Below are 144,179 nucleotides of genomic sequence, written 5' to 3' on the forward strand. Positions count from 1 at the left end.
TTCGCTAGAATTTTAGCTAGAATTTTTGCGTCGACATTAATAAGGGATATAGGCCGATATGATTCGCATAAATTATGGTCCTTGTGCGGCTTGGGAATCAGCACTATCAGTGCTTCTCTCAATGATTCTGGTAAAATACCTCTATCAAACGCATCTTCATACATCTCAACCAGCTTAGGGGCCAAAGTCTCCGCATATGCTCCATACCACTCGACTGGGAAACCATCCAGTCCAGGGGTCTTGTTAGGTTTCAGGGACTTTATAGCTAACAATACTTCATCTATTGTAAGTTGATCATCCAGTTCTTCTACTACCTCCCTTGTGAGCTCTGTCAGGGGTATTGGGGCTAGATATGTCCGAACCTCCTCCAACCCATAGTCTACCCTCGACTCGTAAAGATTTTTGTAGAATGACAAAAATGCATCTGCGACATCATCATGCGATGTACAGATTTTACCATCTGTGTCACATATTCTTGGGATAGAGGTTGGAGCTTGCTGAGAGTGCGCCAAGTATGCCATTAGTCTGCTGTTTTTATCTCCAAATTCAAAGATCCTCTGACTTTGGTAAAGTAGTTTTTTCTGAGTTTTTTCTATCATCAGCAAATCTAGGTTTCTCATGTTCTCCCTCCATATCCTATAGGCGTCTGAGTTGGGATTTTTAATGTATTCTACTTCAGATTCAGTGGCCTTCTGTTCCGCCTCTCTGACCTTCCATCCTTTATCTGACTGCAGTTGTTTGACTACACCTGATATGGATCCCCGGAGTGTGGCTTTGAATGCATCCCACGTGACCCCAATCGGAACCTCATTCCTGTTTTCTAACCAGAAATTATTAATAGATGTCGCAGTAGACCTCTCGAAGCACTCCTCATCAAGCCACAAGGGGGCTAACCTCCACACCACATAGCCCCTTGGCTTCTCCATATCTATGGATAGAAGCATGGGTGAGTGATCCGAGATGGCCCTCGGCAGATATTGAACATCCAGCACCCTTGGTAATAGGTCCCTGGACACAAAGCACAAATCTATCCTTGAAAGTGTATTAAAGGTGGGGGAGAAACATGAGTACTCTTTATCATCAGGGTGTTTCCACCTCCATGCTTCTACTAAGTCATATGGTCTTACACAGGCCTCTAATGGTGAGCCTCCTACCGGAGCCATCTTGAATCTATCCTTTTCCGTGGATAACACAGCATTTAAATCTCCAGCCAAAATTATTGGACCTTCCGCCATTTGTATTACCTCAGCCATCATTCCCTCCCACACCTTAATTGTAAATGGGGGTGGTATATATACCGCCACTAAGGTATAAGGTTGGTTATTAATAATTATAGCGAGCGCCACATATCTACCCATAGGATCCGATTTAACCGTTTTGACTGTGTAAAGAAGGGACTTGGCCAGTAGCACAGAAACCCCTCTGGCGTAACTGGAGTAGGTAGAGTGAAATGCTCTTCCCACATAAGCCCTATGAAGGGCTAGCGTCTTGGACCCCACTAAATGTGATTCTTGGAGGAATATAATATGTGGCCTTCGCTTTAGGATGTATTTAAATACTAGAGCTCTCTTAATTTTAGAGTTGAGACCCCTCACATTCCACGAGAGGATATTAAGGGACTGCGTCATCGTAAGAACAAGGCATAATAACATCAAAATTTGGTTTGTGGAGCAGTATTAACCCATCAGGTCCACCCCCTCGGGGGTGTTTAACACCTTTATCCTTTACATTTTTCTTCATAGAGTAATATGTAGGTATATACTTCTTATCTATGAGTGCCAGTAAGTGATACCATAAACTTAAGTACAGATATAGATTTTTTGTTTCCCCCTCCTGATACCCTTCTTTCCATTGCCTGAGCGACATTAAATATGTAAGGTACCCTGCAGCAACATAAACAAACGGCAGAACCAAAAATAAAAAAAGGTGAACAAAAAGAGCGAAGTCCATTCTTGCGAACACTGCACCTGGTCCAAAACCATGCTTCACATTGCCTAAGCAGCAGTGTTTCCGCAAGATGCCCTGTAGTTTCATAAAAAAACACCAGAACCAGAACGAAGAGAAAAAAAAAAAACCATAATAGAAAAAAAACACCTTTGCGATCAACATAATTGATCCGAACTCCCTGTCCCCCCACCCTGCCTGTAGCCCCTAACTTCCCACAGACTTTTACCCCTAACATTAACTCCAAGAAAATTGTTTCCTAAAGGGGGGGTATTCTTCCTGTACCAGCCGGTCAGGAAGCTTTAGGAATAGGTATGCGTAGGTTCACAGAGCTTGACCCCTAAACCGCGTTATTTGTAGAAAACATATTAATGTTCCTGTCTGGTTGAATGTTCACAGAATCTTGTAAGCTGGCATCCATCCGGTATAATGATCGTTGGTAATATCGTACAGATTGTAGCACAACAGGATTCTGTTTATCGCTTCTTCCCAAGATATCTCCCATGTGTCTTTTGCTGATAGTTCTAGCCGACTAGATCATCACATCTTTACCCCTGTCCCAGGGATTCCAGCCATCTATTCGCCTCCTTAGGTGACATAAAGAATTGTGTCTGTCCCTTGTGAACCACCCGGAGTTTAGCTGGGTAAATCATACTGTATGGTAAGCTGCGTTCTCTCAGGCGCTGTTTCACACTTTGAAATGCTGCCCTTTGTTTCTGTGTGGCTGCAGAAAAATCTGGGAAAATGGAGATTCTGTTATTGTTATGCATTAGCTCAGGTAGATTGCGGGCCTTTCTCAAGATGGTTTCCTTGTCCCTGAAGTACAGAAAGCGTGCCAACATAGGTCTAGGATACCTCCCAGGGACTGGGGCTCTCAATGGGATCCTGTGTGCACGTTCTATAGCGAACAAGTGGGAGAAGTTCTCTGCCCCAAATACCTGTTTAAGCCAAGACAGCAGGAATTCCTCCGGGTTTTTCCCTTCTGTGCCTTCCGGGAATCCCAGGAACCGAAGGTTGTTCCTTCTCAGCCTGTCCTCAATGTCTCCCAGTTTGGCTTCCTGGGACTTGTTGTCCGCCGACAGATCTCTGACTTGTATCAGTAGGGGGTTAAGATCATCCTCCACTTCACTGATCCTGTGTTCTGTTTGAGTGACTCTCTGCCGTACCTTCTGCACATCATCTTTGAGCAGTGCAAAGTCCACTCTGATAGTTTCAATTTGTGTGGATAAAGCTGCATGGCAGCTCTTAATGGTGTCCATAATTTGTAACAGCGTCGGTTCACCACCCTGAGTGCCGGAGCCGCTCTCCTCAGATTCCGATTCTGGAGAGGGCAGGGGACGAGCCAGCGGGTCTGTCGGATCCAGCCAGTCACTATCCCCCTCGGTCCACTCACGATCTGGCTGAGCTGCTGTACTAGGCCGCGCTTTCCCCCGCCGGGCGCCATCTTGGGAATCCTCATGTGCATATTTCGCCAGCTTCTCTGCGGGCGTCGGTTCCACACTCGGCCCGTATTTCACCATCTCTGGGTGCCTGAGGCTATCCGTTATCCTTTCCGGTTATTTTGGGGTGGAATGATACAACCTACAGGTCGTCAGGATTCGTCAGGATGATAACGCGGTCGGAGCTCTGGAGAAAAGCTTCCTCACATACCGGAAGTCAGACGCCCCCCCGCCCCGGAAGAATTTACCCCCTTCCTGACCAGAGCACTTTTTGGGATTCGGCACTACTTCGCTTTAACTGACAATTGCGCGGTCGTGCGACGTGGCTTCCAAACAAAATTGACGTCCTTTTTTCCCCACAAATAGAGCTTTCTTTTGGTGGTATTTGATCACCTCTGCGGTTTTTATTTTTTTGCGCTATAAACAAAAAAATAGCGACAATTTTGAAAAAACGCATTATTTTTTACTTTTTGCTATAATAAATATCCCCAAAAGATAATTAAAAAAACATTTTTCTCCTCAGTTTAGGCCGATACGTATTCTTCTATGGAGAATTAAATGCGTTGCGCTGAAGTACATCAAATTAATATATGAATCACCTAAGCGTGAGTATAAGTGCTGATCAAAATCTTATCAAAAAATATTAAACAAATTCAAAAACAAACGTGTGATACATTCATATAAACCACTTAAAGTGCAACGTGCATAAAGATAAGTGACAAATTCATGAGGCTAGCATGTGACAAATTAATTTAAACACACATAAAGTGCAATGTGCATAAATAGTTCAACAAATCACAGAGTGCATAATCTAGATAAAAAAGTGCCCAGTGATCAGCATGGATATTAAATAGTCATGTTGAATTCTCTAGGATAAAAGGCAATTGCCAAATAAAGTGTATATAATAAAGTCCAAGTTTGGTGTCATCCAGCATGCTTATTCAATGTCAGGTGCTGCTCCAGTGTGCTTCGGTAACCCCCGCAAAGTGGTTGCGCTCACCTTAGAACGTGTGACACAGTGATTAGCTGTGTCCAAATACGCTTTGGAGCCACCTCTGGGCTCTATATTGACAATCAGATACCAATCTCCAGCCTGGATCAATGCAGCTCCATACCATAAACAAAGGAAAGACTAAAAGTGTGATACCGTAAAAACTTTTCTTTATTAATATATAAACACACTCCCTGCAAAGGGGTACTCACATTCCGCCGGTGTGTGAGAAAGCTATAAAAGGATCGCTGATCGGCGTGTGGTATGGTATGCGCTCTCACAATATGGTTCCGTGCTGCTAGCCCCGTCCTGGCCCCTCCCCTACGCGTGTTCGACACAGGGATCATGTGTCTTCATCAGGGGAATATGATTGGACGGATGCTCTACAGTTTAAATATAGTAGCGGCGGCCATTTTACCATGGACCGCAGACATACTAGCGATGGGCTACACCTCCCATCTGCACGTCAGCTAATAGCAAGGCTTTAATAAAGGAATCTGTTACTTAGCCGGAGGCAAGGGACTAAGAGGGCAAGCAATGCTATATATGTAAGAAACAAATAATCCAGGACGGAGCTCAGACAACCAGTATACCATACCACACCTCAATCACGTGTACAAGAAAAATAATATACCTGTTACAACATAATCTAATTAAACGTATAGCACATAAACAACTTGCTGCAAATAAAATTTATTGATAAGAGACCCGAAATCTATTATGAATAGCCATATGTCTAATAGCAATACTGACTAGTTATAAAGTTTGTTACAATAATATACACTGCTAAATCCTCAACCCATAAATTAATCCTAAATGGTAGATCGGGCATGATAGACTGATATATGATATCCAGCAATCACAACAAATACGGTAAATGGATAATGAATCAAATAAATATAAAATTGCAAAATATAAATAACAAATATATATATATATATATATATATATAAAAAAATATATATTAAATATAAATAATATGTAAAAAATTTAAAAATATGTATAAAAAAAATAGAAAAATATATATTAAAATATAATATACATATATGTATACACATATGCGCACACATATATGTATACATATGAGAATACGAGTGGGTAAATGATGCGGAATAAATCTAATCCACAACTTCCAAATGTCATAGGTCCCTTACAAACAGACCAGTGAAAGGAAAGCCAATTATTTCAGGCTATACGGAGGTTCCCCCCATTACCACTACATATGCAGATGCGTAAAATCGCATAGTACAAACAGAGCCAGTAATCATACATGATGCCTAAAAATATTGAGTGAATGGGACAGGTGCATCAATACATTGTATACAACCATCGAATAAAAGACGATTCCGCAAAAAGTGGATTTACAACCTAATGTGGCAGATAAAACAATCCTTGAATAGACTATACCTAGAGGGCTAAAAATTACTCAGGAAACATTTGAGATCGAATTCCTTATTCAATCCACCAGGTGATAAAGAGCCGAGCGGGTGTATCCACCAGTATTCACGTTTACTAATTTCTCTAACATAATTAGAGCCTCTCCAGTTACGCTTTGGTGCCTCTACTCCCCAAAACTCTATTCCCCTCGTACTTTGATTGTGTACCTTTTTAAAATGCACGAAGAGATAATGTTTATCGAATCCCTTATTTATGTTTCTAACGTGCTCTTCCATACGATCCTTTAAAGCCCTGGTGGTACGACCAACATAAATAAGATTGCATGGACATTTTACCGCATATACAACACCAACCGTGTCACAGGATATAAAGTCCTTAATAATGTGTGACTGATCAGTAGAGGGGTTATGAAACTCTTTTACTCACTTGGTGTTGGTTGGAACTCTAATGCAACTATAGCACCTACCACAACCAAAAAAGCCTTTTAAATCACAAAACATCTTTGGCTTTGGAGGAGGTGGCTCCACTATATTATGTACTAATTTATCACGTAAACTGGGTGCTCTCTTGTAGATAATTTTAGGTTTACTTCCTCTTTAACTGCTTCAGCCCCGGAAGAATTTACCCCCTTCCTGACCAGAGCACTTTTTGCGATTCGGCACTGCGTCGCTTTAACTGATAATTGTGTGGTCGTGCGACGTGGCTTCCAAACAAAATTGCCTTTCTTTTTCCCCCAAAAATAGAGCTTTCTTTTGGTGGTATTTGATCACCTTTGCGGTTTTTATTTTTTGCATAAAAAACCTATAAACCATGCGCTTACTCCAAAAAAGTCATAGATGTAAGCAGCTAACACAACAAATAGAAAATTTTTAATAAATCATATGTAACCAAGTGTAGCGCTAAAGAATGAGAAAGAGAATATTGCTATACCACATATAATAGCAAAATGAATTGTGAAAAGATAGTGTTTTGTATACTTTGTGAACATTCATACATATAGAACACTTATGTTATAAAGCCTTAGGGTCACCAAAAGTGATAACAGGATGTAAAAATGGCAATAAAGTCCAAAACTGAATGTGCAGGTATGATGAACATAAATTTTGCAATGGTGATAAATTCCAAAACATATACTCGTGAGAGATTTCTGTATGTAATCCAACATGTGCTGACAAACACTTGTGCGAAACCGCCACCTAGGTTGACTGGAGGCTTACCAGAAAGTTGGGACCCACCTAGCACACGCTATATGGGTCAAACAGGCTTGGATTGCTCACTGGCAATGAAGGTAGGGAACCAAGGGCTGGTGAATGGTGAAGTTGTAACGTTGCTATCCCAAAGAGGTCTTCTTCATATGGAAGCTCAGACACCAACGGACATTACCCACATGTAATGAAGAAGGGGCTCATAGCGTAATTCCGTAAACCATAAAAAATGTATTAAAAGGAAAAACACTTACATTTCAGAATAAAAAGCGCTTGCAAGTAAAATGGCGGCAGTGGAGTCCTCCCGACGCGTTTCGTCATACAAGACTTCGTCCATGTGTCCATGTGGTGTGGTCAGTTCATGCGACAGGCAGATGCATGATGGCAGAAGTCCTACAGGCAGCAGGCAGAAGTAGGACCTCATTCAGGACAGAATGGGGACAGGGGTAGAAGCTTCTCCCACCCAAATCTCTTTGAAGCCTCCGAGTCTCCAGACCCTAATCTAGGAATGAGAAAACAAAAAAAATTGTTTTCTTTATCCAGAAAAACAATTCTGGAGCCCCTCACATATGTGAGACCCCTGTGTTATGAATCCCACTGGTCCAGTGGCAGGGTACAAGATCAGTCCAAGAGGCAGGCAAAAAGCATGGTCAAACAGTCCAGGGTCAGTTCCAGATCAGGCAGAGGTATATACAGAATTGGTAGGCAGAAGCGTGGTCGAATAAAAAGCCAAGATCAGTTCCAGATCAGACAGAGGTATGTACAGAATCGGTAGGCAGAAGCGTGGTCGAATAACAAGCCAGGGTTAGTTACAGAGCAAGCAGAGGCATAAGGGGTGTGAAGGTAAATGGCAGGAAGTGAGGGTTATGTTTACCATACTTCACTAATAATTTACTGAAGTATGGTAATGGCGGAAACAGTCAACTATGTTGAGGCCTGGTTGGGAAGGACATTGGGGACAATAATAAGTGGTGTCTCTTCTAACTCCTCTTCTGGTGCACAGCCGGCATTTTTCTGACATTTTTGGCCTGTTGGTCTGGAAGGGATTATATTCGGAAAATGGCGTTCGGAGAGTCCGCTAATCACATCGGATCGAATGTTTTCTGGTGGGCCGTTCGGGAATATAAGGGCAGTGGTGATTTCCTCCTGGTAGCCAAGGAAGTGTTTGGGGCTTTCAGTGGAGTTGCGATAGATAATATAGGTGTTGTATATGGCCAAATTAAACAAATAAATTGATACTTTTTTATACCACTGGTATGTTCATTTTGTGGCAAGGTAGGCTTCGAGCATTTGGTCGTGAAAGTCGACACCCCCCATGAACATATTGTATTCGTGGATATATGTTGGCTTTTGGATTGGGCCATTCCTCCTGGTGATCTCCACGAAGGTATTATTGTGGATCGAAGAAAGCATGTAGACATCCCTTCTGTCCCTCCACTTCACAGCCAGAATTTCCTCATTCCGCAAACTCGCCGTCTCCCCTTTTCTTAACTTCTTGTTGACGAGGCTTTGAGGAAAGCCCTTCCAGTTCCTCCTTACGGTGCCACATGCTGGAGTGTTCTTCCTGTGACGGTTGCGGAACAGCGGCAAACTCGTATAAAAGTTATCTACGTGCAAATGGTAGCCTTTCTCCAGGAGTGGGTTTATGAGTTCCCAAACGACCTTCCCGCTTGATCCCATGTAGTTTGGGCAATTAGGGGGATGCAGCTGAGTGTCCTTCCCTCGGTCGCACAATTTATACAGCTTCACCCCATAGCGGGCCCTCTTGGTGGAAATAAATTGTTTGAAGCCCAGCCTGCCAGTAAATTCACGCATATGTGTTGGTCTGGGGTAAACATCTAGGGCAGGGGTGTCAAACTCCATTTCATCGTGGGCCGCATCAGCATTATGATTGTCCTCAAAAAGGCCGGTTGCATCTGTAAGATTAGATGTCCAGCGCATCCCCTCCCCTTACATTAGATGTCAAGAGCCACCCCACCATCAGAAGTTGAGTCCCCTACTCTCCCTAACATCACAGTGCATCCCCTTTCCTTATGCTGCTGCTGGGAAGAAGCTGGATGCATTGCTTGAAAGCAGAAAGTAGGGGTTTGGAGGTGGACCAGAGGGGGGCTGGAGCTCTCCTGCAGCTGCAGGAGAGGTGTGAGGGCCACATGAAATGGCCTGGAGGGCCAGATTCGGCCTTGTGTTTGACACCTGTGATCTAGGGGAAGATTTCAGAAAAATAATTTAGTAGTGACCGAATTTTATAACGCTTATCATAATTTGGGTAATTTCAGGGAGGGCACTGGGTATTATCATTATAGTGTAGGAACCTCATAATCATGAGATATCTGGTTCTGGGCATTACTGAGGAAAAGATGGGCATGTGGTGGATGGGGTGGGTTGACCAATATGAACATAATTCCTTTTTCTTGGTTAGTCCCATACAAAATGTGAGGTCCAAAAAAATCTTAAACTCCTCCACTGTTAGGGCTCTCCACTCATAGGGACAGGCATAATAGGACGTTGGCTTACTTGCTATGAACTGTTGTGGATACAGTTTGCACTGGGCCACAATTGATGCTAGCATGTCCTCAGTAATAATTAAATGCGAAAAAAATCTATCGGGGAAAAATTTTCTGTGTCCACCTGGACTCCTAGCTGGGCAGTGAAAGGGGGAATGTTGGCTTCTCCTGAATTAGGAGGAAGCCACAAGGGGTTCTGAAAGGAATAGGGAAGGCTGGCATGGGACTTAACGCTTTGGGACTGAGGTGACACACCACTGGTACTTGGCCTTTCTTGCCGAGGTACTGCGGTGCCGGTGGATGGCACTGCCTCCTCACCAGAACGCCTTCGTCTGGCGGGCAGACTATCATCCTCCTCTGAGGCTGTCAGTGTTCCACTGCTTAGGAAAGGCTCGTAGCCTGAATTTGAAGAGGAATCCGAAGCGGAGAGCTCCCCGTTGCTCTCATCAGCCACAAGAATATTGTACAGCTCCTCAGCTGAAAATAATTTTCTAGACATTGTTGGTGGACACTTATGGCACTGATGACACGTGACAATGATGACAAATGGCACTGATTACACGTGACACTGATGACAGATGGCACCGATTACACGTGACACTGATAGCAGATGGCACTAATTACATGTGACCCTGATGAAAATGGCACTGAGGACGGGTGACACTGATGAAAATGGCACTGATGACATGTGACACTGATGTGGCACTGATAACACGTGACACTCGTGGCACTGATGACACGTGACACTGATGACAGATGGCACGTGACGATGACAGATGGCACTGATGACAGATAGTACTGATAGGTACTGTGACACCAGTGGGCACTGAGTTTACTGTGTTTTAACTGTAATTTGTGTTGGTACTCACAGAATCTGCAGCACAGAAGCTCTCCTTCCTCACACTGGTCTCTGTGTGAGGACGGAGAAACGGCAATGAGAGATGATCCCATATGCTTACATTTGAGATTATCTCCCATTGGACATGCCGATCGAGTGCTAAATGGCTGCTGTAATTGGCCATTTACCACGATCTGTGATGTCCTGTGTCCAATAGACACGGCCAACACAGATTTTCCCCGATGCACGCCCGCAGCGGCACGTGGGAAACAGGTAAACAGGAGGACGTCCATGGATGCCCTCCCAGCAATTAAGCCCCGCTCTGTAGCCGTCTTTCGGCTATAGCATGGGCGGGGAGTGGTTAAAAATGCTTCTAAACGAAAACACGGCTAAACGTGGGATGTAAACGTGGCAAAATGGACGTTTTTAAATGTTGGTTACTATCTGTCAAGTTAAATCGTTCAGGAGAAGTTGTAAAAACGTCCCGTGTACATGAAGCCTAAAGCCAAATCTTTTTTTTATCATTGTATCCAAACGTTTTGTAATTTGTTGAACTTTAATAAAAATATATTGAAACTGAAAATATAATGACAGACTTAGATGTCACGTGACATCTATCTGAGAAACATTTAGCTGCAATAGAAGTACTCCATGTTTTATTTTTTTTTAAGTTTAGGCCTGGAATTTTGAGATTCATATGTAAGCTCTGAAGCAGTTTATTAATCAACTTCCGGTCAAAAAGAAATACAAGGTTTAGAGGGGCACTTCAACCACATGACATTTCACCTTTTGAGTACTGTATTATAAAGCAGCCGCCTATAGAGCATCCTAAAGTGACACTGTCGCTAGGTTAAAGAGCATTAACACAGAGCTTCTCTACAAGTAATGGTTTAAAGTGATTCTAAATGATATCCTTATTCTTTAAAAATATTCCATACATGTCCATTTTGTGGAACTACATTTCCCATGAGGCATTGCAAGGCTGGCAGTTACAATTACTCCCAGAGGCATGATGGGACTTGTAGTTCTGCAATAGCTGGAGGGCCCCAGGTTGCCTACCCCTGCTCTATGGTTTCTTGAGTCATTGGGGCAACAATCCGGTTGGATGCTGACAGCCAATGTGACTCTGGAGGCCATCTTGGGTCAGGCAGAATCTATTTAAGACCCTGGCTCCTGAGTTTGGTACGCATTTAGCACATGGAATAGTGTAGGGATAGGTCACCCATCTGTCAGAGACAGAACTTGCGGCAGGGAAAGGTTTCAGATGAGTAGGGAAAGTCTAGGGATTTGCCACTTTTCCTGGAAACCTCCCTGCTTGGGCACAGACTGGCCAGGCCCCATTGTGCCCCTCAAGACAGACACTGTCAGTTCAGCTGAGACCTGCTCTGCTACAATCTGCTGTTCATCTGTGAGTGTTTCAAATCAGGCTGCCTTCTGCCCAGCTTGTTGTGAATTGTTACACTTTGACTACAATACAAGTTCTTTCTACTGCATTTGGACTGTGTGTGAGTTACTGCCGCTCACCCTCGCACACTTGGTGGCAGTCAGCAGGATATGTCATTTTTCGCTGAAGGAGGATCAGACACTATCATGGCACCACTAGGATAGGCCTTTGTCCTGAGAAGTGGTGATGGCTCTGCTGGAAGAGGACCGGGCCACACTGGAGCAAATCGTGACGCAATTAGAGGGCCTGTTCAGGGAAAACATGACTTGCCAGAGCGTTTTCTTTGTCCGGAGGCAGAAGGACGACGAGGGTCTCAGGCACGTTGGGGCAGCATTCCTGCACCTCTGGAAACAGCTGTATAAACAGGATCCATGTGGCTGTGCAGAAATGCAGAATCAGGCCACATACCGAGGGGTCTGATCGAGGCAGGACTAAATGCAGGCCCAGTCAGGAAGGTCCTGGAGGAGTGAATAAGAGTATAAGAGGAGTGAATAAGAGTATACAAGAGAAAAAAAGAAAGAGGGCACACCAGCCATGTGCATTATCTTTTGTAAAATATTTATTGAATGAATAATAAAAGGAAATTACTCACAAGCAGTAGTAGAGCAGGGCGCAATATAAAAATGCACGAAATAGCAGCATACAGTACCATGCTGAGCGAAACCTTCCAAGGGTCATGGAGGAACACGCAAGCATCACTACCAGCTGATGCGTTTCGAAGGGAACATCCCCTCTTCATCAGAGCTCAGCAGTGATCACTCCTTCAGCAGTCCCTGTTTATATAGAGTGTCTAAACGCACCACCAGTGAATGGGGAGGGCGCATGGGGCCCCAACCCCTCGGCCTGTCCCTCCCTCACACGCCCCTTAAACATGTGGGCAAACAATAAGGAATAAATAAATGAATTATTAAAAATCAGTGAATATCAAAATAAATCAATAGCTAATAATATTAGTACAATAGAAATGACCATGATGGAAGCATAGCAGGCATTTGATAGTGGATAGTGGCATACAGCACACATAAAATGCAGAAGTGACATAAGCTATGTATATATAATATGTATATATAGCAAGTAAACTAGCAAGAAAAACGAAGCCGCCGATCGTTTCCGGGTAGTAAACCCGTCCTGGAACGCACGCTGATGCGTCTGCACTCCAGGGCGGAGGAAGAGGTGGAGTAAGTGTCCCCTTCCTCTGCGTCATTCATTGCCTGTCAATGACGTCATATTGCTGGAGGCAAACAACGGGAGGTCAGAGCTGACCGCTCGTTAGAACCATCCAGCGTCAGCCTAAGCATACTTACAAGCAGCAACTCAAACGGGCCAGAGAAGATCAAAAAATAAGGGGGAGGGGGCCCCAGCAACTATTAAATGGTGCTACAAAACTGGTAATTAATATCTAAATAGAAAAATGATAAAAACACTATGAATAGTTCTTAGTGTTAGAATAAAAAATAAATAATAAGAGTATAACCTGCGATCTCTTTCAACGACATTTGTGTAAGAACAGGAAAATGCAGAGGCAACTGTGGCAGTGACAAAAAAGTATGGTCCAAGGCATATGAAAGAAGAGGCCTTGGCTCCATAACCTCTGTCTGCTATACAGACAGCACTAAGGGAACTCAGCTTGGATGTGGCTTCCCTGAAACAGCAGGTGTCCCCACTCAAATGGGATTCGGCCCCTCACTCTAAGGGTGAGAACCTGCTACGGTGGGACCCAGAAGCAGATCATTTGTTCTGTGAGTGTGGTCATTTTGGGCATGTAAGCAAGAACTGTGGCAGACCTGAAAGCACACATAGGCTGCTGTCAAACTAGCTGCTTCTGGGGCAGAGGGATGACCCCAAGGGACCAGCGACACAAAGTCCCATCCAACCACAGCCCTTGGTTGCCCCAAGCCCAGTGGTGACCACCATTGTCAATGGATTGGAAGTCCCATGCCTAATTGACATAGGCTCTCAAGTCACAGTCATTGTACTCAGTCATTGACTTCTATATCCATCGGTTTGGGATGTGAGACCAGCTGGACCCCCTCCTGGCTATCCCTTAAAGCAGTCAATAACTTGACCATCCTGGTTGAAGGTATTACCTGGGTGAAGATCCACATTGACGCCCAAGTTAATCAGGGCCTGCAAAGCTCACCAGAGAATGGCCAGGAGACAGCCCAAACAGGTTAAGGTTGTCTGGACACCCCCAAAACATAAACTTCTACTGTCACCCTTCCAAGAGGTAGTTTGGTCTGTCACCCATCGGGTCCCACAAGAAGTTGCAAGGGGCCACCATGATGATAGAACCTCATAAGGATTCGGTAGCATCTGGAGAATGGCTGGTTGCACACACCCTTTCCAAGGTTCACAAAGGGAAGGTCCTGGTGCAGCTCATCAACCTGGGGACCACCCTAATTTCACTCTCCAACCATGCCATCTTAGCACACCTGTACATAATAACCTGTCACTGCATTTCGGAGCCTAATCCTGGGGTAGCGGCCATATGTGCTCCGTTTTAAGTCAAGCAACTATGGCCTCGTTGGATGAGTCACAATACAAGCTATTGCTGGAACAGCTGGACATTCCTTTCCAAGACTCTAATCTCTTAGCGCAACAGAGGTTGCAAACACCAACTGCTATTGAAGCACCTTTTGATCTTTATTGTAGAATCAAAATGTGGCTCTACCCTTTTAATAAGTGAGCAACAAGAAAAGGGAAAAAAAATGACCGCGTAACTCCTGAAAGAAAAATAATAAATATCCCCGGTAATTTTTTCTTTTTCCCTTTTCTTGTTTACTTATCCACAGGGTAGCGCCACATTTTGATTCTACATTAATTTATCACATGTGAGGACACATTTGACTGTTGGTGGCTTCACCAATTACTGTTATTTTATTATTGATAGCGCACGAGTAGCTTGATCTTTTAACCTTTTGGTATTTGCCACCAGCACCGAGGACTACGTGTACACGGAGGCCATTGACCCACCCAATACATACAGGGAATGTTCCACAAATCTGTACCACAACATTTCCCCAGCCCTGTGTCAGTAGGTCAGGGACTTTCTCCGCAACACACTACAAAGTGAGATAATCCGAGAGTCACAGCCCCTGGGATGCTTCCGTGGTTTTGGTGAGGGAGAAGGATTGAAGCCTGCGGTTCTGTGTGGACTGTTGCAAGTTGAATGCCTGTAACCACCGGGATGCCTACCCATTACCCCAGGTGGACTGCTTTACTAAGTTTGGAGCAGTGGTCCCAACCAAGCACCAGACGGCTCCAACTTTGGCTAACCTATTCTGGGAACATGTGGTACAACTTTGCGGTTGCCCAAAACGCATTCTTTCAGACTATGGCCCGAACTTTGAGTTGGTGATCTTCTTCGAATTGTGTTGTATCAGGAAATCGCATACCCCTTCATATCACCCTTTTGTCAATGGGGCGTGTGAGTGGCTCAACTGCACTCTTCTGAGAATGCTTTGGACCCTTGAGCAGGGGCACCTTGATCGCTGGCATCAGCATGTAGGGGCCATAATGTGAGCCTACACCGTTCTACAAGATAGGTGTCCTTCTTCCTTATGTTTGGGTACTATGGCTGATTACCAGTAGACCTACTGAACTCTCCAGGGAAATCACAACCCAGGATGCCTAGCACCTGGGTGCATGAACACTGGGATCAAATTCAGAAAGCCAAGCAAGTGGTACTGGATAATCACAGAGACTTGTCACGTACCTTACAGCGGAGCCCGAAATGATGAGGGTGGCCTCTTGTACGGTTCCGGTGCAAGCACCCCTGGTGGTGGGTACAGGGAGTGCGAGGGCAACGAAAGTGTGCAGGTGCCTGCAGGCAGGAGGCTGGAACTTGGAGATACAGGAACCTCTGCTGAGGAGATGTGGAAACTGATCACCAAACTTGTTCAGCGGGAGCCAGATCAGGATCAACTGCAGAGTCAGGAACAGGCAGGATTTGGCAACAGACTGGCAGCGGGGTACCAACTCAGAAGGCAAAACCGTAGTCAGAAACAGGCAGAGGTTGGCAACAGACGGGCAGCAGGGTACAGAATCAGGAGGCAGAGCCGTAATCATAAGTTCAAGCCAAGGCCAGTATTGCAGGTAGAGCAGGTTCAGCAGGCAGGGGAGATCCAAGAGAATGGTCAGAATATAGCCGGGTTTTCCGCAACAAGGTCAATCAGGCAGAGTAACAACAGGAACACAGGAACAAGCTGAAGACAATCCAGCACTGATGCTAGGCAGACTCTCTGTTTATATAGGGTGCTGTGTGCCAGGATTCACGCCAGCATACGTGCGTGCGCGCATGCGCATTAGCACCTTAGCACATTGGCACATGCGCGTTAGCACATTAGCACCTTAGCACATTGGCACATGCGCGTTAGCACACTAGCGCTTTGGCACTCGCGGGCGCGCATTAGTGTGCATGCCCACCCTGGATCTTATTTGTCTCTGGCTATGGTTCCGTGCATGCACATTGGCATTAGCAGAACGAGGATTGGCAGCTGCTACACGGAGACGGGTGCTTGCTGTGTGAGTTCTCTGACAACTTGGCTATGGACTCAGTTCTAGATGAATTGCCCTTGCGATCGGGGGACCGGGTGTTGGTGAAAAATACCAAGAATGAGAGAGGCATTGAACTGGATCCTATCGGGTGGAGAAGCAGCCGTTCCTTCCAGCTCTAGTGTATGATGTAGTCTAGAAGGGCCTAATCCCATCAAGAGATGTCTCCACCCTAACTTGCTGAGGCCTTGTGTGCTGAGTGGCGACTGTTCCACCAGACTGGCTGGAGACTGGGAGTCATTTAACTAAACTGACGTTCCACCAGTACAGGAGGTGCCTGAAGAATGGTGTACCTGCCTCCTCTACTACTTGCGCCTCCAGTTTCTGACCCTCCAGAGGCAAAGAGCCCCAGTCCAGTGATTGCAGACAGTACAGCTACCCCAAAAACTAACAGACTGTTCGGACCTGTATGAGTAACCGGTCCCGGTCCCAAGTGAAGAGGGTATGTGGGATGCAGACAGCCCTCGCCCTATTGTGGCCCTGTAACCAAGACCTGAAGCTGATTACTTGCAACATGACTCCACAGAGGATGCTGGGACTCGCAACCATTTGCAATCTGTCAGAAACCATGAATCAGACTGAGACAGAAGTACAGATAAATCTCACTTGTTTAATAATAATAAAAAAAGGGTTCAGGAACTGGAACAGATAGTCAGACAAGCCAAAATGGCAGGGAGTCAGAGATGAGCGTAGTAGAACAGCAAGCAGGATCTGAAGCCAGAAGGAATGTCAGCCAAGCAAGTCTTTAACAGGAACACAGGAGAGTGTCTCTAGAGATGTGACCAAGGCGAAGGCAGAGATCATCTGGGCTGGAGGGCTTAAGTAGGCAGGACTGACAAACAGGATATCATCAACAGGTGAATCACTGTGGAGAGATAGGCGCTGGCAATTAGCCAACAGCTGAGTGGCCAGCTCAGAGAAGGAAGGGCTGAGACCAGCTCTGACACAATCTAAGGTATTCTGACTATATTGTTTGAATTTGTATGTTCTGCTTTTACACTGCTGGTTGCAAACTCTTATGTTACTCGTTGCTGTGTTGTCAAAGAGGGGGGAGTGTAGGTAGGTGCAGTCTATTTTCTCCATTGCAGGCGGTGCTCAACCGGAGCGGCAGTGCAGAGAGGAAGTCAAGAGGAACATGGTTCCTCTAAGGTTTCCTAGGTCATTGGGACAGCGATCGGGTTGGATGCTGACAGCCCATGTGATTCTGGCAGCCATCTTGAGTCATGCAGAGTCTATTTAAGACCCTGAGTGCGCATTTAGCTTGTGGGTAGTGTGGAGATAGGTCACCCGTCTGTCTGTCAGAGACAGTACTTTCTGCAGGGAAAGGTAGCAGACCAGTTGGGAAAGTCTAGGGATTCGCCACTTCTCCTGGAAACCTCCCTGCATGGGTACGGACCAGCCAGGCTGCATTCCGCCCCTCAAGATAGACGCTGTCAGTTTGGCTGGGACCTGCTCTACTACAATCTGCTGTTCATCTGTGAGTGTTCCCAGTCGGGTTGCCTTCCGCCGGGCTTGTTGTGAACTATTACACTTTGACTACAATACAAGTTCTTTCTATTGCATTTGGACTATGTGTGAGTTACGCTGCACCCTTCCACAAGTACACTTTAGTTGCAGTCATGCACACTACAAATCCCATCATCCATAGAAGGGATGGTCCCGATGTTCGACTGTTTCATGGGTTGGGCTTGGCCCCTTAGTTCCAGTGAAAGGAACTCTTAAGGTGTCAGCATACCAAGACATTTTGGACATTTTCATGCTCCCCAACTTTCGGGGAACCGTTTGGGGATTGCCTCTTCCTGTTCCAACATGACTGCGCACCAGTGCACAAAGTAAGGTCCATAAAGACATGGATGAGTGAGTTTGGGGTGGAGGAACTTGACTGGCTTGCACAGAGTTCTAACCTCAACCCGATAGAACACCTTTGGGATCAATTAGAGTTTAGACTGCGAGCCAGGACTTCTTATCCACATCAGTGCCTGACCTCCCAAATGCTCTTCTGGAAGAATGGTCAAGCATTCCCATTCCTAAACCTTGGGGACAGCTTTCCCAAAAGAGTTGAAGATGTTATAACTGCAAAAGGGTGGGCCAACTCAATATTGAACCCTGCGGACTAAGACTGGGATGCTATTAAAGTTCATGTGCGTGTAAAGGCAGGCGTCCCAGTACTTCTGTTAACATAGTATATATTGGTCTCCTTCATACTCCCAGCCTGTGACTAGACAGTGAAAGGACAAGCAGCTCACTGATCACTCAGCTCTTTCCACCTATCAGCATGTTTCTTGCACCACACTTGTTTAGCTCTTTTTGCTAGCTAGTCACTGCTAGCATTTAATTTCTTGCCACCCATGTAAAGCAGATGTGCAGCAGCAAAGAGGTTGGGCTTTAGTGCCCACGTGCTGCACATGTGTGTCCATGGATGGACGAGGTTCCTCTGCTGATATCATGCTCACTGTGCTCTCCCAGCACAATAACCAAGCTGCCCTAGACAGCTCTCAGTCTCTAGTCATTTAAGTGTAGCAATGATAAAAGCTTTAATGCAATAAAAGCAGAGCCACTCATAAGATTAAATTTGTAAAGTGGTCATCTGCTTGGCTCTAGCATAGGTGTCCTACACCGCCAGCAATTCTGATGGTTTCCGTTGGCGCTGGAACTATCGGCATCCCTTGCGGTGTGAGACGCCTATCCCAGAGCCAAGCGGATGAGTGAGTGTCTCTGCTTTTATCTAATTAAAGCATTTATCATTGCTACACTTAGATGGCGCGTCTCTGTCTCTTTTTATCCCCAGAGTTTTTTCTAGCTCCTTAGAACCAACGGCCACTGGATACCAACTCCTTATGATAGCATGGACTCTTACATATGGACTGAATTATGTTACTGTTTAGTGTCATACCTGCTTGCTCTTCACCTTAGTTTGACAGCGCCAATACTGTGTTTTTATTGCTTGATCCAGCCAGCATTGCAACACTACAAGGAATGCAATAAGAACGCGCAGAGTGGCTAAAAAAGATTACGAGAGACACATAGCAGAGGAGAGTAATAAAGAAAGAAAAAAACATTTTTTTTAGATATATTAACAGTAAAAAGGCAAGATCAGAGCACATTGCCCACATAAAAGATGAGGATGGTTACAGATGACACAGAGAAGGTAACTGTACTAAATGCATTTTCTCTTCAGTTTTTACACAGGAAAAGGAGGGGTATACCGACCATGACAGTACGGTTAGTGACACATCACAGGGCATAGCCTCGTGGCTAACAGGCCGGAGTTAAGGAAAGACTAGATATTCTTAATACAAATAAATCACCAGGACCAGATGGCTTACACCCAAGAGTCCTCAGAGAACTCAGTCAGGTTATAGCCAGATCATTGTTCCTAATCTTTGTGGACAGCATACTTACAGGAACTGTACCAGCTAATTGGAGAAAAGCCAATGTGGTACCAGTATTCAAAAAAGGACAGAGACAAATCCCTGGAAACTACAGGCCAGTCAGCCTAACATCAATTGTAGGTAAATTATTGGAGGGGATGATAAGGGACTATATCCAAAAATGTAATGAAGAAAAAAATATCAGTAGCAGTTATCAGCATGGGTTTACGAAAGGTCATTCCTGCCAGACCAATCTGTTAACATTGTATGAGGAAGTGAGCTGCCATCTAGACAGGAGAAGACCTGTAGATTTAGTGTACCTGGATTTTGCAAAAGTGTTCGATACAGTCCCCCATAAGTGCTTAATTTACAAGCTAAGGTCTGCAGGTACGGATCATAAGGTGTGTTCTTGGGTAAAAAACTGGTTACGGGGTGGGTCCAAAGGGTGGTGATAAATAACGTGTACTCAGACTGGTCTGGAGTGGTAAGTGTGTTACCCCAAGGTTCTGTCTTAGGACCAATTCTATTCAATTTATTCATAAATGATATAGAGGATGGGATAAATAGCTCAATCTCAGTTTTTGCGGATGACACAAAATTAAGCAGGGCAATAACTTCACATTAGGATATAGGAATTTTACAGAAAGACCTGAACAAAATAATGGCGTGGGCTAATACATGGCAAATGCGGTTTAATGTGGAGAAATGTAAAGTAATGCACTTGGGGGCAAAAAATATAAATGCAAAATGCTCACTAAGGGGAGAACCACTGGGGGAGTCAAGGATGGAGAAAGATCTGGGGGTCCTAGTAGATGACAGATTGAGCAATAGCTTACAATGTCAAGCTGCAACTACCAAAGCTGGCAGAATATTAGCATGCTTAAAAAAGGGAAATACTCTGGAGATAAAACGATAATCCTACCACTTTATAAAACTCTGGTTAGACCACATCTGGAGTACTCTGTCCAGTTCTGGTCACCAGTCCTCAAAAGGGATGTGCTGGAACTGGAGAGAATCCAAAGAAGGGCAACAAAACTAATAAGGGGACTGGAGGAGCTCAGTTACGAGGAACGACTGCAAGCACTACATTTCTTCTTGCTGGAAAAACGATGTTTGAGAGGAAATATGATAATAAATAAAAGCGATTTACAAATACCTCAATGGTGATCACAGCATAGGAAAAAACTATTCAGTCTCAAGGAGTGTAAGAAGACACGGGGACACACTATGAGATTGGAGGAGAAGTGGTTTAACCTTAAACTGCGCAGGGTCACTGTCAGGGCATAAGGATGTGGAACTCTCTTACACAATAGGTGGAAGCAGCGTGGAGTATGGATATTTTTAAGAGATTCTTGGATGTGCATCTTAAAGAACACAACATACAGGGATATGGGAAACAATTATAGACACTGACGCATATGCACCTACACAGATTGAACTGGATGGACTATTGTCTTCAACCTTACCTGCTATGTAACTATGTAAGTCTATTGTTTTTCAAAAGCACAAGCTCCCTAGCAGAATGTATCAGTTTACAGGGACGAGACAAGCCATTTAATACTGGCAGGGGTTCTTATAATCCAGCTTTTATTTGTTTATGGAAGGATGCATTCACACTAGCTGTGGCCGTGGCTCACAGCAGGGTGTCCAGGGTGCGAATCGGGTCCGAATTTTTGGCTGAATTCGCACCTGAAACGGACCAGAAACTGCACAGAACACTTCTGGAATTTGGACTGCGGCCGCCCCAAAGATGTGTGAACCGGCTCCATTGAGAACCAATCACACTCTCCTGTCATGCGATTTGGATGCGGGGAAATCCGCATTTAATTTGCATCAGTGTGAACCCAGCCTCAAACCTTTATCCCAAAAGGAAAAAAAAATGTTTGCTGTAAGTGTAGCTTTAATTTGTTAGTATTTTTAAATCTGCTAATACATTGAACAATACCTTCCCCCCAGACTGATGCTGCTGTTTGCTGTGCCACCTGAGCTCCTTCATTTAGAGTTGTGTCTCACTAATACAGGATGTGTTTTAGTGGCCAGCAGTGGTGGCTCCTCATGCAGGAGCATGGGCGCCACCCCCCCATCCATGCGTCTGGCCCCTAATCTACATGTGGGGCGCAGGATGCATGGATTTCGATGGAGTTTTTTTTCTTCTTTTTTTTAACCACATGATTACAGCCTGAGGCTCTAATTGGCTTCAAGAAAGGGTGGGCTTCAAAAAAGGGTGAGCCCATCAACTTGTGTGACAATAGCAAATTAATATTTGCTAATGTCTTCCTTATTCTCCTCCCGGCCACTCAGGTCTCAGTCAGGACCCACTTCCGGTTTGGCCTGGAGAAGAAGCGATGTCCCCGGAGCGAGAAACTGCAGTCCGAATCAATGTCTGCCTCCTTCCTAAGGTAAGGAGGCCTCTGATCGCCGCTGCATTCCTGTCTGTCTCCCACGGGGGGGATCGCTGCATTCCTATTTATCTCTACCGTGGGGAGGGGGGTTGGCGTTGGTTTGCCGCGCCCCCCCCAAAATATTGAGCACCAGCTGCCACTGCTGGTCAGATCGCCAGATGAAAACAACCAAAGAAAACTGATGCAACCACGACATCTAGTGATTGGTAAGCTGCAATATATTTTTGGTTTTAGGTTTAGTGCCGCTTTAAGGGAGTTGAGAGTGATAAGAACAAAGCTCTCAACTGCATGTTTTTACTGCCTCCCCAACCGAAAATGTAAATAGGCCTTATTGCATAAACGCAGTCATGACCATTTTCATTGAAATATTAAACTCTTACAATTGTGACATGATTTTAACTTCCAATATTTGTTGTGTCCCTGGTCCTTTTAAGCAGGGTGCGTTATACATTGGGAATAAGAGTGCTACCACAAGTCAGCATAGGCAGTTCTTTAAACTAGATTAGGACAAATCTGCTATTTGGACTTTGCTGTCGGTGTTGAGTTAGAATGCTGTCTTTCGCGGGTCTCTCGCGCTGCCAAAGGGTTAATAGCTCACCAGCTCCAATCCGTATAATCAACATTCACTCCCGTTTCCAAGTTTAAATTGAGCAATTGTTTAATTATGCGTAAGCGGCAATACATCCAACACGTTATCTAAATCACCGCTTTAATTCCTGGACTCCCCAATCCAAATTGTTTTTTTTCCTCCCTTTTTTCCCCTCTTTCTCGTTCCATCCCTCCGCATCATTAACGCCGGAGAGTTAATGAATATAAAAAGGGAAGAGGCTAATTATGCTTTAATTTACAATGATGGTGCCATCGTGGGACCAAGCAAAATGTGTTTTCAAAACAATTATAAAATGCATTAGGCACTGGTAAATAGAATCATTCTGTCTGCAGATGTATAGAGGAAAGAGTACAGTATGGATACAGGGAATGACGCAGGGATTTTTAGGCCACTTGAGAAAAATCTGGGTTACTAAAGAAGAAATCAAAACATGTCTAGAACATTAATTTAGTCCAATTTAGTTAGATAAAAGTGAATTGACCTGCCATGCTGAGATTTATGGCAGATTGGGCTAAATTGTTGCCAGTAGATATCCAAAAATATTTCACAATTGCTCGCCAATCTGTTATTTTTTTTTTTGCAGTTAAAGTGTGTGTGTGTGTGTGTGTGTGTGTGTGGGGGGGGGGGGGGGGCAGTGTTGAAAGCATGCCGGACTAAAGCCGGCTCATAGACTAGTAGAATTTTGTCTGAAACTTTTCTTTATCTAGCACCCTCCACTTAGTGAGTGCTAGAAGTGAGGATTTTTGACAGGGTAGGAAATTTTGGGCAGGTTTAGCTGGTGGCTAGGCCTGTTTGGTTTCATTCTGGGCTGGGAGTGGCTCAGGGAGAGAGTTGGGTGACTGACAGATGGCATCACCATCACCTCCCCCTTCCTTTTAGAAGGTCCTTGAAAAGGAGGAGGGGAGGAGAGGTGGAGCTGCCTGAGGTATCTGGAGAGCCTTGACCAATCCCCAACTCTGATTGGCAGGGGGCAGGCCTCCTTAAATACCTGTGGTCAGCCCAGCTGGTGGGGGAGTTGTCGGGTGGAAGAGCTGGAGTGAGAGGGGGTGGAGGCTGTCGGGGCCCACAGGGAGCTCCCTAGTCTGGGTGGGGGGGGGTGACCCTGGGCTGGGGCTTGGGTGCATCGGAGAAGAGTGAAGAGATCCCGGAATCAGCAGTACATGAGAGAGCAGGAGAGAGGACAGCAGGAGAGAACACTCTCTAAGAGTCTCCAGGAGAACTACAGGTCGCAGCCAGGAGGGCTGGTGAGTGAGCACAGTCGGGAGGACTGGGGAGGCAACTGAACTGAACTGGGAGATTGCAGTTTGAGAGATGGGTGCAGAACCAGTGGATAGAGGACTGTGAAGAAGGGCAGCAGAAAGGGGTCTTTGCAGCCAGGCTGGCTGGCAGGACCTGAAGAGAGCTATCTGGGAGTGGTAGCTGAGCAGAGGACAGCTAGCACCTGAACTATCCTACACCAAAGGGGCCCGGGGGCCCTGCCTGCAAAAGGCAGTTAAGTGAGGCCTGGCAAAAGTAGCATCAGGCCTACCCATGCGGTGCTAGCTGGTCCGGAGGAGTGATAGTCTGCAGCAAGGGAAGTGCTGGTGGAGGAACAGCCTGCAGCAAGCGAAGTGTGCTGGAGAGAATATTGAGGTGTATGTACGGGGAGTGTGCGTAGTAGCCCCAATTGATGGATCTACAATTCACAATTGTTTGTTCTGAAATCTTGGGCAGTGGTAGTCAGTTTGTGTCCTGCTTCTGGTGTGCCTTTTGTTTACAGTTTGGAATTCAGCTTGCTTTTTCCTCTGCCTATCTCCCGCAGTCTAATGGGGCCGCAGAACGAGCCAATCAGTCCTTGGAGGAATTCCTACGTTGCTATATTTCTAACCATCATAACAACTGGTCAGACCTATTACCGTTGGCAGATTTTGCTCACAACAGTGCCTTGAATTCTGTTTCCCGATTGTCCCCATTTATGGCGAATAATGGTTTCCGACCTTCTATGTTGCCTGACTCATTTGTTCCGCAGAGTATTCTTGCGTTAGAGGAGCATCTCCATGGTCTTCGTTCCACTTGGGCACAAGTCCAAGAGGCTTTGTGTCTTGCTAATGATAGGTACAGACTCCATGCTGACCGCAGACGCCTGCCTGTGCCTTCCTACCGGGTTGGGGACAGGGTCTGGCTGTCTTCTCGCAACCTCAGTCTTCGTGTTCCCTCACTGAAGTTCGCAACTCTGTTTATTGGGCCTTTCCGTATTCTTCGCAGGATTAACCCAGTGGCTTACGCATTAGACCTTCCTTCTAATATGCTTATTTCGAATGTATTTCATGTCTACTTATTAAAACCTTTGGTCTGCAACCATTTTACCACCTCGGTGCCATCTCCTCACCCTGTACAGGTTGAGAACCATGAGGAGTATGAAGTACAGTCCATTGTTGACTCCCGTAGGTTCCGTGGGCGCATACAGTACCTGGTGTATTGGAAAGGGTACAGTCTGGAGGAACGCTCTTGGGTCTCATCCTCGGACAGACATACCCCTGTCCTTCTCCGTGATTTCCATAGACGTTTTCCCCTCAAGCCTGGGGGTCCTCCGAGGGGGAGGGGTCGTTGAGGAGGGGGTACTGTCAGGGCTGGGCTCAGCTCTTCCTCCTCTGAGCTGGCCGCTCAGCTGTCGGCTGATTGCCAGCTCCTATCTCCCTCCACAGTTACTCAGCTGTTGATGATATCCTGCTCGTCAGTCCTGCCTACTTAAGCCGTCCAGTCCAGAGGAGCTCTGCCTTCACCTTGGTCAACATGACAGAAACGATTTCCTGCAATCCTGTTCAAGACTTGCTCTGCTGACATCCCTTCTGACTCCAGATCCTGCTTGCTGTTCCACTACATTGATCCCTGACTTCTGGCTTGGCTGACTATCCGTTACGGTTACTGAACTTTGGCTATGTTTTGACTATGTTTGTTCTTTTTACTTTTATTATTAAACAAGTGTGATTTAACTGTACTTCTGTCTCGGCCAGATCCAATTTCAAGTCGTTTCCTCACCTCATTACCTGGTAATCATTAGTTATCCTTGGATACAGAGGCACAATCCCTCTTTTGATTGGCGTCATGCTGAGGTTCTTTCTTGGTCACCACAATACAGTAATGCATGTTTTCAGAAAGTGATTAATGTCATGTGCACATCTTCACTCTCTTCATTGCCAGAAGAGTACCGTGAATTTAGTGATGTCTTTGACAAAGGTCAGGCTGGTATTTTGCCTCCACATCAGACCTATGATTGTGCTATTGACCTTCAACTTGGTGCCATTCCTCCGTGTGGCCGGGTTTATCCTTTTATCTGTCTCCGAGGATAAAGCAATGGAGGACTGTGTTGCAGATTCACTTTCCCGGGGATTCATCTGCAAATCCTCGTCTCCTGCCAGTACTGGCTTTTCTGTGGAAAAAGAAGACTGGTGAACTAAGACCTTGTATCGATTTTATAGCGGTCTCAATTGCATTACAATTAAGAATGCTTATCCGATCTGATTATGGAATCATTTGATCGCCTCAAGGGAGCAACGGTTTTCACTAACTTCAGTTTGAGAGGGGCATACAATATTGTGAGGATTAAAGAAGGCGACGAATGGAAAATTGCGTTTAATACTAGACCAGACATTACGAACACCTCGTAATACCCTTTGGTCTCTACAATGCTCCTGCAGTTTTTCAGGAATTTATTAACAATGTCCTCCGAGATATGCTGCAGCAATGTGTGGTGGTTTACCTCGATGATATTCTCATATGTTCAAAATCCCTAGACAACCACCATACAGATGTCTCCCGTGTGCTACAGATGTTTATAGAAAATAACTTGTATTGTAAGTTGGAGAAGTGCAAGTGGGTTATGTCATTTCTACTGAGGGATATTCAATGTACCCAGAGAAACTATCTGCAGTCTTACAGTGGCCTTGACCCGTAGGTCGCATTTTAGCCACTATTCGCCTTCCCCCTTTCACCTTTGTGACCGCTGGTTTGTCTCCGAGAATCAGCTGGGCACCCAGGGAAAAATCAATTTATAGGGTCTATGTCTCAACAATTCTGAAGGCCTAGTCTCTGCACTGATGTAGCCAGCTTCGTAGCTGCTTGTCCTGTGTGTGCTCAGAATAAAACACCACAAAACTTTCCAGTGGGCCTCCTACAACCCATACCCAGTGGAGAGAGGCCTTGGACCCACTTGTCTATTGATTTTATTGTGGATTTTCATAACTCCCAGGGCAACACAGTTATTCTTATGGTGGTTGAACGGTTTTCGAAAATGTCTCATTGTATTCCGCTAAAGAAGTGTCAGGATCACTGCTCCTGCTCCTCATTCCAGCATCCAGTTGTTGACTGTTGCATTCTCCCTGTCTGTGTTCACCTGCAAGGCGATTGATGGTATAAGCAAACTGAACACTCTATCCCTTGCTTGTGATAGAGACAGAGTTGCCTGCATTGTTCCTGATCTAGTCTCCCGTTTGTCTGCCCTGCTTTGCTGTTGGATTTCCCTGTGTATGACCCGGATTGGATATTGGACTATTCTCTCAACTCAGCATGCCTTTTACCTGGACTGGATCAGATATTGGACTATTCCCTAAACTCAGCCTGCCTTTTACTTGGACTGTCATAGAACCACGCTATCTTTTTCTGCTAAACTGCAAGTAGTCTGTTTGCTCTGTTCGCGTCTGTCCTTGTCTGGTGGCCAGGCACTATTGTATTGTGTATAGGTCCTGTGGGCAACCAAGTATCAGTGGGCCTGCTTGCCTTAAGGGAAAGGGGGCGGCTATAGGTGAGGCACACAGTAGCTAGCTATAGTGTCTGACCACCTGCATTGGGGTAGATGTGACATTCGTGACAAGAAGTTGCCTACATCCAAAGAACTGGCATCAATTTTCACTCGGGAGGTCTTTCGGGTACATGGGTTACCTAAGGTTATCATCTCGGACAGGGACAGACAGTTTGTATCCAGGTTTTGCCGAGCCTTTTTCCCCCATTTGGAATTCAGCTTTCCTTCTTCTCGGTATATCACCCACAGTCCGATGGGGCCGCAGAATGGGACAACCAACCTTTGATATATTTTTGACCACCATAATAACTGGTCAGACCTATTACCTTGCGCAGAGTTTGCTCACAATAGTGCCATCAATACTGCTTCCCGATTGTCTCAGTGTATGGCAAATTATGAGTTCCAGTCATCCATGTTGCCTGACACTTTTGTTCCACAAAGAATTCCTGCGTTAGAGAAACATCTTCGTGAACTGTGTTCCACTTAGGTGCAGGTCTTGCAACACGCCAGTGATAGGTACAGACTCCATGCTGACCGCAGATTCCTACCTGTGCCCTCCTACCAAGTTGAGGAGAGGGTCTGGCTGTTTTATCGTAACCTCCGACTCTGTATTCCCTCACTAAAACTGGCACTGCAGTATATTGGGCCTTCCCGCATTCTCCGTAGGATCAACCCAGTGATCTACGCATTAGATCTACCATCCAACATGCGCATAACGTTTGCCATGTTTCCCTATTAAAAACTTCTGTGTGCAACCGCTATACCACCTCAGTACCACGTCCTCATCCGGTTCATGTTGACAACCATGAGGAGTATGAGATACCATCTATCATTGACTCTCTTAAGTTTTGTGGGCGCATACAGTACCTTGTTAATTGGAGAGATTACGGTCTGGAGGAACACTCTTGGGTCTCATCCTGGGACGTACATGCTCCTGCCCTCTTCTGTGCTCTCCATAAACATTTTCCCCTCAAGCCTGGTGCCCCTCCGGGAAGGAAGGGGTCATTGAGGAGGGGGTACTGTCAGGGCTGAGCTTTTAGCAGCTCTCTTCTCAGTGCTCCGGCTACTCAGCTGTCTGAGAATTACCAGCCACTCATTGTTTCCACAATGACTCACCTGGTTTCCATTACCTGCCTCATTAGCCAAGCCCTTTTGGCCAGCCCCTTTTGGCTATTTTAAACTGCTGTGCTCATTCCTTTGGTGCCTTCGCCTTGGTCAACATATCCAGTGTGTCTCTCTGCTGTGTTCCTGTTTGACTTTGCCTGGCTGACGTTTCTTCTGGTTCCCGATCTTGATCTGACTATGCTGATTCCTGGCTTCCTGTTTCCGGCTCGTCTGATGGGGTCGCCGGGTTACAAACAAATTAGGGACTGTAGGTTTGTTCTTAAGTTGAATCTGTTTGTAAGTCGGAACAGGTACATTTTTTAAGTGTAGCTCCAGCCCAAAAAAAAATATTTTTAAGTTTTTTGGATAGCATAGGGAAGGGTTAACACCCCTGTAACATTTGTTTTGCTGTGTGTGCCCCTGTTCAGAAGATTTCACCTCACTTTCTGTCCCAATGACAATTGGATTTTGAAAATTTTGGGTTGTTGTGGAAACAAGCCTTAGTGATAAAGCATCAGTGGAGGTACCTTTTCCCCATAATAGCTCTTACAGGAGTGAATTTCCCTTCCTAGAGGTAGATTTCCTCTCACTTCCTGTTGTCTCCCTCCGTTTGTAAGTAGGAGTCGTTTTTAAATCGGATGTTTGTAACTAGGGGACCCCCTGTACCTGTTTTGGCTTCCTAACTCTGGCTTCTGATTTTGATGTTCCTGATTTGTATTATTTTAATATTACATTAAAGGTGTGATTTTTAACTGCATTTTCTGTCTCTGCCTGATTCATGGTCCCTGGCAGCTGGGCATACTCTAGATATATTTTGGAACGAATGTTCATATGAAAATTTCTATGAGCATTTTTAAAAAAAAAATTTGGATTCAATGACTTGTCTATGTCGTTCTTTGTTCTTCAATGCCGTTCTAAAGTACTTTAAAATTTTGCCTGCTTTTAACATTTAATTTTGGAATGAATGGACTGTCCCAAATGAAAACCATATACACAGATTTATCCTTCTTGACATTTCTCACCACTGCAGTAAAAAACAAACCTTGAATTGCCTCACTAATGATTAGCAAATCAAAGGCAAAAGAATGGAATTCTGCTAGTGTTGGGCCAGCTATGCAGGCTCCTGTGTTAAAAAGAAACATACTGATAGGGCAAGAGAAAGAGTAGTGGTATGATCTCATCAGTCTGCTGCTACTCCTTCACTGTTTAATCACAGGCTTAAGGCAGGGAGGTTACCTGGCTGTGTTGTTCAATTACAATAGAGAAAATTCAGGTCACCAACCAGACTGTGCTGGCGAAACTTGAAAAATAGTGCTGGACCTGCAAGGTATTGGTATTGCTATCTTAAAGAATTGTTGGAACCGACTAAATGCTTTGGCTACTGTTTGTGTAAATCTCAGGAAGGGATAGACAGAAATACAAATCCTTGCCAGTTGCCAGATAAAAAAAAAAAAAAGCATCAGTATTTGTATTTCAATTATGTATTTAGCTTAGGTTACCTTATTGGTATGGCTAGTTTAATTTTTTTTGATGCAAGTAATTTGGTAATTTGGTTCCCAGGCAGGTGGCTTCTACACCCCAGAGCATCTCCTTGGTCAACATTGGCTTGTAGTGTAATGTAACCAAAATGTAATCAAAGCTCCATACCACTGCTTAAAGGTCCAGATACAACCTTTTTCTAGTAAATGTCAGGGGGACAATCCAAAACCAAGCCAATCCAAACTCCTGACAAGACTTGTGCTTGTAACCACATAGGAAGAAATAACATTAAAGGTCCAGTTCACTTGTAGACCCCAAAATGTGTTGGCTACTCTTTGGATTGTCCCCCTGACTTTTATTGAGATAAAGTTGTATCTGGACATTTCAGCAGTGGTACGGTGCTTTACTTTCAATTTTGGTTACATTCAATTCATGCTGACAGTGGGAGAGCCTCCACTGTCTTTGCCAGTGCTAAGGGTGGTATTGGAGGAGGGTTCAATAACAAAACCCAAGAGATCTACCTATCAGACTTTAACACATCACACAAAAAGGAAAATCACTACACTCCAACATGCAGCAACTTTTGCCAAGAGGAGACTCTTGTTGCTATTTAAATAATAAAAGTGGGCCACAAGCCTTCCTCAAGTATGGCCCAATGTCAAGGGTGATGAAAAGTTTGTGTTTACAGCGGGCTGAGGTTGATTGCTGGAGCTAGTAGTAACACAAAAATGGCAAGGAAAATATAATTCTGTGATCATAGATGGGGGTTGGGGCTGTAAAGAAATGGTCTTTTAACCACTTCAATACAGGGCATTTTCACCCCCTTCCTGCCCAGGCCAATTTTCAGTTTTCAGCGCTGTAACATTTTGAATGACAATTGCGGGGTCATGCAACACTGTAACCAAATGAATTTTTATAATTGTTTCCCCACAAATCGAGCTTTCTTTTGGTGGTATTTGATCACCTCTGCGTTTTGTTTTTTTTTTGCGCTATAAACAAAAGAAGAGCGACAAGTTTGAAAAAAACACAATATTTTTTTTCTTTTTGCTATAATAAATATCCCAGTTAAAAAAAAATAAAAGTTGGTTTTGCACAGAGCTGCTCCTGGCCCCTCCCATCTGTTGAGTGCCCCCACAGCAAGCAACTTGCAATGGGGGCACCCGAGCCGAGCTGCAGCTCCATGTGTCCATTCAGACATGGAGCTGCCATTCAGCCCCGTCCCCTCTCTCCCATGATTGGCTAACTGAATTTGATTGGCAGCCACAGGAGCCAATGGCGCCGCTGCTGTGTCTCAGCCAATCAGGAGAGAGAGTCCCGGATGGCTGAGGGATTCGTGGACATCGCTGGTCAGAGACGGGGCTCAGGTAAGTATTAGGGGGTGCTGAGGAGGCTACTACACACAGAAGCCTTTTTATCTTCATGCATAGAATACATGAAGATAAAAAAAACCTTCTGCCTTTACAACTCTTTTAATGCCTACATGGGGTAAATGTTGGTGGCCATTCTTGGGATAAGATTATCCATTGCCCAGGGTGAAGATAGAAACCCCCTCACCTTGCTGGATAGAGGGGCAGATGGGGCTATTTGTGGCACTGAAATAGTACTGATCAATGTAGTACACAACAACAAAAGTAAAAAAGATTAAATTTAGTGCACAAATCTAGTGTCAAACGGCTACAAGGGAAAAAATGTCCCTACGTTGATGGTGTCACTGTAAGAAGAAAATTGTCCCTGTGTTAGTAGTGTTACTGGAAGGAAAAAAATTCCCTGCATCTGAGATGTCTCTAGAAGGAAAAAATGTCCCTACATCGATGGTATCAATGAAAGAAAAAAAATGCAATCGGTGGTGCAGATGTTACTACCCTATCTGTGGTGTCAATGAAAGGAAAAATGTACCTGCAAGTTGTGGTGTTACTGAAAAGAAAAAATGGCTCAGCATTGGTGGTGTCACTGGAAGGAAAAAGTGTCCCCGCATTTGTGGTCTAACTGGAAGGAGAAAATGTACTTGCGTCTGTGGTGTCACTGAAAGATAATAATGTCTCCGCATCAGTTGTGTCACAGGAAGGAAAAATGCTAATTTGTTGGAGGGTGTCATTGGAAGGAAAAAATTTCCCTATGTTGGTGCCACTGGAAGAAAATATGTCCCAGCATTGGTGGTATCACTAGAAGTAAAAATAATGTTTCTGCATATGTGGTGTCAATGAAAGGAAAAATGTCCCAATGTTGGTGGTGTCATTGGAAGCAAAAATGTCCCTGCGTTTGGTGGTGTCATTGTGAGATAAAATGTCCCTGGGTTCATGGTGTCACTGGTAACAAAAAATAGTCACTGCATCAGTAGTGTCACTGGAGGAAAAAATAATCAATGAATCAGTATTGTCATTGGAAGTGCATGGAAAGCATTGGGGGGCTATTAGGGAATAAGCGAGAACTTAAGGGCTCTGAAGAAAGAAGAAGGTTAAGGGGCTTTTGGGGGGTTCTGAGGAGGTGAGGGGAGGTCTATGGTTGATTTGTCCCCCCACCTTCTTTGTGCTCACTCAGTTCAGACCTTCTTCTCAGCGTGGAACTTAAGGGCAGACTACACCAAAGTCACTACAATCATGATAAAACCCTACAGTAAACCTAGGCATCAATATCCTTAAAAGACCTCCATTGCCATATGTTCTGATTTAACTGAATAGCGGCAGTGATAAGTAACCTGGGCAGAGACAGCAAATAGGCAAAGAAAAGTTCTGTGTATGCACACACCATCACTACTGCTAGACACAGCAAAATGTCATGGCCAACTCAAGTTAATTATGTCTAGCAGTAGACTGTTGAGCACCAATTTAGCCTTTTGCCCACTGAAGTGTCAAATTAAATAAAAAATAAATAAAAAAAACACATGGAAAAGACAGATTAGAATTCTAGCACCATATTGCTTATCTATCTTTTACCATCTTCATAATGTAACTATGTGTCATGTAGCGTATGTTCACCCTTCTGCAAATATTAAAGAATATAAAGATTCAATGTTCTAATTAATCCCTGTAGAGAAGCTGTCACTTCTTCAATTGGGTTTGAAGGCCTGTGTCATTAATTTGCATAAAACTAAATCTTGACCAAAATTGCATATGAAAATCAACAAACCAATACACCAAACTGTTATGGATATAAATATAATATGGTTAAGAGGAAATAATCATAAATTGCATCTTGGTTGTATAAAAGGCCTTCAATAAAGCGTTTTTAATCCTTATATGGTAATCCTTAAGTGCAGCAGACCTCTAAGAATTAAATTTTACTTTCTCTTATCCCCACATGGGGACTACCTTTTGCATTACTTGCTCTTCCCTTTAGATCAGAGTCTCCAAACTGTCTAAACCAGGGATGTGCAATTAGCGGACCTCTAGCTCTTGCAAAACTACAAGTCCCATCATGCCTCTGCCTCTGGGTGTCATGCTTGTGGCTTTCAGTCTTGCTATGCCTCATGTGACTTGTAGTTCTACAACATCTGGAGGTCCACTAATTGCATATCCCTGGTCTAAACAAAGGGCCAGTTTATTGTCTTTCATACTTCAGGGGGGCCATACAGTGGCCAGTGGGAGTGGAAATTTTGCTGGCATCAGTGGGGGTAAACATCCCCACATTTGTAATTAGGGGAAGGGATTGTGCCCCATCGTTGGCATCATAGGGAGGAATAGTGCCCCATTAGAGATGTCAATGGGAGAAAAGTTGCCCCATTGTTGGTGTCAAATGGCAGAATAATGTCTCATATAAGTGGGAAGAATAGTGCCCCAAGGGCCAGATAAAGGCAAGCAAAGGGCCGCAGTTTGGAGACCACTGCTTTTAAATCAGCCTTTCACTCCACTACATGCAGCTAAAAAAAAAAAGATCATTGATATCCGTTGTTACTGTGAGGTAGAAATTCTACAAGGAACTCCTAGCAATCTCTAGCATGGCTGCTCAACCTGTGGCCCCCCAGCTGTTGCAGAACTACAAGTCCCATCATGCCTCTGCCTTTGGGAGTCATGCTTGTTACTATCAGAGGCTTGCAATGCCTCATAGGACATGCAGCTCTGCAACAGCTGGAGGGCCCCATGCGTCTAGAGGAACCCAGCTTTCCACAGAACACTGGTTGAGAATCTCTGCTTTAGATTGTAAGCTCTCACAAGCAGAGCCCTTCCAACCCTCTTGTCGTGTATGCTAACTCTACTGTCTCCCTATGTTTTGTAAAGCACTGCACAAACTCTTGGGGCTATATAAATATTATATAATAATAACAATAGCCAATCAGAACTGCAAAGTGAATTTTTATCGGCTCTATACTTATAACGAAACTATAGTGTAATTTTACTGCTGGCCAGCAGCTTGAGCAGGCACTGTGACGTCCCAGTATGTCACCCCACTCATGCACACTATGCGAGCGAGCCCCTTGAGGCACACAGTGGTGCTATCTGCGAATGTTGTGTCTACTGAACACAGCGGATTGTGGTGGTCGGTATCGGGCAGCTGTGAACGGCCACTGTGGTGACACTGAACTACTCTGACATGTACAAACAAAAAAATGTTAAAAATGATTTTTTATAAAAACGAATAAAAAAAATGTAATAAAAACTCGGGGTTCCCCAGGGTGCGGAGTCAAAGCTCCCGCCTGCTTCTTCATCAGAGCCTCTGATGGTGGGAATGGACTTGCAGCAAGCTGCCAGGTCGCGGCCCCCAGGTACGCCCAGCTGCGGATGCAGAGACCACTCGAGTGTGCAGAGTACAAGCGGCAGGAGACAAACCGAGGTCAGGGCAGGTAGCGAACAAGCACAGACGGTTAACAAAGCCAGGGTGGGTACACAGGATAAACAAGTATCATGGGCGCTCAGAGAACTGTGAAGTTGCTCAGGCAAGGCATGTTGCACTGAGCATGTGTGTGTGTGTATGTATATGGAAGTAAAACGGGAGGTGACCCAGGAAGTAATAGAAGGAAAAAGGATATAAACCCACAGTGGAGCCGGCGACGCCCATAGGTGAACAGAGAAGCACATGGGAAATGGAGTCAGAGATCTAGCAGAACACTGCAGCAAGGAGGTAAGAATTTCACAAACAGAACTCTGCAGGCTAAACCGTGACAGTCAGCCTCCCTGTTCACCACCACACCAGTCATATGATGAAGCTGTACTGCACTGGTGACAGTATGTAAAATAAAATTGTGGGGAAAAAATGTATTTAATTTTTTTATTTTCCAACAAATTTTGACAAAAAAATTACAATTTCAAAAAACTTACCATGCCTATTACTAAATACCTTGGACTTTCTACTTTCCAAGTGGTTAAAGTAGAAGTCCGGTCTAAAGCTAACTAAGCATAAACCTGCTCCCACCCCCATTCTATGTCCTACGCTAACTACCCTGTAAATAAAAGATGTGTATACTTAATCTAAGGGTGCTCTGGTCTGGTCACATGATTGGGTCTCAGCGTTGGCTTCAGGTGGAGGGAAGGACAGTGGACAACAGATGCCCAATGGTAAGCCTATGGGTGATGGCGCTGCACAGGCTTTGCAGCCATTGTTGCTGTTCTCTCCTCTCCTCTGAAACCGGCCGCTGGGGAGATCATGTGACAGACCAGAGTGCCCTTAGATTAGGTAAGTATACACATTTTTTCTTTACAGGGTAGTTTGCATAGGGCTTAGAATGTGGGTGGGAGTAGCTTTAAGCTTGGTTAGATTTTGACAGGAGTTCTCCTTGAGGCTGGGTTCACACTTCCGACCAATGGGGCTCACAGCAGGGGGTCGGACAAGTCCCTGTTCTCAGGGATGTTATAGGGACGAATTTTTGCCTGAATTCAACCCAGAAATGGAGCCAATGACGCACAGCACTCCTGTGCAAGCTGCTCCGCAGCCGCAACGGACATATGTGAACCGGTTCCATAGAGAGCCGGACACAATCTACTGTCATGCGAATTGGATGCGGAAAAACACACATCTAATTTGCATATGCGTGAACCCAGCCTTAATGTCTCACAATTAAAAATAAGCTAGGAGAGATTTTGGGCAAAAGAGATATGCAAAGTTTCTTTTACAAAAAAAAAAAAATTAAAAATTGCCATATGCTCATAACGATTTTTTTTTTCTATGTACATGCGCATGTGCTGTGAACATCTCGGCCTTTTCTGGACATGCCAGTAATGGATACAAGTGCTTGCACACAAGTTACATAATCAATGGCCAAAGAAGATTGCAGCAGGGCCCAGAAGAAGCCGTAAAATGGACAGATTGATGACTGTAGTCTGGACTTGTTATTTCTAAATGAGGGCACACTAGTAATTAAAATATATATATATATATATATACAGTATTTATATAGCGCCAACAGTTTACGTAGCGCTTTACAACTTGAGGGTAAACAGTACAAATACAATACAATTTGATACAGTAGGAATCAGAGGGTCCTGCTCCTTAGAGCTTACAATCTAAGAAGGAAGGTCAAGAGATACAAGAGGTAATAACTATGGGTGATGTGCTGATTGAGAAGATAAATGTACATTTGTTAGGTGGGGGCCAGATAGGCTTCTCTGAAGAGATGAGTTTTCAGGGATCGTCTGAAAGTGGATAATGTAGGAGAAAATCGGACGGATTGGGGTAGAGCATTCCAGAGGATGGGGGAGGCTCTGGAGAAGTCCTGAAGGCGAGCATGGGATGAGGTGACAAGGGAGTTTGAGAGCAGGAGGTCTTGGGAGGAGCGAAGAGAATGAAAGTAAACCCTGGTCCACCACAACAAAAGATCACAATGTGCCAGTATGCATAGCATATTACCTATTTTATGGGAAATTCACCTAGCAAATGATTCCCTCCAGGACTGCAATGTTGGGGATCTCCTGCATCGTCACCATCTTCTCCTCCTAGTTTTCTTTTGGGTTCAGATTCTTAGGATTTTTGATTGGCCGGGCTGAGATGATGTAACTCCTGCATATGCATGCAGAAAATTACTTTTCCCCAGCACAGAACTGTGCTGAGACTGTACACTGAACTGTGTATGTGCATTTATAAATGCTTGTCTGGGTTTGCAGTCTATAACTTCTTGCAGGGATGACTTAACTCCCATGTACTTTAGCCAGAGGCTTCAGAGCACACAATTTTCCTGTAATAACTGTTAGAATAGTTTGCTTTCTCTCTGTTCTGCTTTGTTTTGGATCAACTGTCTACAAAAGGGAAGCTTGTAAATAAGTCCTGTTCTGCTAAAGCTCTCCAGCTCTTTTTACTCAGTCCCTTTTGGGAAACAGTCTCTGCTTGCCTCCAAAAGGGAAGCTAAACAGTAGGCTGTTACATGCTCCCAAAGCAGCCCCTACTATCCCACTAGAGTGGCAACTGTCCTCTCGCCATTTTATTGGACATACTGCTCTATGCAGAACCCAACCACATCTCTTTTTCATTTTCCCTAACTCCTCCCAAGGTAAGTCCAAATCCCAAAACTATTGGGACACCTAATGGCCATACTAGAAATTGCATAACTAAAAGGAACCTAAAAAAATGCCACTTTTATCTGCTGCATGCGCATGGGAGTTACTTCACCTGGCACAGAACTGTGCTGAGACTGTACATTCAGCTGGGCATACACTGATGGACTTATGGATTTATGATAGAAAAGACATAAAGGGGTCTATCTAAAATATTTTTTGGACGACTGTTGTAAGCATTTACCTAGCCATCACAAATTCTGTATTTTGCTTAATAGGTTGATTTCCAATGATCTTCAGCTCCTTCTAGTGGCCAATAGTGCATTATTATTCCTTGACATACAGTACCTCAATCAGGAATAGAAAGCATTATAGCCAAGCAATCTTTGTTTCACTATGGCATAGTTTTTTCAGTGGCCTTCAGCTTCCTACTGAGAGACTATGGGGTGTTCCTCCCCATTGACCTCTTGGGACAGAATGGCTCCTAAACTTTGCTGGATGCATCTGTTTGGGCAATTCATTCTTTAGAAAAATCTGAAGCAACCAGCACTGGGTACATAAGGATGCTTTAAGCTTCCAGCTTTGTCACTCCACTTAACCATGACTGATTTCTTACCTTCTTACCTGCTCCGAAAGTCTCAGTTTAATGAAGAGAGAGCAGTCCCGTACCACTGTGTTATGGATTAAGTTTGGTACCACCCCGATTGCCTGTGTAACTGTGTCACAAGCAGTGGTTCTTGTCACTGGCACTAGTGTGTACTCGATAATGCCCCCATGTATACACACTACTCTAGGAGTCTTCTTTATAGAGCCAACTCTCCTGTATGGACAGGGTTTGTAAATGGCTTTACTCCCTGCATTGACAGGAGCCCTCGGGACTTGGCAGGTCCAAGCAGATCCTCGACCATAGTATAGCACTCTGCCATCTCCCTAGTCGGTCCATAAACCGGGGCTATTCATGGTTGACCGAACAATAAACTAACTTGGTAGCAGTCTAAAGTAGCAGTCCACGACAACATGTTCCATAATCTGAGGCATTTAAGACCGAAGTGAATGGCTGCTGCGATACTTTCAACAATGCATCCTTTGTGTTTGGACAGCAACATTCACTCCAAGGTGAGCTAAGATCTTCCCCTTTAGCTTGCCATAATTTTAGGCATCAGCTGTCAGTAAATCCTAGTAAGTAAGGCCACTGCAGCTGTGGTTCCCTCAATAGAAATATGGCGGTGCATTCAAAAGTGGTCAGGAACTCTTCCACATCATCAGTGGCGGCTCGTCCGTTAGGGGCGCATGGGCGCTCTCCCCCCTATACATGAGTCCGGCCCCCTAAACCCACCCAGTTGTGTGACAATAGCGAATTGTGACTCTGATTCTTCTCCTGGCCAATCAGGAAGCGGGTCCTGACTGAGACCTGTTTCCCGTTTGTCCGAAAGGAGAAGTGATCCTATTGGCCTAAGAGGAGGAGGGAGGAGACGCACGTCCAGAATAGACACACGGCCGGAGGAGACACAGGGGAAGCCCAACCAACCAACCCACCAGCCGCCAATGTCTCCAGGGATGGCTCACCCGCAGCAGCTCAGCCACATCAGGCACTCGACAGCTCGGGCAGGGGAGGGTGGAGGAGGGGAGATCGGAGTGTCAGCCTGGGCAGGACATCTACCTCCTAAGGTAAAGAGGCCTACCGTCTTCCCATCTTCCTGTCTGTCCCGCCTCTCTGTCTCCCGCTGGGGGGGTGTTACTGGTGTTCCCCACCTTCCTGTCTGTCTCCTGTGGGAGAAGGGGGGCCCCCGCATCTCCTGCCGAGGGGGGGTGGTGTTGGTTTGACGCCCCCCAAATTATTGAGCACCTGTCATGGCACATTATCCTAGGGAGTGAGTTTTTGTAAGAAATGTCTGGCCCTCACCGTTGGATGAACCGCTAGAGTGGCCAACTTAATAGACTCCCTGGGCTTGTATTAAAAGAGCCAAGGTCTGTTTCTGGTGTACTTGAACTTCCTCATGGCAGCATAGACTACAGGTGTGTCCAAAAAGGCCTCCTGCAGGGCCTGTAGTTGCACCTGAGTGGCCTCCTGCGGAGTCGCTGTAGCCTGAACCAGGGCTTTATTAGACCTTTTAGTGGTATGCAGTGCCTGTGGTGCTCTGTCCTATGACATACACAACAGGTACTGCCCTTTAAATGCTGGTCTCTTGGCTTTTTTGGCTAAATTGCCTGCATCCTCCAGCAGCTGCGATGTTTGGATCTCTGGATCACTAGCTACCCATGTAGTGAGCCTTAAACAAAACAGTCCATACACTCTGGTACAACACAAAGCTTCTGCTCCCTGCTAGCATAAACTTGTCCCACAACAGGGTTTCCAAATTCCCGTCTGCTCCAGCGGTCCAGAAAGACTCATAGAAGTCCAGCGGCATCTCAGCAGACAAACAGCCCACAGCCTTCTTACATTGTGTCCTGCTTCACACAACAGCTCATCGATCTGCTGGTTGCTTAAAAGTCAGCAGCTACACTTTTTGTAGCTGCTGACTTTTAATAAACACAAAAACGACTGGAGCTCCACTTTAATTCTGAATACTCCAAAACTGCTCTGTGATAGGACATAACCCAAAACTCAAAGAACATGATACATATCTACCATCCAGGACTTCTCTCTGGCATCCTGTGCATAATATATAAATATACGTTGTGTGTGTGTGTGTGTGTGTGTGTGTGTATGTGTGTGTATATATATATATATATATATATATATATCACCCCTCACATTTTTGTAAATATTTTATCATATTTTTTCATGTGACAATATGTAGGCCCGATTAGCCATTTTCCCTCCCAGGTGTCATGTGACTTGTTAGTGTTTACAAGGGAGCAGATATGTTAAATTTGGTGTTATCGCTCTCACTCTCTCATACTGGTCACTGGAAGTTCAACATGGCACCAGCTATGATTAAGCACCAGTGAGAGTGGTGTGAAACGCGTTAGTAGTTTGCAATTTTAATCTGCTTTTGTACGGACTGTATCTACAATAAAAGAAACTACTATTTTTGGAGTGGGACTATCCGGATCTTTATTTGCTCATATGGCACCTCATGGCAAAGAACTCTGAGGATCTGAAAAAAAAGAATTGTTTCTCTACATAAAGATGGCCTAGGCTATAAGAAGATTGCCAAGACCCTGAAACTGAGCTGTAGCATGGTGGCCAAGACCATACAGCGGTTTAACAGGACAGGTTCCACTCGGAACAGGCCTCGCCATGGTCGACCAAAGTAGTTGAGTGCATGTGCTCATCGTCATAACCAGAGATTTTCTTTGGGAAATAGACATATAAGTGCTGCCAGCGTTGCTGCAGAGGTTGAAGGGGTCGGGAGTCAGCCTGTCAATGCTCAGACAATACGCCGCACACTGCATCAAATTGCTCTGCATGGCTGTCATCCCAGAAGGAAGCTTCTTCAAAAGATGATGCACAAGAAAACCCGCAAACGGTTTACTGAAGTCAAGCAGACTAAGGATATGGATTACTGGAACCATATCCTGTGGTCTGATAAGAACAAGAAAAACTTATTTGGTTCAGATGGTGTCAAGTGTGTGTGGTGGCAACCAGGTGAGGAGTACAAAGGCAAGTGTGTCTTGCCTACAGTCAAGGATGGTGGTGGGAGTGCCATGGTCTGGGGCTGCTGAATCAGTGCTGCCGGCACTGGGGAGCTACAGTTTATTGAGAGAACCATGAATGCCAACATGTACTGTGACATACTGAAGCAAAGCCCGATCTACTACCTGCGGAGACTGGGCCACAGGGCAGTATTCCAACATAAAGACCCCAAATGCACCTCCAGGATGACCTCTGCCTTGCTAAAGAAGCTGAGGGTAAAGATGATGGACTTGCCAAGCATATCTCCAGACCTAAACCCTATTGAGCATCTGCGGGGCATCCTCAAATAGAAGGTGGAGGAGCACAAGGTCTCTAACATCCACCAGCACCGTGATGTCATCATGGAGGAGTGGAAGAGGACTCCAGTGGCAACCTGTGAAGCTTTGGTGAACTCCATCCCCAAGAGGGTTAAGGCGGTGCTGGAAAATAATGGTGGCCACACAAAATATTGAAACTTTGGGCCCAATTTGGACATTTTTCACTTAGGGGTGTACTCACTGTTGTTGCCAGCGGTTTAGACATTAATGGCTGTGTGTTGAGTTATTTTGAGGGGACAGCAAATTTACACTGTTATACAAGCTGTACACTCACCATTTTACATTGTAGCAAAGTGTAATTTCGTGTTGTCACATGAAAAGTTAGAATCAAATATTTACAAAAATGTGAGGGGTGTACTCACTTTTGTGAGATACTGTATATATAAAAATGAACAAAGAGTTTTATTTATCTTAACAGGAACAGGGGAGAGATGGGTAGGGCACAGGACACCCTTGGGCAAATGCAATAGGCAGACAAAAATAGCAACTTGGCAGCAATACAAAAAAAGGGCCTTTAAGCTGAATGCAGCAATCTGTATTTCGTAGCACCTGCTGTCTCCTATCGCAACAACTTTACTCACAGTATCCCACTATAGATCCTCAAACTCAGCTCACAGTTACCCGCTGGACTCTTCAAGCTTCACCCACAGCTCCCCGCTGGGTTCCTCGGACTCACAGCTACCTGCTGGATCCCTCAAGCTTATCTCACAGCTACCCGCTGTACTTCTCTTCAAGCTCTACTTAAGCTACCCGCTGTACTCCTTCAAGCTTTACGCACAGCTACCTGCTGTACTTCTCTTCAAGCTTTACTTACAGCTACCCGCTGTACTCACAGTATCCCACTGTAGATCCTCAAGCTCAGGTGGAGTTCGGATGGAAGCTTAAGATTGAGTGTTAGGCTGTTGGTGGTGCTTGAGGGACCCTAGTCTAGGGGGGGGGGGGGTGACCTTGGGCCTGCACTTGGGTGTGGAAGGGACCTTCTTTATGACACACAGAAGTGTCCTGACCAGGAGGCATGGGAGCAAAGTGGAGGACAGCAGGAGAACACTGCCGGGCAAATCTTCAGAGAGGAAGACAGTCAAGTGGGCTGGTGAGTGTACAATCAGACCACTGAGAGGCATGCCCGAGAGGACTGGGTGCAAGCAGTCTGGGATGGATGCAGAGTCAGTCTGGGAGGACTGTGGAGTCTTAGCGAGGAGGGCTAGTGAAAGGGGCAGCTGCAGCTAGGCAGGCTGGCAGAACGGCAGGAAAAGGGGGGAGGGGGATGAGATAGCACCCCCCTGAACCATACCAGGCCACGTGCCCTCAACATGGGGAGGGTGCTTTGGGGACAAGGGCCTCATTCTCACAACCCTTGCCCGGTGGTTGTGGGGGTCTGCAGGCGGGGGGGCTTATCGGAATGTGGAACACCCCTTTAACAAGGGGGCCTACAGATCACGCCCCTCCCCCATGTGAATGGGTATGGGGTACATTGTACCCCTACCCATTCACCAAAACAAGTGTCAAAAAAGTAAATGACAATTTGACAATTCTTTAAAAAAAAAAAATTGTTAACATTTTTTTTTAACAATTGTTAAGAATTTTAAAAACTGTCTCCTGTCATTTTTTACTTTTTTGACACTTTTTTAGTGAATGGGTAGGGGTTCAATGTACCCCATACCCATTCACATGGGGGGGTGTGATCTGGGGGCCCCCTTGTAAAAGGGGGCTTCCAGATTCCAATAAGCCCCTCGTCCGCGGACCCCCCACAACCACCGGGCAAGGGTTGTGGGGATGAGGCCTTTGTCTCCATCAACATGGGGACAAGGTGCTTTGAGGGGGCATGTGGCCTGGTATGGTTCGGGGGGGCGCTCTCTCACCCCCCCCTTTTCCTGCGGCCTGCCAGGTTGAATGCTCGGATAAAAGTCTGGCACGGATTTTGTATACATGGCACACATTTGCCACAGTACTTGTACCTACAGTACATTCCTAGGCATGCATAATGCACAGAATGCAGGGCTCAGGAATATATAATGCACAGGCTACCGCACAGAATACAACAAAAAATCATCCCTTCTGCCAGTACAAATCCTTACCTCCATGTGACAGCACTTTGTGACTCAGCCAATCACCAAGAACCAACTCATGGATTTTAAGAGGGAATCCATGCAAAAAAAAAAATATGCACAAAGTTTGTCTTTTAAAAATGCCTTTAACCTCCCTGGCGGTATGATTATTTCAGATTTTAGGTGCTGAAAGCGGTACCATTATTTTGCATGGAAATTTGGTGTTTTATATTGTAGGCCTGTAATTCTTAGGAATAATTCACTTAAATCTGTCCAAACCAGAGTCTAGTAGACATCTCAGGTATGATAAAGTTTGAAACACAAAATCATAAATTATAATATAATAAATAACTATAAATAATAACAAATAATAATATAATAATAATACTTTTTATTCAATAAATTTTAGTGAATGATATAATCAAAAACACTGACATTTTTTTGGGCCAAACAAGGGTGCAATATTAGTAGTCATATTGCTTCAGTAAACGTCCCGGGTATGGAAAATTTTAAAACATGGTACAGCACAAAGTCCGACGTCACAGTCAGGACAGTAGAACCTGGTTTCTTTTCTGATTTTCCTTCCAGTGTCATCACGCATAGAGCAGCAAACCACACACATCCTTGTGGGTGCTGCCTTCTTTTCTGTTGGTGGAATGTGGTCCATAAAGTGACGACCAGTCAGGCGTTCCGGGTTCACAACGCCAGCAGCACGACAGCCAGATCTATTTACAGTCGTTGGTGTTTGGTGCTTGAGAAATATAAGTTCGGCAACTTCCCAAATAAAGTCTGCATGAACCACAGGCTTGTCACTCTTTTTTTTTTTAGAAGAATGAAAGCATTCCACAGGCACTGTTCAAGAAGATGCCTGAAGATTTTTTTGTAATTTTTTTTTGTTGCTTTTTCATGGCTGGATAAAAAGTCATGGCCTGGTCAGCTCTGTCAACACCTCCCATGGTGTTGTTGTAGGCCATCACGACTTGTGGTTTCATTACAACTTTTCCACCTTTTTGTGTGTACCATGACAGTAGAGGTGTTGTGAATAGTACTCATTATGCCGCGTACACACGGTCGGACTTTTCGTCTACAAAAGTCCGACAGCCTGTCCGACAGACTTCCTGCGGACTTTCGGCGGACTTGCAGCAGACTTTCTAACGAACGGACTTGCCTACACACGACCACACAAAAGTCCGACGGATTCGTACGTGATGACGTACACCGGACTAAAATAAGGAAGTTCATAGCCAGTAGCCAATAGCTGCCCTAGCATGGGTTTTTGTCCGTCGGACTAGCACACAGACGAGCGGATTTCGGGGTCCGTCGTAGTTACGACGTAAAGATTTGAAGCATGTTTCAAATCTAAAGTCCGTCGGATTTGAGGCTGAAAAAGTCTGCTGAAAGTCCGGAGAAGCCCACACACGATCGGATTACCAGCCAGCTTTAGTCCGTCGGCGTCCGTTGGACTTTTGTAGACGAAAAGTCCGACCGTGTGTACGCGGCATTAGGCACACATCTTTTTTGTCGCGCCATCTCAGTGCCATCGTTTTGCCTTTCTGCCAGGCAACTATTTCTCCTGCCTTGAGCTTTTTATTGCTAAAGGTTGGCGGCATGTCACGCCGGTTAGCTCTAACGGTCCCATGCATCCGTCTTGTGCTGTAGAAGGAACTCATAGAGTTCTGGAGAAGTGTAAAAATTATCTGTGGTTACACAGTAGCCCTGATTCAGCAATGGCTCAATCAAGGTAAGAACGGAAGCGGTTGCCATTCCATAATTACTGAATCTTTTGTTGAATTTGGTTCCTTTCCCGGTGTAAAGGACCGAATTCCATATGTAACCAGTGCTGGATTCACAGAGCATGAATGATTTTATGCCAAATCGCGCTCTCATAGACGCGATATACTGTATCCAGCTGAGTCTTCCTTTGTAGGCCATTAGACTTTTGTCGATACTGATGTCTCTATCTAGTACATACTGTAGGTCTGCTGGAAATTTTTCTGAATAATTTGATATACCTCCCAAATCTTTTTCAGTTTTGGTGCTGGATGAGAAGTCTCATCAAATTCTTCATTATTTTGAAAGTACAAATATTTCATTATCAGAGAAAATGTGTACTCCAACCTGACGGTGCCAAAAAAAGGAGTGGCTAGTAATTTGTTGGTTGTCCAATACCACTTTTGCATGGGTTTCCCCACCACTACCTGAAGAATTATTGAGGCCCAGAAACTTTCAGATGTCCTCTTTGGTTACTGGTTCCCACTTTCTGCTCCTTGCAAACCTCTGATGCATAGCAGCTTGTTGATCCTGGTACAGATTTGTCTCCATAACAATTTTTTCTATAACCTCATCGGTCAAAAAGGGTTGGAGGTATGCCAAGGGGTTGTCAACTTCAACCTCCATGATACCGGGTGCTCCAGTAAACAGGAATCTTGGGGGCGCTGCGTGCTCCATACCACAGTCACCCCTGGGTGTGCTAAATGGCAGTCATCAGCCCAACTTGAATTTTCAGTAGGCTTTTACACAGGCCTCGTCACTCTCCTGTTAGTCTTTTACATGTAGTCACTGGGCTTCAGTTGTCAGTCATGCTTCCATTGTCAATCAGTTGTTGTAGGCCAGAAGTTTCCAAGGGGTTTGTGATTTCTCCGGTTCTTCCTGCACCTTTCTGCATGGAGGGTCAGGCACATTGGGGTGGTCAGTGGCCATTTTTTCAACCAATATCGGTCGTTTTGTGATTTGACTGCGCTTATTACATATATTCCTAGCCTTAATTTCTAATTCCCTCGCTTGAACGTTCATTGAAGTATTCAGCTGTGGGTCTGGCTCGTTCTACAGCTAGTCAGGGGTTCTTGGCTATCTAAGCTGATATTACAATGCATTCAAACTACTTCCATCAGTCCTGCCCTCTGGCAAGTTTGCGCATACTTCAACATTGTTCGTTATGTGCCCAATACTGGCAGCAACTGTATTTTTCTTTTCAGATGATTGGCCACAGCCTATTGAGGTATATTGGGATCTCTTCTCGTCTTGTTCTTCATGCAGGTGGACATGGCTAGGCCTGTCTTTCAAGTTTCACGTCCTGGGACAGTTTCATTAGGAGGTATTACAATGGCGCAGCCAGAGTTTCTCGATTTAATATCAAGTAGAACTGGGGGCAAGCCGGTTCCTCCTTGCTCACTGTTGGTCATGGATTAGGCACATCCTGTTCACAGATGACCGATCTGGCAATGGTTCTTTATTCAGCATTCCGAGGGTTTCTAACCAAGGGTGGGAAGGTTTCGTAAGTTCATGTCAATCTGTCCTTTTTCTTTTGCAACACACCCTCTCTAAGCCATGTTAATGGGGTATTCCAAGAAGTCAGGGATGTTCTTTGGCGCGGTTACCAGTCACCGGCCTGGTTTCCATGGTGTTTTAGACTTCCTGTCTCCTACCCTTGGAGCAGGTCTCAGTTTGTGCTCCAGGCAGTTCCCTTTCACTACGCTTACAACTTCCCAATAATTAGAATAGATGGACAAGCCAGGGGTTCCTGGTAATATTTCTGTACCACAGTAACGGTGTCGGATCAAAGCATTTGTCCTTCTCTGCAATTATTCCTCTGGCAGCTCTTCTTCTCTCCCTTTCCCCAGGCATCCTCTCTACTAACAGTTCGTTCTCACGTCCGGGTTTACTTGCCAAATTAGGCAAATCCAAAACCCTTTTCTGGATATTCGTCAGGATCAGAGGCAACGTTCGTAGGTCCCAAACAGGGGCCCCTTCTCATATCATTAGCTACATGGGGAGCTTGAGTTCCTCATGTTTTATCAGTTACATATGTAACCCCATTTTCTGTAGTTATCCAGGCATTCACTATTTTCTGGACTGATGGTTGTTGCTGGCCCTTCATTAAAGCTTTCACATCACACCTACTTCATGTCTCTTTTTACCATCTTTTAGGCATACTGACCAGCTAGGCCAAGGCACACCTAAGGTCTTGGTAGTAAGGGTAATCGTATTTCCAATTGAAGACTCTGACTACAAGTTGGAAGGCTGTAGGAGGAGTCTGAGGGCTATATATCCCTCCTCCTCTTCCATCAGTTGCTTCGTCTGCTCTTTTTCAGGTTCCCACTCACCCGTTCCCCCATACTTTCATTATTACATTTACATTTCATACATATTCATTCAGGGTATGCCCTCTTTTAGGCATACTGACCAGCTATATACATATACTATATACAAGTATGTGTGTGTTTATGTATATATATATATAAATTATATATATATATATATACAGTGGGGACGGAAAGTATTCAGACCCCCTTAAATTTTTCACTCTTTGTTATATTGCAGCCATTTGCTAAAATCATTTAAGTTCATTTTTTTCCTCATTAATGTAAACACAGCACCCCATATTGACAGAAAAACACAGAATTGTTGACATTTTTGCAGATTTATTAAAAAAGAAAAACTGAAATATCACATGGTCCTAAGTATTCAGACCTTTTGCTCAGTATTTAGTAGAAGCACCCTTTTGATCTAATACAGTGCTGGCAGCACTCATGCAGCCCCATACCATGACACTCCCACCACCATGCTTGACTGTAGACAAGACACACTTGTCTTTGTACTCCTCACCTGGTTGCTGCCACACACGCTTGACACCATCTGAACCAAATAAGTTTATCTTGGTCTCATTAGACCACAGGACATGGTTCCAGTAATACACGTCCTTAGTCTGCGTGTCTTAAGCAAACAGTTTGAAGGCTTTCTTGTCCATCATCTTTAGAAGAGGCTTCCTTCTGGGATGACAGCCATGCAGACCAATTTGATGCAGTGTGCGGCGTATGGTCTGAGCACTGACAGGCTGGCCCCCCACCCCTTCAGTCTCTGCAGCAATGCTGGCAGCACTCATACGTCTATTTCCCAAAGACAACCTCTGGATATGATGCTGAGCACGCTCACTCAACTGCTTTGGTCGACCATAGCGAGGCCTGTTCTGAGTGTACCATACGTTTTTAATCTATGACGTGTCTAATGAATTTGGATCACACGTGAAGAATAAAAAAGTGGCGCTACCTGAAAACTCAATTTCACCCTTTAAAGTGACTAAATTACTCTACTAGTGAACACCTATTAAGGTGTACAAACAAAATTATATAGAAATAAAATAATATATTTGGTGGACACCAAGTGAATACACTTACAGAGTGTAGCACAGTATCAATACTGCTCACAATAACATTACACAAAATTATTTATAGTGTCAAAAAATAAAAAGTGTGAAACTCTATATATCAATATATATATAAAAATTATATAAAAATTATATATATATAAAAAAGTGATCCAGTGACAGGAAATAAAGTTCATTTAAAATCGTGCCAAAAAGTCCTCACAGCCCCAAGTGTGAAATCTTCTTTCAAAAAACTTCCACCACACCTGAGTGTTCGGTGAGCCCACTCCCAGTGAAAATTCACTCACCAGCTCCAATTGCCCCCACTTGCGTGTAAGGCTATACAGCTTTAAAGATTCAAATCACCAGGATTCAGCTAACAATTTCTCCATCCGGGAACACGTTCCATATGTGAATTGAAAAAAATGCTCCAAATAGTGTGATAACGTCAACCAGTTTATTAACACACACTTCAAACAACACTCCAATGGTTCAACTCACATTATAAAATAAATAAATTAGCACAGCAACCTCCACAGCACACTGTATAAGCAGTATCCAACACAGCAACTTGAAAAAAACCCCTGGGGGTATGCGGTCACGGCGGACCCGAGATAGGCAGGCGTATGCAGTGATTCTCTCACCCTCTCCTCGCTTGCCCGACTATTAGACCCGATTGCTTCCCAGGTGGGTAAACCACAGCACTCGACGAGCACCCACACCCCCCCACCCTTCTCCTGTGCATCTCACCTTCATGATGTCTCTCTATGTCCATATATTTAGCCCTTTACCATCTTTATCATACACATTTGGACATTAACCACTTTATCTCCAGCCTCCCATTGTATGTGACCTGTTCATTAACCCCTTCCCCTCCTCCTCCCTCTGTGTATGAACTGCAAATTTACTGTATCTAGCTCACCATTACCAAGCTCCATGTTTAAATCCCCTCAATACGAGAATTTTTAACATTCCCAAAAAATGTTTGTAGAAAGTTGATCACCTTGAGGTCTCAACTTTCCAAAAATGGGACATTTGGGGGGTGGTTCATACTGTGCTGGCATTTTTTAAATGTACAGTGTCTTGAAAAAGTATTCATATCCCATGAAATATTTCACATTTTGTCATGTTACAACCAAAAACATAATAGTATTTTATTGGGATTTTATATAATGGACCAACACAAAGTCTCACATAATTGTGAAGTGGAAGGAAAATGATAAATGGTTTTCAAAATGTTTTACAAATACATATCTGAAAAGTGTGGCGTGCATTTGTATTCAATCCTATTTACGCTGATACCCCTAACTAAAATCTAGTGAAACCAATTGCCCAAGTCACCTAATTAGTAAATAGAGTCCACCTGTGTGTAATTTCATCTCAGGATAAATACAGCTGTTCTGTGAAGCCCTCAGAGGTTTCTTAGAGAACCTTAGTGAATAAACGGCATCATGAAGGCTAAGGAACACACCAGACAGGTCAGCGATAAGTTGTGGAGAAGTTTGAAGCAAGGTTAAAAAAATATCCCAAGGTTTGAACATCTCACAGAGCACTGTTCAATCCATCATCCGAAAATGGAAAGTATAGTATGGCACAATTGCAAACCTACCAAGACATGGCCGTCCACCTAAACTGACAGGCCGGACAAGAAGAGCATTAATCAGAGAAGCAGCCAAGAGGCCCATGGTGGAGAAGGTGGCCGGCTGACCCGATGCCTTTAAACAATTTTTCAGTCCTCAGCGCCAAGGTCTGATCGGTTCAAGCAACCATCGCCAGTGTCTGCATTACATGGTGCAGGAATATCTAGGAGCAAGAGCAGACCTGGAGACCTTTCCAGCGGAGCATCCACTGGGTTACTTGGTCTTGAGGATGGACCACTGTCCAGAACTAGCTCAATATGCAATTGAGCTACTGGCCTGTCCTGCATCCAGCATGCTTTCTAAAAGTACATTCAGTGCTGCTGGAGGGTTTGTAACGGATCAAAGAGTGCGCCTGTCCACAGACTCCGTTGATAGGCTCACATTCATAAAAATGAACCAGTCTTGGATGAGCAGCTATCAAGCACCTGATGCTGATGTAACTGATTGAATTTGCTATGGATGTGGGATCCCTTGAAGACTGCCTATGCTCCTATTCCTCCTCAATCTTGATGATGCTATCTTCCAACAATATTCTTGGTTTAGGGCACCACCACCACCCAAGGCCCAATTGTTCTGCCCCTGTTTAACAGGGGCATGTAATTACAATTTTTGATCTAATATTTTACAGCAGGCCCCATTCCTGCACCCCACAATGAGAGTATCTGTGAGGGGTTACAGTGTTGTGGCACCACCACCCAATGCCAAATTTTTCTGCCCCTGTTTAACAGGGGCATGAAACAGAAAAGAGAGGGCGCACCGGCCTTTTTTTTTTGTCTGTATGTTAGGATTTCGCTATCCTTGAGGGCAGCAAGGCTGAAAGCTACCATCCATCGAGAACTTTGAGCTGTCGGGCTTATACATTTATGCGCAAGAGTTTTTGTTTTGTTTTGTTGTATTAACAGGGGCATGTAATTACAATTTTTGATATTATATTTCACAGCTGGGCCTGTTCCTGCGCCCATCAAGAGTAACTGTGAGGGCTTACAGTATTCTGGTACCACCACCACCTAAGGCTCAATTTTCTGCAGAGTATATAGGGCAGGCCGTATAGTGTATATATACTGCTGTTCAGAGTATAAATTGCCCGGAGGCCTAGGGGACCCCCACGCCATTTTTGTTTAAAATTTGGGTGCAGGGTTTCTCTTAATATCCATACCAGACCCAAAGGACCTGGTAGTGGACTGGGGGGAGGGATAACCAATGCCTTTTTTTCAATGATTTTCATCTATATTGCCGGCACCCGACAATAGAGCCGCGAGTAGTTTTAAATTACATTTTTTTCATTTAGAAATGTCATTTTGCTGTGGTATTGTTCTAAACACGGGAAAAATGCACTACTTTACAGGTATAATAAGGACACCCCCAGGCACGATATTTAAAAGAATATTTCATTTTTATTGTTTCACTTTAAGCATTATTAAAATCATTGCTCCCGAAAAAACTTTAGTTTTTAAAACTTTTTTTGCATTGATACATGTCTCCTGGGGCAGGACTTGGGTCCCCAAACACTTTTTATGGCAATAACTTGCATATACGCCTTTAAAATGAGACTTTAACAGTGTTCGAACAAATTTTTTGCCTGTTCGCATGTTCTGCTGCGAACCGAACCGGGGGGTGTTCGGCTCACATATATTCACATATTTATTTGTAAAAAATGTTGAAAACCATTTATCATTTTCTTTCCACTTCGCAATTATGTACCAGTTTTTGTTGGTCTATCACATAAAATCCAAAAAAATACAGTTACATTTTTGGTTGTAACATGACAAAATGTGGAAAATTTAAAGGGGTATGAATACTTTTTCAAGGCACTGTATTTTGTAACAGAAAGGGAAAGGGGATTTTTCAAAATGTTTTTTTTTTTTCCCCCTCAACAGTAAAAAATAAAAAACCCAGCAGTGCCAGTTAGTGAATGCTTCCAAAAGCAATCTCTACATCTCAAAAATGATATACTGTAACATGAATTTGTGTACAGTGTTGCATGACAAAGTAACTGTCTGTCAAACTATCACAATGGCCTAGTAATGAAGGATTATATACAGGCTGGTACTGGCATATCTAAACCCAAGAAAATAAATTGATTGTATTGCATTTTACAGGTCTTTTAGATGTGGTGATCTGTGTTTGGATAGTTGCATTGGGTAGGGAAGACACTGGCAGTCTAATAGACCTCCAGTGTCTCCATAAAAAGCACCTGTCACCTGCTCATGCTATCATACAGGGGACTTTTTAACCACATTGTGATAGCAATAAAGTTAAACAAAATTAAAAAGTGTAAAAAAAACAAAAAAAAAACAACCCCTGTACACATCCAATATAACACACGGCAGACATGGCATTGTCACTAATGTTGGAGTAAGAGCAATAATTCTAGGGCCATCATTTACAGTTAACTCTAAACTGATAAAAGTAAAGACTTTTGAAAGCGTTCCTTATGGAGAATTTTGTGTACAGTAATTTTTTTGAGCTTGCACGGTCATATGCAATTTTAAGATTTTACATATTTGGTATGGATTTTACTTAAAGCGGAGTTCCACCTACTGTATTTCTATGTTTATTAAAAGTCAGCCACTACAAAAAGTATAGCGGCTGACTTTTAATAAACAGACACTCACCTGTCCCAAGGTCCAGCAATACAGCCACCCGAAGCCTCCGTTCTTTCCCTCTCCTCTCTGTGGCGCCGGAATTGCAAATGTGGGCACCCAGCTGTGACAGCTTGTGGCCTCACAGAGGCAGAAGTGGGAGGCTTGGGTACCTTTCAAAATTAGGTACTCGCTCCGCCACCCCCCCCCCCCCCCCCAAAAAAAATGACATGCCAAATGTGGCATGTCAGGGGGCGAGGAGTGCTTAAAGCGGAAGTTCCACTTTTGGGTGGAACTCCGCTTTAACACAACCCCATCTTTTCTATTTAAAAAAAAATGGTTATAACATTGTGTGTGTTTGCACTAAAATTCATTTTAGTGTATTTTTTTTCCTGAAAATTTGTGTTTGATAAACAACTGCATCAATATTGTGCAACATAAAAAGAAAATTGCTCATCTTCAGCTAAGGTCTCCAGATGTGTGGTGCAGAGAGAGGTGGCTTTCAAAGTGTTGATGTTTTGGTACAGAACACCTGAAGTGATACATCGTTACGATCCCTCTCTTTCCTTCTTATGCTGGCGGTGTGGCAGAGGGAAGGGCACCCATTACCACATCTTCTGGCAATGTGAGTGTTTAGTTCCCTTTTGGGAAATGGTAGTGTCTCTCCTACAATGGATACTTGGAGTACAGATTCCGTTGGATCCGATACACTGCTTACTGGGCCTTCCATTTCCTGACATTGGCAAACTCCCAAACACACGGTCGGATTTTCCAAAGGAAAATGTGTGATAGGACCTTGTTGTCGGAAATTCTGACCGTGTGTAGGCTTCATCACACATTTTCCATCGGAATTTCCGACACACAAAGTTTGAGAGCTTGCTATAAAATTTTTCGACATCAAAATCCGTTGTCGGAAATTCCGATCGCACAAAGTGCCACGCATGCACAGAATAAATTAAGAGAAAGCTATTGGCTACTGCCCCGTTTATAGTCCCGACATATGTGTTTTACGTCCCCGCATTTAGAACGATCGGATTTTCCGACAACTTTGTGTGACCGTGTGTATGCAAGACAAGTTTGAGCCAACATCCGTCTGAAAAAATCCATGGATTTTGTTGTCGGAATATCCGATCAATGTCCGACCGTGTGTACAGGGCATTAGTGGGTGATGCTGTTTCTAGCTTCAATATGATATGGGACCCCTGAGACCAATCTGAATATGGTTCTTGTTCCGTATCTTGATTGCACCTTAAACTAAGATGATATCATGTGAGAAAGACCATTTGCCTCTTTATACTACCATTTTACCGACCAAAAACCCCTGGTGTGATATTGAAACCATACATAGGTTTTTCATTACTATTTCTTTCTTTTTTGCCCATTCCTCCAGTATGGTGTGTCTTATGGTTTCTGACCTGTTATCTGACTATCATTAATGATATGTCTTTAGAATTCTGTATACATTTATTTTTGCAAATTTGCTGTGTTGGCTAATGTTTGTCCAATGTAACACATTTATATATTTCTATTTTTCTTTTTTCTGTAATTTTTATATTTTTGAAATCTTTCAATAAAAATAGAATTTAAAACAAAAAAAAGAAAATTGCAACTACCATGCTTTTATTATTCAGAGTCTCTCTGCTTTTTGAAAATATATACCTTTTGAGGGGGGTGTTACAGTAATTTCTAGCAAAAAAAGCTGATTTTAACATTCAAAAGAATAAAAAATTGCCCCGCTAGGCAAGTGATTTTTCCAAATTACCAACACATGCTGTATGGGCCTTCTGACACTCTCTTGACCCTGACCATGATTCCACACATTACACTCAGGGTAAACGGTCAGCATTGGAATTCACAGCCTCTCTCTAAGTGTATTGTTAACGTTGGGGCTCTGGATGGCAGTAGCTTGCTGCGATTTCCTCTTTTCGCATTCTGTCACATAAACCGTGATTTTCCTCTTCGCCTGCTATGTGAAGGGGCTCCAAATAAGACAATGTTCTGTGAATGTCAGTGTGGTGTTAACACTACAGTGATCCTCTAAAGGCAGGATCCATTAAACCGTGAACCTGACTGAATTTTGCTTGTAAGATGGAAATAAACAACTTGATAGTACTTTTTAACCACAGATGAGCATTGTCAAGAGAATTCCCCTGTTAGAGAACAAGACACCTAGCTTTAACTTCATTCAAAATTTGCTAAAAATCATGGTGTTACTTTTTTTTTCTTTGCAAACCTACCAAAAATTTGACACTCGGCCTCAAGTAGTGTAAAGCGAAATGTTTGGCAGGGATAGTCAAGATTTTGGAGCATAACAAACTATATGAACACTATATGAAAAAAACGTTACATTTGATTGCATTATATTATAAAGTTGTGCTATATTTTATGATGTTATATATTATATCATTACTCAACTGGGAAGCCAACTTTTGAATATTACTATAAGTGAGAAGTGCAGACTGTGGTAAAGCTTTGACATCACTAATTACATTTCTAATTAAAGCACAGTATATGTAAATCTTGCATTTCATTTTAATGCAGGCATACAATATTAATATTCTGTTGGCTTTGTGATGAAAAAGTACCATTTTCTCTTGCTGTTATCAGTGATTTAAGCTGACCATACATCAGTAGAATTTAATGTAAACACTTATATGGGGATTCTGAAAAATAGTTAATCAAAGCATTCGATCATCATTGAGTCAACTAATTTCATTCAAAAGTCCTTAACATTTTGTCTGAACCTAGTAACTACTTGAATGGAATCCCAGACATATTAAACAGGTTTGTTTTGTGCCCAGAACATGCACATTATAATGAGTATGATTTTTTACTAATGAAAACTATATTCACATTTCTATCTTGCTCTGTTGAATTTTCTCACAGCTATGTTGAAAGTGATTGTCGATTTGACCTCACTAACCATTAGAAAATCTAATGAAATTCTACAAGGGTATGGCCATCTTTAGTCTATGCAGGCCAGGGCTATGGGAGGTGAGAGGGTGCTTGGGGGTTACCAGTGACATCAATAAAGCACAAAGCCCCAGTATTGGCTGCTGAATGGTCAAAGTGGCTGCTAGTCAACCAGCAGAGGGTATTCACTGCAGCAGAATGGATGAAGAACAGCTGCCTGTAGTTCACACAGCAGAATTGGTCGCTGGTGGAATAGTGTTGTCACTTTATTAAAGGACTTGGAGAGAGCAGAAATTAGCAGGATTAACAGGTATTTATAAAACTTTACGTTGTTTTTTTTATCCTCAACAAAGAATTGTCTGGAATGGACCAAACATTTTTCCAACTGCTCCTCATTATGTAAGTAGTTTACCATTACTGACTAGGTATGTCTATTTTTGTAGAGTGCTAATTCCTACCACTGTGGAGCTTTGCTGCCATATACAGTGCATCCGGAAAGTATTCACATTGCTTCACTTTTTTCCACATTTTGTTATGTTACAGCCTTATACCAAAATGAATTAAAGTCATTATTTTCCTCAAAATTCTACAAGCAATAGCCCATAATGACAACTTGAAAAAAGTTTATTTGAAATCTTTGCAAATGTATTAAAAATAAAATAACGAAAAAATCATATGTACATAAGTATTCACAGCCTTTGCCATGACACTCAAAATTGAGCTCTGGTACATCCCCTTTCCACTGATCATCCTCGAGATGTTTCTACAACTTGATTGGAGTCCACCTGTGCTAAATTCAGTTGTTCGGACATGATTTGAAAAGGCACACACCTGTCTATATAAAGTCCCACAGTTAACAGTACATGTCAGAGCACAAACCAAGCCAGAAAGTCCAAGGAATTGTCTGCAGACCTCTGAGACAGGATTGTATCGAGGCACAGATCTGGGGAAGGATACAGAATTTTTTTTGCAGCATTGAAGGTCCCAATGAAGTTTGGAACCACCAGGACTCTTCCTAGAGCGGCTGCTCGGGCCAAACTGAGCAATCAGGGGAGAAGGGTCTTAGTCAGGGAGGTGACCAAGAACCCGATGGTCACTCTGACAGAGCTCCAGCATTTCTCTGTTGAGAGAGGAGAACCTTCCAGAAGACCAACCATCTCTGCAGCACTCCACCAATCAGGCTTGTATGGTAGAGTGGCCAGACTAAAGCCACTCCTCAGTAAAAGGCACATGACAACCCCCCTTGAGTTTGCCAAAAGGCACCTTAAGGACTCTGACCATGAGAAACAAAATTCTATGATCTAATGAAACAAAGATTGAACTCTTTGGCGTGAATGGCAAGTCTCATGTCTGGAGGAAACCAGGTACCACTCATCACCTGGCCAATACCATCCCTACAGTGAAGCATGGTGGTGACAGTATCATGCTGTGGGGATGTTTTTTAGCAGCAGGAACTAGTCAGGATCGAGGGAAAGATGAATGCAACAATGTACAGAGACATTGTTGATGAAAACCTGCTCCAGAGTGCTCTGGATTTTATACTGGGTTGAAGGTTGATATTCAAACAGGACAATGACCCTAAGCACACAGCCAAGATAAAAAAGGAATGGCTACAGGACAACTCTGTGAATGTCTGTGAGTCGCCCAGCCAGAGCCCAGGCTTGAACTTGATCGAACATCTCTGGAGAGATCTGAAAATGGCTTTGCATGATGCTCCTCGTGCAACTTGATAGAGCTTGAGAGGCCCTGCAAAGAAGAATGGGAGAAAATGCCCAAAAATAGCTGTGCCAAGCTTTGTAGCATCATACTTAAAAAGACTTGAGGCTGTAATTGCTGCCAAAGTTACTTCAACTAAGTATTGAGCAAAGGCTGTGAATTCTTATGTACATGTGATTATTTTTTTTTATTTAATAAATTTGCAAGGATTTCAAACAAACTTCTTTCACATTGTCATTATGGGGTATTGCTTGTAGAATTTTGAGGAAAATAATTAATTTAATCCATTTTGGAATAAGGCTGTAGCATAACTAAATGTGGAATAAGTTAAGCGCTGTGAATACTTTCCGGATGCACTATAACACATACAATATATCTCTAATGTCACCCACTCTGCATAGCTTCCTGCTTGAAGCCTTTTGTACAGTTTGTGGATGTATGCCAGCATCCAGCAAACTGTAAAGATGGGGAGTTGTCCACTGCAATGCTCTAACTAGTATTTTTAAATAGGTAGAGCCCTGCTGTGTTGTCCCTTTGTCTTTGCAATGTATATTAAAAGAGTACCTTTGTCTACCTGTAGTTCCCTGTACATCTAGATAATGAATGGGAGTGATAGGGGAAGTATTGTAAGCCAATCAGCTTTTACTGCAATGTTTCACAATTCTGTGTACATTGAGCCGACACCGGGTTTTACCTCCTGTTCGAGCTGTTCGGGTTCCTGCCAATCTGCCCTGAACCTAGGTATGATTAAGCCTTTGCACCTGTGGCTTAGTGTTTGAGCAACGTGTCTCAACACTGAAGCCGGACCCTCCTGTTCCTCTGCTGTTTGGTGTTCCCTTATTCTGTGTGTTTGATGCTGTCTTTGTTCTCAGTGCTTCCTTCTGGTTGTGCAGTTATATTCCCTTTGATTTCTGTCCATGGATCCCTTCATTTCCTGTTGCTGTGTGTGTCTCTCTCAGTATAGTGTGTACCCCATGTCCTTCCAGTGTGCACTGTGCCTGCGTGGGTTTGCTAGAGAGCCGCAACCTGGGGGCTTCCTCGCAGCACAGCATCCACATCTCCAGTGGCTCTGGGGAAGACCACGTGGCTCCTTAGACCATGCGACTCCGGCAGACCTCGGTTCACATCTCTGGTCACAATGGTCCTGCAGCTGTTAGTATCCGTTCCCAGGTACACCTGGCTAGTTGTCCATTGGTCCCCTAGATCTTGAGTTACAGTCCCAGGTGGTCTAACCCTCTGATTGTGACAGTTTACTCGAACCATGACCGACAAATTCCCAATACCTGTGGATTTCAACAAGTAACTTCTCCAAAGGCTCAGTGCTCAAGAATCTAATAAAGTTAAAGTTATTTGTCACCTCCAGACTCTAAACACTTATTTGGATCAAATCCAAACTTTGCTTCCAGTGCCTGCAGACTTACCTCCGGCGGCCCCCACGCTGCAAACTGTTCCAGTGGCGTCGTTCACACTTCATCTTCTGGCCACGCCATGATTCTCTGGAGATCCTAAGGCCTGCCGTGTGTTTGTTAACCAATGTAAACACACAGATCCCAGGTTCTTTCAGGGGAGTAGTCAGGTATGTATGAACACCAATCTCTCTCTCCTCATAGACAGTCCCATCCCCCCTACAGTTAGAACACACCTAGGGAACACAGTTAACCCCTTGATCACCCCTAGTGTTAACCCCTTCCCTGCCAGTGACATTTATACAGTAACGCTGTATAATTGTCAATTGTCCCAAAAATGTGTCAAGTGTCCAATTTGTCTGCTGCAATATTGCAGTCTCGATAAAAATCGCAGATCGCCGCCTTACTAGTAAAAAAAAAATAATAAAAATGCCATAAATATATCCCCTATTTTGTAGATGCTATAACTTTTGCACAAAACAATCAATATACACTTATTGCGATTTTTTTTTTTTTTTACCAAAAATATGTAGAAGAATACATATTGGCTTAAACGGAGGAAAAAAATAGTTTTTTTGATAAAAAAATTTGGGATATTTATTATAGCAAAAAGTAAAAGATATTGTGTTTTTTTTCAAAATTGTCTCTCTTCTTTTGTTTATAGCGCAAAAAATAAAAACTGCAGAGGCGATCAAATACCACCAAAAGAAAGCTCTATTTGTGGGTAAAAAAGGACTTAAATTTTCTTTGGGTACAGCGTTGCGCAATTGTCAGTTAAAGCGTTGCAGTGCCATATCGCAAAAAATAGCCTGGTCATTGAGCAATCAAATCTTCCGGGGCTGAAGTGGATAATAAGATAAGAAAAGCCAAGCTATTTGCCCAGGTTACAGACTTGTTTACTGTAGTTACTGAGACGATAAAAACATCTGTCAACTGAAATGGGAACAATAGTTCATTGTTTACATTGTATTCAATGGCATTTGTTTGAGAAGTTCACTCAAAAACTCAAAAGTAACCTGATTTCTGTTTCTAAGACCAGCTACTAAACAGATTTTCCCATGTATGATGAAGATGATGATGTTATGTCTGATTAAATTAAATCATATATACATTTATCAAACACAACACATTCTGCCCTTGATTTATTTTTACTTTCATGCCCCGTACACACGGTCGGATTTTCCGATGGAAAATGTTCGATGGGAGCTTGTTGTCAGAAATTCCGACCATGTGTAGGCTTCATCGGACATTTTCCATCAGAATTTCCGTCACACAAAATTTGAGATCTGGATCTCAAATTTTCCAGCAACAAAATCCGTTGTCATAAATTTCAATCGTGTGTACACAATTCTGACGCACAAAGTTCCACGTATGCTTGGAATCAAGCAGAAGAGCCGCACTGGCTATTGAACTTCCTTTTTCTCGGCTCGTCATACGTGTTGTACATCACCGCGTTCTTGACGTTCGGAATTTCCGTGACAGTGTGTGCAAGACAAGTTTGAGCCAACATCTGTCGGAAAAAATCCATGGATTGTGTTGTTGGAATGTCTGATCGTGTGTAAGGGGCATCAGACTCCACACAGAAAATAATTTCATTTGCTAATAGCTCATACTAAACATTAATTTGCCTTCAATGCAACCCCCTCCCATATTTCCGCAACTGAGAAGGTGTTTCAGTTTTTTGCAAAGATTCTTTAGAAAGTCCATTAGAAACAAGTCCAGGCTTGTAACACATCAAAGGCCTTGCTCTCCACAGCTCTTGCGGTCTTCCATCATGAAACCAATTTTCCCTGATCTTCCCATGGATCAAATCGGAGACATCCTGTGGAATGGAAAACAAAGCGGATTATCTATTCCTTTCAATAATCCATAAGCGGTAGACCCCGGCCCTTCAGCTACAATCTCTCCTCTAACTGGCTTCTTGCCTGGATCTCTGACCAACATTTTGCCACCTGCCAGTATCTACTTCTGACCTTCCCAAAGAACAACGCTAGGTGGGGAGAGGAAATATACTGATATTTCCCAAAAGATCACTGCTGTTTATTTTGGCAGGTTTGATATTATAAAGCCTCACTTTCCACTCTTGCTGAGAAGTATCCACTAACCAGTCAGAGTCCCAGCCACTGTCCTGAAGATTACCTGCCAAAGCAAATATAACTTCAAACCTTCCTGCCAGATTCCCTCTCATTCTTCAGTTTCAGATATGTCACTCTTGGTGTCTATGTCATGGGAAGCAGTAACTTGGCACCTGTTAAGCCCTCTTCTTCCTGGGAACCTTACATAAATACTGAACTCTGCACTCCAGTTGTGGAATCTGTGCCCCAGCCCCCACCATCCTCAAATATTATGTGCTTTTGGCTATTGGCCTAGAATTTAACAACATGACTGCCTGTGTGAGGACCTGATCCCACTCCCTTAGTCTATGTGTGGGTGTAAGTTTCGTATCTGGTCCTTCAATAGCCCGTTGTATTTTTTCCATCAAACCAGCTGCCTGTGGATGGGATGGGATGGGATGGGATGTGGTACAACCAATACACTCCAGAATATTTGGCTCATTGCTGTACTGTTGATCTGGTGAAGTGGGAGTCGTTATTACTTTGGACTTGCTTGGGACAGCCATAAGCAGCAACCAGTTTCTGGAGCAGTTGAAGTGTTGCAGCTTGATCTGCATGTTTGCGAGGATGAACAAGCAAAAATCCTGAATAGGTGTCCACTGCAGTGTAGCAATACCTCAGTCGATTGACATTATCAGTCCCTTGCCCAGGGAAATCAATCTGCCAAATTTCTGCAGGCCTCTCGCCCCTCTTAATTGACATAGTGGAGTACTTTTGCAATGGCCATGGTTGCACTTCTCCACACACTGTACAGTTCCCTGTTACAGTCTTTATTATGTCCATGGATATAGGCAATCCTCTCTGCTGTGTCCATTCATATGTCCCCTTTGGCCCCAATTGTCCAGATTGCTTGTGGGCCCAGTTGGCCTGTAAAGGAAATTTGTAAATTCTGTATATAATTGTATTCTGTTTTGTATGTATTGCACACTGCCCTCACTGTGCACATGGCACAAGTCAAAACAGAAAAATGAGAGTTAAAACAGAATACTTTATATATTGTCAGAGAGGGAAGATGGGATGAGCACTATGGCTGCCCGTCTGATCATAGAATCATAGAAGCTGGAGTATATGAAGTATGGGATGCAAAGGATATTTGAATAAAATAAGGAAAGCAGCATTTAGGCAGGGAAATATTAATGAGTTAAAAGAAAGTGAGAGAATGATACACATGTGTTGTGTACAAATGGGAAAAATGTAAGCAATTTTAGTGAGATATTCGTGTATGTGTGTGAATGCTGGAACCTTTAGTTCTATCTCTTATGTGTGTCATATATGCAGAAGTGACCCCCTCCTTTGCTCTCTCATGAAAGAATGTAGCTGGGATGAGCGATCAGTGATAAGCTGGAAGGACACCATGCCAATTTCTGTTTTTTAGACAAAATATTAATAACAAAATGTGCCGGGTTAATTAATCTAATGATAAACAATATGATCACAATTATTTTTTAATATGTTTTCCAAACATGGTAAAATGAAGGTTACATTTAACCGTGTTTTACACAAATTGAATATCCTTTAATAGTGGAAACAGTGCATTTAAAAAAGGGAAACTAAGTAAAATGTCCTCATTTAAGGAAATATATCTGTGGATATATATTAGAATTAGGGTGTAATATTGAGATTATCATTTGAGTATTAATTTCTGATATGAGTTTATTATTAACAAATTTATTAATAATATAGATATATTGTAACTGGTTTAGACAACCTTTAAAGCGGAGTTCCATCCACATATTTGATTTTTTTTTTTTTTACTATTAATCTTGCATAATGCATATCAAGCTATTCTTATTCTTGTCAGTAGCGCTGCCTTTATTATATATTTATCTTAAATACCTTAGATTTTTCCTTCTTGTGAATTCCCATCTTGCTTGTGGGCAGGAAAAGCCCACAAGCATATTCTTCCGGGATACAGTGCTGCCGTATTCCCAGCATGCACCGCTCATTCTCGCGCATGCGCAGTAATAGCACGTAGCGGCAGTGTGAACTATACAGGTCGCCATCACAACGGGCGTCGGCGTCAGAAGTGCCCGCCCCGGTTTTATGGCAACCTAGCCCTCGGCGCTGTCCACTGACTCCTGGGAATTGATGACACACATCTCCTAGGAGCAGTAGCGAGCAGAGGACCCAAGGGAAGTGACATCAGGAGCCGCGGTGAGGAAGGGGAAGTTTAGAAGGGACTACGTAGCAACAGGGATCAAAAGGTAAAAAAAAAAAAAAATTCTCCAAATATCATTTGTTGCACATTTATGTAAAATTATTTTTATGGGTGGAACTCCGCTTTAAGATAACAATTTTGTAATTTTACATTTATACAATAAACTATTGAGAGAAAAAAAAAGATTAAGATGAGGTTGTTAATTGGAATACAGCTGCCATAAAATTTAACAAAGCCAAGATGGATGGGATACGTAAGAAGTTTTTCTACAAAATTGAAATCTAAAGGTCTGATAATAACTTGATGCGCGGTCCATGATGTTAGATCAATAATAAATAAAATATAAATATAACAGACCCATCACACCCTGTTAGGATTGATGCCACCTTCAGCCAGTTGTTTTATAGTTTTAGATCTGGCTGAGAGCTTTCTGTTCTTTCATATACAGATTGTTGGTCCTTTTGTTTTTATTTATTTTTATTTTTAAAAATTGAAAGAAGAATGTGTGGATTGTGAAATGATGTGCCCCTTTTCCCTGTAAGTGCAGTGGTATAAACAGAAGAATATTTTGTATTTATGGACATCTCTGCATGACACAGGGTATTGTTATCAATTATTATGTTATGATATCAGGAAAATAATGTCAGATGGAAACTAAGGACTTGTGTTATCTAGCTAAAACTAACAACAGAGCAAGGAATGAGAAATTATAATACTGCCAGAAAAAAGTTGTCTTTTTGAAACATAAATCTGAAGTTCTTACACAAACAGCATGATAGAAAACAAGCCATTGTAATATATTTATGCAAGCTGGACCCAGTAATGAAGGGTTCACCCCGATATATCAAAGCAGTAGCTTTATGCAAAGGTGCTATTAAACAAAGTTACAGACATTATTTTGGTCAAATATTTAATTTTTAATGGTCCCACATTCTCCGCAGCAAATATACAGCTAACTAAATGTTTGTCTAATGAAAGGTTAAAAATATGAATTTGTTTGGTTTGTTTTGGTACAAATCTAACCATGCAAAATGCGTACATTTGAATCCAGCCACCTTATTGCGTCTATTAGAGGAGGCTGGAGACAAAGAAAACCACATGTGTTACATTGATGACGTAGGAATCAGCTGTTGTGAGCCCACTGCAGGACTCACTCCCTGAAGACCCAGATATTACATTTTTTGTAGATTTGATCCCAGTTTTATACTGAGGATGGCAATATCCATACTGAGTATGCAGTTTAGTACCCAGAAGGACACTCTGTATTCAGAGGCATTGGATCCTTTCTCCCCGGCTCTAGAAGCAGAGCTCCATGTTTTAGCAAAGCCTGTGAGCTATAAAAAGAGTATATATATTCATATAGATAGTAGAGAATTAAAGAGCGTTTGGTTTACCTGCCGAAGTAAATACAAACTTCTGGCCCTTGAAATGGAACAAATCAAGTATGTTAAGTTAATTGATTGGTTGTCTTCAGCCTTCCAGCTTCTTGCTGAGGTGGCCATATTAACTTTAAAACTCACACATGGAAGCAGACCAGGCGACTAAGGATGCTGCATTACAGCCCCAGACACTTGCTGGGTCTGTGCAACTCACAGATTTCACCCTAGTTCTATCCCAGTATAGCTGGGATTAAGACTCCTTTCACACTGAGCCACCCCGGGCGTCAGCGGTAAAGCGGCAATATTTTTAGCGCCACTTTACCGGCGTTTTAGCGGTGCTATTCGGCCACTAGCGAGGCGGTTTCAACCCCCCGCTAGCGGCCGAAAAGGGGTTAAATCTGCCTGCAAAATGCCGCTGGTATAGCAGCGATGCCCCTAATCGTGTGGAGGTTCCAGGTTAAGGGTGATAGCAGGTATGGTTAGTATGGTTACTTTTGTGTCTGTTCCCTACTGCAATAGTTATTATTCATTTGGAACCACTAATCAATATCTATCTATAAATTTCCATGTCAGCCAAGTCCATGAAGACAGGATCAATTGGCACAACTGCATTCACCTTGGCAATTTCGTCTGCCATTCTGTTATAGTTATCAAAGTCTGGGACCAGGGGCACATGTGCATCAACATGCCCCACTTTTATGGTGCGGGAGTGAACTTTCTTCCAGAGTCTCAGAGTCTCAGTCCCAGACTTCCTTGCCTTCCCACACCACCTTTCCATGAATCATCCATTCATTGGACTTCCATGTGGGTATCCAAGTTGTCAGTCCTTTAAAGACCGCACAGCTGTCAGTGTAGATATTGACATGAGAAGAAGAATCCTCCTTAAGAGTCATCACCACAGCTTTCAATTCTGCATTCTGACTGGACCATCCAATTCTGGTCTCCTACAGTGCTGTGTCTCTACTCAGGTTTTAGGTTGCTGCTGTCCATTTACGCCCAGATGAGGTGACTATTAGGGATGGGCAAACCCCTGTTCGGTTCACACCAGAACTTTTGAACACCGTGAAAGTTCGGACACGATTAACGAACCCCATTAAAGTCAATGGGACCCGAACATCAAAAATCAAAAGTGCCCACTTTGAAGACTCATATACAAATAATTGGGCATACAATGGTTATAGGGGTCCAGGTCTTGCCCTGGGGGACATGCATCAATAAAAAAAAGTTTGCGAAAAACTTAATTTTTAAATAAGCAGCTATGTTTTGATTTTTATAGTGAAAGCATAAAAATTAAAAATTCCTTCCAATATAGTGCCTGGGGTGTCTCCTTAGTCTACCTGTGAAAGTGGCAGATCTGTACCATGTCTAGAATCTGCTGCAGCAAAAATTGCATTTATAAAGCCAAAAAAAATGACATTTTCCCTGCAAGCTGCCTTTATTTTGCTCAGCAACAGCTGGGGAGCCAGTGTGTATGATGAGGCCACAATGTAGTGCATTGGGAACAAGTTTAAAGATTTTTTGGATACATTCTGGTGTCACTTTAACTTTGGATAGAAGTAACGGGTGCGTAAAATTTGGTCTTTGGGTGTCGGTGACGCCTTCCCACCGTAACCCTATAGAGGTACTCTTGATGAAAGCAATAATATGCACCTGTCAAGCAGGTACTGAAAAATTGGTCTTTGGGTGTTAATTGTGCCCATGAAACCTATACCCAAAACATTCTTTCAGATGAAATGATTGAACACCCTCAAAGCTAGGCAGCCTCGAAGTCCTGCAGAGATTCCATATCCCAAAAAGACTTAATCAGTGACATCGGCATCAGGGGCTTCATAGCTGGTAATCCAGGACTGACTCTCTGGACAGACGCGTTCTATGATCAGTAACAAAACCTCCTGCAGCACTGAATGCCCATTCTGAAAGCACGCTGGATGCAGGGCAGCCCAACAACTCAATAGCATAATGGGCAAGTTCTGGCCAGTGGTCTATTCTCACGACCCAATAAGTCAATGGATCGTCAGCTGGAAAGCTCTCCATCTCTGTTTTGGCCCCGAGGTAATCGTCCACCATGTGATGCAGATGCTGCCGATGGGATGTGGAAGCTGACAGCCCTGGGCGGTGAGGACTAAAAAAATGTCAAAATGCCTCACTTAGGCAGACGCCTTCTCCAACGCTTCTCTCTTGACCATCAGAAGACTCAAAACGACGTTTTTCACGACACTGTAACCTACTGGAGTCAGGAAAAACATTCAATAAAATTCTCTTTAACGTGTCCTCAAGAGATTTTATCTTCTGCACTCTCTGTGGTGATTGGATGAGTTTTGAGACCTTCCCCTTATAACGGTGGTCAAGGAGGGTTGCCAACCAGTAATCATCCTTCTCCTTTATGCCACGTATTCTTGGGTCCTTTCGCAAGCTTTGATGTATGAGGTTGCCCATGCGCCTAAAATTTTGCTTGAGAAGCAGACTCCTCGGGGGCACTCAGGATAACAGCATCTGGAACTTCCTCCTCCCAGCCACGTACAACTCCCAAGGGTCCTGGGGTTGGAAAGCCATCGCTTACAGATTGATGCATGTCTTCCTCTTCTTCGAAGCCTATGAAAGTGCCAGAATCCTCCTCCTCATCCTCCTCCCCTCTCCCCTCCTGTGTGTTCTGTGACATAGGAATGATGGTGTCTGGATAAAGTGGGCCTTGAGAGGAAAGGAAGACCTCTTCCTCCTGCTGCTCTGCCTTCGCAGAGTCTGCGCCAGCAGGAACACAATAGGGATTGTGTCACTGATCCATGCACTGTCACTGCTCACCATCCTGGTGGCCTCCTCAAATGGTGACAGTACAGTGCATGCATCCTTCATGATCAGCCATTGGCATGGGGAAAAAAAGCCAAGGTGGCCTGAGCCTGTCGCCATGCTGTACTGGTACAGGTATTTGTTGATGGCCCTCTGCTGCATGCATAGCTGCTGCAGCATTCCCAAAGTTGAGTTCCACCTGGTGGGCATGTCACAAATCAGGCCATTTACGGGCAGGTGGAATTCCCTCTGAATTTCAGCCAATCGAGCACTGGCTGTGTATGACCGCCTGAAATGGCTACAGACTCTTCTGGCCTGCTTTAGTACATCTTGCAACCCTGGGTACGTACTTAGGAAATGCTGCACCACCAAATTGAGGACATGTGCCAGGCATGTGTCAACTTTCCCTGTCTAAGGGCGGACAGGTGGTTTGAGCCATTATCGGACACCACCATTTCTGGCTCCAGCTGGCGTGGTGTGAACCACCTCTGAGCCTGTCCCTGCAGAGCTGCAAGAATCTCTGCTCTGGTGTGGTTCCTGTCCACTAAACACACCAGCTGAAGCACTACATGGCACCTTTCAGCCTGACTCTGGGAATAGCCCTTTGAATGCTTAGGGGGTACCTGATGTTCATAGGAAAATTCTGCAGAGGAGGGCATGAAGGTGGTGGAGGAGGAAGGGGTAGAGCTCACAGGTCTGGCATCACCACCACCAGTGTGCTGTGAACAAAATATATCATCCCTGCCCATGCTTGCTGGACTACGTGTCAGCAGTATGTGGATTTTACGGCTGACTGCCTTGCCCAACGATGCCAGAACATTCCCTTCCACGTGATGGTAGAGGGATGGAACAGCCTTATGTGAAAAGTAGTCATGACTGGGAACCTGCCATTGTGGTACAGCACAATTTTGCAAATTCACGGAAGGGGGCAGAATCCACCAGGCTGAAAGGCAGAAGTTGGAGAGTCAACAGCTTTGACAAGCTTGCATTCAGACGCTGGGCATGTGGGTGGCAGGGACTGTATTTTTTTTTTTTTCTTCTGCAGCAGATGGGGCAGAGAAATTTGCCGGCTACAATCTACAGCTGGTGGTGTGCTGCTGCCAGATGTGCTGCTAGGACCTGGGACATCCTGTGCTATACCATCATCCCTGTCAGTGGTGTCTGCTGAGAGGTAATGACTCGATATCGCAGGGGCAGACTGAAGTGGGTAAGGAGGAGGGACAGATTTGCGCCCCTTTTGTGTGGCTTTTAGGTGTCTTGCCAACGGGCTGAGTGGTTGGACGTTAAATGCCTTGTTAGGCATGTGGTACCCAAATGGTTGGTATTTTTGCCACGTTTGATGTGCCTGTGACACAGTTTGCATACAGCAACAGTGCAATCTGCTGCAGATGTGCTGAAAGAGGCCCAGACAGCTGAGCTCTGGCAAGTGGGCCGGGAGATAACAGCTTCAGAATGTGATGGAATAGGATGGCTGCTCTCTACTCTTTCTTGCTGTCGGCCTCCCTGGGGTTGTGCTCCCCTCACCTTCAGTTTCCTCCTCTGCTCTATCTGGCACCCAAGCCACATCAGTGACCTCATCATCATTATCATCATCATCATCATCTCCATCTCCTCCATCTTCATCATTACCACTGGAGACAACTTGGCAATACGCTGCGGCTTGGGGAACATGAATGTCAGTTTATTTACCAAGGTTCCTCCCTCTCTCTAGGCTCATCTTCCTGTCATCCTCAACCTCAGAACCAACATCTGAATCCAGTAATGGCTGGGCATCATCAAGGAGCAAGTGGCTGATGTTGGTGATATGGCAGGAATAGATGTGGACAAGGAGGCAGGTTTATCCACTCTGGCAACTGCAGGAGACTGCACACTTAACGCTGCTTGCGTGACAGAGGATGAGGAAGGTTTAGTAAGCCAGTCCACCACCTCCTCTGCATGCTGTGGCTGGATAGCACAGGCAAACTGACTAAACACAGGAAATGATGCCCTGCCTGAGGACTGACCACCACGTCAGCCTTTGCCCGTGGACACATTTGTTTCTGGCCCCCTTGCAGTGCCAAGGGAACGTTTGTATCATAAACCAGATGTGACCAGAACTGTGTGACTGCGACAGAGTGAACCAGATATAAATTGGTGAAAGTAAGTAAGTTTATTAAAGTAAATGCATATAATGTGAACACACCACCAATACAAACAGAGTGAACAAACCAAACAACCAAACAGTGATAATAAACCAACCAGCATATATAGCAAAAGGGAGTACCAGAATTGTAGTCGGGTCAGGCCAGGGTCATAAACAGGAGATCAGCAGATGGGGGGCCAGGAGTAAACAGACAGGGAACAAGATGGAAGGGATCAGGCTGCAGGGCAAGGATCCAGGGATACAGGAACAGATGCAAACAGGTTCAGGATACAGGATACAGGAATCAGGGATCAGGATAACAGATAAACAGGCTGCAGGTCAGGGCACAAGGACAATACCAGGGCAAGGTGTGTGTGCACGTGTCGGGTATTTATACTCCTCTCAATCAGACTCAGGTGATGCCTGATTGCAGGAGATGATGTCGGTCCCACACTGCCAGGAACCACCCTCTGGTGGAAGCCAGTACTGTGGCCCAAAGATCACATAATACTACCAACAGGGGAAAGCTCCCCTGGCAGTTCCAGACTGCCAGGAGACACCTGCTGGTGGACTACAGTACTGCACGCAAAATATCAGGACGTGTCATCAGCGGATGGAACCTTCCCTGACAGTCTGCCTCTCCTTGTTATCCTCCCAGACATTATTGGGAGGGAGGGGGCGTTATTATAAGCAAATGTAAAGATGAAGTTGAAATCTGTACGTAGATGCACTTTAATCAATATAAAGAGGTGTTTGGTGCACTTTAATTTTAGTACTCACGCTACACAGACACACTCCACGGATATACTATAATATACTGCAATATAATACGCTAAACGTACAGTGACGTAAAGAACTATATGGCGTTAAACTGGCAGTAACGCACACAGAAGTAAATGGCGTTAAACTGGCAGTAACGCAATCAAATAGACGGTGTTCAACTGTCACTACACTGATGCTATCTGAACTTTAGCTACTTTAGCTATACACTAAGGTCAAGAATACTGACACTGTCTCACTACTCTACACTGAAACCCTATGTCCCTACTCTAGCTGCACACTATGCAAAGCTGAATGATGGTCCTCCTCACTACACTCACACTATCCCTAGACTGTCACTAAACTAATATTCTACACTGACAATTTAGGCAAAATAGCACAGTATAGCACACTAACTAATAGCACTGAACAGAGCCCTGTTCTATCTCTCGCCACGCCAAAATCACACTGAAAATGGCTGCCGTTGAAGGAATACTTTTATACTGTGGAGGCGGGAATGAGCCATGATTGGATAAAGTTATGATAACCGTGTCCAATCATGACTCTGACAGTGCTCTGTGCCCTGATTGGCTGAAGCTTTCACTGCTTCAGCCAATCAGGGCTTGCAATGCACTGTTCAGCGCCGCAATGCATTGTGGTCGGTTCGGGGGGGGGGGGGGGGGGCGAACAAAAGGTTGAACGACCCGTTTGTTTGGCTGTTCGCCGAATGCCCGAACAACAAAAGTTCAGCCCGAACTTATGCTCGGGCCAAATTGTTCGCCCATCCCTAGTGGCTTTGGCTGAACCATCAGTGAACTATGCTGACCCTTTCATGTCTTCTGACAGAGACTCAAAGGGTGGAGCCTCTTGAATGGGGGATGATTGCAGCACAGGAATTTCTTCTATTGGCTGGGTGCTGATAAAAGTAACAAGCCCTGCCAACTGTTTTGAAATGTCTCTGACATCCCCAGCTGCAATACCCCCTCTTTCTTGAAGGTACCACTTCCATTTCATCAGTGTCTTGTTTTGCGCTACAGTTGTCCTAGTGGTCAGTCCATTATCTCTCATCCATCCTGCTATTGGCAATGCTGTATGGATGGTGACTGTGTCCTTTCCTGTAACGGTCTCTACATGTTGAAGTGCACCCAAACAGGTTCTTCTCTAGGGGCGTATATCTCTTCTGTGCCCCTGTCGGTTGCTAGGACCAAAATCCAGTGGGTATTGCTCTCTGTAATTTCTTTTCATTTCGCTGCCACAGACTTCTGCTCCACCACATCCAGCTGAAATGGTACTCCTTGCCTCACAATTCCCAATCCCTGATGCTGCAAAAAGGCTTCTTTAGCAGCCATGAATGTGGTCAGCTGCTCTGAACCCCATAAGAACTCTGTCTTTCTCCTGGGGACACTGTATATAGGCCTCAGGCTCAGTCCAAGATGTGGGATGAACGATCTTTAGAATCCCAGAACTCCAATGAACTCCTGTGCCTCCTTTTTGGTAGTAGGGGGCAGCAGCGCCTGGATAGTTTGCACAACTGTCTCTGGAAATTTCCTCTGTGGCCCTGTCCACATCATTTTCCAGGAATTTCACCTCTGTGGCAGCTCCTTGAACTTTGTCTCGGTTGATAGCCCACCCTCTGTTCTCCATGTGCTGTATCAACAGGTGTAGTGCTTCAGTGCCCTGAAAAAGTATTCACACCCCTTGAAATTTTCCACATTTTGTCATGTTACAACAAAAGGGTAAATATATTTTATTGGGATTTGTATGTGATAGACCAACACAGAGTGGCTCATAATCGTGAAGTAGAAGGAAATGGTAAATGATTTTCAAAATGTTTTACAAATATCTGAAAAGTGTGGCGTGCATTGGTATTCAGCCACCTCTACTTTGATACCCCTATCTAAAAACTAGTAGAACCAACTGACTTCAGAAGTCACCTAATTAGTAAATAGAGTCCACTTGTGTGTAATTTTATCTCAGTATAACTACAGCTGTTCTGTAAAAGCTTCAGAGGTTTGTTGGAGAACCTTAGTAAACAAACAGCATCATGAAGGCCAAGGAATACACCAGACAGGTCAGGGATAAAGGTGTGGAGACGTTTAAAGCAGGATTAGGTTAAAAAAAAGTACCACAAGTTCTGAACATCTCACGAAGCACTGTTCAATCCATCATCCGAAAATGTAAAGAGTATTGTAGCAGCAAACTGCTCAATCTTCTTGGAATACCAGGGATAATGCCGGAACAACAGACTTCTTAGGAATACAAACCGTTTATTTTGCTAGCAAAAAGACTTAGCAGGACTAGTGTCTTTACGTATTTGTTTCTGGGCAACTTAAACTAAACTAATTTTGTTTTGCACATAGCATTTTGCGGTTTACTAAATATATTGCTAGCTTCCACTATCCAAAAGGTCCCCACTAAGTTTCACAATTACTGTGAGCAGCTAACTTCCTCTTACCTGTCTGGCAAACAGCTATTCATGGCATTTACAGGAAAAGAAGGAAGGGGGGTTTGATGTAGGTATTATGTAGGTGTTATTTGAAGTTCTCTACTCCTTGCAAGTCAAAAAAACATTTAATCTGAAACAACCATTTTGTTAGTCTCAATCTTATTTAAGATCAGCTGTATTACTTAAACTGGGCTGCTATCACATTCCCCCCTTTAATGCTATCATAGTGAAAGCTTGAGTAAGATAAAACATTACAAAACATCATATAGCATCATTAACAGACCACTGAGTGAGTCCAGCTTGGACCCCTAGGGCATTAGAAGGGCTAATGGTTGGTAAAATCTTGTTTAGTCCTGGGGAACTAATGGTTGGTACTTCCACATAGCCATTACATGGGCTGCAGCCATTCTCTCTATAGTGGCCTCAATGAAACTCTGGATCATTTTAGTCCCAAGAGGGATCAGACAGGGGAGGATTAGACAGGCTGCCAGTATTATCACAACTATTTCTAATATGGCCTTCAGCCCATGTGTACTTGGGAACCAGTCCCCAAACCAGCTACCGGCATTGAATCCGTTCCATGCCTGCACCGGTACGTGGGCTAACTTTCTCATCCTGTCCGTTATTTCCTCTATGGCCTTCCCTGTGTCACCTATTTTTAAACAGCAGTTACTCAGATTAAACTTTCCACAGACCCCTTCCTTTGGCAGCTAATAGATAGTCTAAGGCAAGCCTATTCTGGTAAATACCGGTGCGTAATTCAGTTCCTTGTTTAGCAAGCAAATTAAAAGCGTAAGCGGACTCATTAGTAATAATTTCTAATACAGCTTGTAGCCTTATAATATGGTTAAGCATGTAAATAGGGGTCTTGTAGCCATAGGTTCCGTCCTCTGCCCAAGTGGCAGGGCCACAATACTGGACAATGTGTTCAGGGGCCATTCATTATCTTTCAAATTCCCTATCTGTAGGCCAGATGATCTTTTTCTTCTTGACCCTAAATACAAAGGGACTCTCAGCTGTTCTCCGCTCCCAGAGGAAGAAGCAAGAATGAGGGTTTCAGTGTTCCTAGGACACAAGCTTGTGACCAGTCTTGGGGAAGCTCAGAGTAAACTTTGTTCCCACAAATCCAGTACAGGTTTTCTGGGGCCTTCCAGTCAGATTCTTTTGTGAGATCCTTCCATACCCATTGTAAGTTGGTGAAATTAGTAAAGAAGTGTGGGTTGGGCATGGGCACATTTTTATTGCTCCACCAGGAGGTATTTTTAGAAGTGTCATTGTAAAACTGCTGCCCTAGACAGGCCATTTCTCCTACATGGGTGTTATACAGGGGGTCTGACCTGGCTATACATTATTTCCCAATTATTGATGTTTTCAGATGCCATTCTGATTTTACTCCCTTGGAGGGTTTCTCAGATGTGGCATTGAATGGCACATGGTAATTTATTTCACGGGCTTCCCAAGGCCACTGGTCCCCCATGCTAGTTCCCCCCCACACATAGCAATTAGATATCTTTAAATTTTCAGCTACTCTCTCTGCCAGTTCTATGAACAAGTTCTTGGTGCTAGGGGGTATTTTTATACCGGTGGCAAGTTCTTAATAGAGGGAGTGGAATAGCTGATGAGTGGCACTTTTTGTATTTTCTGTTTACATGGATATATATACAATTGTTCCGGGATCTGACCCCTTCCCATAGATGCTTACTCCGAACCTATTACCCCAGAGGGCCAAGAAAGTGGTAGGGTTATATATGGTGAAGTTTACAGGGGTGCAGCTGCCCACTGAACAGCTGGGTGAGCTAGGCAAGGACTGCAGGGTAGCATCCTGGTTTGTCCTTGCCCATGTTGCCCAAGCAACACAATTCAACCGGGAACAATAGTTCCATTCTTCCCCAGAGCAACCATTCCCTAGCTTCCCTCAACAGATGTATCTGTCATTTGCCAGATACTCTCTTTCCCATTTTAACCCCCAGCAATTTCACCTTGGGAAATGGTTGAGGTTAATGGCGGAGCACACATCAAAAATTAGGCTTGTTGCTGTATTAGGGTTGGTTATCAGAGTTCGGTTTATCAGCTTGCCTGTGGAGCTGAAGCTCTGAACAGTTAGCCAGGTTTTGGTGGGTGCATAGGTGGGGTCATAACAGGTTACCTGATTCTCCACGGTGCACATTGAATAGGTAGTCTCATTATTATTTATTATTATTATACAGGATTGATATAGCACCGACAGTTTACGCAGCGCTTTGCAACAATAGGGCAGACAGTACAAGTAAAATATAATTCAATATAGGAGGAATCAGAGGGCCCTGCTCCTTAGAGCTTACAATCTAGGAGGGAGGGTCAAGTTATACAAAAGGGTAATAGCTGTGGAGAATGAGCTAATGGAGAAAATAGTGCAGTTGTTAGATGGAGGCAGGATAGGCTTCTCTGAAGAGGAAAGTTTTCAGGGATCTCCTAAAAGTGAATAAATTTGGAGACAGTCTGACAGATTGGGGTAGGGAATTCCAGAGGGTGGGCGAGGCTCGGGAGAAGTCTTGGAGGCGGATATGGGAGGAGATGATGAGGGAGCTAGAGAGCAGGGGGTCTTGGGAGGAACGGAGAGGGCGATTAGGTTGGTATTTTGAGACTAGGTTAGTGATGTAGCTGGGGGCAGAGTTGTGGATGGCTTTGTGATCCATTGGGCTAGTGGTAGCCAATGGAGGGATTGGCAGAGAGGGGTAGCAGACACTGAGCGGTTTGTAAGGTGGATGAGTCTTGCAGCAGTATTCATGAAGGACTGAAGGGGGGATAGTCTATTTAAAGGTAAGCCAATGAGGAGGGAATTGCAGTAGTCGAGGCGAGAGATAACCAGGGAGTGAATCAGGAGCTTTGTGGTTTCATTGGTTAGAAAGGGTCGTAGTTTAGAGATGTTGCGGAGGTTGAAGCGGCAAGCTTTGGAAAGTGATTGGATGTGGGGCCGAAAAGGAGAGTTCAGAATCCAGATAACACCTAGCACCCTGACATGTGGGGACGGGTGGATGGTTTTGCCATTGCTCTTGACAGATAAGTCAGGGGAAGAGGCACGTGGGGGAGGAAATATTATAAGCTCGGTTTTGGACAAGTTGAGTTTGAGGAAGTGGTGTGACATCCATACAGATATGTCGGTTAGTAAGTTAGTGATGCGTGAGGAGACTGATGGGGTGAGTTGAGAGGTGGAGAGATAGATTTGTGTGTCGTCAGCATAGAAATTATATTGAAAATGATATTATGCATGCAGGTACCAGTTACTGTGCTCTTGTATTGATAATGAGAATGCCACAGCAACATTTTGGTGGTTATGGACCCTGCTCGAATGGTTTTGATACATAGGTCACATGATTTGCCCTCCCCTCCTTTTGGGCCTAGCCAGTACCACTACTATGGCTACCATAGTAGTAATCTTGTTAAAACATTTTCAGTAAACATCATATTGGTGAATATCCTCAAGCTTCAGCTGTGCGTTGACCAATCAGCTCCCACAGGTGTTATTGGGGCAGAGCTAATAGACGCCCAATGTGTCCTTTTCTTCCACCATGCGTCGAACCAGCAGCTTTCTGGAAATGTGCTGGTAGCAGGGCTGCAGTCCATCTATTTTCTGCTGTGTGTCAACTCAGCAGCTTCCGGGGGTGTGCTGAGAGCAGGGCTGGAGTTCTTCCCTCTGATTTCTCTGGTCAGTCTTAGTCTCAAAGGGATTTATTGTACTTTGCCAGGAGTCTGTGTGGTCAGCGGCTCGCTTTACCCGGGAATGGTGTATCCAGGGGGTCACCTCGGCCACCTTAATGGCTGTTGGGGTAGACAGCAGAATAGTGTAAGGACTTCTCCATCTGGGCCCTAAAGGGGTTAGGTTCCATTCTTTTACCCACACTGCATCTCCTGGTGCAAAGGGGTGGACTGGGTTTGACAAGCTTATGGGAAGTTTCTCCTGAACCCATTTCCCTATGTCTTGCATACTCTCCCCAAGTCTCTGTATCAGTTCACGGTTCACCAACCCTCCTATCTGGCAAATCTCACTTGATACCTTTTATAATGGGTGGGGGCCTACCATACAGTACTTTAAAATGGGACAAATTTGTCCTCCTAGTTGGAGTACTCCTAATTCTCAGTAAAGCAATGGGCAGCATCAAGGTCCACTTCAATTGGGTTTCCTGACAGAGCTTGGCCAATTGTAATTTAAGAGTACGATTCATTCGTTCCACTTTAGCAGAGCTTTGGGGCTAGGGTTGCCACCTGTCCAGGATTCACCTGGACAGTCCGGTTTTTACATCCTCTGCCCGGGTTTATGACTGCCTGTCACCCGGACACCGGACACCAGCCACCAGGGCACCCTCAAAAATTATTATAACACCCCCATAAAAGCTTAATCAGAATTTAGGATCCATAACATGTATTAGAATGTCTTTACATATATGTAACTGTATGATGGAAACAGCCCTAATTACAAGGGACTTGTTTCTCTCTGTGGAGGGATACAGAACCTCCTGGTCGCATTTACCGATGCTCTGCTTCACAGACTGATCTAGAGGAGAGAGCTGTGAGTGTGTGGGCGGGCAGAGGAAGGAGCTGCAAGGAGTGTGAGGGGAGGAGAGAAGCCGGCTGCCCATTACCAGACTACATATGTAAGTATTCATCTCATAGTATGTTGTGTCTAATGTATTTATGCATGTTTGTGTGTATTTGAGTGCATGTATCTCAGTGTGTGTTTGTGTGTGTGTATATATGTGTGTATATGTATAAAATTGAGCATATGTACAATATATATCTGAGTGTCTGTATATATCTGAGTGTCTGTATATATATCTGAATGTGTGTATGCATGTATCTGAGTGTGTGTATATATCTGAGTGTATGCATGTATCTGAGTGTGTGTATGCATGTATCTGAGTGTGTATATATATATAAGTGTGTATATATATCTAAGTGTGTATATGTATGTGTATGCATGTATCTGAGTGTATATATATATATATATATATATATATATATATAAAATATGTGTGTGTGCTATATGTAATTGAGCATATGTATATATCTGAGTGTGTATGTATATATCTCAGTATCTGTATGGATTTGAGTGTGTATGCATGTTATTAACTGAACATATTTCTATATCTGAGTATGTAATTTACTAATATATACAATACATATAGAATAGTATGTTAATTGTTTTTAGGTTTATGTATATTTGGGAAAGATTATTAAAGGTTAAATTCAACTTTTGGAAAAAACAAAAATAAAATGTCCAATTTTTTTGCAGGTAAAAAATATGCAATTTTTATTTCTAAGAAATCTGTGAATAAATGGGCCAGCTTTGTGGACGCACACTGTCATGGGGGCGGGGTATTGGGAGGGGTGGGATGGGGTGGATGCTGAACATGTTACATGTTATGCACTAAATACGGGTGTAACATGTAACTTGTTCAGAAAGGGTAAACGTAGCCATTCATTTTAGTTGCCAAGGCATAGTAAAACCAGTGCTAGGGGAAGAGGGCTGTGCTGGGAGAATGGAATTTGGTGGGGGAAGGATTTGTCCTAGGAGGAGGAATTTGGGCTTAGAGGAAGGATTGGATTTGGAGGATTTATGCTGGGGAGGTGGCATTTGTAGGGCATTGGATTGTGATAGGAGGGGGATTTTTGGGGGGGAGGGGGGTTGTACTAGGAGGTAGAATGTGGGGGAGCTACAGCTGCTGATTAGAATTTTCTTGACAGGGTCTAGTGCTGCTGTCGGAATCCAATAGGGAGATTCCTCCATCTACATTGCTTCATTTGCTTGGATTGAGTTAATTTTTTTTTTCGTTCAGCCCATTGGCTGAATGAAAAATAACTGTGTATGGCCACCTTAACAGACTCCTGCACTTTTCACACTATTGTACATTACATACTTCTGACCAAAGTGATCATTTTCTACACAGTTGCTGGTTGCTAATCAGGCCCTGACTATTTTAATGACGGTCTTCTTTAAGGTAGGCTCAAAGAGTTAACTGTCTGTTTATATTCAGTGCACATAAAATCATATGTAATGGTAGCGTTTCATTTTTTTTAAATGATAGTGCTGATGGGTATGCATATCTGTGAGACTATTTCTTGTGGCAAAGCAAACAAACCCTTTTTTATGAGTTCACAAAGGTTTGATTTATTAAACCATACTCCTTTAAGCCCATTCACTGTTCTCTGTAATTGGGCCAGCACCCAGTGTTCGCTGTCACGCGCTGTGCATGCCACATTACTGCTTAAGTTTGGGTGCCCCAGGTCTTGTATAGTTCTAGCAACACCCCTGTATTATACCCAGGCCATCCACAATGACCACCAACCCCACAAGGTACACAATACTCCACTCCTGGGCTGATTTAACCTCACATTTAAACAGACTGTTTTCAAAGTATTCATTGAAATTTTTTTAGAAGCATTGTCCATCTCACTACCCCCCTGTCCACTCCCACTCTAATGTCTTTAAGAATCCCTTTGTCTATAGTGTATACTAAAAAAAAAATGCTGTGCGCCAGTAAAGTGTTCGGGTTTGGCTTGAAGAAAAGGTGGCAACCCTATTTGGGGCCTATATGCGATGTGTAATTTCCAAGTGATATTAAGTGCTGTTGCTAATTCCTGGAGACACTTGTGAACAAAGGCAGGGCCATTGTCTGAGCCTATGGCGGAGGGGATTCCATATTTGGGGATAATCTCCTGAGTCAGGCATTTGACCACCTCTTTTGTAGTCTCAGTCTGTGTGGGCCATGCCTCTTTCCAGCCTGAGTAGGTACAAACAACTAGCAAATATGTGTATCCTCCTGAGGGAGGCATACCAATGAAGTCAATCATTAATTCTTCCATTGGTGAGGCTCCTACAGCTTGTACTCCAGGGGGCGGTACAGGTCCCTGTCTTGGGTTATTGCAGGCGCATTCCACACATCTGCTGGCTGCATCTTGTGCCAGTGTAGGTAGCCGGGGAATATACAAATGTCTATCTAGGGCCTTTTCAATAGCTGTTTTGCCCATATGTGTTCCTTTGTGAAATTCTGACACTAGCTCCGTTGCTACAGCAGCTGGGATGACAATTCTCCCATCCTGCAGTTGATACCACTGATCTTCCATATACTTCCCAGGTTCAGTCTCTATCCATTCCTGTTCTGCCTTTATGTAAATTGGATCCCATTCAGAGAGTGGTACTGGGAACAGGGGGGCCATTATCTGTTGTGGGGGCTGCTGGAATGCTGCATCCTTGGCTGCTTGATCTGCTTTTCTATTTCCTCTAGCCACTCGGGAGTCTCCCTTAAGATGGCCCCTGCAGTGGATCACTTCAACTTCAGAGGGGGCCCATACTGCTTCTAAAAGTTCCAGTATCTCTGTTCCATATTTAATGCTCTTCCCTCCGGATGTAATAAGTCCTCTCTCCTTATACAGGGCCCCATGAGCATGAAGGGTCAGGAAGGCATACTTAGAGTCTACATACACATTCAGTCATAGTCCCGCGGCCAGCTGTAATGCTCTGGTCAGTGCAATCAGCTCTGCTTTCTGTACTGAGGTTCCCTGCGATAAGGCTCCTGCCTCTTGCGTGACAACTGCATAATCTTCATAGCGGACCCCATCTTTTACAAAGCTGCTGCCATCAGTAAAATACTCAACATCTGGCTTTTCCAATGGGCTGTCTTTCAAGTCTGGTCGGCTTGCATAAATTTCATCCATTACCTGGAGACAGTCATGTGTTAGGGACTCTTGTGGGGTGGGGAGCAGAGTGGCTGGGTTTAGGGAGCTGACAGTCTCTAAATGGATTTGGGGATTTTCACACAGCATTACCTGGTATTTGACCATCTGGCTGTTAGTGAACCAGTAGTTTCCCTTGTAATCCATCAATGCCTGTACTTGCTGTGGGGCTCGAACATAGGTTTCCTGACCCAGCGACAACTTGTCGGCTTCGGCCACCAGGAGGGCTGTTGCTGCGATGGCCCACAGGTAAGGTGGCCAGCCCCGAGCTACAGTGTCCAGTTGTTTTGAAAGATATGCTACAGGGCGCTGCCATGATCCCACCTGCTGTGTCGGGACTCCCACTGCTATCCCCTGTTTTTCACTGACGTACAGATAGAAGAATTTCTGACTGTCCGGTAGGCCTAGAGCAGGGGCCTGCATTAGGGAAACCTTAATGTCTTGAAATGCTTGGTCTTGTTTTTCTGTCCATAGAAAGGGTTCTGTTTCTCACCCCTTTGTGGATTAATAGAGGGGCCTGGCTTTTGTGGCAAAGTCCGGTCTCCAGATCCAGCAAAATCCTGCCGCTCCCAGAAACGTACGCAGTTGGCGCCTGGTGGTGGGGGTGGGGATCTGACAAACAGCTTCTTTTCTGCCTTCTCCCAACTGTCTCTGGCCTTGTTATATCTTGAACCCCAGGTATTTTACAGTCTCTTGGCACAATTGCGCCTTTTTCCTGGATACCTTATAGCCTGCCTCCCACAGTAGCTGCAACAGTTCATTTGTGGTTCGGAGGCACTCCTCTTTATTTTTAGCGGCAACCAAATGGTCATCCACATACTGAAGGAGGACCCTACTCTCAGGGTCTGACCTGAAGGACTTTAGGTCGCGGGTTAAGGCTGCTCCAAATAAAGTGGGGGAGTTTTTGAATCCCTGGGGCAAGCGTGTCCAAGTCAGTTGTCCCTTACCCCCGGTCCCTGGGTCCTCCCACTGGAAAGCAAAAATTCGCTGGGATTGTTCTGCCACTCTGAGGCAGAAGAAGGCATCTTTCATATCTAGGACTGTGAAATGGGTAGCCTCTCCTGGTATCAGCCCCAATAGGTTGTATCGGTTCAGGACCACTGGGTGGATGGTCATTACAGATTGATTAACAGCTTTGAGGTCTTGAACAGGATGGTAGTCTGCTGTTCCGGGTTTCTGTACTGGGATCAGAGGGGTTTTCCAGGGGGACTGACAGGGCTTAAGGATCCCATAGTGCATACATTTTTTCAAGTATTTTTGTATTCTTACTAGGGCTTTGCGAGGGACTGGGTATTGTTTCAGACTGACCGGGGTGGCTCCTGGTTTTAATTCAATAAGGATTGGTGGAATGTGTCTGACTAACCCTGGCAGGTTGTCTTCTACCCTTACTGCTGGGATGTGGTGAAGTCCTGTAGGAATTGGGAGTGGTTCTTCTGATAGAGTAAACATTCTCCATTCCTCCTCTTTTGGCATGTTGAGGACCATGATGTGGGCCTCAGAGGGATGGGTCAATTGTAGGACAGCCTGTCTGTCAGATTGGAAGTATATATGTGCTCTGAGTTTAGCAAGCAAGTCTCTGCCCAGAAAGGAAATTGGACAGTCTGGCATGTACAGGAATTGATGTTGGACTTGATGTCCACCCAAGCTACAAAGTCTTTTTGTCAGGAAGGGTCTTTTAACTTTATTTCCTGTGGCTCCAACAACGGTGACTTGTTTGTTAGAGAGAGGGGCTAGTTGTTGGGTCATCACTGAATATTGAGCTCCTGTGTCCACCAAAAACTTTGTCTTATAGCCCCCTATATTAGCGGGGACCACGGGCTCCCAGGGGCCTAGCGGGATGGAGCCCGATCGGTGTCAGTACTGGTCCTCATCTGGGTACACTGAGCCTGCTAGTCCCACAAAGTCTCCATCTTCCTGTCTGTTTTACTCATAGCGTCCATTCTGGACTTGCCCTCCCCTGGTTCTTTCTCCCAGGGTCTGGTACCCGTCTCCCAGGTCCTTTCTGGGAGCAATCCTGTTTCCATTGTCCCTCTTCCTTGCAATATGCGCATTGGTTTCTTCCCAATTTTGGCACATAATTTCCTCTTCCTCCCTTTTGAGCCTCCATCGGAGCGCTCCTTGTTTCTCTGAACTTTTTCGGTCAGGGCTTCGGCTAATAATTCAACTTTCTTTTTCATCCTTTGGTTATCTTTTCGTTTCGTCTCTAGATACCGATTTTGTGGCTATGTGTCACGTACCTTGAAGGTGAGCCTGACGTGCAGAGGGAGACCTCTCGTACGGCTCTGGTTCCAGGATCACTGGAGTGCACAGCGGGATAGGAGAGCCTGCAGTTTCCGCTTGACTGAAGATGGAGTCCGCTTGGTGGAGACAGGAACAGGCTTGATTGCTGAGGATGCAGGAACGCTGAGAAGTAGCAGGCTGGTGCGCACAGATGCAGGACTTGTAGGCAGATGCACACGGATGCAGGACTTGTAGGCAGATGCACACGGATGCAGGACTTGTAGGCAGATGCACACGGATGCAGGACTTGTAGGCAGATGTACACAGATGCAGGACTTGTAGGCAGATGCACACAGATGCAGGGCTGCGGGCAGGAGCAGGGTCAGACAAGCCAGGTCACAGCAGCGGATCAATCAGACAGAAGCAGCAGGCAGAGAATGGTCAAAGTCCAGGCAGGATCGGCAACAGTAGATCAAACAAACAGGAACACAGAGCAGGTCGAAGGCAAGCCAAGGGGTCAGGACTGGAGACAGCAGAGAGGTCAGGAGAAGCCGGGTAACACTGGAGCAGATGCAGGTTCAGGATCGGGTACAGGATTAGCTGCAGATCAGACAGCAAGGATGCATTCTGAAGAGGCCCCTTTTAAGGATCACTGGGCACCAAAGCTGTGTTACTGTGCGCGCGTCTGCGATGTGCGCGCGCACTGGCGCACGTCTATTCACTGCTGAATGCCTATGGACTGGAACAGATCCCAATGGACCCATGTGCCCGCAGCCAGTTGCCGAGCCATGCGCAGTACGTCCATGACACTATGTCTAGCAGCTGGGATATGTTCATGCCTGCAAATCCTTCCTGCTTCTGTCATTTTCTTTTAATGTCTCTTGCTGATTGGCTGACAAAGGCTGTATTCACCAAATTCTTATTATCATCTGCCTCTGGGTCAAAGAGGTGTACAATCTACAAGCCTCACATAGTCTTTCATAAAACTGTCCTGGGCTCTCATCGGGCTGTTGAAGGATCTCACTTGTCTTACTGAGGTTAGTGGGTTTTTTACCAGCTGACTTCATTCTCTCTATAATGGCTGTCAGGTAAAGGTGAAGTTTATCCATATCTTCCTGTATATTTGGGTCCCAAAGAGGGTCTATTTTTGGGTAATGATCTCCCATCCAGCTGGAGGGATCGAACTGGTGTTTTCCTAACTCTTCCATATACTTCAGCGCTGCTTGGTTAATTCTGTGTCTTTCTTCAGTATTAAAAAGGGTCAATAAAAGTTGCTGACAGTCAGACCAGGTGGGATTATGAGTCTGAATTATCGAACGGAGTAAATCTGTCATGGCTTGGTGCTTCTCAGTGTAAGCGGGATTGTGGGTCTTCCAGTTCAGTAGGTCCGTTGTGGTAAAGGGGGTATAGACTAGAGTCCGGTATCCCCCCAAAGCCTGTTCCCTTAGGGGCATTTGCATAGGTAAGTTAAAGGATGGGGCAAGAGTCCGGCCATTGGCATCGGGATTCTTCGGAGTGGAAGTGGACACTTGACCTTTGCACCCATCGGCTACTACCGAGTTCCCTTTTTCCCTTCTACTTATACTAAGAGTGTCACGACTAGGAGTATTTATAGGAGTATGTTTGCTGAGATTGGGGGGGGGGGTGTAACAGCTTGCTTCCCCCAGTCCACAGGATGGGGCATTTGGACTTGTCCCCTGCCTATGCCCGCCTGAGACCCGTCCCTCCACATATGGGGGGGCTGGTCTGCCTCTTCAGGTTGAGAATATATGCGTTTGGTATTTTTAGTTGCTGGTAATACTTTTGTCATAACCATAATTCTACACTGCTCCTCCTTTGCTGTCTTTATCCACTTAGTATTATCCTCCACCACCCTCCTCCAACAGTCTATGTATAGGCTTTGATCATGTTTTTGTGAGTCTGACCTAACATGTTCATATAAACGGTCAATGGTCTCTAAGACAAATATTCCCTGCGAGGGCCACCGCGTCCCATAGCGGGGCCAATCTTTCTTACACAATGTTTCCATTCTTTTCAAACTTTCAGGTTACAGTCCTTTCAGAATACCTTCCTAAAATTAGCAATCAAACACTCTAAGGGGGTCAAGGCTACTGAATGGTTCCCGCCCATATTTGTAACCTACGGACACCAAGACAGACACAGAGGGTAGGTTAAGGTTTTGAGAATCCAGTAAGGGGTCTGGGTCCAGTAAGGGGTCCCTTGACACAAATAGGGTTAATAGATAAACGCTTCCCTTTATCAGTGGTTCACTGCGGTCTCCCGACTGAAAATTGCGCCTAGACAAGGTCCGCACTCACTTCGCCACCAGGTGACGTCTCATATACACATCATTCATACCAGACTCCCACACCTAAAAATTACTGACTGACTGAGGTCCGTCTGAGGGATGTGCAATCATCCAATCAGATTTTCCTCTAGGAGGTGATCAAGCTCCTCTTCCCTCGCATATGTCGAGAGGCCCTGTCTGACTGATATCCCAAATCAAAAAGTAGAGATCTCACCTGTTCCTGATGTTGGGAGCTCCAATTGTTTGGTTCCTGGGTCCATTTTTTTTTTGAGACGTCCACAGGGCAGTCCTGGAGAAGACAATCAAGATGTAGTGTAGTCTCCCAGACAATTGGTCTGGGGGGCACCCAAGACAGCGCGGCAACTCAAGAGGCTGTCTCCAGCACAAGTCCCTGTGGGTCTGGTGGAATGCCACCTGTCACAGCAGTCACACCTGGTTTCCCGGCCAATGCACCAGAGTAATGTAGCAGCAAACTGCTCAATTTTCTTGGAATACCAGGGATAATGCTGGGACAAAAGACTTTTTTCAGGAATACAAACCAATTATTTTGCTAGCAAAAAGACTCAGCAGGACTTGTGTCCAAAAGACCAAGTGACCCTTTAGGGGCGTTTACAACATATATATACCAGCTTTTGCATCACAATTACATATTTAGAACTCTTTACATATTTGTTTCTGGGCAACTTAAACTAAACTAGTTTTGTTTTGCACATAGCACTTTTCGGTTTACTAAATGTATTGCTAGCTTTCGCTATCCAAAAGGTCCCCACTAAGTTTCACAATTATTGTGAGCAGCTAACTTCCTCTTACCTGTCTGGCAAACAGCTATTCATGGCATTTACAGGAAAAGAAGGAAGGGGGGGTTGATGTAGGTGTTCTTTAAAGTTCTCTACTCCTTGCAAGTTAAAAAACATTTAATCTGAAACAACCATTTTGTTAGTCTCAATCTTATTCAAGATCAGCCATATTACTTAAACGGGGCTGCTATCATAGTATGGCACAACTGAAAACCTATCAAGACATGGCTGTCCACCTAAACTGACAGGCTGGGCAGGGAGAGCATTAATCAGAGAAGTAGCCAAGAGGCCCATGGTAACTCTGGAGAAGCTGCAGAGATTCACAGCTCAGGTGGGAGAATCTGTCCACAGGACAACTATTAGTCATGTACTGTATAGAAGAGTGGCAAGAAGAAAGCCATTTTTGAAAGAAAGCCAAAGAAGTCCTGTTTGCAGTTTGCGAGAAGCCATGTGGGGGACACAGCAAACATGTGGAAGAAGGTGCTCTGGTCATATCAGACCAAAATCATACTTTTTGGCCTCAAAGCAAAACTATGTGTGTCTGAAAACTAACACTGCACATCACCCTGAACACACCATTCCCACCATGAAACATGGTGGTGGCAGCATCGTGTTGTGGGGATGCTTTTCTTCAGTAGGGACAGGGAAGCTGATCAGATTTGATGGGAAGGTGGATGAAGCCAAATACAGGGCAATCTTAGAAGAAAACCTGTTATAGTCTGCAAAAGACTTGAGACTGGGGCGGAGGTTCACCTTCCAGCAGGAAAGCGACCCTAAACATACAGTCAGAGCTACAATGGAATGGTTTAGATCAAAGCATATCCATGTGTTAGAATGGCCTAGTCAAAGTCCATACTTAAATCCAATTGAGAATCTGTGGCAAGACTTGAAAATTGCTGTTCACAGACGCTTTTCATCCACAGCCTTATGACAGAGCTTGAGCTATTTTGCTAATCATTTTTCGTGCCTAAAAAACAGTGCTGTGCTACTTGATAACTTATAACATGACTGAAACCGTGCATAACATAATCCGTGAATAATATACTGTGTACAATGCAGTATAATAAATATCACGCAAATTAAGGATGACTAATTAAATATTGTGCTAATAAATATATATCAAAACGTGTACAACATCAATAATAGTAATCAAATCCACTACTACAGAAAATCTTATATCAAAAGTTCATGTGAATAATGTTTGAAGAAAATCCTGCCATAAATCAATTCACCAAAAAGTGAAGACAAGGATGAGTGCTCTCAACCACCAGCTTCACAGGCTACTCACCTCATATCAGAGAAAAATCAGCAGTTATCCCCTCTGGGGAAATGGTGACACCTGGCATACTATGGATCTCAGACCTCCCTAATAGGGTTCCAAGAACCCTGATTGTCTTGCCCGATAGGATATTATATGTAAAAGAAAGGTAACCTCTAGTGCTCTCCGTTTCCAAAGAATTTAATAATATAAAGGTAAGTAGGTACACTTACAAGTGAAGCACAACCAGCTTGTGCAAACTGTTAGACATGGCAAACATGCAATTTTTGAGATGTCCGCAGTGTGATGTCAGTGTGTAAGCTCCACTCCCTAGATGCATAGCAAGACTCTGACAGCCACAAGCATGACACCCAGAGGCAGAGGCATGATGAGACTTGTAGTTTTGCAACAGCTGGAGGTCCGCTAATTGCATATCCCTGGTAAAGGAATTTGCATGGACTACTGAACCCCTTCCTCGGATTCTTCAAGTTTCAGCCATTGATGGGACCATTCTGGCCTTGGGTCCTATTCGTTCCTGCACCACACCCATCAAGATGTCGGTGGGATTGCTTCACTAGGAATCCATCTCCTTTTGGTGTTACTGCTGGCTACCTCTAATTTAGTCCTGGGTCTTCCTTTGCTTCATAAACATTCCCCAATAATCGACTGGTCTGGTCCTTATTTGTTATCCTGGGGGCCCACCTGCCACACCAGATGCCTGACAAAGTGGTCCCAGTCAAGAACATTGCAGTGGCATTCACGGACGTTTCTTCCCTGGTGCCAACACACTATTTGGAAATTTAAGCATGTGCTTTCCAAACGCAGGGCAGACCAACCTCCTCCCCACAGACCCTACCCCAAGGTCATAGACCTAGTCCCAGTTTCAAGCATCCCTAGAGGCCAGGTATATTCTCTAAAGCCTCAGAAATCAGCAGACAGCTCATCGTACAAATTTTTCCATATGATTTTCATATCGTATGTACGGGCCTTTAGTCTCCCTGAGACCAAAGCCATGTAAATTGCTGAGTAAATGTTACCCGCTGCCACTTGTTACCGAGTTGTTTGATCAACTTTGTGGGGCAAAAGTTTTCACAAAACTCAATCTAAGAAGAGCCTATAATCTAATTCGCATCAAAAACGGACATGAGTGGAAGCTTTTAACACCAGGGATGGCCACTATGAATATCTAGTGATGCCTTTTGGTCTCTGTAACGCCCGGGCGGTTTTTCAGCACTTTGTCAGTGAGATCTTCCGCAACCTCCTCTGTCTGTGTAGCAGTCTATCTGGATGACATTCTTATTTTTTCCCCCAATCTTTCTATGTGCAGACTTCTTGTCCACACACCTTCAGTGCCTCCATGAGAATATGCTTTAAGGAAGGCCCGGATATAGGAGGAACAAATAAAGCGCAGGGCTGGCATGACAGGGAGGAAGGAGAACCAGACAGGGGAGGGTTAATGTGCTTTAGAAATAGGTGGGAGTTTCTTACTTATGTGATTGGTGAGCAGACGGGGTGACAGGGAGGAGCGTAGGAGAAAAGACTGGAGGAAGGGGTGATACCATAGCAGTCAATGTTGGTAAGACAGCAGTGGAACATCCATCTGCACATCTCCTGCATTTTGGGGCCTGTAAGAAAAAAAAAAGAAAAAAATGGGAGATTTGGAGCAGCTTTTGGCTCAGCTGGGGACTGCAGCTGCAGTGCATGGCAAGGATCTACTGCAGGACAGGATTTCTGAGATGCTGCGTGGGGATGGCCAGGTACAACCACGCACAGAGCCTGCTCCCAGGGCACGTGCTCAGAGGTCTAGGCCTCCGGTGTGCCTCAGCCCAGAGACTACCACTCGGGCCCAAATTTGAACCCTTCAGGACCCCCTCCAAGCGGATGCCTGCTGGAAGAGGTGATCCTGGGAGGAATCCCCATCATCAGCGGGGCCCAAGGGACCGGTCAGCTGGCACACGTGACGATGTCCCTCCTGTGGTGCCAGCTCGGCGTGGAAGGAGAGCAGCTACGGGCGCTGGCCTGTCCCCAGGTGCGGCCGGCGGCCTGTCACCCGGTGTGGAGGAGTGAGGATGACCGGCGGGTACATCTTTGTAGAGGGGGCAGCGATCCGGGGCAGCACGGTCTGGGCGGCAGCAAGTACAAGTGGCCAGGGGTGGCGGCGGCCTTGGTACTGCTCTGCCAGGACCTTCGGATGACATCAAGAGTGGGTGGAGCCAAGGCGCGGCTGCTGTACGGTGACCAGGAAGCAGGGCCGGTGCTACCACTAGGCAAACTAGGCAGCCGCCTAGGGTGCACTGCTGCCTAGGGGCACCTGGCCACTTATTTCCCTCTGCGTCTGAATGCTTTGCAGGCTGCAGCATGTAACTAACTCAGTCTCAGGCTCCGTCTGTCTGGTAGTATAATTAGAGGCGCAGCACAGCACAGCACTGGAGCCAGAGCTAGAGGAAGCAGAGCTGATACTTCCTGTATAGCGCCACCTCCTGTCACATGGGCAGGGCAAAGGGGGTGGGGTCAGGGGTGGAGCCAATGGGGGTGGCAAAATGAGGTTTCGCCTAGGGTGACAAAAATCCTTGCACCAGCCCTGGCAGGAAGTGACAGGGCGACCTGGGGGAGCTGCACAGCGCTCTGTGCAGAAAAGATCTGGCAGGTGGCCAGCAATGCTGACTGTACCAGAGGCAAGCTGGCAGGGTTCCCCTGTGCAGTCTATGGAGGACAGATCTGTGGGAGAGGTCCTCTCTAAGGATGGCGAGCTCCAGGAGCCGGCGGGGCATCCGGATCTGCGGATGGAGGGGTTCCTGGCCCTGCGCAGCCTGGTAAGTGCTCTTATCTGTCCTCTGTTTTATGTTCTTCCTCTAACTCTGTGGGGTCTGTGGTGGTAGGTCAGAGGGTGGGGGGTCCTGGAGATTTGGGTGGTGTTAAGTTTTGTCTAGTTTAAAAGATCTGCTTCAGCGTTTGGATTCTGGGATGCCGCAGGACCCTCGGCCAGTTGCGGCGTGGGATTTTCAGCGTAGTATGAGACACGCGCCGTGGGAATGGCTCGGCCAGCGACACTCCAGCAGCGGAAAAGGAAGCAGATAAAGTGCGACTGTCGAATTCGGCTAGAGGGGAGGTATACGTTTGCTTCGAGGGACCTCTGGGCGCCCACCTTAAGTCGGAGGTGCACAAAAAAATTTGGAAAGGGGAGTACATGTAAATCTTTTTCTTACTCCCGTTAGAGAAGTTTAATTTGGATCGGGTCAAGGCTGACGACAGTAATAATGATGAAGAAAAACGCCACTACCGGTTGATACTACGTGCTTTTCCAGTTCGTTAGCAAGTGTTATTTGTAAAAAGGCGCCGGACACTTTTTTGTTATTTAGATGCTATTGGAGAAGCACATAGGGTTTATGGTGGCGTGACCTTGTTAAGTTATAACGAACAATTTCGTCAACGTAAAGCAATACGGCCATCCATCCGATGGGACCACAAGGACATTGGCCTCTGGATGCGGTTGATGACTAAGGCGAAGGCGGGATTGCATTTTTTCTGGGGGGGGGGGCGGTGGTTCTTCAACCTCGGACCCCCCTGGCCAACAAGAAAATTTGGTTACTATTGGCAGTTCAATGAGGGCTCCTGTAGATTCGGACCTCCCTATCGATTCAAACACGAGTGTTCTGGATGTGGGAGTACTCGCTCCCTGTCTCACTGCATCAGGACCGGAAGAGGACATGTTGGTGACGCCGCAGGAAAAAGGGAGGATGCTGATGATGGTACAATGGATGCGGCCGTTCTTAAATAGATATCAGGATAGGGCGGCTGCTTGGATCCTGGAACTGGGTTTTCATGAGGGTTTTCGTATACCACATACGCTTGGGGTGGTCCTGTCTGTTCCCGATAATTTACGCTCGGCCCGCCTTCACCCTGAGGTGGTTACGGACAAGTTACGGAAGGAGGTGCTTCTGGGGCGCATGATCGGCCCTTTTCTGTCTCCACCTTTGGTGGGCCTGGTGATTTCCCCTCAGGCAGTGGTCCCAAAAAAGGAAAAGGTATTGCAAGGGAGGTTATCTTAACAATGGTATTGACCAACAGGATTGTATGGTTACCTACACTTTATTTGACGCCGCTCTCTCTTGGGTGCGTAAATGTGGTCGGGCTCACTGATGGCCAATTCGGATATAGAGGCTGTTTTTAGGCTTCTGTGCATTCTGAGAGCTACCACTTGGGTTGCAAGTGGCTGGGTTTGTTTTTTGTGGATCGCTGCTTGCCGATGGGTTGTTCCATTTTGTGCTCCTTGTTTGAGAATTTAGTTCTTTTCTCAAATGTGTTGTTCGGGGTTCGTCAGGCTTGAACTCCTTCATCCACTACTTGGATGATTTTCTGTGCATTGGGCTACCAGATTCCAGGATTTGCGCCTTACTGCTGGGGTCGTTACAGCACATAGCGGAGTGTTTCGGAGTTCCCTTGGCTCCGGATAAGACCGAAGGACCCTCCACCAGGTTGATTTTTCTAGGTATTACGATTGACTCTGTGGCCATGGAGTGTCATTTGCCTCTGGAAAAATTGACAGCATTGAAGTCGGAGGTGGTTAATACTCGGCAACAGCAGAAAATTCAGCTTCGGGACTTACAATCACTTTTGGATAATTCGAATTTTGCCTGTAGTATCATCTCGATGGGCAGGATTTTTTCTCGCTGCTTAGCGGCAATGGCAGGGGTTCATTGTCCAAGGTGCTATGTCCATTTTACGGGGGAACATAGGTCTGATCTGTTGGTTTGGGAGCGTTTCTTGGAACATTACAATGGGTGGTAATTGTGGATGGAGGGGCCCATTAGCAAAGCGGATATGGACCCTTTCACGGATGTGGTGGGTTCAGCCAGTTAAGGAGCCTGCTTCCAGGGGCAGTGGAGTTCCAGGCCATGGCCCGAGGAATGGCGGTCAGCCGACTTGCTAAAAAACTTAGTGCTGTTGGAACTATTTCCTATAGTTCTAGCAGTCAAGATTTGAGGTTCCACTTTTGTGAACAAGAAGGACAGGTTTCACTGTGATAACATGGGGGTGTTCATGGCGATCAACAGTGTGTCTGCATCTTCGCCCTCAGTTATCAGGCTTTTATGGTACCTGGTTCTGCTTTGCTTACGTTTGAATGCCTTTGTTTATGCTGTCCATATCCCAGGTACATCCAACAAACTAGCAGATTCTTTATCTCGCTTTCAGTGGGACAAAATTCGCATGTTCGCGCCGGAAGCGGAGCAACATGTGGTTCCTTGTACTAGGCGAATGTGGGGATTGCGCTGGAATTATCGCGGGTCTGATTTTCAATTCACTGGCTGCTACAACATGGGCAGCGTATTCAAAGGTATAGAAGGAATGGTTTGTCCTGCTGGAGGAGGTAAGTGTGGGAGCGGTAACTTGGATCTGAGTTCCGTGGTCTTATACTTCGTCTGTCGCAAGGTTGTAGAGGGCACTTCAGCGTTGTCAGTTGGGTGCAAGTTAGTGGGTCTCGCATTTTTGTTTAAATTGAGGGGAGTAGTTGATTTTACAAAGTCTTTTGCGGTACACCAAGTGCTTAACGGTTACTGTAATGGCCTCCATGCTAGCGACACACGCAGGCTAGTCTCTTTTTCTGTTACACTTGGTTCTGGGGTGGTTTTCTGGTCTGTGTTTGTCTACTTATGAGGTTCTTTTGTTCCGGGCAGCCTTTTTGGTCACCTATTTTGGGGAGCTGTGAATCAGGGAATTGGTGAGTCCTTCAAAGTTGGTGTCTGGGGGCTTGCTGGCAGAAGACACGGCTTGCGGGGCTGATTCAGTTCAGCTTGTGGTCCGACGATTCAAGACGGACCAAAGAAGTAGGGGTATGCGGATCGTATTAATTTGTGGAAATTGACCTGGTCTATGCTGGGTCTTGGCAGTGGAAGAATTCTTAAACGTTCGGCTGCAGGTGGATGGTCCTTTGATGCTGCACAGGAATGGCGCCTTGCTGTCCAAATTCCAATTTGTTTTTGTCTTTTGTAAAATTCTTCCCATTCTTTTTGCATTGATTCAGCCACTGAGGCGTCACATTGGGGGGTTGAATGCTGGTGTTATTAAACGCATCTGTAGGTGGGAGTTGGATAGTTACAAGTTATATGTCCATCCTCATCTTATCTGAACTCTATTTGTCGGTCTGTCTTTTTCCCTTTTTTAGTATTGTTTGTGTGTGTAGTTGTGTGAGTCTGCTGCACAGGATTGTGGGGCATTCGTATGTGTTCTGGAGGGCCAGGAGGGCTGATGTGCGTCAGAATGGCAGGCAGTAGGGACTATCCAGGGAGGTGGGCACTGTCAGGTGGATTGGCGTGCCGGGCATGCTCTGGAGCCGGGTATTACCTGCGGTCCACCTTTTTTCCCGATTAGACCGCCCCCCCAGATGTGCTGGTTCTGCACGTGAGAGGAAACGATTTGGGACACCGTAACATGCAGGAACTTATTCGGGATATCAAATATGATATGAGGCTCTGTTTGTACTTTCCCTCCATGTTACTGGTGTGGTCGGACATCGTTGCCTGCACATCTTGGTGGGCAGCATGGTCCATGGAAGGTATAAACAGGGCCCGCATCAAGGTCAACAAGGCAGTAGGATGTTTCTTTGTCAGGAATGGGGGCCTAGTGGTCAGACATTGTGAGCTGGAGTGGGAGACTTGGCGCTATGTGCGGGAGGATGGCATGCATCTGAACGCAGTTGGCACCGATCTCTGGGGCTAGAAGATGTGTGCAGCGTGCCGTTAGAGTTTGGAGGTGCACACAAGTATAAGGCTTTACACTTATGGCGCAGTGGCTGTTGGGACCCCTTGGATGGGGTTAAAAAAATCTGTCGGTGGGATACAAGTGGGAAACCATCGTTGGTATGCTAATGAGATACCTATTTCTGTAGTGGTATCAGATAACTTTTATATTGGTGCAGCTTTTATTATTTGGTTATTTCCTAGTTTTTTGGCTTGTCCTACATCCCTATTGGGAATTTGCACTATTTTTTTACTTTTATTTAAAAAAAATTTTTTGGAACACTTTTTGGAATTGTGTTGGAATTGGGTAATTTTTGCCTATATCACATACTTAGTAATTATTTGCACAGTATCCACTTCATCCACACCTCACATATCAGCGCTTTAGTATTTTACTGAGCATCGTTGGTATGGTGTCCACTGGCTGGGTGTGGTCCTCTAAGAGGGACCAGGTCTTGGAACACCTGTAAGGTATGTAGGGCAAGTGTCAATGTCCCCGAGTCGGTGTTTTCGCAGCTGGGGACATCTAGCTTTGGTTTAGGTTACTGTTAAAAGTGTTAATTATTAATTTTGTTGCTTAATAAAAGCCCGGACAGCCATTTAACTCCAACCAGTGTCATGTGTTTACTGGGACTGGGGGGGTTGGAGGTATAGGGGGCTAAGTATCAGTACCTCTGAGCTACTCTAGTCATGCTAAAGCAGAAAAATGCCTCTTTGAGCAACATCAAGTACCTTTTCTGGGCTTCATTGTCTTCAGAGGTGGTCTCTCCATGGGCCCTGAAAAGGTTGCCACTATATCCAGTTGGCCCTGGCCTGGCAGATTGAAGGCTATCCAACACATTCTTAGCTTCACAAATTACTACCGGCAATTAATTTGCAGCTATTCTATTCTGGTTGCACCCAACACAGCCCTTACCCAGAAGGCTGCTGATCCTAGAAACTGACCAGCTGACACAGTTGAGGCCTCACGCCTTAAGCGGTCTTTCCTCTCTGGCTCTGTTTTCTTGAGGCCTGATGTTTCCAAGCCCTTCTCCATTGACGTGGATGCCTCCTCTGTAGGAGTTGGGGTCATTCTTTTCCAATCACCTTGTGGGGCTAAACATCCTTGTGCCTTCTTCTTCCTGAAGTTCTCCGCAGCAGAGAGAAATTACTCCATATGAGATCATGAACTTCTTGCTGTAAAATTAACTTTGGATGAATGGCGGTACCTTCTGGAAGACTTGCCCCATCAGGCCACTATCTACATGGATCATAAGAATTTTCAGTACCTCCACTCTGTCCGCCGTTTGAATCTGTGACAGGCTTGCTGGTTGCTGTTCCTCTCACATTTTGGTTTTGTCATCACCTTCAAACCGGGGAAGGCCAACTCCAGGGCAAATGTGCTATTACGTTCCTTTGACTCATAGATTTATAATTCTTGCTCTTTCAGGACTCTACCTCACCTGGGAAAACTTTTGTGCCAGTAAATTCTAGGATGAAGCTGTTACATTGAGCTCATGACTCAAAGCTCTAGAGGGAGGACATAATCTTGTTATATTATACATATACAGGGACTGTGTATAATATATAGAGATCTAGTTTGGGGCATAGCCCTTATCTATAGGTGTTGGTATAGGAATCTTATGGAATCTAATGCTTACTTTTATTATACTGTACATATAGCTCCTATAGGTGCTTATGTATAATGTATAGATATCTATATGGGGGTGGGGCATAGCCCTTATGTATACATCTATAGGTGTATAATGCATAGGGGGGAGGGGAGGACGTAGCCTGCTTATATAATACCTATACCTTCTATTGGGAACTGTGTATGTGTGTGTGTATATATATATATATATATATATATATAAATGTGTAGAGACCTATATGGAGACAGCCCTTATGTTATACATATATTTATATATATATAACTTATTTTTGGCATATGGCACTTATTTTTGCAAATTAAAATAAATGAAGCAGTTTCATGTTTTGTTGTTTTTAAAAATGTTAACGTTTTATTTGGGGTGAGGTGCAGGTAGCTGGTCTTGCCTAGGGCGCATAATAGTCTAGCACCGGCCCTACATGGGGGGAGTAGGGCCCAAACGCATATTAGGTCAGATATTTCTGCAGTGTTCTTGAACTGCAACTGGACATATATGATCATGATCTGGAATTTGGAAATGCCCATGCCCATAACTACCCATTGACATAAAGTGGCAATCACCCAACCATTTGTAAGCAAGTTGGAGAATCTACTCCAATAAGTTATTCTGTTCGGAGATAAGTGAATCAGGTGCTATCTGCCAGTGTTTCTCATCTACTTCTTCCTCCCTTCCATAGCAGTATAAATAGTGTAGCTTGGCCTTGCATCATACTTGCATGGCTGTCCATCTGTCAAGACCAAAGCCTTACTGATACATAACATTTCATGAACGCTGGAATCGGTACTGATATTTGCTTCCAATGTAGCGCTATCAAAGGTTTTCAAGAAATTCCTTCCAGTGCTTAAGACACTTTAACCACATGTTTTTGAATAAAAGGTTTTAGAAAAGAAGTGCCCATTAAGCCATCAAAATATAGAAAAATTAGTTTTAGAAATGGCAGGTTGGGAAAAATATTGTGTTTTACACTACGAATAGAACCTGTTACTTGTGGATAGGTAGAAATACAAGAATATTTAAATATGGCAGACCAATCATTTCTTTATTTTTTATTTCATCTAAAGAAAAGAGTGACTTTGTTCAGCACAAGAGATTATCCTCCACCCACCATTGGGACATGCTCCCTCTTGGCCAAACTCAGCAAATTCAGAGTCGCCAAAGACAATAGCAAGACATAGTGAATGAAGTCTGTGGGGACTGGTAAAATGCTGATTGTTACAGAAAAAAAAGTAAGATGCTCTTGGAACAGATGGTCCCACAGACACCTGGGAAGCCGCGAGAGATCAGGGACTTACAAAACACAGTCATACAGGAAAGCACTTTAGCCACACTCCACTGTCATTAACCCATTTCACTGTTCCAGTAGCATTCAGCATTCATGCCTTAATTATACCTCAGTTCACTTTATACTACCTTTTATTACAAAGGGTTATGCCAGAAATGCTGCTTTTAAGGTTTTTATAATAATAATTTTGCTTTGCAAAGATTTATATGAAATAGCACAATGTAGGCATGCACAGTCAATTCGTATGAGGACATTCCGTTCAGGTTTGGAGTTGTGTGTATATTAAAACACAAAGACGGCAAGGGAATTTGCTATCAATGTAAAAAGAGTTTGGTTTGTAGGATAAAAAGGTCCCCTCGTTATTTGGCGTTTCAATACATATTTTCTATGTTATTTAAAGAGGTAATTGTGTTTTCTTTGGGAAAAGAAAATACAGTAAGGGTTTTGTATGGTTACATAAATTATAATGAATACATCACAAAAGATGTAACCATAGTGTCAGAACTGCTTTCATAACAATCCATATGGGGCCAAGAGGATCCTGATGCAAGATTTCAATGCCACTTCCCTCCTGATATGTTCTCCATAATCATGTATAGATGTATGTATAGTTAAAGGGAGAGGCCATCTGCTTTGGAATCAAAGGAACTATATTAGTGCCGGCCTGCTACTTTCTTTTAAAATGGGGGTAATTGGGTGAGACCTAGATGTAGCTAGGTATTCCTGTGGTAAAGTCATGGCTATAATGCCCCTCTTTTCCTCTTAAAAATAAATAACAATTATGGTGGTGTCACTAACCAGAGTATTTCTCTCAGTAATAAGACATGCTCAATGACTAAAGAATTTAATGCTGCTATTGATCTGTATATGATTGGAAGAGTATCACCCATCCCACCCACTTTACCTTCAATGCCAATATGCTAGTTAAATATTGAGATGCTGCTATTTTATTTGGTAGTGTTTGAAACATGCATGAGGAAGAGCTACCATGGGTGAGATGAGAGTTCTCTTTAAGGGGTGTAAGCTCTGTAGTTAAACACGCCTACATGTTTCTCTCTTCAGGCTACTAAAACACATATACCTGAATGGTAAACTGTGCCACTGCAAAGGTGGGATCATGAGACCATAGTACAGTCCTTCACAGTGCTTCCACTTAGTTGGGCCTTGTGTAATACAAGTGGGATCACAAACTCATTAAGCCATATCCCCTGCAGTAATGTCAGTCCAGTTCATGCACATATGCTGAAAGTATGGTCAATAATTCCAATGTGCGAAGGGAGTGGGTCGGGTGAAACCAGAAGTGTCTTTATTGAAGAGTTTCTGCAATGACACAAACGCATGACCTTCAGACTGATAGACCGGGTAGCAACTGCTATTCATACATAATACACATCTATATCTGTAATAATAGCATTCTCATATACAGGAATAATGTCTTCAGACTAATAGACCAGGTAGCAACTACTATTCTGTTCCCACCAGAAACAAAGGTCTGTCTTTTTGGTCCCCCCTGCTATTTTAGTAGTGGTTCCATTGGAATGGGCTTTCTGTCATTCACGCTTTTAACTCTATGCTGCCATCTACTGGTGATTTAATAGAAATGCCATGAGTTTTACTTTCTACATGACAGAACTATAATCCTTTTTTATATGGGGTACCTGATTTTGACATCCTTTACACATGTTTTTAAAAATGTATTGTAGAAAAAGGGATGGGTGAAATACCTAAATAGTAGATCTTCTCAAAGTTGACAGTTCCTAGGAGGAGCTCAGACTTCTTCTGTACAGACAGAAGTAACAGTTAATAAAACCGATGTTCCCGTGTTTCCTTTTTACCAGGTAATAGCCGTAGCATCAGACCAGTGGTGGTGCAAGTGTTAAGCAGCTCATCGATTACTTGAATTTCTTTCCATCAACCACTGCTTGATTACCCCGTCAGCACATTCAGTGTTGATGGGGAAATTCCTCCCGTGGCACTACTGTATTCTATTGTAAGGACTAATGCTAGGTACGCACAAGTGTTTTCTTTTTTTCGTCCAACCCAGCGGGCTGAACGTCATAAAAAGTGAGAGGTCACTGTACTACAGTAAATAAGCAATGTTAATGTGCGTCGATCTCCCCTGCTGGCGCTGCGCTCTTGTGTTTTGACAGGGGGACTGCCCCCCTGCCAGAACACACTGATCAGGGCTCACAGCCATTGGATGAAAATGCTGATCAAATGCTGTACACACAGGCCAAATGTTTCTATTGAACCCTTCAATATTCTGCCTGTGTGTACCAGCCTTTATCTTTAAGCCTCATAGTGCAGTGATTTCTCCATTGGGGAATGTTCAGGATGTTTGTTAAAGTCAGGCCCTTCTGTCAGTGTTGTTGTGCCTCTAGGCTGTCTCTAGGTGGGGTGGGCAGGCATGGGGAGAGAACACATGTTTTTTGGGGGGTTTTTTTGCTGGAAATCTATTTTGTGCTGCCTTGAGATACAAAGTATCAAGGTACTTCTCTATAGGAAAAGCCCACCAATGACTGGCTACTTAAAGTGGATGTAAACCCAATGTCATCCTTTCTAAAATAATGCCATAGGGGTTATCTATAAGGATATACATGCCTCCTTCATGTATCTTTACCTGTCAAATGTCCCCCCTCTGTCTGTTGTTAGACCCGAAAAACTGCAGATTCTGTGGGTGGGTCTGTTGTCTGGAGCTTGGTGGGTGGAGTCGTGATGTCAGTAGACTCCCCGCCCACCTCTACACACCCCTTGTCAATATACATTTTCTCCTGTGTATTTCTAACACTGAACTTCTGCTATGATCTCTAACATCCAGTGAAAAGACAGGGAAAGTAACCACATGACTTCAGCATCCCAAATCATGCTGAGGTGTGGAACAGCCAATCCTTGCAGAGCTGCTGAAGAAAGTAGTGGGGGAGGGAATTAAAAAATACTGCATGTCTCTTAGTGCCGGTTCACACTACCGCGACTTGGGATCCGACTTGTCAGACCTCAAGTCGCCCCAAGTCGCTTGACATCTGAAAGTCCATGTAAGTGAATGAGAGCCGTCTATATGTACGCTAATGAAGTCGCTCCGACTTCAGAAAAGGTCCCTGTACTACTTCAAGGCGACTTGTAGGCGACTTGTACCCATTGATTTCAATGGAAGTCGCCTACAAGTCGGATCGTGGTCTATAGTGAAGCGACTTCACAGGAAGAGAAGATGTTTTTTTCACGCAAACCCCTCCCTCCCCCAGAGCGGATTGTAGTTTGATTGGCCACTGGAAAGTCGCCTGTCTTGGAGGCGACTTGAAGTCGCCTTGTAAGTCGCCTCAAGTCGCGCTGAAGTCGCGCTGAAGTTGCGCTGAGGTCGCGCTGAAGTCGCCTTGCTAAGTCGCGCTGTAAGTCGTGTTGCCCCTGTGTGAACCAGCGCTTAGGGTAGTGCACGAGATGTAAATCACCTGTCACTCACAGCAAGGGGGAGGATTTGACAAAGTTTTTCTCAGTCTGTCAAGATTTTTCTCACTGAACAGTAAAAGAGGATTGCTCAGAGATGGATTAACCCCATGCTGCATCTCTGACTTAGCCCTCTGAATGTCTCAACAGGGTCTGGCAAATGGCACATCACAGGAAGTCCCTAAACATTCCCTAATGGAGAAATCCCTACACTATGGCAAAACTGAACAACAAATGCTGATCATGCCTTAGGAAATACATCCCTAAAAGAGGTAAGGGTCGACTACCAGGCAACGTACAATGTACAATGTTTAGGAGGGTGGACAGCTCCAGCAGGTATAGTTATTTATGCACACAACCAGCCTGGGAGTTTCCTGGAATGGATCACTTTGATGCAGCTGGCCAACTTGAACATGTATTGCAATATATACGCAAACTAAGAATCCGTTTTGTAAGCAATAGTTTGCTATAAATATGTAAGGTGGTTACACCTCTTTAGTATCTCATGTGTTGTATAAATGAAAGCCATTGATTGAACACCTAAACACAAACCTATCTCAATTTTTACTGTGCTGTGCAGGTCAGTCATTAAAAGGGCAGGGATGCTTGAAGTTTCTGGATTATTCCTTCATGGAGCAATAGATTATGCTCTCTGTGCTGTAACAACTGGGCAAGTGTTTATACAGTATGTATAGTGTGTGTGTGTGTGTGTCAGTACTTGCATCAGGACTTAGGTCACCTTCTGCTGGCATTGTTGTTCCAAGAGCTAAAGGACACAGTTTTGGTGGCCACCAATGGGTATCTTTCAGCAGCCAGCTTATCCTAGTAATTAGGCTTCATCTGACACTGGCTGCTGGGAAGGTAAATAATCCCTCCCTTTATAGATATCATTGCCTCAGTGTTCTGCCTGTGAGTCACATCCTGTGCCTTGTATCCTGTGACCGGCTTCTAGTACCATGATCCCACTCCCAGTTCAGAACCTGCCCTGTTCAGATGAGCTCCCTCCATTTTTGTACATAGCGTGTGTGTGTTTGGTTGTTATTCTAGGTTTTCTGCACTTTCACATTTATTTCTTACTTTTACCTTGTTCATGGTTTGCTGGTGTTGGAAGGGTGTTATTTATATTAATAAACTTTATTTAATCATACTTGGTCTGGTTCATGATTCCTTAAAGAGTAGCCCATTGATCTGGTCATCTACGCTGTATATCTGCATTCGGCATCCCTTATATAGTCTATATATACGGTATATATTATATAGAGTGACAGTGCTGTGCCTTGCCAAAAAGGTTTTGCCATTTTCTTAAGGATTGGTAACTGCTGTTTTTGGTTTTGGTTCTGATTCCCCAAAGACTTGGAAGGGATGAAGCCTCTAACCCTGGGTCCACATTTTGCTGGAAAACAGCATGTTGATTGTGCAGGTGTGTTGTATTAGTATAGTGGTTGTCTATGGTTCAGAGCTCCTTCACCTTGAGACAAGCTGCTGCAAAAGCAGCATGTGTGAACAGACACTGGTGAGAGTTTTCTGGCCTCAGGGAGAGGTGAACTAGGCTATCACCTGGGAAAGGTATTAAGAGACAGTTGCAGTTCCTGACTATTGCTCCCCGTTTCACCTAATACTGCTTTACAATGTATTTTTAAGTGGGCAACAAGTGGATTATGGGGCATGCATTTCCCATCGTACACTATAAAAGTGTGTTTCCATTGCTATCTGTTTGTTATTTTTCTTGTAGCAAATACATTTTTAGCTACCATAGGAATTTAAAGGCATAATTATGTCTCCAGTGATTCTCAGTGGTTCGGATTCCTCCATTTAAATGTGGAAATGACTTCCTCTCACTCTTGCTAACTCATTGCCATATCTGTTGTCATTGTCACAGAGTTAAAAAGTCCACTGTGCATTATATGGTATAACTGGTATATGTGTTTTTTTACCTGGTGAAAGAAATTAACCGTTTCAAATGTGTAGAAATCAAGCTTTCTTGAAGTGCACTGCAAGGGTGCATTTTGCCTAGTTTCCGGCGTTCAGCTTTAGCAGAGTCGAGTTGAGTTCCTGAAAGAAGAATTCCAGACTACTAAACTGGAAATTCACTTCAATATCATATAACCTATATGTATTTTAGATAACTGAAAGCTCCATGCCTAAAGAACACTAACAACACCTCAAAGACTTTGAAAGGAGAGGTTGTCATAATAAGAGAGTTAGCTATCTGAAGTTATAGAGATGTGTATTTGAATGATAATCTTCATGTTGTATTTAACAATATTTTAGGGAAACACAGGAAATAACTTGCTTGGCAGGGGTGTCATTTAGAGAACACTTTGTATTTTTGAGATTGTTTAACCACCTGACAACTGGGCACTTAAACCCCCTTCGTGACCAGACCAATTTTCAGCTTTCAGCGCTCTCACACTTTGAATGACAATTACTCAGTCATGTAATACTGTACCCAAATGAATTTTGTGTCCTTTTTTTCATACAAATAGAGCTTTCTTTCGGTGGTATTTGATCACCTCTGGGCTTTTTATTTTTTGCGCTATAAATGAAAAAAGACCAAAAATTTAGAAAAAAAAACGCATTTTTCTTCGTTTCTGTGATAAAATTTTGCAAATTATTAATTTTTCTTCATAAATTTTGGCCACAATTTATACTGCTACATATCTTTGGTAAAAATAACCAAAATTAGTGGATATTATTTGGTCTGTGTGAAAGTTATAGAGTCTACAAATTGTGGTGCAAAACATAAAAAATTGATCACACCTGATGTACTGGTGGCCTATCTCATTTCTTGTGACCCGAACAAGTCAGGACAGTACAAATACCCCCCAAATGACCCCTTTTTTGAAAGTAGACATTCCAAGGTATTCAGTAAGATGCATGGTGAGGTTTTTGATGTTGTCATTTTTTCCCACAATTCTTTGCAAAATGAAGATTTTTTTTTTTTTTTTCCTCCCATAAAATTGTCATTGTAATTGGTTATTTCTCTCACATGGCATGTGTATACCACAAATGACGCCCCAAAATACATTCTGCTACTCCTTCTAAGTATGGCAATACCACATGTGTGGGACTTTTTCACAGCCTAGCCACATAGAGAGGCCCAACATGCAGGGAGCACCATCAAGTGTTCTATGAGCATAAATGACACATCTAACTTGTTAACTACCTATTACATTTTTGAAGGCCCTGGAGCACCAGGACAATGGAAACGCCCACAAAATGACCCCATTTTGGAAAGCTAACACCCCAACGTATAATCTATGAGGCATAATGAGTTTTTTGAACGGTTCATTTTTTTCCAGAAGTTTTTGGAAAATGTGGAAAAAAATGAAAACGCATTTTTTTTTACACAAAGTTGTCCATTTATAAGCTATTTCCAACACATAGCATGTACATAGCAAAAATGACACCTCAAAATACATTCTGCTACTCCTCCTGAGTATAGCGATACCACATGTGTAAGACTTTTACACAGCCTGGCCACATACAGGGGCACAATACTGAAATAGCACCTTCAAGGGTTTTAGGAGCATAAATTACACATCTCATTTCTCACCCACCTATTACACTTTTGAAGGCCCTGGAGCACCAGGACAATGGAAACGCCCACAAAATGACCCCATTTTGGAAAGCTAACACCCCAACGTATAATCTATGAGGCATAATGAGTCTTTTGAACGGTTCATTTTTTTCCAGAAGTTTTTGGAAAATGTGGAAAAAAATGAAAACGCATTTTTTTTTTACACAAAGTTGTCCATTTATAAGCTATTTCCAACACATAGCATGTACATAGCAAAAATAACACCTCAAAATACATTCTGCTACTCCTCCTGAGTATAGCGATACCACATGTGTAAGACTTTTACACAGCCTGGCCACATACAGGGGCACAATACTGAAATAGCACCTTCAAGGGTTTTAGGAGCATAAATTACACATCTCATTTCTCACCCACCTATTACACTTTTGAAGGCCCTGGAGCACCAGGACAATGGAAACGCCCACAAAATGACCCCATTTTGGAAAGCTAACACCCCAACGTATAATCTATGAGGCATAATGAGTCTTTTGAACGGTTCATTTTTTTCCAGAAGTTTTTGGAAAATGTGAAAAAAATGAAAACGCATTTTTTTTTACACAAAGTTGTCCATTTATAAGCTATTTCCAACACATAGCATGTACATAGCAAAAATAACACCTCAAAATACATTCTGCTACTCCTCCTGAGTATAGCGATACCACATGTGTAAGACTTTTAAACAGCCTGGCCACATACAGGGGCACAATACTGAAATAGCACCTTCAAGGGTTTTAGGAGCATAAATTACACATCTCATTTCTCACCCACCTATTACACTTTTGAAGGCCCTGGAGCACCAGGACAATGGAAACGCCCACAAAATGACCCCATTTTGGAAAGCTAACACCCCAACGTATAATCTATGAGGCATAATGAGTCTTTTGAACGGTTCATTTTTTTCCAGAAGTTTTTGGAAAATGTGGAAAAAAATGAAAACGCATTTTTTTTTTTACACAAAGTTGTCAATTTATAAGCTATTTCCAACACATAGCATGTACATAGCAAAAATGACACCTCAAAATACATTCTGCTACTCCTCCTGAGTATAGCGATACCACATGTGTAAGACTTTTACACAGCCTGGCCACATACAAGGAACACCGTCAGGTGTTCTAGGGACACATAGCATGCACATACCAAGAATTACACCCTAAAAATACATTCTGCTGAGCAAAGAGTAAAAAAAAAAAGATTACCTGTGGTTTTAGTAGCACAGTTGTCCACAGGAGGATAGCACTGGTCCAGGCAGCAGGCAGGGACTTGGTCAGCAAAAGCGAACGCAATTGATCCAGGCAACAGACAGGAACACTGTCCATAGTCAGTACAGGCAGCAGGCAGGGATACTGTCCATATACAGTCCAGGGTCAGTGCAGGCAGAGATTGTCAGCAGTGCCAAAATATTGATCCTGGTAGTAGGCAGGAACATGGTCCATCCATGTGGTGTGGTCAGTTCATGCAACAGGCAGAGGCATGATGGCATAGGTCCTACAGGCAGCAGGCAGAAGTAGGGCCTCGTTCAGGACAGAATGGGGACAGGGGTAGAGGCTTCTCCCACCCAAATCTCTTTGAAGCCTCCGAGTCTCCAGACCCTAATCTAGGAATGAGAAAACAAAAAAAACGTTTTCTTCATCCAGAAAAACAATTCTGGAGCCCCTCACATATGTGAGACCCCTGTGTTATGAATCCCACTAGTCCAGTAGCAGGGTACAAGATCAGTCCAAGAGGCAGGCAAAAAGTATGGTCAAACAGTCCAGGGTCAGTTCCAGATCAGGCAGAGGTATGAACAGAATCGGTAGGCAGAAGCGTGGTCGAAAAACAAGCCAGGGTCAGTTCCAGATCAGGCAGAGATATAAACAGAATCGGTAGGCAGAAGCGTGGTCGAAAAACAAGCCAGGGTCAGTTCCAGATCAGGCAGAGATATAAACAGAATCGGTAGGCAGAAGCGTGGTCAAAAAACAAGCCAGGGTCAGTTACAGAGCAAGCAGAGGCATAAGGGGTGTGAAGGTAAATGGCAGGAAGTGAGGGTTATGTTTACCATACTTCACTAATAATTTAGTGAAGTATGGTAACGGCGGAAACAGTTAACTATACAGAGGCCTGGTTGGGAAGGACATTCGGGACAATAAAAAGTAGTGTCTCTTCTCACTCCTCCTTTGGAGCTCACCCGGCATTTTTTCTGCCGTTTTTGGCCTGTTGGTCTGGGGGGGATTTTTTCGGGAAAGTGGCGTTCGGACAGTCTACTAATCACATCGGATCGAATGGTTTCTGGTGGGCCGTTGGGGTATATAAGGGCAGTGATGATTTCCTCCTGGTATCCAAGGAAGGATTTGGGGCTTGCAGTGGATTTATGATAAATAACATAGCTGTTATATATGGCCAAATTGAACAAATATATTGAAACTTTTTTATACCACTGGTATGTTCTTCTCGTGGCAAGATAGGGTTCGAGCATCTGGTCGTTGAAGTCGACACCCCCCATATACTTGTTGTATTCAAAGATGCATGTGGGCTTTTGGATTACCCCATTCCTCCTGGTTATCTCCACAACGGTGTTATTGTGGATTGATGAAAGCACGTAGACGTCCCTTCTGTCCCTCCACTTCACAGCCAGAATTTCCTCATTCCTCAAGCTCGCCATTTCCCCTCTTCTTAGCTTTTTGTTCACGAGGCTTTGAGGAAAGCCCTTCCGGTTCTTCCTTATGGTGCCACATGCTGGAGTCTTCTGTCTGTGAAGATTTCGGAACAGGGGCAGACTAGAATAAAAATTGTCCACATATAGATGGTAGCCTTTTTCCAGGAGTGGGTTTATGAGTTCCCACACGACTTTCCCACTCGATCCGATATATTCTGGGCAATTAGGGGGATGTAGCTGGGTGTCCTTCCCTTCGTATACCATGAAGGCATAGGTATATCCTGTAGCTCGGTCGCATAATTTATACATTTTCACCCCATAGCGGGCCCTTTTGGTGGGAATAAATTGTTTTATGCCCAATCTGCCACTAAATTTGACCAGGGACTCATCCACACATATGTGCTGGTCTGGGGTAAATAACTGGGGGAAGATATCAGAAAAATATTTTAGTAGTGGGCGAATTTTATATAGCTTGTCAAAATGTGGGTCATTTCGGGGAGGGCACTGGGTATTGTCATTGAAGTGTAGGAATCTCATAATCATGAGATACCTGGTTCTGGGCATTACAGAGGAAAAGATGGGCATGTGGTGGATGGGGAGGGTAGACCAATAGGAACGTAATACATTTTTTTTGGTTAGTCCCATACAGAATGTGAGGCCCAAAAAAATTCTAAACTCCTCCACTGTTAGGGCTCTCCATTCGTAGGGACGGGCATAATAGGACGTTGGGTTACTTGCTATGTATTGTTGGGCATATAGATTGCACTGGGCCACAATCGATGCAAGCATGTCCTCAGTAAATATAAGGTTGAAAAAATCTAATGGTGAAAAATTTTCCGTATCCACCTGGACTCCTGGCTGGGCAGTAAAAGGGGGAATGATAGCTTCTCCTGAATTGGGTGGCAGCCATAAGGGGTTCTCAAGGGAGTAGGGAAGGCTGGCATGGGACCTAACCCTTTGGGCCTGAGGTGACACCCCACTGGTACGTGGACTTTGTCGAGGTACTGCGGTGCTGGTGGATGGCACTGCGGTGCTGGTGGATGGCATTGCGGTGATAGTGGATGGCATTGTGGTGATAGTGGATGGCATTGCGGTGCTGGTGGATGGCACTGCATCCTCACCAGTACGTCTTCGTCTGGCGGGCGGACTCTCATCCTCCTCTGAGGCTGTCAGTGTACCACTGCTGAGGATAGGCTCGTAGTCCACGTCAGACTCAGAATCTGAATAGGAATCTGAAGCGGAGAGCTCCCCGTTGCTCTCGTCGGCCGCAAGAATATTATATGCCTCCTCGGCTGAATATACTCTTTGTGACATAGTGATGAAAAATGGCAGATATGTGGCACTGATGACACGTGACACTGGCAGATTGCACTGGTGATAGATGGCACTGATACGTGACACTGATGTGGTAGGTGACACTGATGACACTGATGTGGCAGGTGACAGACAGGTGGCACTGATACGTGGCAGGTGACACTGACAGGTGGCACTGATGTGGCAGGTGGCACTGATGTGGCAGGTGGCACTGATGTGGCAGGTGGCACTAATGTGGCAGGTGACACTGACAGGTGACACTGATGTGGCAGGTGACACTGACAGGTGACACTGATGTGGCAGGTGACACTGACAGGTGGCACTGATGTGGCAGGTGACACTGATGACACTGATGTGGCAGGTGACAGACAGGTGGCACTGACGACAGATGGCGCTGACAGATTGCACTGATACGTGGCACTGATACGTGGCAGGTGACACTGACAGGTGGCACTGATGTGGCAGGTGACACTGATGTGGCAGGTGACACTGACAGGTGACACTGATGTGGCAGGTGACACTGACAGGTGGCATTGATGTGGCAGGTGACACTGACAGGTGGCACTGATGTGGCAGGTGACACTGACAGGTGGCACTGATGTGGCAGGTGACACTGACAGGTGGCACTAACGTGGCAGGTGACACTGACAGGTGGCACTAACGACAGATGGCACTGACAGATGGCACTGATGACAGATGGAAGCACTGTGGCACTGATGTGGCACTGTATGGGCACTGTATGGGCACTGTAGGGTGTTTCACTAAATGCTTGGCACTCACAGTTATCACAGATCGCTCTCTCTCCTCACACACGGTCTCTGTGTGAGGAGAGAAAGCCGGCAATGAGAGATGATCTCATATGTTTACATTTGAGATCATCTGTCATTGGAAGCTCGGATCGCGCTGTAAACGGCCGCTGTGATTGGCCGTTTACGGCGATCCGTGACTGGCTGTGTCCAAGGGACACGGCCAGAGCAGAATTTCCCCGATGCGCGCTCCCGGGAGCGCGCATTGCGGAAGTGAACAGGAGGACGTCCAGGGACGCCCTCCCGGCAATTGGAGTCCGCGCTGTAGCCGTCTTTCGGCTATAGCGCGGACGCCTAGTGGTTAATCAGAGAATGCTTTGTATTCATTGCATTCATTCCCTCTACCACAGGGATTGGCCAGGTATGGCACATGTATAGTTACATTGGTCCAAGATGGACCAATGTAATCATGCAAAACTAGCCATAATTAGAATTGTTATACAGGATTTATATAGTGCTAACAGTTTGCACCGTGCTTTACATTGTAGGGAGACACTATACCAACAGTACAATTCAAAACAAGAGGGTTGAAGGAGCCCTGCTCCTGCAAGCTTACAATCTAAGAGGGAGGGGCTGGTGAAACAAAAGGCACGGACTGTGAGGGATGAACTGATGAGGGGAGTAGAAGATTCGGTTGTTAGCTGGAGGCAGGATAGGCCACCCTGAAGAGATGAGTTTTCAGGAATCGCCTAAAAGTGGACAGAGTAGGAGATAGCCGGACAGAGTGGGGTAACGAGTTCCAGAGGATGAGAAAGGCTCTGGAGAAGTCATGGAGACAAGCATGGGAGGAGGAGACAAGGGAACTAGAGAGCAGAAGGTCTTGGGAGGCGCGGAGAGGACAGTTTGAGTGATATTTGGAGATAAGATTGGTGATGTAGCTTGGGGCAGAATTGTGAATGGTTTTGTATGTTATTGTTAGTGTTTTGAATTTTATTTGTTGGGCAATAGAAAACCAGTGGAGGAATTGGCAGAGAGGAGTGGCGGACACTGAACGGTTGGTAAGGTGGTTGAGTCTGGCAGCGGCATTCATGATAGACTGAAGAGGGGATAGCCTATGGAGAGGTAGGCCAATGAGTAGGGAGTTACGATAGTCAAGGCGAGAAATACCGAGGGAGTGAATAAGTTGCTTAGTGGTCTCAACGGTTAGAAAGGTATTATTTTGGAGATTTTTCAGAGGTGAAGTCTGGACGATTTGGACAGTGATTGGATTTGGGGCTGAAAAGACAGGTCAGAGTCTAGGATTACACCTAGTACCTTGACATGAGGGGAGGGACTGATGGTTGTATTATTGATCTTGATCAAGTCAGGGGGAGGGGTAAGGGCTGGAGGAAAAATTATGAGCTCAGTTTTAGAAAGATTGAGTTTGAAGAAGTGGTGTGACATCCATGTAGATATGTCAGTTAGTAAGTTAGTAATGCGAGAGGAGACTGAAGGAGTGAGGTGAGGAGTAGAGAGATAGATTTTTGTGTCGTCAGCATAGAGGTGGGAGTTTATTAACAGACCAAGGGAGGAGGTGTGAGAAGAAAAGGGGTCCGAGGACAGAACCTTGAGGTACCCCTACAGGAAGAGGAAGTTGAGATGAGGAAACAGAGTTATTGGTCACACTGAAGGAGCACTGTGATAGGTAGGAGGAGAGCCAGGAGAGAGCAGAGTCTTGAAGGCCAAGAGAGTGGAGTTTTTTGAGGAGAAGTGGATGGTCAACAGTATCAAAGGCTGCAGAGAGGTCGAGTAGTATGAGTATGGAGTAGTGGCCATTGGTTTTAGCAGTTAGTAGATCATTAGTGAGTTTCAGTAGGGCAGTTTCAGTGGAGTGTAGCAGGCGGAAGCCAGGGTTTAGCCTGGGTTCACACTTGTGCGAACGCAGACATCGCATGTGATTCACACCCGCACTGCGGTGCCGATCGCATGCAATGTCTGTGCAATGCAAGTTTAGCCATACAGTTGAACTCGCATTGGAGTCGCAGGAAAATAGTGCAGGGACTTTTTTTTTCCCGCACTGGAATCTGATCGCATGGATGTTCTCGCTGAGATCTGTGAACCAATCTGGGGGTCTCATTAACATTGTATTGACACCCGTAGCAGTTCGCAGAGGGCAGTGTGAGCTGCCTGCGGGAGAGTTGCGATGCGGGAACTGTAATCGTGCTGGTTCCCGTATTGCTACAGTATGAACCTAGGCTCAAACAAAATGGAACTAGATCAGTGCACACACTATACTACCGTATATACTCGAGTATAAGTCGAGTTTTTCAGCACATTTTTTTGTGCTGAAAGTACCCCCCTCGACTTATACTCGAGTCAAGCACTTTTCTGCAGCAAAAAATTTCATTTTTCGAACCGAATTTGGGGCCCCATATATCAGGACCACTTGATGCTAGGAACCCCAAATTTGGTGTGCTAACCCAGTGGAACTGAGTCCACAACATATCCAAAGCTGGAGTTCCTAGCACCAAGTGGCCCTGAGATACGGGGCCCCAAAATCAGTTCGGAAAATGTCATTCTCTGCTGCAGAAAAGTGCTTGACATTTTCTGAACCGATTTTGGGGCCCCATATCTCAGGGCCACTTGGGGCTAGGAACCCCAAATTTGGTATTCAAACCCAGTAGAACTGGTACCATAACATATCCAAAGCTGAGGTTCCTAGCACCAAGTGGCCCCAAGATACGGGGCCCCAAAATAGGTTCAGAAAATGTCATTCTCTGCTGCAGAAAAGTGCTTGACATTTTCTGAACTGATTTTTGGGGCCCTGTATCTCGGGGTCACTTAGTGCTAAAAACCCCAGCTTTGGATATTTTATGGTGCTAGTTCCACTGGATTTGCACACCAAATTTGGGGTTCCTAGCACTAAGTGGCCCTGAGATACAGGGCCCCAAAGTCGGTCAACTGTGTCCATCTGCAGCAATGTCATTTTGGGACCCTTTGGGTTCAGAGACCCCAAATTTTGGCTGCAGCTAGGGGGCATCTAGGAACCCCTAACTACCGAGTTTGAAGTTCGGGGGACCTATGGCTGCAAATGGGCACAGTGAGGCATGCAAATGGGCACAGTGAGGCTGCAAATGGGCATTGTTGACCCTCTTTTCCACTTACAGTAGCTGTGCATTTCTCACCCTTGTCTTATACTCGGGTCAATACGTTTTTCCCATTTTTTTGTGGTAAATTAGGGCCTCAACTTATACTCGAGTATATACGGTAAGTCCAAGATGTATTGCCACTAGACCAAGAGATGCTCTTAGCAAAGTTCATCTTTACACACTGAAAGCGATAAAAGCCCATACTATTACATGATTTGAAATTAAGCAACAAGACTCTTGGAATCTCTTCTTACTGTCCTCAGAGACAACAATATACCCTAACAATGGGCTTTGTGCTTAGTGACAAATTATAAAGGAAAAGTAGCCATGCTAAAATTCCCAGAAGACCTCCCAAACTTCTGTAAACAAAACAATAATATGGAAAGTCTATCTGCCTTATGAAATATTATAGATACCCCCAATGGGATTGCCACAATCAGGTGTCAAGCTTGGAAGCCAGTAGTTATAGCAGAAGAAATGTTCACACAGTAACCAGCAAGAGAAATACACAAGCAGGTTCGCTTTGCATCTTCAATAGAGTTCCTGATAGTGGAGATGGTGGTTTTGCAGCCTCCTAGTTTCGGTCCTCAGGATCGCCCCACCAGCTCTTCCAGAATTTCGAAGTAAACCATACTCCTCTGTTAAACACTACATCATCAGGAATTCAATGTTGTTTAAAGACTTCTCGAACCATCAGCTCTGCAGTTGGTTCAGCAATGAGAACCCCCTTAACTGGTAAAAAATGAGCCATCTTAGTGAGACAGCCAACGACTTCTAGGAAAGTGGTCATCTCTTTCTAGGGAGTTGTAATTCAAACACAAAGTCAATAGAAATTGACCCTATTGGGGGGTGTGGCTTGCGGCGCATGGAGTAAGACATGCTGACTGATCTCTCCGTCGGGACTCCTGCTAACTATCCTGACTACATAAAGAAAAGGATAACAAATAACTGTGTCATCACCTCAGCTGGAGATATAGAGGAGAGTATCATATAAGGAATCAGATACCTCAAACTCTATCTCATGCACCATCGCCCCATACACAGTCAGATCATCCCCATACAATTATAACAGGGAGTGGATGGTAGCGTGATTCTGTAGATATATAAACATATATTAAAGGAGGACGAAAGGTCCAAAAATAATCTTCAAAGAGGATCAATCCGTCAACTATAAACAGCTTTATTAAAGTATGTTTAGTAAAAATAGAACATGAAAAATTGCAAAAACCTTCGCCATAAAAAAAAAGTTAAAATGACAACGTTGTTAAAACCAGACAAGAAGAAGCTGCAGACACCCACACAAATCACACATCCACCACACACTCATCCAATCCAGTGGTTGAATTAAAGCGGCACTCATGAAAGTCACTGCAGATAGAGTATAATGTGGTTTAACCACAGTTGGCCAGTCTATGACTTCAATGGTATTACAGGGCCAGATGTTATGTGGAGTATAGGATGGATGGATGGATGGCCGAGTCCGCTAAAACAGAGTCGATCAGTGGTGCATTTGCATAGTGCAGCTGTAGATTCAGGTAAAGGCTGAATGGAGTCTGCGCACCGATGTACTGAATGGAAGCCAAACGGCTAACCTGGCTGTGTAAGGCTGGACTGTAAGCGAGTGGACAGGTGCAGATAGGAGCAGTGTGCATGCAATTGCTTACTAGGAGGCCGGCTAAATGTGGGTGAGTCGGTGTCCTATGGACACCGACTCAAAGTAAGTCCGTGCGATCTCACTGCTCCCCAGCCATGCTGAAGGCTCCTAATTCCTCATGGACAGAATCCACATGGAGGTAGTCCACCAGAGTACTCTTCATTTGTGCCGCTCCATATGTGCAGTGTCGGTCCACAGGTAGATAACATGGGAGTCTGCAGGGTCTGGTCTTGGAATGAACGTCACAGGGGTAATGACGCCGCGCTGACATGCTTCGCTCGTGAACATGAGCTTCTTCAGGGCAAGGAGGGGTTCAGCTGAGGTGCCTTAAATAGGATGATTAGTAGTTGCACCATTAGATTTTTAAAAGTAGGGGTCCTTGGCATGCACTCCTCTATCCAGCATTCACTACAACAAATAGGTAAAGGGGAACACTGAGTGCAACATTAACCGCTTGACGACCAGCCGCCGCAGTATATACTGTGGCAGGTTGTCACGGCTGTGCAAACCGCTGTAGGTGTACGTTGGCTGCTTTGAGAGCTATAGGGGGCGCACCTGCCGGAACCAATGTGCGTGGCTGGCGGCCACAATGTCCGCCGGCGACCCACGATCACTCCTCAGAGAGACAGAACGGGGATCTGTCAAGGTAAACCGACAGATCTCTGTTCTGTCAGGGAAGTAGAGAGAGATCTGCTGTTCCTAGTAATTAGGAACAGCGATCTCTCTCTACTCCCAGTCAGTCCACTCCCCCCACAGGTAGAAACACCTCCCTAGGGAACACTTAACCCCTTGATCGCCCCCTAGTGTTAACCCCTTCCCTGTGCCATTTATACAGTAATCAGTGGCTATTTATAGGACCGATCGCTGTATAAATGTCAATGGCCCAAAAAAGTGTCAAAAGTGTTCAATCTGTCCACCGCAATGTCGCAGTCCTGCTAGAAATCGCCGATCACCACCATTACCAGTATAAAAAAAATGTACAATAAAAATGCCATAAATATATCCCCTACTTTGTAGACGGTATAACTTTTGCACAAACCAATCAATATACACTTATTGCAATTTTATTTATTTATTTTTTTACCAAACAAATGTAGAAGAATACATATTAGCCTAAAGTGATGAAGAATTTCGTTTTTTTTTGGGGGGGGATATTTATTATAGCAAAAATTAAAAATATATTTGCTGCTCTTTTTTTGTTTTTTATAGCGCAAAAAATAAAAAACGCAGAGGTGATTAAATACCACCAAAAGAAAGCTCTATTTGTGGGGAAAAAAAAGGACATAAATTTTGTTTGTGTACAATGTCAAAGGACCGCGCAATTGTCAGTTAAAGCGACGCAGTGCCGCATCGCAAAAAGTGGCCTGGTCATTAAGGGTGCAAATCTTTCCGTGGCTGAAATTTTTTTCAAAAATGAAAACAACAAATATATTTCTAAGAGGGGATAGATTGATATACGAGGGAAAGGGAGCCCTGAGTATAAAGTCCACCCGAATATTTTTAGGAAAAATAGAAGTAATAGGGAGGCCTCTTTTTTGGGAGGGAATAGCTAATTATGCAAGAGAAACAATAACTGGAAGGGACAATTTTAAGTAAATGTAATGTGAAATAGTACTAGGGACAAGTCATAGTAAATAACTGCCTTTCAATTGGGATAGCTTAACAGAGGAAGATATCTAATTCCAACTATTACTAAACATACACTTCCCACACCTAGACGGGTAAAAAAGATGGATTTATTTTTTACTTTTTATATTAATCTGGGTTCCAGGAAGACTACCACGTTACGTTTGGTTGGATTTAAGGCTCCCAATCTAAATATCCTAATTTTTTCTTTCTGTATCAGAATCCTATTGAAGTCCCCCCTTCTGAGGGAAAGGTTTAGGCTATAGATGGCCTTCACTCTGCTTGCGTTACCTCCCTGGCATTGTAAGAAGTGAACCGCAAGTGGGTGTTCATCATCCTTCTTTTTGATGCTTTGAATGTGTTCCTCGATTCGAACCAATGTACACTTTGCCACGGGGGCAAGTAATCATGTATATTACCCGAGTGGTTGAACAATTGATATATTGGCGTATTCTATACTGTTTGTCTCCATCAGAGCTGGTGAATCGATTGGTCCTGTCTATAAATTTGCATATAAAGCATCTACTACATGGATACATACCATGTAGTGGTGGAAGGTCAGCGAGCCAGTTGGCTTTGGGGGTCCTGGGATACTCAGAATGAATTAAGGTTTCACAGAGATTTCTTGCCCGTCGGGCTACCATAAGTGGGCGTGGACCCACAATGCCCACTTTCCTTGTATGCATAAACCAGGGATGGAGGCAGAGCTCTAACCCTCCAGGTAGATTCTACCTACTTTTTGAATACTCCCATGCATGTCCATGGGTTGGGTGGGACTTTGTTTGGGTCCCCCATCCTTTGGACATGTGGTGTATCTGCAGCTTTGGATGTCCGTGTACAAGCGGTATGTGTGAACCATGACTTTCTTATATTTACAATTGTTCTGCAGCCCTTGTGTCCCTGTTTTTTGTTCCCTGGGTTCTGTTTTGCTCGGGCTGCCTTTTGTCTTTTCCAGGGAGCTGTGATGCTCACCAGACACCGCCCCCATCTCCCCTTGGTGCTCTTGATGGGTGATTGGGGGCACATGGTCTCCTGCGAATCGGCGCCATAATAGTGACGTTCTTCTTGGGCGCCACCTAGTCTCTGCGGCTTTTCCATCTTGGCTGATGCGTATGGCGGGATAAGTTTTGGCGCCTAACGGCGGTGGAAGCCTCCTGCTTGTTATGACACCAGCGTGACGTTGGTGGGGATCCGCTCTATATTTCTGGCCCACCCGGGCATCCCCATTTGCAGCTCATCAGGCGATCAGGTTGCACTGTTTAACCTACTACACATCACACTCTGCATCTACCACCAGAAGGTAATTTTAGGTGTCACGGTTGTTTTCGCTCATTTTCATCCTTACTTTCTTCATCTTCTCTTTTATCCTTTTTTCAGATCTTTACGCACATTACTAAGTAGGTTTTCCAAGCCTGCATTTCACCTCTTACTGTTATCACAGAACTTTTTCCATTTACCCCTACCTTTGGGCTTGTATGCACTCTTAATGGACAGTGTTTCTTTCACACTATTTGGCAACAGTGCTACCTAGCTTGCTACATATACAATGTTATATTTATTTTCCAGATTCTGTGTAGCCAAATATTGGTACAATACTCATTACTAAATGTACACTCCTAATATTCTGGGGGCGCTCATGTGTGGGCCTGGTGTTCCGGCAGATCCAAACACCTCAGCTCCCGGGGAAACTTGTATGGTGACTCTTGCACACCAGTATTGCTCAGGTTGAACTCTTTATGGGATGTAAGCGTATAGATTATTAGACCATCTACATATTTTTTATACATACCTTTCCCACAACATAGGTTCTTATTTAGACCATTTTATATTTTTTACAGACACTCTAGCATCCGCTCCTGATGAGTCGGGTTATCAACGAAACGCGTTGAGCTTCAAAGGATGCAGTCCCCATTTTTACAATTGATCATATTGACACCTTATTTTTGTACAACATGGTTTTATTTCATCATACTCATGTATTTTGTACATTTGCTTGTTACCAATCCATACTATGCTCTCATTTATGTACTATTTTTTTTAGTTCAGTTTACTTGCTATTCATGTTGTTTTGCATGCCTTGAGCATTTACCCTTCATGTACATTGTTATACATCCTTTTTACCCTTGTCAATAAATAGATATTGGGATAGATGGGGTGCACCTCATTTAAAGTCCCAGTATATGTAGATATACATCCCCCTTTCCTTCTACACTTAGTATATCTGACCATTCGCTCCTAAGAATACAAGTTTACATTTCAGGTACCCCTGGGAACGGATTATGGAAAGTTAACCCTTTCTGGGTTAATCTTTTCCCGCCTAATGACCCTATACCCAAAGCGACTCAAATTTAATGCAATGTAATAGGGGTACAGCTGAACCTGGGGTAATCTGGGATGCCCTTAAAGCACATCTCCAGGGCCTCATTATTAAGCAAATTCCTAACATCAAAATGGCTACTAAAGAATGGGAAACATTTGTACTTGGTGAGGCTAGAAAAGCGGAGGAGATTTATGTTACAAACCCTTCACCTGCTTCAGAATGGAGTTGGCTGGCAGCACAGTTGTTATATCAGCAGGTCACCCTTACCACTGCTGCAAATAAGTGGTTCTTTATGCAGTAGAGGTACTTTGAGGAAGGGGAAAACACATAGCACCTATTGGCAGCATAAGTGTGTGCAGCCTATTGCATTAGGGTGTGCACCCTAAAGCTCAAAAACATGTATGTGTGTCTACATATATATGGCCCCAACAACTTGATCTCCCTGCCGTCACAGTGAAAGAGAAGTGAGTAGGCACTTCTCTTATGGTAGAGCCGGTAAGAGGGAGTTCTTTCCTATCTTTCTGCTGGCATACAGAGTGTTAATTAATTAATGCTAATGCGCATGGGGTGAGTAGGGTGTGCCCAGGCATATCCTGTGCGCACTGTAAAACAAGGAAGAGGAGGCGCCTCTGGGTGCAGTCTTTTAAAACAATTTATTATAATAGCAGCAACAGCTGGTAATACACTCACATTTGTGAAGAAGGTATTAAGCATTAAAATGTCCCAAGGCAATCCAGGGGGTCCGTGGAGTCATCTCTCTCGGCTGGTGGATGTGAAACACTCTGGGCAGTTTGTAATGCTGGATGTATACGGCCGACAGTGAAGACAGGCACCAAAGAGAGGCTTGGATAGCGACCGATCCAGGCAAGGGATGATGACGTCACACGATGTGTGACGCGTTTCCTGAGCTGGCTCGCCGTGAGTGGTATGACGGCGGCGCTCCTTTGTCAAGCTGATTGGCTGGAAGCTGGAAAGGACATATATATAGAGCGGTGATGGGGAGGAGAGTGGAATAAGAGATAATGAGAAGGGAGTGGCCTAGAGCGCTTGTGTAGAAGTGTCAGCAGTGAAGGGAATCGAGGAGAAGCAAGAATAAAAAGAAACATGAGTGGACTGGGAGTGGGACTATGAGCGGGGACGGGAAGGGGGGGTGGGGAGGGTGAAACAGGGGACAAGGAAAGGGAAAAGGAAAAGGATGCAAGGGGGCATAGAAATGCAAAAAAATATAAAAAAAATTATATAAAGACTGAAAATGCAGATGCAGGGAGATAAAAAACCAGGGAGCATATAACCATAATTGTCTTATAATGGACACAGGGGACAACGAAGATGGATAAATGAATACAGACGTATGTGTATAGGGGCTGGGGGAGGAAGATAAGAACAGTATGATATGCACTGTATACTGTGACAGTGTATTAGCACATAAATGGATAGTTTATCCAAATTTATGTGCAGGTTACAGGAAATGATATTTCTGAGAGAAAACTTATATGGACATGGCTAGGTGGTATATGCACATAGTGGTGCACATCCACATAAATATTATAGACAAGTGGGAATCAGTAAAAAAAAGGGGGGGAGAGAGAGAAGGGGGGAAAAAAAAGGGGGGAGGGGAGTGGGGGGGGAGAAAAATGTATGTGTATATATGGGGAGGGGGGGGGAAGGGGGGAAAAAGGAAGGTCAAGGTAGAGGGAAAGATAGAGGAAGTGTGAATGTACTTAATTGCATACATAAGGTACATTCCAGCATGTGCATGTGGTGGCACCTGTGCATGTTTATACATGCAGAGTCCAGGTTGGAATAAATCTAAGATTAAAAGAAGTGGAAAGGAAAAAATGTATGTCTACATATATCGACCAATTGTATGCAATAAAATCAACATATATATTACACAGTAAAAATATTCATATAATAAATTCTTATAAAAAAAAAAATAATAAAAATAAAATAAAAACAGTAGTAATAATATTAAAATCGAATTGGAAATGGGAATAAGTATAAAAGATGGAAATGTGGGTACCACATTAATTATGTTAAAGTGGACATCACAAAATGGTTGAAGTTTCGATGCATTCGTTGATTCCTCTAGGCGAGAGGACATCTAGACGGTAGATCCAGTAGGTCTCCCTCACACATAATTTTTTGAACCTTTCGGCAGGCGAGCGTGACCTAGGGATCTGTTCTATGACCCAGACTGATAGCCCAAGGGTGGAGCCCTTGTGGGCTACAGCGAAGTGTTTCGGTACGCTGTGGGGGTCCGTGCCACCCTCAATGTATCTCCTGTGGCACGGACCCCTACACATGTTTTATTCCCATTTCCAATTCGATTTTAATATTATTACTACTGTTTTTATTTTATTTTTATTTTTATTTTTTTTTATAAGAATTTATTATTTGAATATTTTTACTGTGTAATATATATGTTGATTTTATTGCATACAATTGGTCGATATATGTAGACATACATTTTTTCCTTTCCACTTCTTTTAATCTTAGTTTTATTCCAACCTGGACTCTGCATGTATAAACATGCACAGGTGCCACCACATGCACATGCTGGAATGTACCTTATGTATGCAATTAAGTACATTCACACTTCCTCTATCTTTCCCTCTACCTTAAAGTGGAGTTCCACCCAAAAGTGGAACTTCCACTCATCAGATTCCTCCACCCCTCCGGTGACACAGTTGGCACCTTTCAGGGGGGAGGGGGGTACAGATACCTGTATATTACAGGTATCTGTACCCACTTCCGGCATAGATAGCCGCAGAATCTGCGGTTATTTACGCCACTTCCTGCTCCCTCCCCGCTGCCTGCTGGGAAACACACGGGTCCCAGAGGCAGCAGGGACCATCCGTATTGCGCTGCGCGACTCGCGCATGCGCAGTAGGGAACCGGGAAGTTAAGCCGCACGGCTTCACTTCCTGATTCCCTTACTGAAGATGGAGGCGGCAGCACCCGAGGACGGAGAGACGCTTCGGCCTCGGGTGCCGACATCGCGGGCGCCCTGGACAGGTAAGTGTCCATGTTTTAAAAGTCAGCAGCTGCAGTATTTGTAGCTGCTGACTTTTAAAAAAAAAATTTTCGGCGGCGCTCCGCTTTAACCTTCCTTTTTTCCCCCTCCCCATATATACACATACATTTTTCTCCCCTCTCCCTCCCCCCCCCCCCCCCCTTCTCTCCCCCTCCCCGCCCTTTTTTTTACTGATTCCCACTTGTCTATAATATTTATGTGGATGTGCACCACTATGTGCATATACCACCTAACCATATCCATATAAGTTTTCTCTCAGAAATATCATTTCCTGTAACCTGCACATAAATTTGGATACACTATCCATTTATGTGCTAATACACTGTCACAGTATACAGTGCATATCATACTGTTCTCATCTTCCTCCCCCAGCCCCTATACACATACGTCTGTATTCATTTATCCATCTTTGTTGCCCCCTGTGTCCATTATAAGACAATTATGGTTATATGCTCCCTGTTTTTTTATCTCCCTGCATCTGCATTTTCAGTTTTTATTTAATTTTTTTTATATTTTTTTGCATTTCTATACCCCCTTGCATCCTTTTCCTTTTCCCTTTCCTTGTCCCCTGTTCCCCCCTCCCCGTCCCCACTCATAGTCCCACTCCCAGTCCACTCATGTTTCTTTTTATTCTTGCTTCTCCTCGATTCCCTTCACTGCTGACACTTCTACACAAGCGCTCTAGGCCACTCCCTTCCCATTATCTCTTATTCCACTCTCCTCCCCATCACCGCTCTATATATATATATATATACGTCCTTTCCAGCTCCCAGCCAATCAGCTTGACAAAGGAGCGCCGCCGTCATACCACTCATGGCGAGCCAGCTCAGGAAACGCGTCACACATCGTGTGACGTCATCATCCCTTGCCTGGATCGGTCGCTATCCAAGCCTCTCTTTGATGCCTGTCTTCGCTGTCGGCCGTATACATCCAGCATTACAGACTGCCCAGAGTGTTTCACATCCACCAGCCGAGAGAGATGACTCCACGGACCCCCTGGATTGCCTTGGGACATTTTAATGCTTAATACCTTCTTCACAAATGTGAGTGTATTACCAGCTGTTGCTGCTATTATAATAAATTGTTTTAAAAGTCTGCACCCAGAGGCGCCTCCTCTTCCTTGTTTTACAGTGCTCTTGGGATAATGGCTTTCACTCCCATCGGAAGGCTGCCATGATTGTGGACTATACACATTATCTTTGCTTCCTCCACTTGCAGTGTTACATCACGGACTTCATCTCCCATCAATGTAAATTGTTATCATATCCACTTTTTATCTATGTACAGTACTGTATAACTGGATTTTTCTGTTAACTCTTGCGCCGACTACTTGTTACATACCCTGTGCGCACGCCTATGATTGGCAGTGATTTTTTGTTCACAGCACGAAATACCACTTTGGCAGTGATTTCTTGTTCACAGCAAGGAGTACCACTTTGTAGATGCCATTCAGAGCCCAACAGGGCATACAGTACAGGATGTAGATCACATTTTAAATGTCTTCGGTAACTACTTTATAGAGATTTATGCTTCTAAGGTTAACCCTACAGAGAAGGTATTGGTGCTAGTTTTGGACTAGTGTACTCTTCCGTCGTTGTCCAAAGGAGATTGTAAAATGTTAAATGCGTCCATAAAGATTGAGGAACTTACAGAAGCAGTGGTTGCTATGGCCAATAGTAAATCTCGAGGTACTGACAGGCTACCTGTAGAGGTGTATAAAAGATACAGTGAACCTCTTTTACCTGTACTTTTGGCTACTTTAAATGATGCTGTCGGGAGAGGCACTTTGCCTTCCTCTATGAGTGAGGTCATTATTGTAGTATTGCCAAAACCTGGCAAAGATCCATTATTACTTGACTCTTACAGGCCAATCTCGTTAATAAATACGGTTATTAAGCTATTGGCAAGGGTGGTGAACGGTTTGATACATCTTGATCAGTTGGTTTTTATACCTGCACGGTCTATGGCATTAAATATCTGACTATTATTTCTAAACATACAGGTACTGGTGGATAACCCGGGCAATAGGGCGGTGTTCTCCCTTGATGCCGCCAAAGCGTCGAGTGAAGATACCTGTGGGTTGTGCTACATAAATTTTGAGTGGGGAAGTCTTTTATTTCCTGGATCCAATTACTCTATGTGGCTCCCAGTGCGAGACTTCAGATTAATGGGGTGCTCTCAGAAGCCATTCCTCTGTACCGAGGGACTAGGCAGGGGCCTGCCCACTGTCTTCTCTGCTCTTTGCCCTGGGGCTAGATCCATTGGTGGCTATGGTGAGAGCATCTACTGATATTGTTGGGTTTCATAGAGGAGAGAGGGTATATAAACCTTTCCTCTATGCAGACGATACACTGATATACCTAAGAGATACAGCTGGCTCATTGGAGGCTGTTATTCGGCTTATTGAAAGATTCGGCAACACTCTGGCACAAATCATCTTTATTGCCATTAGATCCACTAATGCTCTCCAGTGTTAGCCTCCCAGGTGAAAGTGGATCGCTCCTTTAAATATTTGAGTATCATAGTGACAGAAGATGCTGGGGACTTTATATCACTGAACCTTAAACCCATTTTACAAAAATGTAAAATGAAGTGCTCCAGCTGGTGCAAATTACCCTTGTCTGTTACTGGTAATGCCAATCTCATTAAATGGTGTGGGCCCCTCAACTGTTGTATGTTCTCCACAATGCCCCTGTATGAATTCCTAAATATTGGTTTGACTGGATAGACTCCCAATAACGAGCATTAATCTGGAAACATGGAGTAGCACGGGTTAAGGTAACCACTTTACAATATCCTTAAGATCAGGGGGGAATGGTGGTCCCTCACCTTTTTTCTGGCGGCCCAATTGCAGCATTTCACTGGGTGGGATCTTCCAATGGTAGTTGATCCCTCTAGGACTTATTTTGTTACTTTTTGGAATTTTCTACCATGTCTCAGTTGGAAATGGGCCTGCCGGAGATACCTTTAAATTGCCCCACAGTGCAGCTACTACTAAAACTTTGGGTAGAGTGGAAACGTAGGCTGGGCATTGTGGATTTTCTTGATTGTACCCCTATATGGCACAACAGATCCTACACTGAACTGGGAAAACTTTTGAATTACTCTGTGTGGATAGAGGAGTTAAATATTTTTCACGGTTCTTTAATGGGCAATCATTGAAATCCTTTGGTCGACTGTGTATAGAGTTCCCTTCACTGCACAACCGATATTATATGTATCTGCAATTACGTCATGCTCTCAGAATGCGGGCTAGAAGTTCTATATTACACTTAGAGGACTTAGGTTTTCTTAATACTATTTTCTCCTCTTCGGATAAAAAAGGAATCATTTCTTATATCTATGTTTGTTTGCTGACTTATATCCAGGCCCCAGATTTGCTGCCTTGTAGAGAAAAATGGGAGATGGATGTTTGCCCTATAGATGGGGATACCTGGGAGCAAATATTGGTGGCTGGCCCACTAGTGTCTGTATCGGCTGCTCATAAGTTGTCACACTTATTTATTCTCCACCGTGCATATCACACACCAGTACAGCTCCACAAATGGGGTATATGTCCAAAATGTCAAATGCACCAGGGAAGATTAATTCTCATGCTATGGAAATGCCCTAAACTAGTAAGGTACTGGCAGGAAGTTATGAAGACAATTAATCGTATATATCACACACAACTTGAATTGAACCCAGTCAGTTGTATTCTAGGTGGTTCAGTAGAAGATTTATATCCTCCTCCCACTTATGTTGCACTTATCAGGCTGCTTTATTTAGCCAGAAAGCTTATAGCAAGATTCTGGTTATCTCATCAAGCCCCTACATTTCAGCAGTGGATTCAACAAGGTTAATAGCATTTTAATCCAGGAGAAAAATACAAATCAGCACGAGAACACACCTCAAATTCCAAAAAAATTGGGAGGAATGGCTAGAGACTACTGGCTAGAATGGCTAGAGCTCCTTCGCAGCTTATTCTTACCAGATTGTTTCTTAGTTAAAGAAAATTTTGAGAGTGTTTTGAGTGGGCCAGAGAAAGAGGTTAAATGTTTTTCTTAATGGAATGTCATTTGGTGGGCAGATTCAGTATACTGCATACATGTGTATAAGAGGTATACATACATTGAACAAGTTTTGGTTTTTATTTCTTAATTTGAGTTTGTTTAGATTGCCTTGCTATTTTATCTGAACGGAAAACATTAGTAAATGAATGGTGTGGACTCTATATAGACAGGATAATACTTTATGTAGAGTAAAATGATTTCCTGCTTGCCTTATTGTTACTTATGGAGTCTGTACTTGGAATGTTTGTACTTTGTCATTTTGTACAATTAAACTTTTTTCTGATTAAAAAAAGAAATTGACCCCATGGTCTTGCTGGAACCAGGTAGTTGGGGTAAACTCAAAAGGAGAAGATCAGGGATCTTATTGTGTGCGGAGGTCAGGCATGAAGCAACATAGCTTTTAACAACTACCACTTTCTTGTCAGGATCCATGCTTTCTCCTTCAGGAGAAATTAAGTATCCCAAGAACTGGATTTGGGTTTGTTCAAACTCACAATTCTCCAATTTGACGTAGTTAATTCTTTCTAAAGCCCCGTACACATGATCGAATTTTCAGACGGGAAATGTTCGATGTCAAAGCTGTTGGCGGAAAATCCAACCGTGTGTATGCTCCATATCGGACAATTCTTGTCAGACTTTCCACCAACAAATGTTGGCTAGCATGTCTTCAAATTTTCCACCAACAAATGTGTGTTGTCGGATTTTCTGATTGTGTGTACACAAGTCCGTCGGACAAAAGTCCAAAGTACAAACACGCATGCTCTGAAGCAAGGATGAGCCAGAAGCGGTCGGTCTTGTAAACTAGCATTCGTAATGGAGAATTAACATTTGTGACGTGGCAAATTATGAAATCTCGAAATTCAGAGCACAATTCTCTTCTTCTTTAATGGGATAATAATGAAGCTGCTTTGCTGGTGACACTGATGGAGTTATTGCAAACATATTTTCAAAGGCTTTTTTTTATAGTGATATAATATTATTATGCTTTTTTTTATTTTATTTGGGCAAGTTACCACAACACCATTATCCCATAGTTTTTAAGATCAAAGATACAACTATGTTGGTGTCCCTTGTTGATTTTACATTATAAAAAAATACAATGTAAAATGAACTGCCTACTCCCGAAATGTCATTTGAAGTAAAACACATAGCCAAGTATTATTCTCCACAATGTTTTACTGTGAATTAAAAAAAGAAAACAAATAAAATTAGACATGCTATCTGCCAATAGAAATTAACCAAAAAGTGCATTTTATGCATCCAAAAATATAGAAAATATACAAAATCAAATCATTATTCAACCAAACAAATACAGGGGGTCCCCGGGTTACAAACAAGTTAGGGACTATAGGTTTGTTCTTAAGTCGAATCTGTTTGTAAGTTGGAACAGGTACATTTTTTAAGAGTAGCTCCAGCCAAAAAAACTATTTTTAAGCTTTTTGGATAGCATAGGGAAGGGTTAACACCGCTGTAAGGTTTGTTTTGCTGTCTGTGCCTCTGTTCAGAAAATTTCACCTCACTTTCTGTCCCAATGACAATTGGATTTTGAAAATTTTGGGTTGTTGTGGAAACAAGCCTTGGTGATAAAGCATCAGTGGAGGTACCTTTTCCCCAAAATAGCTCTTACAGGAGTGAATTTCCCTTCCTAGGGGTAGATTTCCTCTCACTTCCTGTTGTCTGCCTCCGTTTGTACGTAGGAGTCATTTGTAAGTCGGATGTTTGTAACTAGGGGACCCCCTGTAATGTCAAAGCAATAACTCCAAGGCCAATAATTATCTCCTCCGATTCTGCAACATGGCTGGTTGACGAACGGCCATTCTTAAACAAAATGAAAAGTGTGAATCAACATACACCAAACTTCTACTAACACGAAATTAGCAGAAGGAGCCAAAGGGTGGCGCTAAAGAGCTGAAAAACAACATAGTATGTCACTACGTTCGTAATTGTTGGCCAACAATTGTGTGGCCGTGTGTATGCAAGATAAATTTGGGCCAACGCCCTTCTAACAAAATTCCACGGTTTTGTTGGCCAACAATCCGATCGTGTGTATGAGGCTTTAGTCTTTCAAAGACAGTGGAAACATGCTTGCGATGCTCTTAGATTATCAGAAAAGATAAGAATATCATCCAGGTATGCAATAACAAACTGGTCCAACATATCCTGCAGGATATTATTGATGATTGTTGAAAAGTTGCCGAAGTATTGCAAAGGCTAGAAGGCATGACCAAAGACTTGAAATGTCCATATTAGGTTCTAAAAGCATTTTTCCATTCATCCCCTGGAAAAATGTAGACAAGCTTATATGCCTCCTGTAGGTCTAGTTTAGTAAATACTTTGGCACAGCAGAGTCTTTTCAACATTTCAGGAACTAAGGGGAGTGGATAATGTTTTTTTTTAATACTGATTATATTGAAATTCCTGTAGTCCATGCATGGATGCAAGGTGGGAGCCCTTCTTTTCAACAAACAACAGGGCTGCCTCTGCAGGAGATGTTGCATGTCTGATAATGCCCTTCTTTAAATTCTCATCAAGGAACTCTCTAAACACCTTTAATTTAAGCTCTGAGTGAGAATAAACGTGATCAAAAGGTATTTCTGCCCTGGGAGCAGTGCAATGGAACCGTCTTTGGTAATGAGGTGGCAACTGATCCGCATTCTTTTTATCACTGACGTCTCAGAACTTGTGCTACTGTTGAAGCAACTGGTTAGTTACCACATCACCTTTTTGATTGCTTGGTTAGTGGAAAACTTGCTTGGCAAGATTCTTTACTATCTTCCTTGCAATGATCAGACATAAAATATAAAGTCCCTGTTCCCCAGATGATGGAGGGATTATAAGAAGAAAACCAAGCTATGCCCAGAATAATGAGAAATCTGGTTAATGTAATCATCTGAAAGTTCATAATAGTAAGCCTCCATTTGGATTTCAAGAGGAACAATCTCATGGGTAAGGGTGAACCATCAACAGTCTCCATATCACAAGGGGCAGGTTTATTTCTCATTTGGATATTATTGTTTTGGGCAAATTCAATGTCCATAAAATTCCCCCCAGCCCCAGTGTCCAGCAGAGAAAGAAATTGCACAGTCCTTAGTAATGTTTAATAGGGATGACAAAAGAAATAGGAGAGAATAAATTCCTCCTTCTTTTCTTAATGAATTAATGGTGAGTAATGGTGTTTATTTGTTCAGACACTATCACATCAGTCGCAGCAATTGTTCTTTTAACCTTGTTGGGACAATCAACTGCATAATGTCCAGAGTCCCCACAAATAAGACATAAGTTCTCTGAATGCCTTCTCTCTTACTCCTGAGTAGATATAGGTCTTTTAATAGTATCAACCAGCATAGATTCGGGGTGTTAGAATCCAGAAAAACTTTTGGGTTCTTGAGAATGAATTGACTAGTATTTCCCAGTCTCTCCCTTCTCTTTTCTGCAATTCTCAGATCAATTTGTATACAAAATTGGATAAAAGTCTCAAGATCATTAGGAGTCTCTACTCTGGTGAGCTCATCTTTTACCTGTTTAGAGAGCCCTTGGCGGAAATTACTTTTGTGCTGGCAAACAGGAAGTGTAGAGACATGGCTTAAAGTGATATTAAAGTCTCGTTTTTTGTGTAAAAAAAACAAACCTGTTATACTTGCCTTCTCTGTATAATGGTTTATCACAGAGCAGCCCAGATCCTCCTCTTCTCGGGTCCCTTGCCAGCCCCGCTAGCCCCTCCCTCCTGCTGAGTGCATGCAGCTTGTTATGGGGGCAGCCGAGCCGCTGCTCTGTGTTCGTTCAGACACGGAGCAGTGGCTCGGCTCCACCCCCTCTCTCTCCTCATTGGCTCACTGACTTTCATTGACTTTAATTGACATTGGCTCCCGCTGCTGTGTCTCAGCCAATCAGGAGGGAGAGTCCCGGACATCTGAGTCTCTTGTGCAATATCACTGGATCTAAATGGGCTCAGGAAAGTATTAGCGTGCTAAGGGGGGCTGCTGTCTTTAGAACCACTTTAAATTGGAAGTTCGTGGGAGGATCAAAGAGTTCAAGGTTCACAAGAAACAAGATATAAAGTAAGGTTGTCCCAGGGATCAGGCAGGGAGCTGTCAATTTCAAGTGGCACAGTAAGAAGAGCCCCTGTCAGATGCAGTAGAGGCCCTGGGTTCAGATTCGGATCCTGACAAGGATATATCATGGTGAGATGTATGGGAAATAACTAATTTTGAATCTTAGCTGAGACTCCTTAAAGGTTATATACCAACAGACCCCTTGAAATTTTAGATACATTTCAGGCGGCCTTACATAGATTGAGATTTGGCCAGTTCAGCTGCGACAGAAACAGAACAGGAGAGCTGAAGCTCCATGCTCCGTTCTCTCTGCTAGTCCCCATCCCCTACTCTGTTTAGAGTGGGAGGAAGGACGAGGGTTATTAAACCTGCAGGTGCAGACCCTGCTCCAGTTTCTATTTCACTCCCTATCTGCTTTGTTAATGTAATGCATGCTGCTCCAGACAGTTTTCTGTGCCATTATAAATTAATTCACCAGATTATATCTATAAACTACAGTACTCAGTAACGCTTGGACTGCGAAAAATGTCATAGCCGAAAAGCTTGTGCTGAAAACATAAATGTTATCTCAAATAAAAATAAAAAAAGTATCAGGACAATACTTAGTTGTTCTTGTTGTTTTTGTTGAAAGTGCCCTAATATGGCCACAGTCACTCCAAACTGTACGATATTCACACAAGAACTAAATATTTTTTAGTTAATTTGTGTTTTGAATGCTGATTTTTTTTTTTTTTTATGAATTTCCTCGGTCAGTTCGTGCAACAATTGACATTATATTTACCTTAAACTTAACTTCTACAAAACAATGCCACTGGACATTAAATTATTTTCTTCTCAAAAACAAAACTATAAGGCTCCAACTAACAAACTACTTAACCCATTACTTTAATGAAAGTGAGGGATCAATAACTAATTTTACTACACTCAGGGAAGCACATAAATCAGTATTTAGAGGCTGTTGTATATCACTATCCACTACCATAAAGAAATGCAAATCTATTAAGAAAAGTAAATTAGAGGAGAATCTGCTAAGATCAGGAAAGAAAATTACCATTACTTACTCTAAAGCCACTCTTTACTAAATCGTAACTGCTGGAGTGCACCTGAAAAAACGTATAGGTGGAAAAAATATATATTTGACCTCCACCAACACTACTACAACATCAGTAAATAAACTCATTCTTTATTGAAGAAAGAAATCTGAAAATGTATATACCATCAAAGACTTATATACCATCAAAGTCAGGTAATCTACAGTTCCACCCTGACAAGATTGTACATGTCTTCTGTAAATACTATGTGTGCTTTTATATTCATAGAGACCCAGCTTACGCGGCCCCTTTCACACTGGGGCGGTGGGGGCGTCGGCGGTACAACAGCGCTATTTTTAGCGCTGCTGTACCGTCGTTCTTGCAGCGGTATTCGGCCGCTAGCGGTGCGGTTTTAACCCCCGCTGGCGGCCGAAAAAAGGGTTAAAATCCCTCGTATTGCCGCGGTATAGCCGCGCTGTCCCATTGATTTCAATGGGCAGGAGCGGTGAATACACCGCTCCTTCACCGCTCCAAAAAAGCGGTTTGCAGGACTTTTTTCACCGCCCTGCCTGCGCACCGCTTCAGTGTGAAAGCCCTCAGGCTTTCACACTGAACAAACAGCGGAGGCTGTTTAGGGGCAGTTTGCAGGCGGTATTTTTAGCGCAATACCGCCTGCAAACCGCCCCAGTGTGAAAGGGGTCTAAAAGACTTAAAATTCTTTGACCGAGAATGAATGACCTTGCCTCCTGTGAGATACCTAAAGTAATGCAACATGGTATCTCCTTGCTCAATTAACCAGAGATGGAGAAGACTTTTGAAGAATTTAAGTGGACCTGAACCTAAGAAGTGAGGACTTTATATCTTATATAGGGAACATCTAGAAATGGTAAAATAGCCTAAAATGCCAACCAATACCGGACACTATGATAAAGTTATACATCACGATCATACCCAGAAAAAGTTCAGGGCAAATACCAATGTACTCGTTTGAGGTTTAGGATGTGATGGTCATGCAGAAGTGTGAGGGTTTTAATCCCAAAAGACTGGCCAACAGACCCTGGGGCAGCCCAGGGTGTCCACTAAAAAAAAAAAGGGAGAGTCAGAGTCCTAATAGTGTAGTAGGTGGGTCCAAATAGGAAATTTATCTCAGCAGGTTCATCAGTATCAGTAAATGCAAATAACTTGCATCTGTTGAGGCTGTGCTCACCCTAAAGCAGGGGTAGGCAACCTCGGCACTCCAGCTGTGGGGAAACTACAAATCCCATCATGTCTCTGCCTCTAGGAGTCATGCCTGTTATTGTCAGGGTCTCATGGGACTTGTAGTTTCAAAATAGCTGGAGGGCCGAGGTTGCCTACCCCTGCCCTAAAGGGTGGAGACATGCAGCCTTTCATGTGTGCAGGTGGAGAAAACCCTGTCTCCATTCAGGATAACTCTGGTCGCTCCATGCCACCGGGGTCCCAATTTTGGTCCTCTGAGGGGTTTTTAGGCAAGTGTTTAAACTAGGTGAATTTAAAGAGGTCTAAAAAACCTGCTTTTGTTCCAATAAGGAGAGGCTCCCATTGTCATATAGCTAAGGATAGGTTGAATTTATTTGGTATAATGAACATCAGAATGCTTTATTTCACCAATAAAATGCATTCCATGGCTTTAAATTACAATTGGTCATGAAACTCATTTTATTGGCGAAAGCATTTCAATGTTCATTATACCAGATGACTCTGACCTAACTTTAGACATATGACAATGGGCACCTCTGCCATTTGGACTTCCAATGTTTTTTTTTTTTTAAACCTCTTTAACCACTTCCATACAGGGCATTTTCACCCCCTTCCTGCCCAAGCCAATTTTCAGCTTTCAGCGCTGTCGCACTTTGAATAACAATTTCGCGGTCATGTTACACTGTACCCAAATGAAATTTTTATCATTTTTTCCCCATTAATAGAGCTTTCTTTTGGTGGTATTTGATCACCCCTGCGGTTTTTATTTCTTGTGCTATAAACAAAACAAGAGTGACAAGTTTGAAAAAAACACAATATTTTTTACTTTTTGCTATAATATGTACCAATTTTTTTTTTAAACAAATTTTTTCCTCAGTTTAGGCCGATACGTATTCTTCTACATATTTTTGGTAAAAAATATCGCAATAAGCATATATTTATTGGTTTGCGCAAAAGTTATAGCGTCTACAAAATAAGGGTATAGATTTATAGCATTTTTATTATTATTTTTTTTACTAGTAATGGCAGCGATCTGCGATTTTTATCATGACTGCGATATTGCCGCGGACACATCGGACAATTTTGACACATTTTTGGGACCATTCACATTTATACAGCGATCCGTGCTATAAAAATGCATTGATTACTGTATAAATGTGACTGGCAATGAAGGGGTTAACCAGGAGGGGGCGCTGTAGGGTTAAATGTGTTGCTAGGGAGTGATTCTAACTGTGGGGGGAGGGGATTCACAAGGGGAGGAGACCGATCGGTGTTCCTCTGTACAAGGAACACACCATCGGTCTCCTCCTATCTGACAGGACATGGATCTGTGTGTTTACACACACAGATCCACGGTCCTGCTCGGTTACCGACATCGCGGCCACCGGGCACGCGCACCGGGACCCGAGCGATGCGGCGGGCACGCGCGCGCCCCCTGGGCTGCCTGGAAGGCTGCGCCGTCATATGACGGCGGCCCAGAACAACAGCTGCACCGTCCCGCCGTCATATGACGGCGGGCGGGCAGCAAGTGGTTAAACTCATCTAATGCACTCATTTATTTCCTAAAGCCCTACTCAGTGAAGACTTAAAATTGTTTATTAAGATTCTGACTAACACTGGTATCTCTCTTGCTTTCTTTAATATGTATTATTAACACATACAATTGATGTTTATAGTTTATGGTATGCTGATGTAAAGATAGGGAGGTTGATTTACTAAAGGCAAATATACTGTGCACTGCAAGTTCTTTTGCTCTAGATCTGAGGGGAAGCTTAGAAATGAAGGAAAGCTCTGCTGATTTCTATCATCCCATCATGTGCAAGCAAAAATGCTGTTTTTTATTTTCCTTGCATGTGATTGAGTAATCTTTGCAAAGTGAAGCTTTTGTAAATTTGCTAAGTTCTGGAGCGAATGCACTAGCATTGCACAGTATATTTACCTTTAGTAAATCAATCCCATAGTCTAATATAATATTTAACATTGCTTGAATATCACTTTATTGTGATTATTATTTAATGGGGTAGCGCAACACCGTTTTTAATTACTCATCAAATAGAAGGTTTAAATCTTTCCAGATTCTGAGCCAGCTCGTTGACATAGATACACTAGAATCCCTACGAAAATCCTGCCCTGAACTCCCTCTTTTACCAAGAGCTCATACAAAAATGGAAGGAGCTTCAGGCACTTCTAGACCATTCCTATATGTATGGTAACAACGTTATTCTAAAAGCTATTCATGAATTCAGTAATAAAGGTAACAAGCTGTTTGTGTGCTCCATCAGAGCCAAGCAATCTTGTATGTATCTCCCTAAAATTAACTGTACGAAACAAGATATGGAACATTCCTCTGAGAAAAGAGTAGCTACTTTCAGCACTATTATTCCTTCCTATACAACAACTCTACTCCTGAATCCCCACCTAAGACTGTACTATTCGATCAAACCAAATATATGCAGTTGACTGTTCTCTCTATGCTTCCATACAAAGCCATTAAATGCCTATCAGCCCCATTTTTCACATCGGAAATATCTGAAGCAATCCATTTGCTACTCTCCTGGAAAAGCTCTGGCACACGTGTTTGAGAGTTCTTTTTACAAAGTTACGTGAGCTTTTTTTTGTTAGTCTTGGAGACCACTCTATTTGTGAAAAGAGTCCCTTTCCCAGTCACATGCAGCCTAAATATTCATCATCCCCAAGAAAAACAAGGACTCACCGCTATACTAATGCCCCGTACACACGGTCGGACTTTGTTCGGACATTCCGACAACAAAATACTAGGATTTTTTCCGACGGATGTTGGCTCAAACTTGTTTTGCGTACACACGGTCGCACAAAGTTGTCGGAATTTCCAATCGCCAACAACGCGGTGAAGTCAAGCACGTACGACGAGACTAGAAAAGGCCAGTTCAGGACCAAGCGCGGCACCCTTTGGGCTCCTTTTGCTAATCTCGTGTTAGTAAAAGTTTGGTGAGAGAGGATTCGCGCTTTTTCAAACTCATGGCTTTCAGATCGTTTTCTGCGGTTCAGTTTGTGCTTGTGGGTTTGTATCTGCTCGTCAGTGTGTGCAAGCAAGCTCCGCGTGACTTTAAGTAGTCATTGTGTTCTTGTTCATTCGTTACTGTTTTTCAGGTCCCTCTTCACAGGCCTTGCTGTTCTTCAGTGCGTTCTGTTACATCGTTCTGAGCAGCCGACCGTTTTCTAGCCATGTTTCGTGTACGTACTCCTCGTAGAGTTCGTGCTGTGCGGGGGCTTGGTGTTGGGGTCCTGACCTTGACACAAGCCCAGTCAATGAACAGGGTGGGGAGGAGTTCATGGACCAAGAATTGGTTGCTCCAGTGTGACCACTTCTCTCATATGCCTTTGCTCCGTGAGATCCGTGAGAATAATCCTGATGATTTCAGGAACTTTCTCCAGATGAAGGACCCCGTATTTCACCGTTTGTTGGCTTTGCTGACCCCCTATATCAGCAGGCAGGATACCTGCATGAGGCAAGCCATCACTCTGGAGCAGAGGCTGGTCGCTACCCTGCGGTACTTGGCGACAGGGAGAAGCCTGCAGGACCTCAAGTTCTCGACAGGCATCTCCCCCCAGGCTCTGGGTATCATCATCCCAGAGACCTGTTCTGCCATCATCCAGGTCCTGCAGAAGGAGTATATGAAGGTAAGATTTTTATCCTTTAATATCACATTTTATTGTATTTAATGTTTGCTAAGATATTGTATATCTTTCCTCATTCCCTAATTACCATGATTGGATTATGCTGTGAATGTCCCCTTTGTCCTCATTCATGCTGGATTTTTATGTAATTATTTTTGTACTCCTTCATACATATCTGCCTTCAATAACCTCCCCAACATGCTCTCCTGCCCTATATTCACCTCATGTAGTCACTTAACAATGTATTTTATCAGCTCCATAGTAGTGCTTTACCCCAAACACCCCCTAAAATGTTTAGAAATCTTATTTGTGCTTTAAATTCAGGCAGAGTGCCAGAGGCTTTTTTTTTGTAGTGTCCCCAAATCATTTTTAGTAACCCTCCCTCCCCCCAACTGCTAAGTCTGCTGATCCCAATTCTCTATCTATCCTCAATCATCTATCTGCTGACTTTGCCAAACCTATACCCACTATACCCATCTCTTTTGTGCTCAGATGTATGGATGAATTCCCCAAAGCATGTAGTGCAAGGGCCTGCCTGTATACTTTCAAATGGTACTGTTTAAAGTTTTTGTATTCCATTATTATCTTGATATGTAATATCATAATGTCCAAATGTGCTCAAATGTGTACAGTGTGTATTTAAATCTTTGTATTATGACACTTCTTACCTGTCCAGTGGGCTGCCAATAGTTTAACTAAGGAGGGGCTGTTCCAAGTAATACCCTGTATTTAGGCATTCATCTCTCAATGAAGTGGAGTGGGTTACCTGTCCAAGATTCCCCCCCCCCGATAATGTTAGAAATGGCCCATGAGAGGGGGGGGGGGATATGATAGGTGTACCTTATACTTTGGTGTTAATTTCCCCTTAATAAATGCTATCTGGAGGTTGGCCAAGAATGTTTGTGCCTAATCTGCTTGCCATGTTTATGTGCAAAAATACTAATTTATTTTTGTTTTCCTCAACAGTTTCCTTCCATGCCACAGGAATGGCAGACTGTGGCCTCCCACTTTGCAGCGGTGGGACTTTCCTAACTGCGGAGGGGCAATTGATGGGAAACACGTCCACATCGTCCCACCACCCAACTCGGGGTCGTACTATTTCAACTATAAGGGGTTCAATAGTATTGTGATGTTGGCGGTGGTGTAGGCTAATTACGACTTCTTGTATGTGGACGTGGGGAAGAATGGCCGGATGTCCGATGGTGGAGTCATCGCCCAGACGGAGTTCTACAGGCGTCTCCAGAATGGCAGCTTGGACTTGCCACCTCCAGAGGACAATGTGGAAGGACTCCCATTCATCTTTGTTGCGGATGAAGCATTTGCGCTGGGGGACCATCTTATGCGGCCATTCCCGATGAGGACCCTCACCCCGGAACAGAGGGTTTTTAATTACCGGCTGGCCAGAGCCAGAAGAGTGGTGGAGAACACATTTGGAATCCTGGCCAGCCGGTTCCGCCTATTTCTGACACCCATCCATATGGCGGAGTATAAACTTAATCATCTAATCCTGGCGTGCTGTGTTCTCCATAACTTTTTACGCCAACATTCTGCCAACTATGCTGGCTCAGTTGGGCCCGAGGTCGGAAATCTACATGATACAACCATGACGGCGTTTGAAAGTGGCCGTCCTGGCTTGCCCTCCCTGAGTGCCCGTGATGTCCGGTTAAGATACTTTGAGTTCTTTGCAGGTAGGGGGGCCATCAATATGCCAGACAATTTGTGAAGCATTTAGCAAATAAAAAAAACAAATTTAATCTTTGGTGACATTTACTGCTTGTGTTTGTTTTAGCTGACCCTGACAGCAATGTGTGGAGTCCAGAAAATGGCGTGATTGTGTAACCTTTTTTTTTTTTTTTTTTATCCAGAAAAATATTTTATTGAGAAAAACATATAAAAACATACACATACCGATTTCACATTTGCACTCAGATGTACATGTTTCCACCAGTCATTTCACAATTGTATGCTCTACAGGCTGCATTATTTAACCATCATGTCCTAAGTCACCAACATGACCAAGTAATATCAGTTTATTTATTACTCCGGTATATTTTAAACCATTTGAGGTTTCCAACCTTATCATAACCAAAGGAGATAATTAAACCACATAAGGAACCATACCTAGTGAAGGAGACCTAAACTATCTGACATTTAAGGTCTCATGTCCCCATCCCCAGCAGTCTGCCCACGACCAAATCCATTGGGGCAAGCCCGGGAACATTCAGCCATGGTCCCCAGAGTTTTTCAAACTTCTGCAAGCAGCCTCTATGTTGGTAAATTACTTTGTCTTTTCCTAACATTTCCCCAACAGCATTAATCCATTCTTTAAGAGCAGGAGGCTCTTCTGAAATCCAGTGTTTCATAATTAGTTTACGTGCCAAGAACACAGCTTTGGTAACTGCCACTTTAGTGTATTCCTCCCATCCCAGCTCGTCTAACACATTGAGCAGACAATGCTTGGGATTTGTAGGCAACTTGACCTGAAATACCCCATTGACAGTGTCCACCACCCCTTTCCAATAGGGGTGAAGCTTTGGGCACCTCCATAGAAGGTGGATCAGGTCTCCATGTTCCCTTTTGCATCTAGTACAAAGTGGGGTGGGTCGAAGACCCATAGCATATAATCTGTGAGGGGTATAATAAACTCATAATATGATATACAGTTGTGTCAGTCTTTGTGTAACATTCAAGGAGCATGTGGGTACAGCCTGCAACACCTCATCCCACTGATCCCCATCCAGCGGGCCAACATCTCTCTCCCATTTGGCAAGCATTCCCAAAGGATGTTTATTTAGAAAACTTTGTAGTAGCATATTATAACACTGTGATATAAACCCTTTAGTATTATTGGCTCCTGCAATCACATTAAACACGGGTGTAGGTGAATAGACCCAATCCGTAGACTTACTCTGTGCCACCACTGCATGTTGCAATTGCATGTAATAGAACTGCATAGACTGTGGTAACGCAAATAACCTCTGTAAGGTCTCAAATGTATGTAGTTTCCCGTGTTGAAAAATCTGCCTAATATACAGCACACCATATCTTCTCCATATTGCCCCATTCTGCATCTTGGCTAACTCTGGGTACGTGTCATTGAACCATATTAGGCTGTAGTCTGTGAAACCTGTCACCCCATGCATATATTTAGTCTTGGACCATATTTTTTGGATTAAGTCATAGGTCGGGTACTTCTTATTGGATTTGCCAAAGTTCATTGCCTCCAGGGCTGTCGGAACCAAATCTTTTTTAACTGTATGTAACATTATAATTTCTGAGGAGTTACTTATAGGCCTCTCATTTTCTGCACCGATGTGCATTGTACCTATCAATTGCTGCAGCTGCGCAGCTATATAGTAGAGCCAGGGATTGGGAAGGGCGAGCCCTCCCTCGTCCTTAGGGCGTTGGAGGTGCTGGAGTTTAATCCTTGGAGAGCGCCCTCTCCAAATAAGTCTACAAAGAAAGAAGGGGGGACTTTTGGACTTTTTAGGCACAACTACACAAATCAGTTATAGATAAAAAAACTTTTACTTTATTATTATGAAGAAACACATATAACAAAAAAAGGGGTGACAATATTAAAAACACAACATATGTATATGTTCAGATAATTGCTATACAACACCATCTAGAGTATGTAGTTTTTCGGACGTCTGAAGGATTACTCCAAGATATAGATCAGTCCAAAGAGGTGCTTTAAATAGCAAATCTGCAATCAGCTCGTATGTTCTAATTATTCGATGCTCGACATGTTTCGCGTGTGAACCACGCTTCTTCAAGAGCGATGACAGTATATGTTGTAACTAGCAGGATGTATAACATGACAATTTTATGATTAGTATATATATATATATGTACATCTATATAGAGAATAGGCGTCTATGGTGGCGCCACATACATTGTGCAAAAAGAAAATATGTACTTGTTCAAACAGGGCAGTAGTGAACGACAAAATCCCCCAAAGTGGTGCTGGGTTGTTCTTGTCCTGTCATTCATGTCCTTTTTCCTCTTTCTTCTTTCCCTCTCCCCCTTTCCCTCCCCCCTTTCCCCCCTTTCCCCCCCCCCCCCTTTTTTCCCCCCTTTCCCCTCTCCCCCCTTTCCCCTCTCCCCTCCCTCCCCGCCCTCATTATGTCACAGGTACTTTAATTTCATTTAGTTCATAAATTTGCTTTATTATACTATTTATCGAATACGATTTTCTCAAACTATGTTGTGCACGTCCCCATAGCAGTCTTACAGCACCACTTTGGGGGATTTTGTCGTTCACTACTGCCCTGTTTGAACAAGTACATATTTTCTTTTTGCACAATGTATGTGGCGCCACCATAGACGCCTATTCTCTATATAGATGTACATATATATATATACTAATCATAAAATTGTCATGTTATACATCCTGCTAGTTACAACATATACTGTCATCGCTCTTGAAGAAGCGTGGTTCACACGCGAAACATGTCGAGCATCGAATAATTAGAACATACGAGCTGATTGCAGATTTGCTATTTAAAGCACCTCTTTGGACTGATCTATATCTTGGAGTAATCCTTCAGACGTCCGAAAAACTACATACTCTAGATGGTGTTGTATAGCAATTATCTGAACATATACATATGTTGTGTTTTTAATATTGTCACCCCTTTTTTTGTTATATGTGTTTCTTCATAATAATAAAGTAAGATTTTTTATCTATAACTGATTTGTGTAGTTGTGCCTAAAAAGTCCAAAAGTCCCCCCTTCTTTCTTTGTAGATGAAATTGCTAGGACGTGGCACAGTGCTATTTCACGTGTATCCACGGTACCACTCCGCGTGACGATACACCCTCGTTTTTTCAATCTCTCCAAATAAGTAGTTTGAACAGAGAGTTAATAATCCTGAAAATCTTAAGGGTCACTACCATGGGTGTATTATGAAGTACATATAGCAGTTGGGGCATAAGAATCATTTTAATCAAATTCACCCTGCCTACAACCGACAGACAGAGTGAATTGCATGTTTTAATCCTTTCTCTAAATTTTTGTAGCAATGGGGATATGTTTAATCTACCGAAATCTCTAATGTTAGGCGTCACCTGAATACCTAAGTATCTGAACGAGGCGGTTAGAGGTACTATACTGTTGTCGGGAGGAGAGCTCCCTTCATCGATGAGCATCAAAGAGGACTTGGTCCAATTAATCTGGAGTCCTGAGTATCTTCCAAACTCCACTATGGTTGACATAGCTTCATTGAGAGATTTGTCTACGTCACCAAGCAGGATCATGGTATCGTCGTCATATAACATCAATTTCTCCTGCTTGTCTCCGTATCGAAATCCGACAGTATTAGGATTGGCTCTTTCTTTAATGGCTAGGGGTTCTATAGCTAGCGCGAAAAGCAGGGGTGACAAAGGACACCCCTGCCTCGTGTCTCTCCCCAAATTGAAAGTGTGTGACATAGCCCCCGATGCCCTAATGGCAGCCTGCGGGCTGTGATACAGCAGACACACCCATGAGATGAAGACATCACCAAGTGATTGTGTAACCTTATATAAAGCACTGTTGGCTGTTATTTACTAAAGGCGTATACACTTTTTATACTACAAGTGCTCTTGAAACTGCACTGAAAATGCACTTGTAGTGCAAAGAGGATTTGCCCTTAGGAAATAACCACCATTTTCTCAGAAAACAGCAATTACATCACCACAAAAGTGTTGTAGCGTTGAGACAGTAATCCACACATTCTTGATTAACAAACTTTTTAATAGCTGCACAATCACATGTGCATTTAGAAACGGTTTTTAAAACAAACCAACATGTTTGTTGTATAACAATTTTGGGGGTGGCATTATCAAAAATAGAAATGTCCATTTACGATAAAACAGGCCTGTGTAAAACCAACAAGAAACACAAAAAACTTGAACTTACAAAGTTCACATATGGTAAAACTTGAAGGCAATATCGGACATGAGTATTTAGGAACTGTGTTTGATATTGCATTATCTCCCGTGATGGCAGATAGCACATGTTGGCACACTGTGTGCATCCTCCAAATTTGGCTTTTCGAAACATCGCTCAAAAAGTTAAAAGATTGTACCACACAAAAAACAAAAGTGATTTTGTGGGGTTTTAAATTCGCCCCAAAACATCAATGATGTTATTATTTTTTTGAATCACATCATTGATTTTTTTCTTGATGTTTTCCAATTCTAAATTACACCCCATGATCTCCCCGATCAGGATCTGGGCACTTTCTGATGTGAAAGGATCTTGATCCATAACCTCATGATCACCTAAAAAGAGAGAAACCAAACAAAAACAGGTATCAACAATCTGCCAGCATCCATCTCTCACCTGAGTCTGTGGTCGCAGACACTCACCTGTTGTGGTGCCAATTTCCACCATATCTTCTTCCTCCTCCTGCTCCACTTGTGTTGGGGGTATTTCACCTTCTTCCAGAGGTGGGGGGTCTCTGGTCTCCTCAGATGAGGGGTGTCCTCCGAGTCTTCTCTCCCCTATGTAAAACAAAAATGGTATAATTAGCACACAGATATTTGATGGCAGAACTATAAATAGGAAACATTGCTTGGAAGTGTGGTACAATTGTCAATTTTAGCAGAGTTCCAAGATGTCGTTTTTTTAGTGTCCTTTGTCAACCTGCAATACTTTACCTGTTTTGTACAAGCTTCACAGATGGAGACCCCCCTATAGTAAGCACTGGAGCACCTGTGTGCCCCCCCTAATAAAAATGGTGTTCTTGTGTCCCATACTAGTGCTCCAGTGTCCAGATATGAAAACAGCTGCTCAGTGTCCTCTCCTTACACAGAATTTAGTTTGCATTTCATTCTAGTAACAAAGCCATCTGCACATCCAAATATTTTGCCCTAAAAAATGTCGGAAAATGCATATGGCCTAAATAATGGGCCCATGAACATTAAAATTGACATTTTAAACTGTACAACAATTAAGAAAAGCATATGGAGCAGCACGAACGTAATAAAGACAAAAAGAATAGGAACACAGCACAACTACTTACTTTTTTGCAGCACTCTCCGGATCTTTCTGTACTGCTCGGGCTCTCTTAATTTCAGGTCCGACCACCGCTTCCTGAGCTGATCTTTCGATCGTCGTACCCCGAAATTGCTGTGCAGACTTTTGACCACTTTCGCAATGATCTTGGCCTTTCTGATATTGGGGTTGGGGTAAGGCCCATACTTTCCATCATAGTCGGCCTTCGTCAGGATGTCCACCATCTCTAAAATCTCCCCAAAGGACATATTTGTGGCCTTAAATCTTCTCCTTCTGGATCGGGACGTGTCCGGATCCGGGCTTTCCTCCTCCTCGTTCCTGTAATTAGCACGCACCTGCACTGACTCACCCACTGCGCCGAACGAAAAGGGGCGGGGAATAGACTAGAAAGAACGTCAGGGGCGGGCGGAGTTACACGCATGCGCAGTGTGTATAAAGCGTACCACACGTGCGTATTACGTACGATCTGTGAGCGGAGGAAGGAGCATTGGAGGTGCCAATCGTCAGAACGAAGGTAAGAGACATACTTGTGCCTATACTGCTTCTACATTGAGGCCTATATTGTAACAAGATTACCCTGTTTCCCCGAAAATAAGACCTAGCGTGATTGTCGGTGATGGCTGCAATATAAGCCCTACCCCCCAAATAATCCCTAGTTAAAGTCCTTGTAGGTCTTATTTTCAGGGTAGGGCTTATTTTCGGGGAAAAAGGGTAGGGCTTATTTGGGGGGTAGGGCTTATATTGCAGCCATCACCGACAATCACGCTAGGTCTTATTTTCGGGGAAACAGGGTAGTAGAGTTTGGCATGACATTAGGGTTTGTCTTGTGTTGTGTCTTGCAGTGAAAATGGATATCTTGAATGATACAGACTTCATGGCAATCTTCATTGACATGTTCAGGGAGCTGCCTTGTCTGTGGGAGATCAACCACCCACATTACAGGAACCAAACAAAGAGGAAGACAGCGCTGGATCAATTGTTGGAAATTGTGAATCAGGTGATCCCCACGGCAGACATCACATATTTGAAGATCCTAATTGGTGGCCTGAGGAGCACATATATAATGGAGCGCCAGAAAGTTCTGGATTCGCAGAGATCCGGAGCAGCAGATGACATCTATGTCCCTAGGATGTGGTACTATGACAGGCTGCATTTTCTGGCAGGCCAGAAGGAACCCAGGCCATCACTCTCCAATCCTCCTTCCACACTTCCTTCCCCCCCAGCTGAGGCTTCTGACGCCCAACCTGGGCCTTCCAGGCAGCAACATGTGGAGGAGCCCAGATTGAGCCAGGTATAGCATTCCTCTAAATATTTCAGGTTGTCCAATCAATGATGTTAACTAGATGTTAGTTTGGAGTACTAATTTATGATTGTGGTTGATGATGCAAAAACTAAATCCATGTCCCTTTTTCATACACAGGAAGTCTCAGCCAGGAGGTGGCCGGGCCGAGCCGGCTGCCTGATATGCCGGTCCCTCCCCTACACCTGGGAAGAGAAAGTGGCAGGAGGAGGAGCTGCCATAGGCCTCTTTTGGAGGGCTACAGAGGCCCTGGGAGCACCACACACCGTGGAGGATGACTTCGCTGCCATCATTGCCTCTAAAATGCAGAGGATGGAGGAGGGACAACAACTCATGTGTGAGTCGTTAATATTGGAGGCTCTTAATAAAGGTATGAGGGACCAAATTACATCTGATACACACCTTTGTGAACTCACACATGAAGGTCCTCCTACTCCTCCCTCCCTCCCCCCCCCGAATCCTCACAAACTCCCCACAGTTTGTGAGGATTCGGGTACATTTCAAAAATACAATGTGAAATTAACAAGGGACACCAACACCAAACAATCTCCTTCAGATTAAATAATAAAAGATATCAATGGTGTTGTGGTAACTTGACACACAAAACACACACAAAAATAGTCTGGAGTAAAACTAAAAATAACATTAAACAAAGATCAGCCTTTGAAAAAATACAAACATAAAATCGAAAAGAAAAATGGCTTTAAACCCAAAAAAAAAAAAAAAAAAAAAATTTTTGAACGATGTGACAAATAACAATATATTCAGGGAATCCCAAGGAAAAAAAAACAACAAAGTTTGTGAGAAGTGTGTGTGAATATGAGCAGCAAAACTACTTAATTCTTGTCACATTATAAAGAAGAAGAGAGTGCGCTGTATTAAACCATTTTTAACATTGCAGCGTGACGAAAGTGCTGTATCCATTGCGAACACTAAGTTTACCAGACCGAGCTGTTCCGTGTCGGAATTTCTTCTGAGCATGCGTGGCACTTTGTGCGTCGGAACAGGCCACACACGGTCGGAATTGACGCAATCGGACTTTGTTGTCGGAAAATTTTATATCCTGCTCTCAAACTTTGTGTGTTGGAAAATCCGATGGAAAATGTCCGATGGAGCCCACACACGATCGGAATTTCCGACAACACGCTTCGATCGGACATTTTCCATCGGAAAATCCGACCGTGTGTACAGGGCATTAGTGATTTCAAGGTCAACGTTCATATGACTGAGGTTCTTAACATCACCCTGTCCATAACAAAGTAGACCTTCAACAAGACTTCCCGTACTATTGCAGTATAAGGCCCTCAAACATTTGGGTGTACTCCTTTTCCCCGACCAGACTCCCTTAACCCCTACTGACACACGTCCAAAAAAAAATTAAGAGCCAGAATTAAAGGGTAACTTCATTTTCGTGTGGGAAGAAAAAGTAAATTAAAAAAATGTATATAGCATTTACAATTACTACACAAGCCATATTGTAAATTAATTTTATTAAAAATAAGCTTTCCATTTCAATCAAGAGTGCTGATATTTTCTGTAAAATTCAATGCAATATGACAACCTGGAGGCTGTTGGTGTACAGAACACTTCCAAAAATGCAATTTCCTGCTTGGGTGAAGAACATTGCACTTAGATACAAGTCAGGTTTAGATATCCTCTGCAACAAAAATGTAATTTTTAGTAAGATACTCCCTAAGACAGTGGTTCTCAACCTGGGGGTCGGGACCCCTTCGGGGGTCGAATGTTGATTTGCCAGGGGTCACCGAATCCTGGGCTGTTCCTGAAG

The 144,179-nt window shown here is 43.9% G+C and overlaps 1 pseudogene; it reads right to left on the reverse strand.

Moving 5' to 3' along the window:
- Nucleotides 1–25,870: 25,870 nt before the first annotated feature.
- Nucleotides 25,871–82,529, reverse strand: LOC141109023 (uncharacterized; annotated as a pseudogene).
- Between the last annotated feature and the right edge of the window lie 61,650 nt (nucleotides 82,530–144,179).

This window comes from Aquarana catesbeiana, linkage group LG09 (assembly GCF_042186555.1).
Source record: "Aquarana catesbeiana isolate 2022-GZ linkage group LG09, ASM4218655v1, whole genome shotgun sequence".
Classification (NCBI taxonomy): Eukaryota; Metazoa; Chordata; class Amphibia; order Anura; family Ranidae; genus Aquarana; species Aquarana catesbeiana.